The sequence below is a fragment of the Brachyhypopomus gauderio genome, unplaced genomic scaffold (assembly GCF_052324685.1).
Source record: "Brachyhypopomus gauderio isolate BG-103 unplaced genomic scaffold, BGAUD_0.2 sc61, whole genome shotgun sequence".
In the NCBI taxonomy this organism is placed as follows: Eukaryota; Metazoa; Chordata; class Actinopteri; order Gymnotiformes; family Hypopomidae; genus Brachyhypopomus; species Brachyhypopomus gauderio.
Genome location: NW_027506882.1, coordinates 170,165 through 290,000, shown reverse-complemented (window position 1 = coordinate 290,000; position 119,836 = coordinate 170,165). Strand labels below are relative to the sequence as shown.

The window sequence follows — 119,836 nt, the reverse complement described above, 5'->3', positions numbered from 1 at the left end:
AAGTGACATATCATTCCTAATCTAATCAATATGATATTGGTCCACCCTTTGCAGCTAGAATGGCTTCAGTGATGTTGGACGAGAAGGCCTGGCTTTCAGTCTCCACTCTAATACATTCCAATCTAATACACCTTTCGGGTTGAGGTCAGGACTTTGTGCAGGCCAGTCAAGTTCATCCACACCAGACTCTCGATCCATGTCTTTATGGACATTGCTTTGTCATGTTGGACGAGGAAGGGGCAAGCTTCAAATTGTCCCCACAAAAACTATGGAAAAAAAAAAGTTTGAAAACTTTTTTGCTAATTTGCATAATATGCAAAACCTACTTTTGCCTACTACTCCTTAGCAGCTATATCTCAGCAATGCTTTGACCAATTTTCATGAAACTTGATAAGCTGATATGGCACATAACTTTGAAGTCACAGGTCAAATTGTCCACGATTGTCCAATAGGGGGCGCTATAACATGGGAAACCTGTTTCTCAACAACCATTAGACACATCAAGACAAAACTTTACATGCATCATCAGGGGCTCATTAGTGGTGATGTCATCACTCAAACAACATGGCCGCCATGAGCCAATTAATTGGTTTTGGCCATTTCACAGACTTAATATTGGCCAATCGACATGAAATCTGACAAGTGCATATCTCAGAACTCTCAGGACATATCTGCAGTTTTGAAACATTTGGCAACTAGATGGCGCTACTTGTTAAAATCATGAATAACTCCTCCAAATGTTCGCTTAGGAACATGCAACTTGATTCAGTGCAATACGCATGACAACTTTGCTATTCAAAAATGCATAGTTACGTTCATCAATTGTTATATCATGTTAAATAAACGTTTAATATTCACGTGGGTCCATTCTCCCATTATATCATTGTGTCCATGACCTTTATTGCTATAACTCAAACAATGTAAGTGATCAACTCCCAGATTGAAAGCCTTTTATAGACTGAGGCCCTTGTTTGATTGAAATTAGCCTATGGGGGGCGCTACAGTGCCCAAAAACCTAAGAGATCATAAAAACTCATGCTGCAATCATGTTATAAAGAATACAGACAAGTAATGGGTCTTATATGATTCAGATCAATGAGGTCTATAAAATTGCATTTACATCTCATAACAAAACATGCACTGCCTGACCAGAAATGAACCTTTTAAATAACTAAAATGTCCTATTTCATTACTGTAATATCAGTATGGTAGTACTTGGGCACTCTCTACTGGCCAAATACTGGAATTGACTGAAAAGTAGTTCTTCCTTAAAAGACCACACAAACAAAGCTAATCTCAGCATGTGATCAAGTTCTTTGATCTAAATCAATTTGCCAATACACAATATTTTGATCCATTTGGGCCTTTAGTGCCTCAGTTGAATCTTTTTTTGCACATTGATTTTATAATATGCATTTTTTCCACTCAAACGGCTTCTTTTCACTTTTAGGTCCTTTTATGGCCTTCTTGCCTATTGAGGACAAAATGCCTATTCGTGTGTGGTCAGCGCTTGCGGCTATATTTATATATTATTTTACACAAATAAATAAAACTCCTGCCACCAATAAAGCATTTCAGTTTGACTTCTCGTCTTGCCATTTCTACCACTCTACATTTCAGTTCCTCTCAAGTTTTCTTCCTCTTTTATGCTTAGTGAGTTCTTCCTTGCTAATGCTGCCTTTTGTTTGGTTCACTATTCCTTGGACCCAGACATCTGCTTTGTGATGATAGTAAAAAGTGATATAATTTTGTTTTGACTGATCTCGAACTGACTTCAGCCTGGTAGGCCTTTTAATACATTCTGTAGAGCCCTTTTTTACTCACCAGGTGGTTCCCAGAAAGCGGCCAGAAGGATGCCATGCAACCCGAGCCACCCTCACAGAGTGACCCTCAATATCTGCTACAGGCTCGTCACTGCAGTGAAGGGAGTTAGTTACAATAATTGTATTCAATTCACAGACCAAATGAAAGGCTCAACTATAAACATAAACACCAATGTATACAAACATGTATACAAACAAACAAACCTATCTAAACTCCACAGTTTAACAGATCCATCTGCAGCACAGGACGCCATGTTGACATCTGTCTCATCAAGAGTAAGAGTCGCTTGAGGATGGAAGCTAATGGCTCCAACATTAGTATTGTGACCTACAAGACAGGATAATAAAATTATACTTCCCAGTATACACTTTTACAAATTTTTGATTATTGGCATTATAATTAATAAACATGTCAAAATAAATAAATAAATTTAATACATCTAAAAAAGAATTTAAGAAGTCTATATACCCCTTAACATCCGGACAAGGCTACAATCTGGGACATTCCAGAGTTTGCACAGCCCACTCCTGAAGTAGGCAAAAGTGAAATGGTTAAACATACATATAGATTCCAAGGTGGAAAGCAACAGAAGAAGAAAAAGATAAACACACCAAGAAGCAGTCACCAGGAGTTTGGAGTTAGGGCTGAACTGGCAGTAGGATATTGGACGATCATCTCCAATCTGACTGCAGAAGTTATTCAAGTTCTGACAAGTAATGCAAAAATCATCTTACGTTACTACAGTACTAATCTACAGTAGAGATCAAATACTGTACAAGTGCTGCTTCTACATCAGTACAATAATATTAGGTCACCCTGAGAGTCTTGTGAAGCTCTTGTTGCCGTATTGTGCGTGTCGATTCCGGAATCTCTTTTTGAGCACGTGCAGCATCTAACCTGTTCATGGCTCTGACAGTACAACAAAAATGGGATCCATTTTAGTATTAAAACAAGAATGCACACAGTGGTTCCCAAAGTGGGGGGAGCGCCCCCTAGGTGGGGTGCGGAGCTATTGCAGGGGGGGCGTGGAGCTTGGAAGTAAAGCCTGGTTTATACTTTCGCGAGTGACTGTAGCGCGTGACTCCGCCCACCTCGCACGACCCTGCGCGAACGGTGGAAGCGTTTATACTTTCGCAAGCTTCACTGCAGTGTTCTCCGAAACTATATGTGGCGATAGGTGGCAGTGGAGAATAAAAAACCCCTGCAAAACCGGTGAAAGAACATTTTTACCTGACGCTACACCAGGCATCAAAATAAATATATAAATATATATATATATATATATATATATATATATATATATATATATATATATATACACACACACACACTATATATATATATACACATAGATCTATATAGATAGAAATATACATCTATATAAATCTATGAACCTGCGCGAATGGTGGAGGCGTTTATACTAGCCGCGTCACATTCTTTGTAGTTTTGTCCGAAACGATATGTGGTAGTATAAAGAAACACCCCTCAAAAACAGGGGAAGAAACATTTACCTCATGAATTTTAATGTTGCTTTGTGTTTCAGGTTTGAAAAGTGCTGGAATTTAGGCTACAGTACTTGAAAATGCTTGAAATTGTAACTACTTCGTTTCACAACATATATCTGTCTGACTGAACAGTTCTCTTGTATTACGTTAACAAATACGAGCCTCTTGTAATTCCAGGACGAAACATGAGAGAACGTGAAGACGTTAAGATTGGGCGTTTTGACAATAAACAACCATTAAACAATGTGATAAAAAGCGAATTATTTCAAATCATTTCGAGTATATGTATAAATATTTAACTTAATTAAGTTTAACGTTCTGGGAAATATTGAAATGGACCTTGAAAGTGACGTACAAGTGCTTTAATTCCACCTTGTAAAGGTGTATGAACCCTGCAAACATGACTTTGTTCATTGCGCTGAAGCGTGGCGTGCGCGCGAAGTTACAAATTTCGAGAGGTGCACGACCTCGCGAATCGACAACGCGCGAGGCCTCGCGCACGTGTAGAGCCTCCGCGATTACGTTATTTTCGCCGCGCGGACCCTCGCGACGCGTCAAGTATAAACCAGGCTTAAAACATGTGCACGTGTCAATATGGGGGTGTGTGTGTGTGGGGGCCAAAAATATTCTTATCTACTAAAGGGGGGCACGGCAGAAAAAGTTTGGGAACCACTGGTATAAAGCTTTCTTGGTAAACATGTGTTAGTTCTGGTTTTGAAGTAACTGATTTACAAACAGACTTCACTCTTGCACTATGCTTACCTGGGCAATGAATATTTTGCCAGCCAGAGACGTGCTTCCTTTAGAGACTCAGGGCCCTCGTGGTACCATGTCTGCTGAGACTGAAAGACACAATAACAGGTTTCCTTAATAAAACTGGATACTGATATTCCATTAAAATATATATAGCTCATAATACAATTTCACTGATGGAGAAGAAAACTGCTTCCATACATCATCTTGGGAACGCTTTGCTTTGTCTTCATCCTTCTTTGATCTTTTCAAGGCATCAGGTCCTACTACTGACAAGATATTCCTCAATCTATAAAATACAATATTAACTGATTAGTTTTAAAAACTAATTTTTTAACAAAAAAAAGTTCAACAAGTTGGTAAAATGCACTTTTTGATGCTTACACAACAGACTAGGGTATATCGTACTCACCTTTCTCGTCTTTCAGCAGGCCCTTCACTGAATAATGTGATTGGCTCTCCCAGGGCACGCAGGCAGCCTTTGACTTCAGCATCGTCAGTAGAGACTGTAATTTGTCTAGCTCTTTTTCTGCGCTCAAATTCAGCCAGCACTTCAGCCTGACGCTCACTTACACGCTCCTCTATCTCTAGGCACTCACCTTGAAACGTACAAAGAAATAAGGATATATAATCATATTACACGGTTCAGGAAAACAAGCTAATCCATCAGCAATTGGGCATTCCACGCAAAACAATAATTTCCTTACTTATTCAATTACTTCATCAGTACATAGTACTAGTAACGTTCTTACCACTAGATATATTAATGTTGCCAGCCTCAATTCCTGCCTTAATAGCATCTTTCACAAAGGGGGTGGCTCCCTCGCGCCCAAGACGCTCTTTCTCCTTTTCTTCAATACTTCCATAGAAGATCCGACTCTTTTTCACCATTGGCGCTTCTTCTTCATCCGACATGTTAAAACAGTTTCTCTACGAAGTCAGCACAACCTTGAAGTAACAGAGATCACGATGTCTGGAACGTTCATATAGTTACACATAAGACTTTTGGGACTAATTAAACAGGATGGCAAAAAATAATGATCGAGAAGACCAAATACAGCACAAGACACACAGATATCAAACAGATATGTTATAACAGATATCAAACAGATATGTTATAACAGATATCAAACAGATATGTGATAACAGATATCAAACAGATATGTGATAACAGATATCAAACAGATATGTTATTACAGATATCAAACAGATATGTTATTACAGATATCAAACAGATATGTTATTACAGATATCAAACAGATATGTGGCTCTCTAACGAGCTGAAGGAACAAGCTAACTAACTCGCCTAAACACTTAGCGTGTTAGCCACATGACCATTAGTTGAATGTCCTACCACACCTCATCCAGCTCCACTCACTACTCGGAACAGATGACCTTTAATAAATTGACAGTGCTGACAAACTAGCAGTTCAGTTAAATAGCATTCATAAAATAATCATTCGTAGCTAGCTTATGTGTAATTCTTCACGCCGAAGTTCTCCCGGGTTTACGGCGCACCGGAAATAGTCATACATTACGAAGGGGGAAATTGTGTTGCAGTGCCACCTAGCGTTGACTAGCGTTGACTACAGCCCGTCCAGAGTTGCCAGGTTCGCGGTTTTCACGCCAAATTGGGCTTGTTTGGGGTCGCGGGGTGCGGTTTTTTGGGCTACTTTTGAGTTGGGCCACCGCGGGAGTTACAAGTCAACACTAAGAATCGATGGCGATATAATACTTAATTTGTTTCCATTTTAACACTGCTTCCCCGGTCGACAATTTACACACACACACACACCCCCCCAACTTTGGCCTTTGGGCTAGTTTTGGCTTCTGAAGGGCGGATTTTACACTGACTTTGGGCTGGATATTTTTGTAGGACCTGGCAACACTGAGCCCATCACACCCCATTAGTGCTGTAAGACTATCTGGACATATAATAATAACGTGACAAATCATAGGCAGTTGTGAGCACCGTTGCGACGTTACAGATTGAGCCAAACTGGGAATGTTTTAATTAACTGAGCTTTCTTCAACCACATGTTCTCTATCATGACTCTCGTGTTATGTCGGTGAAATGGTGGGGCGAGTATAAAGTCTCGACGGGGGGTGTAGATGTGTAAATTGTTAGCGGGGGGATGTAATTAATTATATCGCGATCGATCGATCGCCAGTGGTTGGCGAACTAGTAACTCATTGAATCATATATGTGGATCAGAGATAAATAAACTAGATTTTTTTCAGCGCGAGATATCGGAAGTGTGTCGTGTGAAGACGGTCAAATGTGTGAGATTTGTCAACCCTGCATGTTCAAATGTCCTCCAGTTTCCAGTCCATCACCACCACGGTGTGTCATGTACGGGACCTTAGTTTGTCCTGAAATGGCTTTGCTTTTATACGTTTATTTAGATATCAAACCACAAAGCGCAGCACAGTTAGAGCCTGTAGTTCATTTCTTGTCATGCGAGGCTGACGTGAATCATCTTGTATCCATATTTTAGTCCATCGTCAGTGATTCAGACAAGACAACCGTTAGTTGGATATCTTGAAGTGGCAGACCACTTCTAACAGTCAAAACCCTTGCAAAGTTTTGTGCTGTACTTAAGATACTTTACAGTGGCATTGATTTAGTCAGTTAACCTATTTAGAGTACACAGTATATTCCAACATTATTATTTATTTTTTAAAGACCACTTCCGGTGGTGACACAAACGTAGCCAGCCTCCAGGTTTCATATAGCTAGCTCGCGTGTGCGTCGAAGCTACAAGTAAAATATATTTTCACAAATTAGATCATTTCTTCTGTGCTAAATATTTAAATATTCTTAAAACAGTAATGTTTAGACAGTCGAATTTCGTTGTAAATTAATAATTTCAGAATCATTTTATCTCCAGACTGGTCTACATTGCTATGCCAGCAGGCTAAGGCTGATTGTGCTGTAACATCTCCCAGGTGGGTGTCTAGGCCAACTAACTGGCGACGTTACACTTAAATACAACAGCTTTACTAATGCTGAAACCGTTTAAATCATTATGGTTATCACACACATGCAGTGTTTGTCTTCTTTCTGTTGACTGGCGTTTTATTGGCTGAACATTGTGTAACTTGCTAGCTAGCGACGTTGACTTGTAAGTTTCAGATTGCACATGTAACTAGCAAGCTAATATAGCTAAATGTAGATCTAGCTATCTTAAACCCTGAGATGTGTTGCGGAATTGTGTCTTCCTTTGTATTTCAGTTAATAGCTAGTTCAATAATTTAAAAGATGCTTCGCCGAAAGCCAACGCGACTGGAACTGAAGCTGGACGATACGGAAGAGTTCGAGTGTGTTAAGAAAGAACTTGAGGTAGGTTAGAGGGACACTGTGTTGCCTCACTGGCCAAGTACCCATTTAATCTGGTATTAGTCAAGGCCTGTCATATTACAGTCAATGTCCAGAATATTGTATATGTGGAACCATGTATATATGATTACAGTAAACCAGTTACTCACTGGAACCGCACCTTTCTCTATATATTCATGCATTTTTTTTAAAACCGCATTTACAAACTTGCAAGTAAATTGATTACTGTGAACTGACTTCGACCTCGTTTGAACGTCATCAAGGCCTTAGTCTTGACAACTTGGCAAAGCATCAAGAAATGTTAAGTTTCACAGTGTGAAAGATTTTAGGGAAATGGTGGTCCAACCTTGTCCAACCAGTGACCTCTGGTCACTGTGATAAAAATGTTTTAAACTACATTGTTCTTGTATTTGAAGTATTTCTTTATACTGCTTTTTACAGAGTCGAAAGAAACAGAGAGATGAAATGGATGTAGTTGGTGTTCCAACATCGAGTGAAATAGGTGGTGCTTCAGGTGGTGGTGAAGGCAAGACCAGAGAGCAAATGATCCATGAACGAATTGGATACAAGCCTCACCCAAAGCCAAATACATTGCCATCTTTATTTGGAAATCTTCAGTTCTGAGCACCAAATGGACATTATGAAAATTACTGTGATTTGTGTTGTTTTGAGTAAGCGGGCACTAAGAATTATTTTGCTGTTGGCTAAACTGAAGATGGAAGCGTGTTCTGCCCCTCCATGTTGTAATGATTTGTTAGGCATACTGGTCTCCGTGCATATTTTTATACTGTGTTCAGTTGTTGGAGATAAAAGATAATCTAAATAAGCTTTCCTTTACAAAATTCTTAATTTATAACAGGGCGCACTATATAAGGTTTTAATTCAACCTCATCCATATTATCAGGCTATAGTAGTTATCTGTCCAGGTTACCATGCAAAGATATCAAGGTAATTGAAAGTCATATCAGTTATCAGTTGCACTTTAATTACATTTCTGTATTATTTTCTTAGTAGAGTATAACACTGGATATGTTAAACTAAACAAATCTTAAAATTATTACAATGCTACATGAAACCAAATTCCTACAGGTTATGAATAGCCTCTCAGCACTTTCATTGCTTAGGTATATAGACAATGATAGTATATGCATGATCATTCTTTCCTAAAACTGAATTATATCCATGTTCAGTCTGTTGGCTTTAAAAGTGTTATCAGTATTACATAAAGAAATTACAGAAACCAATTCACAAATTCTATTGTGAGCTAACAAAGCTTCATCTTGAGAAATGACAAAAAAATTGGTATACGCAGAACAGTTAATCAATGAGCATCATTTGATGAACAAATTTCTTGTCCAAGTTCTTGCTGCCTATAAAATCTGTTTTTGACTATATGCCTTTTTGTGACCGACAAGGCAACCTGGCAGCTAGTTGGGTACTTGCATTGTTGTCAGTTTCAGCATGAAAAAGGCACAAATAATTAAAGTAAGTTTGAAATTAGGAGCTGCCAGTTTTTACAGCAATTAATGCACCTGGAGGGGCAGCAAAAATTATTTGCAAAATCACAATCTAGTCCTATTAATAAAAGCAAAGGTGTGACACTAAAATGGGTATCAACCAAAAATTGCCAAAATAATGTTTTGTGATGTTTATAGAACTAGAATGTTACAAATTATAAAAAGGAATATTGACACACATCAGATATATAGAACATTTCAGCATTTTTTTGTATTTACTTAAATACTCCACATGGAGCAAATTACAGCTTCAGTTCTAAACTGAGTGCTAAAGCCTAGCAGATGAAATTCTCTAGCACATGTGTATATATGTGAACAGTATATGGTCATAAGTAGGTGTGAAAGCCCAACTTAGCAGTACTGTTCAGACAGAACACTGCCATCATTGGTTGCCTTTATTACATTTTCTGTCTGCAACTGTGATCTCAACTCAGAAGGGTTCGCAACCACACCACAGGCTCATCATACCTCATTCATTTATAATTACCCCATAATTAATCCTCACTCAGCACATCCCTAAGGAGCAGTCATTATTTACTAGTAGTGTAAATAGTACTATTACCCTTTCATCATGTTTTCTAACTATAAGGCAAAAGGTTTAGTAAAGCTCTTTCACACATTTCCAAAGCACCCTCACCATCCCTAATGATATGATTAAGGATTTACTGACTGTGAATAGTATATTCAGATTACGACCTTTCCCTAAGTGCGTCTAAGAGGTAGACTAAGGCTGTGCAGACACTACTCACGTTTCCCACAAAGGAATGGTGTAGAAATGTAACAAGATATAGAATGATGACCAAAGGAAACAAAATGGTGATGAGATATACTTAAGGGAGGCTATGAGATTTTGAATAAAATTATTTAAAGTAGATTCAAAGCAGAAAAGCACTTTAAAATAACAATTCCCATTGACTGAAGGAGCCCATCAGCACACTTGGAGATAATAAATTATATAATCTAAACACAGACAGTTTTTGTTCCAATTTCTGTGCAAGGTGTGTAAGGTTTTTCATTATTTTAAATATTTTAAATCGTGTGCAAGCAGATGTCTGAGGGAAGAGAGAGAATGTGGTCAATAAGAGGCTTAATGACAATGTTCTGTAATGTCCACCACAACTGCCTTCTTCCAGCTGAACAAGAAGTATCCCACGCCAGCGCCTGCTGCCACAGCGATACAGAGGTAGCCATTGTAGGTCATGAACACCAGCATGAGGAAGTAGCTGACCACCACTTGGATGATGTGCAGTATTGTCTGGAACATGTGTGCCAGGCTCAGCATCCTCTGACTGAGAAAATGAAAGTTAAAACCTAATAGAAAAACCTTGAATAATATGCAATTTCTCTCACACAAACACAAAAACCCTGCCATTGTCTTGCTGAGTACTGAGACCACTTTCTCAACTTACCCTACTGTTTTATGGGTCTCCATGAGTACAGTTCCATCAGCTCCAGGCACTGGCATTGAGTTGTACCGCACATTGACTTGGTTCCGCCTTAGTAGGACCTCTCGACCAATCTTTAGTCCTTCGTAGAACGCAGCTAACAAGAACACCCCAATGCAGGCACCAACCATCTCTAAATGAGGAATCGGAATAGAAGTTCTTGAAAATCCACTTAAGTGTTGTTGGGAGAAACAACCTCAGGCTATCCAATCAGATGCTTTAATTACTTGGTTTCTGTATTTTAATTGATATCACAGGTAAAGACCTTGCTCCCTTACTAAACCATATCACTCTAACCAGCCTGATAGTGTAAAATAAACATGTCAGAATGATCCAACCTAAGTGATGAATCAGCTGAAAAGGTAAAAAAATTAAAGTGCACTTGCCTGTGTACCTTAACAAACTGATTTAAAGACATCACACATCATGCACAGTCTGGACCTGTCATCATAATTTTGTCTTACCTCCAGGTGTGTTGATAACAAGCCCAGCAAACAGCAGCTCTACATTTTTGCATCCAAAATAAAAGGTCATTTGCTGCAAGGACAAACAAATGCATCAAAATATAACATACAATATTAAGAAAAAAACGAATCAACATGTCAACATTGGTCTTCTCTCAGCAGACCAGTACATCTCCAGAGATACATGTTTGTATATTTTCCTGTAGCTTGTGTAACTATAACAATGCATGATGTGTCACTGTTTTTTTTTTTTTTTTTTACTGACCATCATGTTTCCATGGCCTCCAGAACCTGATCCATGATCCATATTGTGGTGTGCATGAGCGTCTGTGACTGTTGTGGCAAGTGCGGTGGCATGGTTATGATCTGCATGTGACATCTTCCTGCACATGAAAAGACAGAAGAAGATCATTATATATATCAGGGGTGGCCAACCCGTCAGAGACCAAGAGCGGGGGGGGGGTGTAATGGACCAAAAATAAGTATTATATCGATCGCCAGTAGTTGGCGAATTAGTAACTCGTGTGAGCGTGTGAAGACAGTCAAATGCGTGTTTTAAAAGTATTAGTGGCTCGCTACGTTTGTAAACAAACCGCGCACCACGAAGATGTATCAGTGTGTCGCCCTCAGAGCTGATGAGGTAACCGGGCCACGACACACACCGTTAGTGCAGGTGAGAGCGGACCGGCTGGGGAGCCGCATGAAACCAGGCAAAGAGCCGCATGCGGCCCGTGAGCCGCAGGTTGGCCACTCCTGATATATATATAATCGACCAATCACTATATAAAAGTATATAAGAATATAAATAAACACACACACTATGTCCTTCTTTAATAAATGAGCCATGGTGGTCATAATGCTGACATTTTTTATTTGCTAATACACCAAATACATACACCTGAGCTTATAACTGTGGTGATACAATATCTCCGCTCATAGGAATTATATTGTATACATGTTTGAGGTACCAACACCTCTTCAAAGACATTTCCAATCAAAGTGATATAGAGTGAGAGAGATAGTATGAGAGGGAGAGACAAATAGCAGCCATTTGTGCAGTACAGAACCATAAATTCTGATTTTATCCTCAGGCTACACACTCAGAGACCATAGTCCTTCCAATGTAATTATGTGGCCATATAAAAAGATTAGAGTCCTATCTATAGGAATAGGACACACTTTGCTAAAGGTCTGATATAGCCTGGAGAACAAACTGCACATTTGAAAAGATCAACCCAGACAGCAATGAAAAGTTAAATCTAAACCAGATTCAGTCCTACATTAACTTCATGTACCAGTGTTCTTAGATATTAGTGCATATTTGTAGCAGATCAAAGGAAACAAATGAAACAAAACCGTTTTTTGTAATAGTTTATCCATTGCAACTTTCTTAGTTCTTAAATGAGACTTTATGGAAAAGTTACATTTTAAATAGGAACATATAGTGTAAAACAAAACAAAAGATAATATGAATATTTCAGTATCACTGCAAAAAACAACATTAAAAGCTTAAAAAAAATCCCTACAAAATAAAAAATTGTATAAATTTCTAAAGAATGGTTAACAGACAACAGTCTCGCAGTTCTAAATGGTTGGAATGACTGCTTGTGGAATAAGTATTTACCTTACACAAACAAGGCATAGATAACACAGATTGTGTTTTTAACTAAACATTCAACTCACCCAGATGCTTCTGCCAGCTCTTCCGATTCTGAAAAGGAAGCTGATTCTTCCAGGAAAATGGCACTGTCTCGGGTGTGTTCAAATGTAGACTGAATGTGGTGTAGTTGATCAAACCAAGTTGATGTAGCATGACTGGCCTTTTCATGTGACCCCCCCCCCCCCCAATTTCCTACAGCAGATATTTGACCAATCACTGGTCTTTGTCTATCCCCACTTCACAACAAGTCACAATGTTCAAGTCTCTTCCTCTTTATTGCCATGTTTCTCCACATGAAGAAGTGAATTGTATCCAAATCCAGATCATTGTAATAACCAAGCCATTAATGTACCTTTATATTTGTTGCTTCTGTACTCATTTTCCTTTGGGAGTTTTTCAAAATAAAGTCTGGATTTTCAAGTGCTGGACTGACAGACAAATAATGGGGTCACTTCCTTAAATCCAGAGATTTTATAGCAATGCTGAACTGTAAAACTAACAGTTTTACGTTGTGTTTTAACAGCCAGTCTACTGCATACTGAGTAAGAGATCATTTGCTTAACAGAATCTAACAGAATCATCTCTAAACCCCTAAATCTGGTCAAACATTACAAAGTTTTTCACTGAAGGAAACACAAAAGACAGGAAAGACATTGATTCCGTCTCATACATTTCATGTAAGATTACTTGGCCTACAGAGGCCATATACTAATGACAAAGCTTTTCATGACAGTGCCATTATGCTCTTGCAACAGTTGTTTTATGATATTCAGGACCTTTGTGCTCATCAGTGATAAAATGGTGTTTCAGAGAGAGACGTACAAGTTGTCTCAGTAGTTTCCTTCAAGCATCACAGTAATGAGTTTACTACAACTTGAAGAGTGTGTTCAGCTACTGCCCTGCCATCCAACAATCACTGAGGGAACCCGGTCCTGGTCTGAAAAGTTTCTGCTGGAGTATCACGATAAACTGGAAATCTTTCAATGTTAAACATCCATTAGAGAGTGGAAATCAGTCAGCTGCACTGTCCCTTAAATTTCTTCAATTCTATGAAAAGTATTTTTTGCTTCATGACAAGCAGGCTATTTGAATATAACATACAAGATGAGGTTCAAATAGCAACTTTTAAAATAAAAGGAGTAAAAACTCAGATTTGCATCTCAAATTTCAAACCTTAAACAATTCCAACACTGACAATTGGTTTTGTATTGATAATTGATTTTGTATTTAACCCATGTACAAAATTAGATAAAATAGTAGTTTTTGTCTCAGTTTCAGAGACCTGAAAAATAATTTGCATACAATGGGTTTTGAACATACTGAATAAATGACAACGCAGGCAATGCAACACAACACAAAAAACTCCAACTTTCAATTTTTAATTCTTGCATGCAGACTAAAGTTTCCCAAAAGCATCAAGTCAGGTTTTTACAGAAATGTTGATGCCAGGTGATCTGTTGCTTTCTAGCTAGCTTGCTTGCTTAAACTTAGCTAGCTTAGACTTGCTTAGTGTTTTGTGTGTGCGCCTGCCTCTCGTTTGGTCTTTAAGCCCATGTCCTCTACCAGAAGCATGGGATCTTAATATTTTAAACCAGGAAAGAGCTGGAAAAGATGGAAGGTGAAGGCAACAGTGGTTCCTGTGGTAACTTGGGGAGGAGGTGGGAATCTAAGATACTATTCAGGATCCTCAAGCTTACAGGCAACTGATATACGACCCACGTTTGAAGGAAAAAGGATCCCAGAGGAGGGAGTTTATTACACACACACACGCACTAGGCCTATTGTTCACAGATAGAGGAATTTTCTGTAAATAAACTAGCTAATCTAGATACCTTTGAACTCTCCAACACAGGCATGTCCAACATTTTATGTTGGGGACCAGAAGGATCAAAAATTGTAGTCACAAAGCGCTGAGCTATGTAATAAGACAAAGAAATAACGTGCCTGCTTGATTATTATCAATTACCCTTAATCTCCGAGTGAGTAATTATGTACCTATGACAGTGCAGTGTTAACTAAGATTTTACTCAGTCTGAGAAATGTTATTCGGTCCAAAATTTTTCATCTACTCCCCACTCCCAATTCTCACTCAAGTGAACCGAACAGAGTAGGGGAGGGTTGGGCTGGTTTGTGAACGAAATTCTGTGTAAACTCCAGTAAAACAAAATCCCGGACATTTTTTAAGTCTCAAAAAGAGGACGTGTCCGGGTAGCACGTCTGGTCACCCTACGTGTTGAACTACCTCGCAAGCCCTTGTAACAATTTCTGGCATTTGGTTACCATGACAAAACTGGTTTTGTTGAGCTGACAGGCTAGCTGTGTCCAGCACCAGGGCATGGTTTGAAAGAGTGATGTTATACATCTGATGTTAACCATTCCATCTGAACTCAGTGGGGGAAATATTCAGTTTCCCAATGTGCCTGATATAATCTGCATCGTCTATTTTTTTTTGTATTAGTTTGTTTCTTTTGAGTCGCCATGATTACCCAAAAGCTCCGGTGTAACGTAATTAATGTGTTGAGTGTGGGAGGACAGGTGTAACGTAATGAATGTGTTGAGTGTGGGAGGACAGGTGTAACGTAATGAATGTGTTGAGTGTGGGAGGACAGGTGTAACGTAATTAATGTGTTGAGTGTGGGAGGACAGGTGTAACGTAATTAATGTGTTGAGTGTGGGAGGACAGGTGTAACGTAATGAATGTGTTGAGTGTGGGAGGACAGGTGTAACGTAATGAATGTGTTGAGTGTGGGAGGACAGGTGTAACGTAATTAATGTGTTGAGTGTGGGAGGACAGGTGTAACGTAATTAATGTGTTGAGTGTGGGAGGACAGGTGTAACGTAATTAATGTGTTGAGTGTGGGAGGACAGGTGTAACGTAATTAATGTGTTGAGTGTGGGAGGACAGGTGTAACGTAATTAATGTGTTGAGTGTGGGAGGACAGGTGTAACGTAATGAATGTGTTGAGTGTGGGAGGACAGGTGTAACGTAATTAATGTGTTGAGTGTGGGAGGACAGGTAACGTAATGAATGTGTTGAGTGTGGGAGGACAGGTGTAACGTAATTAATGTGTTGAGTGTGGGAGGACAGGTGTAACGTAATTAATGTGTTGAGTGTGGGAGGACAGGTGTAACGTAATTAATGTGTTGAGTGTGGGAGGACAGGTGTCGTGAAGCGTTGTAGATCGATATGATTGAAACTAGGGGTCCATCAGGAATCTTGCCAATGTTTATGTAAATGTGCCATATTTGTCAATTGTGATTTTTTTTCACCACATTCGAAATTTGTCCTCCACTTTTACCCATCTGTGCAGTTACAACACACACACACACACACACACACACACACACACACACACACACACACACACACACACACACACTAGTGTGCGCAGTGGGCAGCCCTAGCCCGGTGCCCGGGGAGCAGTTGGGGTTAGGTGCCTTGATCAGGGGCACCTCAGTCATGGCCTCAGGTCTGGGAATCGAACCCACGACCCTCCAGTCACAAGACCAGTTCCCTACCACAGAACCTTGACTGCTTATGTAATTTCTAAAATACCTCGCGGGCCATTTCAAAAAAGGTAACGGGACGCAAACATATGTGCGGTCAACGAAACATCGAGTAACATTTATAAACATTAAGAAAAACAACCCTCAATTATGCTTGACTATTAATTGAGTTGACCAGCTAAGCTGATAACTAGCTAGCAGGTATAAGTAAAGTCAGTACAGCTTTCTTTGTATAGCACTAGAACAAGTCTCAAAGTGCTTTACAACAGCCTGACAAAATATACAATGCAATTTAAGGGCCTTTTAAAATACCGTTTGGAGGACAGATAATTACCTGTTGTTTGAAGACCTTAGAGTTTTCACATGATGAAGAGGACATGGGAGATCACGAATGTATGCTGGAGCCTTGTTATGATAGATATGAGAACTGAGCACTAAAACGTTTATTTCTGTAGCTTTCAAGTGCTCAATGTATAGAGGCCAGCATTGGTATAATGTGATCTCCGCGCCTTGTCCCAGTGCAGTGTTTTGAACAAGCTGCATATGAGCCAACATACCTCACAAAAATAACGCAGTTGTGAGCTAAATAGTAGCCAAGTGTTACTTCAATGTGTCAGTTAAATGTGCTGTTATTTCTCTAGCTAACCTAGCCAGGTAACTAAACTGTTTAACCAGGCACTCAAATACAGACGAATTTGTAGTTAGATAACTAGGGTCAACTATTTTCCTAAACCGTCAAACTATAGCACACGTATTACGATAACAGCATAAAACATCACGCTTTACAGGCATATTTATTTAGTTACCCTAAATGGGCAGGTAGCCTAATATCAGAGTACAGAGGTCAAACAACGGAAGCGCAGCATGGAAAACACATTTTGCTTAGAAAATAAACAAATATAGATATGATCAGATGGGCATCCACTTACCGCACGTCGCCCTCCAAACTTATTGTCGATGCCTGTGAGATGTTTTAAACGTTAATCATGAAATGTCAAAGAACCGGTACCTTTACCCCGAAACACTGTCGCGCAAAATGATCAGAAAATGTCAGGTAACGTGGCGTAAAAGAAGTCAGCTACAAAACGTTGTAGGACTTTTAATTTGTTTCAATAAATGTCCTTTCCTTGTCTCGAGGGCAAGTTGCATGAACATCGTCCCCAATTCACACTTTACACCCACATCTTCCCATTATCCATCTGTATTTTAATGCTAGGTGTAATTTTCCTAACGGCGTAATTAGTTGAAGGGAACACTCGATTTATGAAATGCGCAAATGGCATCTCTTTAAAAGTATATCCAATCTCTTGCACAATTGTTTGACATAACATGTAGTTTCAGCAGAACGTAAAATGAAGGTGGGAATGCATATTATCCACTTAGTTTAGTTTTTCAACACTGTTTCCATGGGTAATATATTATCCTATATATTATATAATATTAAGATGTATGATACATATAACTACAAAACTGGTGATGACTCTTATTTTGCAAAGAATATATTTAAAACAAGCTTATGTCTTACTTCTCTTGCACGCGTTTGAAGTGGCGTGACGCAATTCGCTCAAATCTTTTCAACTCTTACCCGATTCCATGGTAGTTGCGTGGATACGTCAGTTTTATGGATATTCGTGTTTTATTCATGTCAAATTGCACCCTAAATCATGTGATGTCGTAAAATACAGAGAATTACTTTTGAAAAAACTGATTTAGCTAAACATTTTAGTCCCATTGCTTTTTTCGACAAACCTTTAGGTCCTAAGTAATATTTGTAATAAATAAAATCACTTGAATGGGAAGTGCAACCAGTGACGGTATCATTTCATGTTTTTGGACATGGGTATAGAGCTAAGATAAACTGTAGATCATATTTATCTCCAATAGGTGTCATGTAGACTATTTTAGAAGAAACTTAATTGGCGATTTACACAGAAGGTAAATCTGTATCTGTAACGTTTTATTGGACAGCTACATCATATATTAACAGCTACTTCTCTGCGTTAATGATGTTTAGCTTAATTTCATTATATTAGTCTTAGATAGGCGATACCTTATTGTAATACCAAGGCAACACTGAACAGTTGAAAAAATTAAGGGGAAGAAAAAAAAAATCATCATACACAACCATTTATTACTACTCATTGTATTTCACAGCTGGTTCAAACAGAGAAACAATAGCTTCACATCTGATCTAGAATCAATGAATTGATATTTGACAGAAAGATATGAGTATTACATTTGAGACAAATGTCCCACAGGGAAAACAACCTGCTGTCTAGTTCTATACAATGATCAAATAATACTAACATTTTGGTTGTTTATAAATAAACAGCACAATACAGTTAGCAGCACAGACACATACTTATACAACAGACAACGCTAATAAGTAACAAAGATTGCAGAGACAAAGCCTTGCATTGAACCAATAAAGAAAACCACCATCTAAGTAACCAATAGGTTTAACTTGCAACTCAGCAGGTTGAAATGCTAAAACCTTCCAGGTGCCTGTAACTGGAGAGATTCAAACACGACTATTAAAAAAAAGTTCTTTCTACTATTATTGGTTTTGATCAGAGGAAATGCAAGATCATGAATGTTTTCTAAAATAACATGCAAAGGAAGAGGAGATCCTCAATCAAAGTGTGGTCTGGATTTAGTTCTAATACATGTATAGTTCTATTAATGGGCCTGAAACATTTTTAGAATTGTACAATGCCAGTTCCTCATGTTTAAGCAGTTGTGATGAAAATGGTCGATAGGGGAGGGTTTATCCAGCAACACGATAATTGACATGGATCTCTGGTTTGATGTCACAAACCATCTTCAGCAGGTTGTTCAGAACAGCTTCCCGGTGTTGCTGGTAACTATGCTGGATGCGGCTCATCTTGTCCAGGGTTTCTTTGTCTACCTCTACAGCAGAGTTACCATGAGAACCGAGGGCCTAACAAAAGACAAAAGTAGGCAGCTCATGAGAACGCACTAACATTTAGCAGACACGCTTTTCCAGACTTACAAAAAGGCTTCATCATCTCAGAGAATGACTTATAGCCAGTACAAATAATTTACAGTCTGATATACCATTGAAAATTAGCATAACGCATGCAATACCCATCAATAAGCACTGGTACATGTAAAATGTATTAAATGAACAGAACACAACTTTTGTTATTGTAATATCAGAGATGTAAATTAAAATTTTAACCTATTTTAAAAAGTAATAGGCTTGAGCTCTTGCCTGTGACTGAATAACCTGTAGCACTCCATAGCTTCTCACAGTAATCTGATGTATTAAAGCATGGACTGGTCATAAGCTCGTCTGCTTAAGGAACATTGGTTCCCTTTTGAGTCTTGGTCCTCCCAAAGCACCTTTATTCTGCCCAGGGCCACTGTAGCCCGTGCCCTGCACATTGTGGATCTGGACCCAAACATCTGTAAAGCTTCTTTGTAATAATGTATGCTTCAATACACTACATTGCCAAAACACACACACACACACACAAAACACTAGAGGTGTCTTCAACTAAGGATTTTCATAGTCGAATCTGATTCATCAGATTTTCCCTTTAGTCGACTAATAGTCGAATCAGGGTGTTTTTTTCCTAGAGCGCCTTAAACAGCATCCCGTTCTCATTCAGTACTTTTTTCCACTTCAAAGGAAAAACCTAAAAGACTCAGATAAATGAATTAAATGAATAAACATGGTAGGTTGGCTTTATTCAGCTTTTATTTATTTACTTTTGTTAATGAAACGTTAGAGAACATTAACAAAAAAAGTCACTGACAGTGCACATATCGGACTGTCAGACAGGCACTTTGCCGAGACGCACCGCAACGAGATGACCGAAACGACTGAACTGTTTTTTTTTTTTCGTGTTCAGCTCCGCTCATTTGGATTGTGCAACTGCAGGGTGTGATTTATTAATGTGTAGTAAGGAAGAAGCCTATTGTTAATGCGCACACATCATATACAATTATTTATTAACAGAAATTAGGATGATTTTATTTGACATGACATTTGACATAAAGAAAACAGACATTTCATGTAACATCTAATGCTTAGCAGCATCCTTGGGCACCGCCATGCAGTTAGAATGGTAAATTTGACTATGACGTTCATAGTCCACTAGGGGTCCTCCAATCGAATAGTTGAATCAGTGACTATTGCAGGTCACCCCTACACTACACACTATATTGCCAAAAGTATTTACTCGCCCATCCAAATTATTCAATCACTTCCATGGCCACAGTTGTATAAAATTAAGCACCTAGGCATGCAGACTGTTTTTACAAACATTTGTGAACAAATGGGTCACTCTCAGAAGTTCAGTGAATTCCAGCGTGGAACTGTGATAGGATGACACCTGTGAAACAAATCCAGTCGTGAAATTTCCTCACTCCTAAATATTCGAGAGTCAACTGTCAGCAGTACTATAAGAAAATGGAAGTGTTTGGGAACGACAGTAACACAGCCACGAAGTGGTAGGCCACGTAAACTGACAGAGCGGGGTCAGTGGATGCTGAAGTACATAGTGCGAAGATGTCACCAACTTTCTGCAGTCAATTACTACAGACATCCAAACTTCATGTGGCCTTCAGATTAACTCTAGAACGGTGTACAGAGAGCTTCATGGAATGGGTTTCCATGGTCGAGCAGCTCCACTCAAGCCATACATCACCAAGTGCAATACAAAGTGTCGGATGCAGTGGTGTAAAGCACACTGCCACTGGACTCTAGAGCAGTGGAGGTGTGTTCTCTGGAGTGACGAATCACGTTTCTTCATCTGGCAATCTGATGGATGTTTGGTTTGGGGTTTGGTGGTTGCCAGGAGAATTGTACTTGTCTGAATGCACTGTGCCAAGTGTAAAGTTTGGTGGAAGGGGGAATATGGTGTGGGGTTGTTTTTCAGGAGCTGGGTTTGGCCCCTTAGTTCCAGTGAAAGGAACTCTGAATGCTTCAGCATACCAAGACATTTTGGACAATTCCATGCTCCCAACTTTGTAGAAACAGTTTGGAGCTGGCCCCGTCCTCTTCCAACATGACAGAGAGTTGGCACCAAATTGATGAAGAATACTGTCTATCACTCATCAAGTCCATGCGCCTCAGAGACTTCAAGATGTTATAAAAGCCAAAGGTGGTGCAACTAAATACTAGTGATGTATTTTAAATGTTCTTTTGTTTATAAGATTTTCATGATTCCATATTTTTTCCCTGTGCTTACTCAATAAAAATAACATTTACTTTGTTTTCACAATGTTTTTTTTTTCTTTTGTGTTTCTGAAAGCCAACAAGTTGCACATTGGAATGACCTTATTATTGTATCATGTTTTTGATCCGAGTTTGTTCTACAGAATAAAATGTCTGAATGAGTACTCATCCCAGACTGGTGATTCCATACTTTTTTGCCAGGGGTTGTACATTGAAATACCCAGAATTTCATAATAAATTAACTTGGGCTTCCCCGTGTCTGCATAAATGAGCATGCATCTCTCCATGTGTGTGTGTGAGAGATAGATAGATTATATATATATATATATATCTCTCACACACACATATAGATGCATGCTCCTCATTTATGCAAATTCTGGGTATTTCATAAAGATTAACGATAAAAGAATATCTCCTTTGGTGATTAGAGTGAATTTGGGTTTAAGATAAACCTTTTCATAAGAAATATGCATTTACTGACATGGTCCCTAAAAGAGAAGGCAAGGCATAACTTAAAACATATACTGTGGAGTTTGCCGGTGTTCCACTGTATTCTATGATCAAAGAATTCAGATGAACTTGTTGCCATAGTGCAAGCTAAACGCAATCAATAGCTTCTTAAGCAGCTTTTTAAATGTGCACATTTCCATGAAGGGTTTTTAAATGTGCACATTTCCATGAAGGGGCCAAACTGTTAATAAATGAACTACATCCACATATAAAAAAATGAAGCTCTAACCAAAACAAAACCCAGAAAGAGTTCATACACTACTACTGTTCTTTTTATATGTTTGGGTTTATAATATAAATTGTATTTGATTTTTCACAGTAATCAAAGAAGCACTACATTACTGTGAACTTCAATCAGTTGATACACCTTTGATGCTCTAAGCACGTAAGAAGTTGTGAGTTATACATACTCGTCATGAACAGAGATTTAATAATAACTCATTGAGATGATAACTGGATGGAATCTAAATTAATAATTAAAATGAAAAAAAAAACAAAACAAATTGATATTCCTCTTTTAAAGCTCCCATAACCCCTATGTCGCTAGCACCACCAACAATCCTTTTTACAATGTAATAAAGCAGATCTTGCATTAAAACCTTAATCATTAATAAGAAAAGAGAAACCCTGACAGTATTAATACAAATTAGAAACAATTGAATATGTTTGTCTAAGAACATTAGTTTAAAAAGCCTAAATAAATGCTAAAATATCTAAATAAAACTACTAAAGCAGTTTGTTCCCAAACACAAATGACCACTTACTGCAGCCTCCTTGGTCTTAAACTCCTTTTCCCTTTGTAGACGGTACTGCTCAATCTCTGCCTGAGCTTCCTCCTTGGCTTGCTTCAGACGTCTGTTCTTCCCTGTCAAACAAGTAAACATTCATTTGTGATATGATGTTTAAAGTATATGGAAATTGTCTCAATCTAGAACTTACCTTTTTTTTTTACTTCTAAAATCTTTTTCAGAGTATTTTCTTTAACTACATGTAGGAAGTGTGACAGCAAAAGCAGAATCTGGTCAAAAGGAACTGAGTAATTGTACCCTACTATGAGTCAATAGCATTGTAATATTTGGCTCGAGAATAATCCAAGAACTTTAATTTAATAATTTCAAATCATTATCAATTAATCAAATATCAGCATCAATGACTTTCTTCTTCAATGAGATGAAAATAAAATTAGGACACACTACTGCACTTAGTAGTTCTTAACTGTAGGTCATGGCTTAGGTGAAACATTCCACCGTGAATCAATATTAAAATTTTCGGTCTCTTCCGCAACTTGCGATTCTTTTAAAACGCAGATTTATTTGTATATTAATGGTTTATGTAGTATGAACCCAAATTGAAGTCCAACTATCTCTCAAAGCCAGGCCCTATGCACATATATACATACACAAACATTGCAACAGTGATCTAAATGAAATTATTATCTGAGCTAATTTAGACGGATTTATTTATAAGTACATAGCTTTACGATGCCATTTTGGAACATATTACAATTGATGATGATGCTAGTTAGCAATATAACCGAGAACACGAATAGTTTCGAGAACATCACGCTGTTTGCTTTTTTTGACAGTCAAAACGGCGGTTAAATAACACCGCAATCGCTATTGACCCTGATAATAGTTTTAGACAGCAGGCCTGGTCTGACGACCTGATCCCACCTACAGCTCCTCCTGACGGGGACGAGCTAGTTGTCCAGCTTGATAATCGATTCATTCGACTCCAACCTATAATATTCGTTTTAAAAAATCCACTTACGTTTACGGGCTTCCGCAACTTTTTCCGCGGCTCGTTTTTCAGCTTGTAGCAACTGCTGAATACCCTGAGACTGGCTTGCCATGATTGTAAAGATGTGCTCTGTGGATAAACACAATTATGGAGGCGAAGGTCGACTGAGCGAACTGCAGTTACGTAGTCAGCTGACTGTGCGTCACGTGACTGGAGGTCGCGCAAAACCACGTGACCTAGCGAGAACGTCACTGAACATTGGGAGAAATAAATTATCTTTTATTAAAAGCGTTCGTTGTGTCAGCTCACGTTGACTAAAAGTTACATTAGTGATGGGAAGATGAAACCTCAAGTAGTGTATCGACACACTACACCAGGGGTACTCAACTGGCGGACCGCGGTCCGGATCCAGACCCGAACGCAGTCCTGTCCGGACCCAATCTCATTCCTGATTAACTGGATACGGACCAAAACAAAACCGTAACATTTATTTCAGGGCTATTGAAAAAACACTCCGTCACGAGTGTACGTTTGCCACCCCGCTCAACAACTTACGTTCGCGCCCCCCGTCACGAGTGTACGAGGGTCAGCGCGGCGAAAATAACGTAATCGCTGAGGCTCCGCGTGCGCGCGAGTGCCTCGCGCGCTGTCGGTTCGCGAGGTCGTGCACCTCTCGAATTTTGTAACTTCGCGCCGCGCTTCAGCGCAATGAACAAAGTCACGTTTTCAGGGTTCATACACCTTTATAAGGTGGAGTTCAAGCACTTGTACGTCACTTTCAAGGTCCATTTCAATATTTCCCAGCATGTTAAACATAATTAAGTTAAATATTTATACATATACTCGAAATAATTCGCTTTTTATCACATTATTTAATGGTTGTTTATTTTAAAAACGCCCAATCTTCACGTCTTCACGTTCTCATGTTTCGTCCTGGAATTACAAGAGGCTCGTATTTGTTAACCTAATACAAGAGAACTATTCAGTCAGACATATTTGTTGTGAAACCAAGTAGTTACAATCAGGGGCGGACTGGGACAAAAAATCGGCCCTGGCATTTTTGGACCAGACCGGCCCACTCACACTCGATAACGCTTTTCACACTTTTCAGTTTTTTGAATGTGTATACCAACAGTTTACACTCTTTAAAACCATGTACCCTAAGCCATGCCATGAGTTTACAGGAATTAGTGAGAGTGAAATTAAATAATTTTTAAATCATTAAATACTTTCAAAAAGTTTTGTTTATTAACAGTATGAAAATGCATATTGAACCACTCCATCACAGTAATGAATGCAGCATTCATCCAACTGGGTGTGCCTATGTGTTTCAGGGAGGAAGACAAGAGAAAGAAAGAATAGAGATGAAAAATAAAGGATCAGATGCTAACTCTTCCAAGAGTAGTACTCAATAAATTGTGAACTTACCCAGTCAAAAGAATGAATGTATGTTTTTTTTTATCTCAACATAAGGAATTAATTATTGTTGTTTTATCAGAAAAACAGACACACAGCTGCATTGGCATAATACTGGCAAAAAAAATTGTCATTGTAAAAAATAAGATTTTCTTTAATTAGAGCCTACATTTTCTTTAGCCAGCTAGGATAAATGCCCCCAAACACGAAAAAGTAGCTAAACCTAGGCTTACAAGTTAAACAATCAATGGCCTAATAACAAAATCAGAAAACTGCCCAGTAACTCAGTTTAATTGAATGGTGGCTTTAAAAATACACCTAGAAATACTGGATTTATGAAGATTTGTGAAGAGGCACACAGCAGCATTGGCATATGGCACGGGCAATAAACAAAATTACCATTTTAAAAAGTGTAATTTCCTTTAATTTCTGTACATTGTCCCTAAACACCTCCATAAAAGCTACCAAACATTTCCCCTTCCTACCAAGCATAGCCTTAGCCTAGCCTACTACTCACCCCACAAATATTAATAGTATAATAATGAAAATAGAATGCTGCCTGCTGAGTGACTTAGTACTGTTTTTGTTGGTGAATGGAGGTTTTAAAAGTGTTCTCACATTTAAGACTATTTAGTTCAGAATGGAAGACATAAAAGTACTAAAATAGGCTTATTTTCTCATACAGTCAGTGTACACAAAGTCTTATAATAGAGGTAAGGACGTTATTCACTTATTTTACCTTTTGCATTTACAATACAAACTAACGCGGCCATAGAACATTAGCCAAAATGATTTTATTGATGTTTTATCAATTTATCAGATTTGGCAAAGGGTTTGGTTGCTTAACCCTACTCATTTTATAGCTGCTCTGAAAGGAGTCAGGCTTACCGCACGTTCAGTACATGTTTCTGTCCACTGGCCACCGCCACCACTGTCATCAGCCACGGGAGCTGATGAAGGCCCTGCTGTGGCAAACATTTGAGTAATTTTTATACATTTGGCAGCGTTTACTTGAAGTTCAAGCTTCTTTTTTGTCGTAGTTTCTCTGCACCTCCTTTGCGCTTTTTCTCCATCTCAGATACTCACATACGTTATGTTAATCAACGTTAGATTGCACTACGCACCGGCGCATGGAGGAGGGGGTGTTTGATGATATGATTGGTGCAGCTCTGTGTCAGTAAAGAAAATAACCAATGGGCTGCATACCAGCGTGTTTAAGGACCGGTAAACTCTCGCGCTGACTTTTTTTTGCCAAATGCATTATGCAGGCAGCAGGAGCATCGCGAAAGGTGTGTTAATGTGATTCGCCAGACAAGTGTCAATCAGCCAGCCTCCATCTGAATCGGCCCACTGATCTACTTGTTTTATGGGCCGGTCAGACCAATATATAAATAGATTAAAAAAGTGTCAGGACTGTCGGCCCACCGGGAAAATGCCCGGTATGCCCGATGGCCAGTCCGTCCCTGGTTACAATTTCAAGCATTATAAAGTACTTTAACCTAAATTCCAGCACTTTTCAAACCTGAAACACATAGCAACATTAAAATTGGTCAGGTAAATGTCCATTCCACTGTTTTGAGGGGTGTTTCTACCACATATCGTTTCGGACAAAACACCACAACCCCCCCCCCCCCCCCCGGACCTCAGGTCAAAGGTATCTGCCAAAATTGGACCGCGGACAAATTTAGTTGAGTACGCCTGCACTACACAAACTGTGTTGACACTGTATTGACACTGTGTTGGTCACTCAATAGTGACCCCTGCAGTAGTTATAATATCATTGTAGGTAAACAAAATGAAAATATGTTGGAAAAGCATCCTGAAAACACATCAACTTGTGAAATATTTAATCGACTTTTGTTTACTTAAAATATAATCTCATCATTTTATAACTTCATTTGCTGAGTTCAGATGTTCTTTAGAATAGTCCAAAATTAGCTTAAAACCTTGTGTAAATGTTAAACTAACTGTAAAATATAGCAAATTTGTCCAATAAAATCCATCTAAAATGTGGAACGTATGTATAGTTTTTCATTAATGAAAGTGTTAAATAATATAAAGTAAAAGACAAACAATGACAAGAAAATGCATTCCAGACAGTGGAAAACTTCCTGGTTCGATCCATGATCCGTGAGGGCAAAAATACAAAATCCAAAAGCAACAGTAAAACTCCATCCAACAAACCCGCGATATGGCGATACAGTTCGCTTCCTTATAAACACAATTTGGCGCTGCACGTCCAAACGATACACTTCCTGTATCGGTCACGTGTGTTTAAAGCGATACACGCACTAATACGGGGATTCACTCCTGTGCGCTCGGACAGACGCACCAGTGTCGTTCGCCCCATCACTAAGTTACACAATAATCTATATTATGTAGATATATAGATATATAGATTATTGAAGTTACATATGTCTTAGTTGAATTAAAGACCATTGGGCGGCAGTAGATGTAGTCTTTCCCATTCATCGTTTTTGATTGTCATGCTTTCGTTGCTTTTCGATTTTTTTATTAGCAGTTTTTACATTTGCTTTTGATCAGAATAAAAATTAAATAAATAAAATAGGTTTTGAGGTAATTTATATGTTTTCGGGTCAGTGATATTATACATTTGATATGTTTGTAGGAAATTATGTATTTATTCTGGTTGGGGTGACATTTTTTATTATTTGTTAACTGGGCCTTTGTCATGACAAGCTCATGTGGTCACCCAGAGTTAGTCTACTCGAGTGACAAATATTGTTTTACATAAAATGTAATTAATCCGTTTAGAGTTGATATTGGCATCGGTCGTTCACCGAAAGAACTGCATCAGTAATAGTAAAAAAAAAATAATACTTTTCGTATTAAGACATCACTGAAAAAAATACGTAAGCCTCAGAGATGGGGTAAACTAGTTTTGACTTTTATAAATGAAAACTAAAGAGAAAATCTAAATATTCAACAAAATAGAGAAGAGAGCTTACGTCGTTTAGCTCATGAATTGTAATCAGAAACATTTTTATATCACGTTAGCTCTGGTGGTAATGTCATAAATATGGGTTGTGCAGAGGCAGCACCAGAGGCGTGGTGAGGCCGGGATGTGAGCGGAAACCCCTCCCGACTCCCAACTCCGGCAGCCGAGCTAAGAAAAAAGGAATACCAAGGAATCGGGAAACACGAAGAAACACCACAATATATACATTAGGTAGCTAAGTGAGTAAAGTGTTTATTGTATAACTGTTTCATTATGCAAAAGCGATGTTTAGCGAGTATAAATTTAGTTAAACCATACTTTTGTTTTTAGTTTAGCTGTTTTTCCAAAGGGAAAGGCCACACATTAGCAGGTCTGCTAGTTAGCTTGGCAAGTTAATGCTAGCGAATCTCAATAATAGACTCGGGTGTTAATGGTGTTAATGGTGTTAATGGTTTAGTAAAGCCAACTCATTGTGCTGCATTAATCTCCATGAACTATAAGGATCCTGGGGATATTATACGCACAATGACAATGATTATACACTGTTTCCCAATTTATAGTAAGATTCGCAGTTTATTCGAAATTCACATTGGTAAAGCGTCAGTCAATTTTCCAAGATAAACTTAACTTTACCGAGATAATGATTAAACGAGGTGTCAAGATAGTCAATTCGACGCGTTTAACTTGTAAATTGGAGAACGTTTGTGTGGCTGGCTAGCTACGTTTTATTGTTGTCGCAATTGGTAAATTAGTTAGCAATAGCGACTTGGTACACAGTGTTTTCCCTCAATGTGACTGTTTTCAGTTGTCTAGATATCTTGTGTGTGTGTGTGTGTATATGTGTGTGTGTGTGTATATATATATATATATATATATATATATATATATATATATATATATATATATATATATATATATATGCAGTATATTAATATATATATATGCAGTATATTAATATATATAAGTAGCTAGATATCGCTAACTTTAATAAATTCACATTTACATTGGTAAAATATTGGTCTGTGCTAGTAATTAGTCATCAATGCATAAAGACGTAAAAATGCAATTTGAATGAATAATTTTACATATTCGTCATAGTTGAGTAAGCAAGCTCATGTTTGTTTATTGTGCGGTATGAAGAAACGTGCTATGACGGCCTATGTAAGCATATTTTATTTAGCATTAGCAAAGGTATATGTATCCGACATTTACAGGTCGTAAATGCTAATTTCTCAAATACAAATATTTACTGTCAGTCAGTAGGACGTGAAAGTTAATTAGCCTAACAATGGTCGGTTAACTTTGGACAAAGTTATTTCATTTTTGATAGATACTACTGCTTTTCAAACCATAACTTGTCAGTTTACATTATACAGAAACGTATACAGTCGGACATCTATAGTGTCATTCAGGTCTCGGCTACCCCCTCAGACTCGATCTGTAGCACAGCAAGGTGAACTCGCCTCAACGCACGCATAACCAGAGAATTTTAAAACCATGAAATTATATACTTAATGCAATGGGAGCAGTAGGCCTAGACTATAGGTTGGGTGATTAAGGTGTTTGTGTTTAATGTAGGCCTACTTAAAAAATAAAATCCCAGAATATTTTTTCCACCTCACCACTCCTTTCTGAGGGACAACATATTTGACATTTTTAATGTTGTGTGTATTAATATTCATCATTGTGCTATTGTTTTAATTAAGAATTCCCAGTTTTTTGTTGCCATATCCCAAGACATATATCAAGTGAATATAGTACAGATGGGAGAAAACGTTTTGTTTTAGAGACTATATTTTCCATATGTCTGATTTTGCATGAGTTTTGAAGTTATGGCCGATATAGCATAAATTCATACAAGCAAAAGAGAAACAGGATGTTTTTTCAGTGTAGGTTTTGTTTGCTGTTTTGTAAAATGAAATTGGCTTATCATTTGTGATTCAAATAGCAACATTTGGTATCAGTGACTGAATGTTAGAGACGGAAAGGACATTTTTTTCAATTTTTTCAAAGGAAATATAGCCAATGATCCTTTGGTACTTTAAACCATATGTATTTATTTGTCTTTGCTTCATGAGGCAGAGTAGCAGAAATAGTTTGCTTTATTAGCAAATGTAACAGTGATATCTGACTGTCTGGATACACTGTAGTCTAGACATTTCTTGAGCATCTCTCAACACAGTTGTGCAGATCACATTTTCTTTATTCTAGAAGTCAGTTTGTTTGCAAAAGGTTTTGGCTGTATCCACTCACACCTGGTTTGCAGATAGGACTGTTGTGGATACAAACTATGGTAGAAGCTTTGTTCTGATGGTCACTCTTCAAATTGCACAAATCATGCCTGTACTTGTTTTATATCAGGCAATCAGGTTCCTCAAGATAGTCATTGGTAGTTCTATGGAAACGGAAATGACCTGTTTCTGATGTTCACTTTCTAATAAGTTTGTAAACTACTAAGTAGTACAACTTGTGCAGTCCCAGACCATGATGCTACCACCACCATGCTTGATTGTGGGCAAGACTAGGGCTGTCGCGGTGAAAGAATTTCCCCTGCGGTTATTTATAGTGGCTCAACACCGCGATATGCGGTATGACGCGATATGCATCATTTGTCGTCTAAAATCTTAAGTTTAGAGCTATATAATTGTTTTATTGTTTTTATTGTAAAGGGGTTCTTATTGTTTTTAAATTGCAAAGAAGACACAGTTTTAAGAGCAGTTAAATATGTGTTTATTGTCAAATAGAGAACACAGAAGTCAAATGAGATGCAGTAAGAACTAGGCCTGTGTTGAAAAAATCGATTTTCCGATTCAGAATCGATTCGCATTTGATGATCTGATTATCGATTCGTACGTCCAAAGATCGATTTTTTAGTAATCTTTTACCCCCGCCTCGTCACTGAATTCACGCAGGCGTGCTCGGTCTAACTAACTGTAAAACAACATGGCGACGGACAGTGACGGTAACGACGATAGTCAAATCGGCAATCTAAAAACAGAAGGACAGTTTATCCAGTGTCAGTGACTATTTACATTTAGTCCATGTCACTGACAGTTTACCCAGTGTTTTTACAGTTTAAAAAAGTTAAAATGCTCTTGTAACGTTGGGCGCAAGGCGATGGACGAGACAGAATCCTTTGCACTTTCCAAATCGTTACGTTTATTACATTTACCGAAGCGCAGACAGCGCACATAAAACACGTTTACATAGAACATGTGTGACTCAAACAACGACGAGCACAGGACGCTGCGCGAACACACATTAAATAGACAAACCACATAAACCCCACGTGATGACGAGACGAGTCACAGGTGAGGATTATCACAAGACGCACCCGCACCCGCGGAGATACGCAGACGAGTAGACGCAGACAACGTTAACACACGCCCAACAGGGAGGGGTCGGGGACCGTAACGTGACAGTTCTGTTATTATATTCTTACTTTAAAGAAAAATACACGTTTACATTTTATACTTTCAGTTTATTAAGTGTGAGCACTTTTAAAATAAAAATGCATTTGGTAGCAACAGCTTTTGGGTGACTTCTTAATTATTTCAATCATAATAATAATGCACTGGTTAGTGTCCCAGTAGGAGTCCACTGTTGCAGATATAGACACCTCAAAGATGTCCTCTGTTTATTGTCCTGGATTACCCTTCTTGAAGGTAGATTTATGATTACCCTTTTCACCAGTCTTCCAGCCATCAGTAACTACCAACTACCAGTAACTATTTGCTGATTAATATTGATATAATACTAGTTTTAACATGTTGCTTCTGTACATAGTCAGGAAACAGCTCAAATAAATACATTTTTAATAACACTAAACCCCGAATTGGATCGAATCGATTAAATCGGATTAAATCGAAATAAATCGATTCTTAATCTTCAGAATCGGAATCGGATCGATTCTTGGAATTTGAATCGATACCCAGCCCTAGTAAGAACCCATGCTCTTTCGCTTTCTTAAAAGTGTAGGGTAAATATTTTAAACGAGATTTTAAAGACAAAAAGAGAATTTAATAAATAAATCAATAAAACGAAATCTTTTCTTAACCAGAAGAATAACGTCTCAGCTTAAACCTGAGTTGTCACGTCCCTGTTGCGCGCTAAGAAAACCAACATATTCACCTTATGTGGTTTCAGTGAGGAGCGGAAAGGGCTAACAATATTCCCGGCAGTACTAAAAACTCGCTCTGATGGTGTGCTTGTTGCACAAATGCACATGTACTTGCGGGCGAGTTTGGAGAGCAGAGGAAATCTAGCCTCATTGACGCGCCACCAGGCGAGTGGATCTGCGTGGATTTGGCTTGAACCCGAAATGCTCCCAAACCGGCGAAGTCGCGTTTTGTTTTTTGACCAGAGCATCTGCCGTAGTTTCCATCTTTGAAAAAAGGAGACGGATTGTTGATCAGCTGCACCGGATGATAACAGGGGGTTGATGGGAAAATGACTTTATCTCTTGCACAGGCACTTTCCCCTCGCATGGGAAAAAACACCAATATTGCGGTTGTTGCGGTTAATTCCCGTACGTTGCGATTTTCTCGCCAATAGCGCGGTATTGCTATACTGCGGTTATCGCGACAGCCCTAGGCAAGACATCGTAATCTTTTGGTATTCCTCACCAGGGTGTTGCCACACATATTGGACACCATCTGAGCCAAACAAGTATATATTGTCTTTACAAGTTTAAGGTAAACATATGGTTCTAGTAGCCTAATCCATGCTCATGGACTTCTTGTCTTCATCAGACTGCTTGCATGGCATCAAGTTTAGAAGAGGGTGTTGGCAGTTGTTTTTGCCATGAGGTGCCATGTTGAATATGGTGGCATGTATGAGGGAATTGTACTATAAACACCACATTTAATAGCCCTGCTCTCTATTCTCACCTAGAACCTTTTAAGTCTAGTGACATGACACTATGGAGGAACAATGACACAATTGGGCACTATTTGGACATGTTCACTAAGCTACATTCACATTTGTTGCCAGATATTTGAATATTACTGGCTGTCTTGAGTTATTTTTAGAAGACAGAAAATCTACACTGCTATTTAAAAGCTGTGTACTCAATACTATAAGTTATATCCAAGTTTCATTTCTATAGTGTTATTCCATGAAAAAGATAAATAATAAAATATTATATATGAACAAAGATCCCGCAGGACTTGATGGCCAGCTGTGCATGATTTATTTTACATCTTCTAATTTTACAACTTCTTATTATAGCCACAATATTAGACATTATATTTGACATTATGCAATGAGACCATGTTAGCTTAAAATTTTTTTTTTATTGAATTAACTGTATGACTTCACCACTCCTGCAGAACAAGAAATGCAGACCTGAAACTTTCCCCCAGTGAACAAGAGAGAGAAACTTCTTTGTGAGCAAGATGGGGTTTGGTCGGGACCTACGTAGCGCCCACGATGGCCTAATTAAACTGCAGGACTGGGAACTGAAGCTGCTAGAGATGGTGAAGCGCTTTATGACACTTCGCGTAAAGAGTGATAAGGAGTATGCCTCACTCCTGCTCAACATTAGCCAGCAGGTGGACAAGTATGATAACTCCTCCCAGATTCACTATATCAGCAATGTCTCAAAGGTAAGTAGCTTTCCTCTGTTAGTATAGGGCTTTGGCAACAAAAAACTGTTCAAATGAATTGCGGTATCATGATAGGGGTGATCACAGCAGTATGTATCATGATGGGGGTGATCACAGCAGTATGTATCATGATAGGGGTGATCACAGCAGTATGTATCATGATAGGGGTGATCACAGCAGTATGTGTCATGATAGGGGTGATCACAGCAGTATGTGTCATGATGGGGGTGATCACAGCAGTATGTGTCATGATGGGGGTGATCACAGCAGTATGTGTCAGACGTAATGCTCTTCTGTTTTGCTCTCAGTCATGGGCTCACATGGTACAGCAGACGGAGCAGCTAAGCAAAATAATGAAGTGTCATGCAGAAGAGCTCAACTCTGGTCCACTGCACCGGCTTACCATGATGATCAAAGACAAGCAGCAAGTGAAGAGAAGTTACCAGAGCATCCACCAGCAGATCGAGTTTGAACTGAACAAGGCAAGTCCAGGGGTTAGGGGTGCAAGTCCAGGGGTTAGGGGTGCAAGTCCAGGGGTTAGGGGTGCAAGTCCAGCACCATCAGTCAGTGTCTTTTTCAAGCACTTCATCAGGTGTTAGTTCAGTTATTTATTTTTATTCATTTCAGGTTACTAAAACCGACCTTGAAAAGCTAAAGGGTACCTACAGACAATTAAGTAAGGATGCACATACTGCTAAAGAGAAATATAAGGACGCAGTTGTTAAAGGTAAGGTCTCCTTATTCACCATTGGAAACGTTTGGCTCAGTCCAATGCTTTACTGTGTTTCTCTTATCCAGTTATTGGCCAAGCAAAGCATTGGTGTTGCACATTTACCATAAGGAAATATAGTTACAATTAATATTAGACTCTCTATAGTAGGTGATAAATGGAGTAGTAGCCAAAGGAGTGGTGCTTTTTTCAACATGTGGGGATTAATCTAGCTGGGTATAGGTTGAGGAGCTAGCCAGAGTGTCATTAACACACCTGGTCTCTTAAGGCAAGGAGCCAGAGAAGGCACGAGAGCGCTATGACAAAGCCACCATGAAGCTTCATAACCTGCACAACCAGTATGTGCTAGCAGTTCGAGGTGCACAGCTGCACCAGGAGCACTACCACGAGAGTGCACTGCCAGTGCTGCTGGATTCACTGCAGAAAATGCAAGAGGAGATGGTCAGCACCCTGTGAGTCCCACTCTAATGCTAATTAACATTGACGTGCATGCATCATTTTATGTGGTTGTGTCCAGTGGCACTTAATTGCCTTCACCTTTCACATGTTACTCAGACCAACATGTAGAAGTAAAATGGAATTTTGTCCATGATATTATCTGGCTTTTATACATAACCAAGTGCACTGTTTAAACAGCAAGTTAGTAAAAAAATATATATTTTGTAAGAACTTTTACTTAAATGCTAACTGATATGTTAATAAAAAGTGACTCTTCAGGGGTATTACACAAAAAAGACTTTCTTGCTGTGTGAAAACTTGATTAGATGGTCTTGACTGACATGATTGAAATGTTCTTGTTGTTCTTGTGATGTTTGTTAATCACAGACTATCTAGTTCATCTCAAGTTAAGTCGTGAGAAGAAAACAACTAAAATGGCTTCTCTGACTCTGACTAAGCCAAGTTGGAAATTGTGGCTATAGAAAAGTATACAAAACTTTGGGTTTTTTCTTTTTTGGTTTATCTTATTTACTGTAATAAAACAAAATATTCAAAACCTTTTTTCCATTGCATTGTAAATAGGAGCACAGTCACTTTATTTTTTAACTTAATATTAAGGGCCCTGCAGCCCCGTTGATATTCATCTTGTTATTTATTCTAGGAAGGGGATTCTGGAGGAGTACAGTGAAATCACCAGCCTATTAACTGATGAAATAGTGAAGGTCCACAAAGAAATACACACCTCCATAGACCAAATTGATCCTGCATCAGAGTATGATAACTTCATTGAAGTATATAGGTATGTGAAAGGAATCTGAAACACTCCTATCAACTGCTCATGAGATTTGTTTTCTTCTAAATTACTTTCCTTTGTTTACTTAGGTCCCCAGAAACCAAAGAACCAAATGTAGAATTTGATATTTCACTATTAGAGGAAACTGAGAATCTACAAGCCAATGAGATTCTATGGAATAATTTAACTGCAGACAGTTTACAAGCCGTGTAAGTTCAATTTATCTACTCCATTTATCCTCAGAACCAAAAGGAAACACAATATGTATTTTAGCAGAGCTATTTTTTTGAGACTTTAGTTTGTAGAATCAAAATTCCTTTTCAACAACAACAAAAAAAAAACGACATCTTTAAGCTCAGTGTATAAAAGGCATTTGCAGTTCTCCAAATGTGGAGTATTGGATATCTGTGCTATTAATAGAAATTTATTAATAGAGATGTTTGTTTATATCTAACCTCTGGGTATGTTAATGTTAATAGTTAAGCCTTTATATGGAGTTGAATGTTCATACAGACGTGCACTGATGTGTTCTTAGGCTGAAGTCTACAGGCGAGGAGCTGCTGCTCACCCAGCAGAGTCTGCACAGTAAAGAAGACCTTATGATGGATCTGCAAAGCAAAATTGAGGAGTCTGCCAAAACCTGTGAGAAGAAGTCTGAGTATGTAGAGCTCATGTTTGTGGTTTTCACAAGCACTTTTTATTTTACTATGATTTGTGATGCAATGCCTTTCATATTATCAAATAAAGGAGAGACATACATTCCCTCGTATGAGTTATTCAGGAAAGTCACATCCTATTTTACCATATTTGCAAAACAAAGTGCAACAGAATGCTGTAAATGCTATAAAAATTAGTTCATATCAGATACACAACTGAAGAGTTTATGGTGAAACCACCCACTTGGAGCTGTTGTGAAGGAGGCCATGCATTCTATTCTCACTCCCTCCCTCCCTCCCTCATTCATGCCTGTCTGTCTCTTACTCTAGTTCATCCTGTCTTTGGGAAAAGTCAGTTTTTAAACCATTGATGATTCATGCTAGTCCTCTGAAACCCATTAGACACAAATCGACAGTAGTCCTTGTCCACCAAGGTGTGAATGCTGCTGTGTTCTCTGTCTGTCAGCATGGTGCTGCTGCTGAGTCAGAGGCAGTCACTAGAGGAGCTGAAGCAGACTGTCCAACTGCTGCACTGCTCTGAAGCCAAACTGAGCTCCCAAAAGCAACTGCTTGAGCACAAGATGCAGGAGAATGAGGGCAGGGAGCCTCCACCTGTAGTCAACTATGAGGAGGATGCACGGTCCGTTAACTCCGTGGTAAGGTTTTTGCTTGCACTTTTTTCCAAATGTCTGAGCATCAACTTTCTTTTGCTTAGACTAAAGGATTTCTTCTTAGACAAAAATAGCTCACTTTGTTGTTTTTTCATTTGTTTTTTTTTTCCTCTGTTATTTACTTCTAGGTTGAGAAGTACTAATAAAAAGAATAAGATAATAGATGTTGCGCTAATTCTAGCACTGTGCAGAGAAATATTTGTGTGTGTGCAGGAAGAAACCAGCTGCAATAGGACTGGAATATTGTCATTCTGGTTCTGATTCTGAATACCCTTTTTGAATTGTTATGCTCAGCATGCTCCACATTTTATTGCCCTTGTTACAGTTTCAGTGATTTCAGTTGATTGTCAGGTAGGTGTGGGGAAAATAGCAGTTTAAATAGTAGTTTACCCGGGTTGATGAGGGCATTGGGCAGAGTTGTATAGTAACTGTACTTAAGTACTAAAATGCTGTATCTGTACTTTACTGGAGTACTTCCACTTTTACTTCACTACATATTTTCCATAAGTTTAATACTTTTACTCTGATACATTTTTTACGTGCTGTATAGTTACTCGTTACAATTATAAACACGTTAGCTGGCGCTGTCACCGGGTCAAGCGATCAGGCTGCGCATGCTCCGGTCGCGTCTTGTTTACTCTGCTGCTGCCTTCACTTCACGTTGGCCACGAGCGTGGTCGCGTCGCGAGGTCGTGCACCTCTCGATTTTTGTGCGTGTGAAGATACAAGGTGGAATTCATGCACTTGAACTGCACTTTGAAGGTCCATTTTCAGTATTTTCCAGCACCTTCAGCTTAATTTACATATTTATACAAATACACATATACTCAAAATTATTCCAAATAATTCTTTTTATCTCATTAAAAGAGATGGTACCGTGTTTGGTAACAGCAGAAGCATAAGTGCTACATAATAAGTAGTGGTGGGCCGTTAACGGCGTTAACGGCGGTCGTTAATTTGATACTCTTATCGGCCGATATAAAAATTATCGCAGTTAATCTATTCTTAAAGTTGGGTTGGGAACTGGGTCAAAATGGGTAAACAAACTAGGATTACTTTCAACTTGATAGTTTAGCTCTGCTGTATTCCTAACCAAATTGCACAGTAGGGGCGAGAACGAGTTTTCAAACATGTGAATTACAAATCGTTTGTGTGCTTACATGGATGCAGCCACGAAGTCGCCAGGTTTGCTTCATGGAAAATTCATTTTTAGGAACGTAAAGTGTTATCGGAGCGGAGCTCGGAGCGGTCGTTTTCTGCATGGTCCTAGCGCTAGATTCGTCGCTATTTAAATATTTCTTTTTAACCGTTAAAACTGCAGAGGACCAAAACCGGCTTTTGAAAAAGTCCCCCCCGTCCGTGAGGTTAAATGTACTAAATGTTGGCTTACATTTCAAATATCATGTTTAGCTGAATAAACATGTTATCAATCCCTTTTAATGTACAGTATGTAGGCTTACAAATTCATGTTTAACTGAATAAACCGTTGAACACGAGTAGCCTACATTTTTTGAGTATGTTTTTTTTCTTCAAGTATCAAAGTAGAACAGCTTCCTCAAGCAGTCATTAATGCATTTTGGAAACAGGAGATGAGCCCCTGGTCTAATGCACCCTCTGTATTAAGAAACCCTATCTCAATTACTGACTTTTAGTCATTACTTGGGTAGCACGCATATAAGCCATTTTAATATAGATTAATTTCAAGATTTCAGTGAGATTAATCTAGATAAAAAAAATTAATCTATGCCCACCACTAATAATAAGCTTATTGGCGTTTTATTGTACATATATTGGCACCTTCCACACCTTCAACATCGAGTGATCGTGGCGGTGAGGGTGAGGAAGGAGACCACCCTGGCCCTACCTAGAGACAGTGTTTGTGTTTGTTGGAGTGACAGTAAATTCCTATAGGATGAAGTGCCATCTCTGCCTCCCTAAAGAGGATGAAATATTGGTCTTAAAATTCACCTTCGAACTTGAAGAAACACATCAATGTAAGTTATAAATATAACACACAGAAGACACCCCAGCTTTAGCTGTCAGTAAGCACTAGTTAGGTTAGATATCTTAGCTAACTAACAATTATGTTCATGATGTGCTGCAGTATTCACTTAACTTTAGCTGGCGATGTCACGCTGAGTTGTGTTTTTAGCAACAGTAAGCCGTGTCTCTTTCATGTGCCCATTTTTATAGTGTAGTGTTTTTATAGGGTAAGGGCATTTATTGAGGGTAAACGCAGATAAGCTCACCCTTAGAATCCGACGGACCGATTTTACGTCCAAAATATACCTCGTTTTCTCAGCTAAATTAAGGCGAACTTATACTTCTGCGTCAAACCTACGACGTAGCGGGACATAGGTTATCCAGGGTACCCGCGGGTCCTTAAAAAGTCTTAAAATGTCTTAAATTTAGTTTTCCATATTCAAGGCCTAAAAATGTCTTAAAATGTCTGGAATTTTATGAGGGGAGGCATTAAATTATTATAAGTGTGTGTTGTTCAGTTGTTCTGGCGCGATGTGAACTTTGCTGTATCTAGCGCTAATGCAGAAAATAACCGCTCCAGGGTCCTAGTGCTAGATTCCTAGCGTTGGAGTATACGGCCTCAACAACGTCAACAATTTTCGTTCGCCAACCCCCCCCCCCCCCCCCCCCCCCCCCCCCCCCCCCCCGTCAACGATGTGGAACACACCTGCATCCCCAGTAATAGTATTATTTTTTCTTGTGAGAGGTATTAAAAAGGTCTTAAAAGTCATTGAATTTGAGATTTAAAAATGTGCAGATACCCTGGTTATCTGTTTTTTGTGTAAGAAGTGTTAAGCCCAGTTTTTTAAGTTGCTACTTTGTATTTGTGGTCTTTGACATCTTTGATTTGTAAGTGATATATAAAAACAATTGATAATCAAACTTTGACGGCGTTCTTTTATTAATTGAAAACATAATAGGCTACTGGTACTTTTTACTTTCAGTACTTGAGTAATAAATTGAGTAATAAATACTTAATGCTGAATACTTCTGTACTTTTACTTAAGTAAATTTTTAAAGAACACTTCAACTTCTACTCAAGTCAATTTTTTGATAGAGTACTTATACTTTTACTCAAGTATGGGTCTCTAATACTTTATACAACACTGGCATTGGGACACACTCACCTCACTACCATCCTCCTGCTTTTTGAGTATGAGTTAGGAAAACTAGATGCCATTTTTCATGACAATTTAAACTTTTCCACCCCTTAAATCTCTCTCCATAGTGAACATAAGCTATATGGTTTTAGATATAAAAACCTTGTGAATCTGGCTTGTTGCTATATGTAGGTTGAAATGTTCACCGCAAACAGTGAAATTGACTACAGGTTTAAAAAAAACAGTAGTGTGCTGTAATCGAAGTGCGCTTGCTCAATTTACACTTTCTATTTTAGGATAAAAGCAAAGACCGGATATCAAAGTTTGACACCCTGCGCCACTCCATTGCAGGCATTATCCGCTCACCCAAGTCTGTGTTAAGCTCATCCTCTGTAAGTGCTATCATTGACTCTGTGGTAGTTTTTTTCTACTGGATTACAGTAAAGGGAGTGACTCCACACAGGTGTATCACTGATCTAATCTATTCTTTTTTCTCACACACCTTTTTTTCTTTCTCTCTCTTCTCTTCCACTCTAGTTCTTTGATGTTATTCCTACCAGTGAGAAGCCTCTGGGGGAGCAGGAGTGGTACCATGGGGCAATCCCTCGCACTGAAGCCCAGGAGCTGCTCAAGCAGCAGGGAGACTTCCTGGTACGTGAGAGCCATGGCAAGCCGGGTGAATATGTGCTCTCTGTGTTCTCAGATGCCCAGCGTAGACACTTCATCATCCAGTTTGCTGATGTGAGTATTGTCTCATAATTGGTGTGCAGTTAATAATTAATGTATCATGATGTTATGAATGATCATTGCATTTTAGTATACAAAAGCAGCCCATTACTAAGAACCATTAACTGCTTCAGATATAAAATCTGATTTTCTTCAGCAAGGTAGCGTATCTTGCTTTTTCTCATAATGGAATCCTTATAGCAGTGTTTTGTAGATTGGATCTTCTTGTTTGTTATACAGTATTTGTTGCAGTCTTTGTTTGGCCTCCTGTTTCACAGAATCAGTACAGATTTGAAGGTACTGGATTCCCAACCATTCCTCAGTTAATTGAGCACCATTACACTACAAAACACGTCATTACCAAGAAGTCTGGGGTTGTACTCTTAAATCCTGTCATAAAGGTAAATACACTCTAATATTTGAAGATCATGTCTAGGCACTGTGTCCAGTAAGTTGTCAAATCCACTGGAAAGCCAGACCGTCTCCTAGGTGCTTGTATGGAATTGTCTTTGGTAGAAGCATGCAAGATATAAAATACAGGCTGAGTATGTGAACATCAATTTAAACAACCATCGATTTAAACTGACATACACAGCCCACGTGCCAGTGATTAGCATGTGGCTCTGGCAGGATTATCTATAGCAGCATAACTAAAGGGAGGGGCCTGGAGGTGACGACAGTCATGAGGGCTCACTTTCCACCCAAGTCATTGTAAAGTGATCACATGACATGGCTGGATGACAGCATCAACATCTCTGATCTCTGGAAGGCTATTCCATAACTGAGGGGCTTTAAATGAGAAAGCTCTGCCTCCTATATATATACACACACACACACACTACCGTTCAAAAGTTTGGGGTCACCTAGACAATTTTGTGTTTTGCCTGTAATCTCATACTTTTATTTATCAAATGAGTTGCAAAATGAATAGAAATATAGTCCAGACATTGACAAGGTAGAAATAATGTTTTTTTTTTTTTTTTTTTTTTAATAATTTTCTACTTTAAACGTTGCTTTCGTTAAAGAATGCTCCCTTAGCAGCAATTAGCAGACCTTTGGCATTCTACCTGTTAATTTGCTGAGGTAATCTGGAGAAATTTCACCCCATGCTTCCAGAAGCCGCTCCCACAAGTTTGATTGGGTTAATGGGCACTTTTTTCGTACCATACGGTCAAGCTGCTCAATGGGGTTGAGATCTGGTGACTGCGCTGGCCACTCTATTACCGATAAAACACCAGCTGCCTGCTTCTTCTCTAAATAGTTTGTGCATAATTTGGAGGTGTGCTTTGGGTCATTGTCCTGTTGCAGGATGAAATTGGCTCCAATCAAGCGCTGTCCACAGGGTATGGCATGGTGTTGCAAAATGGAGTGATAGCCTTCCTTATTCAAAATCCCCTTTACCTTGTTCAAATCTCCCACTTTACCAGCACCAAAGCAACCCCAGACCATCACATTACGTCCACCATGTTTGACAGATGGTGTCAGGCACTCTTCCAGCATTTTTTCAGTTGTTGTGCGTCTCACAAATGTTTGTCTGTGTGATCCAAACACCTCAAACTTTGATTCATCTGTCCATAACACTTTTTTCTAATCTTCCTCTGTCCAATGTCTGTGTTCTTTTGCCCATATTAATCTTTTTCTTTTATTAGCCAGTCTCAGATATGGCTTTTTCTTTGCCACTGTGCCCTGAAGGCCAGCATCCCGGAGTCGCCTCTTCACTGTAGATGTTGACACTGGCGTTTTGCGGGTACTATTTAATGAAGCTGCCAGTTGAGGACCTGTGAGGCGTCAATTTCTCAAACTGGAGACTCTAATGTACTTGTCTTCTTGCTCAGTTGTGCAGCGGGGCCTTCCACTTCTCCTTCTACTCTGGTTAGAGCCTGTCTGTGCTCTCCTCTGAAGGGAGTAGTACACACCATTGTAGGAAATCTTCAGTTTCTTGGCAATGTCTCGCATGGAATAGACTTCATTTCTCAGAACAAGAATAGACTGCAGAGTTTCAATTGAAAGTTGTTTTTTTCTGGCCATTTTGTGAGTTTAATCGAACCAACAATTGTAATGCTCCAGATTCTCAACTAGCTCAAAGGAAGGTCAGTTTTATAGCTTCTCTAATCAGCAAAACTGTTTTCAGCTGTGCTAACCTACTTACACAAGGGTTTTCAAGGGTTTTCTAAATATCCAATAGCCTCCTTACAGAGTTAGCAAACACAATGTACCATTAGAACACTGGAGTGATGGTTGTTGGAAATGGGTCTCCATACATCTATGTAGATATTGCATTAAAAACCAGACGTTTACAGCTAGAATAGTCATTTACCACATTAATAATGTATAGAGTGTATTTTTGATGCATTTAATGTTAGCTAAATTGAAAAAAAAAACTACTTTTCTTTCAAAAATAAGAACATTTCTAAGTGACCTCAAACTTTTGAACGGTAGTTGAGACTTGAGACTGGCTAATAAAAGAAAAAGATTAATATGGGCAAAAGAACACAGACATTGGACAGAGGAAGATTGGAAATAAGTGTTATGGACAGACGAATCAAAGTTTGAGGTGTTTTGGTGACCCCAAACTTTTGAACGGTAGTGTATATATTAGTGGTGGGACTTTAGCGCGTTAATTTCGATTAATTAATTACAGGAAAATTAATGCACTAAAAAAATAAACGCATTTTAACACATGAGACTCTTTTGCACCGTGGAATGATTCTCAGTGCACGAGTTCCAGACATACAGATTATATGGAAGCACAATAAGATGAGCATGATGGAGATAACTGAAGAGACTACGCTGGTGGATGGGAAATTTAAATATAAGAAACCAGATGGAAGTACAAACACAAATGGTGTTATTTGCACTTTATGTAGGAAGGAGTTCACTTATCACAGGAGCATTTCCACCCTTCGTTACCACCTCAACGCAAAACATGTTGGGGCTAACGCGCAGGTCAGTAATGATAACTTGGCTGCTAAATGTATTCCTAGTACGATAGGGTGACCAAACGTTTGTGTTTGCCGGGACATGTCCGTATTTCACATCCTGTCCCTGGCGTCCCGGGGTTTTTTTTAAGTGAGGAAATGTCCTGGTTTTCAAATGACCTTCATTGGACCATTAAGACTGGATTAAACTTTCTCGAGTGGCCGTAGCGCGTGACTCCGCACGCGTTTACACATGACGCGTCACATTATTTACAGTGTTGTTCGCTCTCTGTGGTCGAAGATAAAGGCTTACAAGAAGCACTGCACATTGCGTCAACTGATGCAAGTAATGAACTACCGTCCAGGGGTGAGTTTCCCAAAACGTTCTTAGCACTAAGTACTTCTTAACTTCGTATGTAAGAACGGGAAATTTGGGAAATTCACCCCAGAAAGACAATGTCGAAGAAAATCCAGCAGCTGTATGATGAGGAAAGGGAAGTAAAACAGGTTATTGTGAAGAGCGCCACAAATGTGGCTCTGACTGAGGATCACTGGACCTCTGTTAGCAACAAGAATTATCTTGGTGTGACAGCTCATATTATAGATGATGAATCTATAGATGATGAAGATCCAGTCATTTTGTAACAACTGGGAGAGAGGGCTGAACGCAAGTGCGGACTGAACAATGATTTAATACCAAAAAACACATACACAGCACACAGAACATAACCAAGAATAATCAAACACCTAACATATGAACTGAACAACTCTAACAGAAATAGCTGGGTGGACAAGGCTAAATAAAAGCAAAGACATCAACAAGCAAAATCACTAGAGAAACCAAAGTCACACAAAGTACATCTAATAGAGAATGCAAAATACAAGGAGTACATACAGACTAGTATTACAGACACAAAAGACCAAGATACCAAATCGCATACAAACAAGAGGTACTTACAATAACCGACCACACAAGAGACTAAACACGACTTAAATACACTAACCAACCAAGGGACTCAACAAGACACAGCAGAAAGCAATAACGAGGGGGCGGAGAACAAGGCAGGGGAGTGAAGACAGACAACTAGGAAATTTCAAAATAAAAAAGACACAAACAGAAGACATGACTGACAGGAGGGAGGCAGGACTGACACATTTGCTTTGAGCATGCAGAAGACCACTTTTAGGCACTATGGAGATGCCTGTGGCAGAGGCCTGGGAAATAAAAAATATATATATACCATCTAAAATGGTATTTAAAAACATCTTCTGATTTACTTCAATTCTTCCAATATCCTGAGCAAAACTGCCAAAATTAAACAACATTTTTGGTCAGAACTTCCAGTGTTCTGAACTGTTTTCTGCACTCATCTATTGGTCTGTGTAGTAGACTGGTGGAAAAATAAACAAGATGTTGAAGTTTATGATTATGTTCATTGATTCATTCATCATTCAAACTTAAATTAATAGTTTTCATGTTAAATACTGAAATGCGATTAAAATGCAATTAATTTCGATTAATTACAAAGCTTCCGATTGATTCGATTAATTTTTAGCGTCCCACCCCTAATATATATATATATATATATATATATATATATATATATATATATATATATATATATATATATTACATACATGGGTTATAGCAGGGGTCACCAACCTTTTTGAAACTGGGAGCTACTTCTTGGAGACCAATTATTGCGGAGGGCTACCAGATGAATCCGCATCAATCTAACGAAAAGTTGTTGAGCGGGGGTGGGGGGGGGTGGTGGTGTGCGTGTGCGAGTGTCAATTGCTAAGCGGGAAGACCGCTAGCAACCGCGGACAATCTATAATAGTAGCAAAAACATAAACGATGCAGCGCTTTGGTGCATGGCACTATAGTGAGCTATTTTTAAAACAAGCCCGCGGGCGACTCGTGACGTCCTCGTGGGCGACATGGTGCCCGCGGGGACCACGTTGGTGACCCCTGGGTTATAGTATGCAATGAGTTCACTCAGATATTATGGAGCAAGACCATTTAACGCCTTATAGGTCAACAATAGAATTTTAAAATCAATTTGATATTTAAACCAGAAGCCGCCTTCTGTCCACCATCTGCCCTCTTATTCACACACATGTACTCTGTTTTACTCCTGCTCACTTTCATTCCCCTGCTCTCCAAAGCATATCTCCATCTTTCCAAGCTTACCTCCACCTGCTCCCTACTCTCACTACAGATCACAATGTCATCAGCAAATATCATAGTCCAAGGGGACTCCTGCCTAACCTCGTCCGTAAGTCTGTCCATGACGATTGCGAACAGGAAGGGACTCTGGGCTTATCCCTGATGTAGTCCTACCCCCACTTTAAACCTGTCTGTCATTCCTACCGCACATCTCACTGCTGTCACACTGTTCTCATACATATTCTGCACCACCCTCACATACTTTTCTGCTACTCCTGAATTCCTCATACAATACCACAGCTCATGTCTCGGTACTTTATCATAAGCAAACATGGCATCTGTGGTGCACTTAGCTGGGATGAAACCATACTGCTGCTCACAGATCTCTACCTCTCTTCTAAGCCTAGCTTCCACTACTCTTTCCCAGATTTTCAGGCTGTGGCTGATCAACTTTATTCCCCTGTAATTACTACAGCTCTGAACGTCGCCCTTATTCTTGTAAATCGGCACCATTATGCTTCGTCTCCACTCCTCAGGCATCTTTTGACATCTTATTTCCCTCAATGAAATGCTAATTCTTTTTTATTTCTCATTTCATGTAATTTTCTCTATTTTTCGTTTGATATTCTATGTGGCATTTAAAATAAAGCGGGCATAAAAAAAGACGTTTCATTTATTTTTTTTTTGTATTAAAACTTTTAAAGTCAGTGGGGGATCAAATACTTATTTCCTCCACTGTATACTTCTTGTATACTTCTAACTACACTCCTGGATTCGCGCAACTCGTTTGAAACTATGTGTGTGCTCGTTGTACCAAGGTGTGATTGTTCTCTCACTTTTTCTTATATCGCAATGGCGCAACCTTATCTAAACCTCAACGTGCTCGGTAGTACACTCTGTCAAATCTGGCACTGTATCAATGAGCACAGCTATAGTAGTAGATGTAAAAGTTCGTTTAATTTGGTAGCGGGGCGGCCAATGCATACAGTCATTCAAACGCAAATCGTACGTTATGAGGCTGTAGGCTAGTCAATACCAAACGATAAGACCAAGTCTAAAGTATGACTACAATTATGCGTAGGACCTACTACATTCTGAGTGATACCCATTGAATCAAGAATTGCTTGAAAGTTTATGGTAATGTAGATTTTCAAAGTGGATGTTAAAAGCGCCAACTATAATAAGCTAATCAGCTGATGACACTATACAAGACATGAAGTCCGAAAACTCCTGCAAAAACGGGGTGGTAAATGGTAAATAACAAACGACTGTGTCGCTTTGTTGGTTGATAAATTTGATACAGTGAGAATGAGATTTTCAAAAAAATTTAAATTGAAGCTTGATCTTTGAGAGATGCCTATATCGGACTTGTAGTGTGGTGACACCACTTCCGCGACCAGAGCCGGCCCTGACCAATGTGGGGCCCTAGGAGCGATTTTGCTTGGTGCCCCCAGCATCATCAATCATCGGGTTGATTGTATTAAAGATACAAATAAAAAGCAAATGATTTATAAATATTGCCGTATAACGAAATAAATATAAAGGTGTTGCACAAAAAATGTTAACTATTTTACATAAAGTAGTGCAGAGAACAACTTTTAAATATTAATAATAAAAAAAAAACAACTACCACCAGTGTAAATCAGTGCAATTTGCCTACTGCAACATTATTATTTCAAAAGAGCATCTGCAATAAACAGCGGAGTATATATGTGTTTTAATTAGGGGTGGGATGCGATTAAAAAATTAATCGAATTAGAAGCTTTGTAATTAATCGAAATTAATCGCATTTCAGTATTTAACATGAGAAATATTCATTTAAGTTTGAATGATAAATGAATCAATGAACATAATCATAAACTTCAACATCTTGTTTATTTTTCCACCAGTCTACTACACAGATCAATAGATTAGTGCAGAAAACAGAGCAAACTGTTTTCAGAACACTGAAAACTTTTACCAGAAGATGTTTAATACCAATTTAGATGGTATACTTTTTCTTTAATTTCCCAGGCCTCTTCATAGTGCCTAGAAGTGGTCTTCTGCATGCTAGTGATGGGCAAAACAGTTCTTTTAGATTACCTGAATCATTAGAATCAGTTCACTAAAAAGATTTGTTCAAAAGATTCGTTCACTGAATCGTTCAGTGGCGAGTGTAAATTGTTGGTTTGCGGAGTCGCACGCTATGGTCACTCGCGAAAGTATCCAGCCTTAACTGATACACGGCTGCACGGTTCATGTTTCCGTTTAGTTCACGGCCTCATGGACCAGGAGACGAGAGTGTTGTAGAAAATGTATAAATAAAAATTTTGCAACTAAATGTTGCAACCCTCCTTTATCGCATTCTGGAGATTCCAGAACTACTCGCAATAACGGAAAATAGAAACTGTATATTTAAGTATTTATACACCGGCGAGCTGAAGCACGAACTGGCGCAGGATCACTAACATAATACAAAAAATAAGTATGAACTAACCTACAACTGAGTGCAAAATAAATATTAAATTAAGAGCAACATTAAGATAAAAAGTGTACATTCAGAAGAAACTATCAACTTAAATGTGCAATCAAAAAGAAAATGTGAGTGAGGTGTAGTGCAAACGTGAATCACGTCCTTAGCAACAGTTCTCTGGGTTACAGTACATTCACTGAACGAATCAGAGAGTGAATGAGAGCCCTCAGTTTATGAACGAATCAGAGTGAACGAGAGCCCTCGGTTCATGAACGAATCGGAGAGTGAACGAGAGCCCTCAGTTCATGAACGAATCAGAGAGTGAACGAGAGCCCTCAGTTCATGAACGAATCAGAGTGAACGAGAGCCCTCAGTTCATGAACGAATCAGAGAGTGAACGAGAGCCCTCAGTTCATGAACGAATCACTGAACGAATCACTGAGCATGCGCAGTTCCCTCGCAATGAATGTCTCCGCCTCCAGATTCGCAGGGGTGATTCGGTGATTCACAGACCACAGTTCTGCAGTTCCTCTGACGGCCTGCACGGTCGCTGCTGAGCTCAATTACTGAACTGAAAAGGGAACGATTCAGTTCGTTCACTCAAATGTTTCGTTCATTTGAATGAATCGTTCGCGAATGACAACACTACTGCATGCTCAAAGCAAATGACTGGATCTTCCATTCCACAGAGGTCCAGTGATCTCCAGTCAGAGCCACATTTGTGGCACTCCTCACAATATCCTGTTTTACTTCCCTTTCCTCATAATACAGCTGCTCAATTTTCTTCAACCTTGTCTTTCTGGACGGCAGTTCGTAACTTGCATCAGTTGACGCAATGTGCAGCGCTTCTTGTAAGTCTTTATCTTCGACCACAGAGAGCGAACAACACTGCAAATAATGTGACGTGTTAAGTTTAAACGCCTCCGCCGCTCACACGAGGTGTGCGGAGTCGCGCGCTACGGTCACTCGCAAAAGTTTAATCCAGTCTTAATGGTGTTACCGCCCGGTCTAGGTCAGGCGGATAACAGGTAAAATAAAATAAAGAATGAAAGGGAACTGCTTGGATGAATTAATAAAGAGGAACCAACAACAACTTTGCAGTTTCAAAATATATTTAAAGAATGTATTAAATGCAAGATGTTACAAGCATAAGCTTAGCACAGGCTGGACTTTTCAGGCCACCCTGAAAAAAGGAAAAGAAAACCGAACAACAAAATAAACAGCAGCCTATCCTACCTGGTGCTAAGCAACTTATTGAAATCATAACTTTAACAACAAAGAAACACTACACAATCAACATACAACTACGCAAAACAAAGAAACAATCACCACACACGGAAACAAGGGCAGTCTAACAACTCTTTCTACCGGCAAGCTGACATACAACAAAATCACCCCTAAAAGGGAGAACAAACGAGGAGAGCCTGCCACTCTCTCCTCCCGTCCGCACTTCCAGGAAGCCTTTTGTAGCTGTGGACTCGTCAGGCACCGCCCAGAACCATGTGACTCCATAATCACAGGTGCACCTGTAAGAGATTACAACACTACACATTCCACAACTCATCACGCTCCCGTAAGAGAACATTACAACTCTATACAGTATTAACTCATCACGCTCCTGTAAGAAAACATATTTCGTGACTTAACAATGGTCCAATGAAGGTAATTTAAAAACCAGGACATTTCCTCATAAAAAAAAAAAAACCCGGGACGCCCTGGACAGGATGTGAAATACGGACATGTCCCGGGAAATACGGACGTTTGTTCACCCTATCGTACTAGGAATACATTTAGCAGCTAAGTCATCATTACTGACCTGCGCGTTAGCCCCAACATGTTTTGCGTTGAGGTGGTAACGAAGGGTGGAAGTGCTCCTGTGATAAGCGAACTTCTTCCTGCATAAAGTGCAAATAACACTATTTTTGTTTGTACTTCCATTTGGAAGTTTCTTATATTTAAATTTCCCATACACCAGCGTAGCCTCTTCAGTCATCTCCATCATGATCTTATTGTGCGTTCATATAATCTGTCTGCCTGGAACTCGTGCACTGAGAATCATTCCACGGTGTAAAAGTGTCTCATGCGTTAAATGCATAAAAATGCGTTAATTTTCCTAGTTCGTAAATTTTCCTGTAATTAATTAATCGAAATCAACGCATTAAAGTCTCACCACTAGTTTTAATATATATTTATTTTAAAAACTTGATAAGCTAATAATGGCACCTACTAGGATTGGGCAGTATGATGACTATTGTAAAATTGTAGCAGTATATTAACCATGTGATGTGACACAACGTGCCAAATCTGTACTTTGAAAAATAGGGCATTTAAGACATTTGGCGCATCCATTAAAAAGATCTGAAGGAGGGGTAAGCAGTTGGAGCTCACTGATTGACTATGGAGTGGTGGTTTTCTCCAAGATCATACAGAGGGGAAAAAGCCATGACGAGTGTTCGTTGTGATTACAGCGAGCTGGTTTCAAAGAAAAACACCACTGCTACAGATTGGCAGCATTTTGGATTTGTTTCAAAGATTCTCCACCAAAGATGGAAACACATCAAATATGCATTCTCATATTAAAACTAAGCACCCTTCAGTTACAATTCAGCAGGTGCTAGAAAAGTCCCAAAACAGTAACGAGGTGGGGGTTGGCGCTGTTGATAGTCAAATTAATAATTATTATAATAACAACTCGACACCTAATATTATTAAACAATTAAATTATGATTATCTGGACTTATTTTCACATTTAGTAATTGTTCATTTGTTTTAAAAAAAAAAGAAAAAAAAGCATGCTTGTGAACGTCCCCCTGGACAGACAGCGCCCCTAGCATTGGCTTATATTGCCTAATGCAGTGGTTCCCAAAGTGGGGGGCGGGCCCCCTAGGTGGGGCGCGGAGCTTGGAAGTAAAATGTGCACATGTGTCAATATGGGGGGGGGGGCAAAAATATTCTCATCTACTAAAGGGGAGCAGGGCTCCCCTTTGAGTGATGAGAGAGAGGGATAGAAATATCTTTGATCTGAGCAATAAGCACTGTGCACTGTGGCTTGTGTTGAACAGTCAAGCAGTTCTATGGATTAGTTTGCCTCATAATTCCACTTATAGATTATAGTTATAATTGTACAATATTGACACATGTGGTTTTTAACAACATAATTAGTCAAATACTACATGCCCACAACTTTGTGTGTGTCTTTCAGGATAAAAAATGGATTCTTAATCACGAGGATGTCATTCTCGGAGAACTTCTAGGCAAAGTATGCACTGTAATTGTCTTTAAAATAAATGTGCTTCTATCCTAAAATGTTTTGTATTTGAGCACTTTAAATCATTTTTCAAATGGCATTTTTATATGACTTGAAGGACAAAGAATTCACCCTGAGATAATAAAAAGATTAACTGTTTTAGGGTAACTTCGGTGAGGTGTTCAAAGGAACACTGAGGGATAAGACTCCTGTGGCTGTTAAGACCTGTAAAGAGGATCTCCCACAAGACCTCAAGATAAAGTTTCTCTCTGAGGCCAGGTGCTGAGTAATGAAAAGTTGCATTGAAAAAAGCTAATTATGCTAATAATAAACCAATGACACACTATAAAATCTTAATTTAACTGGGGACATCTTAAGTGATCCCCATTTACCTTTCTTAAATTTTAGGCCAAATTATAATTTTTATCTTGGACATGTCTTCCATTTAAAATGGATTATACAATCACTCACACATCACTGTTAAATTTTTATATTTTTCTTCTTTTACAAGGATCCTTAAACAATATGATCATCCCAACATTGTGAAGTTAATAGGTGTCTGTACTCAAAGACAGCCCATTTATATAGTGATGGAACTTGTGCCAGGTATGGTCATTACCAACAGATGGAATTAATGTTTTAAAAAATCATTATAGAACTGTGTCTATTGAGTGTGTACTCTGTTTCTGTGGACAGGCGGGGACTTTCTGTCTTTTTTGAGGAAGAAAAAGGAAGATCTCAAGACGAAGCAGCTGGTGAAGTTTGCACTAGATGCATCTGCAGGGATGGCTTACCTGGAGTTAAAAAACTGTATCCACAGGTATGTTGGGGGACATTTGGGTAATCAATATGACACAATTTCCATTTTTGTCCACTGTAAATTGCTGAAATAAAATAGCATTTGCATTTGTAAACTGACTATCAATGATGCATTTGGAAAATGTTTAAATCCTTCTCATGTCCAATATTACCAACCCTTCTGCTTCTCCTTAAATACAAATATGCCCTGAATTATAATCGGAGGACTGGAATAGTATAGTAAGCTTGTATACAGTTTATATAAAGTAAATTTCTCCCCCTTTTGTCATTGTTAATAAATTTAACATGGATAAATGCACATTCACCTCTCTGTGGATCTGCACACCAGAGAGCTGGGAGCTGTAAGGTGCATGGTGACAGTGTGGTTCTGCAGAGCTATTTCTTCAACTGCTGTTGGGTGTACTCAATTTTGTGATACACTATTACATTTCTGCAGATATTTAAGTATATATTTTCATGGGACAACACTGACAATTACACTTTGACACAATGAAAAGTAGTCTGTGTGTAGCTTATATAACTGTAAATTTATTCTTCCCTCAAATTAATTATGTATACAGCCATTAATGTCTAAACCACCAGCAACAAAATTGAGACTATACGTCTAAATATCCTAATTGTGCACTACTTGTCATTTTCCCTCCAAAAGATCATTTGACTCATTAGTGTTACTAGGTTTCAGGTGTACATGGGGAGCAAGTGTGTTCAATTTTGTAGTACAGCTCTCACTCTCATATTGGTCACTGAAAGTTCCAACATGGCACCTCATGGCAAAGAACTCTCTGAGGATCTTAAAAGTCAAAGTCAAATTTATTTATATCACGCTTTTTACAACACGTCACAAAGCAGCTTTACAATCGTATGGGTCCAGATACCTAATGAGCAAGCCAAAGGCGACAGTGGCAAGGAAAAACTCCCTATGATGGTGGGATTAGGAAGAAACCTCGGGAGAACCAAGACTCAAAAAGGAACCCATCCTCCATGAGGCGGCCCGCTAGCAGAAGTCCGTATTTATAGATCAAATGGAGTTCTATAGTTAGTTGTGCTTCTAGTTCCCAGGCCAAGTTGTCACAGTCCCTTCAAAGCAGATAGTGAGTCTCAGGTAGCAGTTGGCATCGGCACGTCCTCTTGCAGCAATGGCACATCCAACCATGGCATAGAGTATGTGAACATCAATTTTAAAACCATCGATTCAAACTGACATACATAGCTCACGTGCCAGTAATTAGCATGTGGCAGGCTTATCTATAGCAGCATAATTAAAGGGAGGGTCCTGGAGGTGACCACAGTTGTGAGGGCTCACTGAGCCATTGGTTTCCACCCAAGTCATTGTAGAGTGATCACATGACATGGCTGGATGTACACATCAACATCTCAGACTACCAGATTCAATGACTGGGGGCCCCCGAGCTCCACACCTTCATAATATTGTAGATTATTAACTGAAGGCTTGATTAAATAGGTGAGTCTTAAGTCTAGATTTAAAAATTGGAACTGAGTCAGAATCTCAGATTGGAGCTGGAAGGCTATTCCATAATTGGTGGGCTTTAAAGGAGAAAGCTCTGCCTCCGGCTGTAGACTTACAAATTTTTGCAACTAAGAGAAATCCTGCATTTTGGGAGTGCAGAAGGCAAGATGGGATATAGTATGCAATGAGTTCACTCATATTGTGAAGCAAGACCATTTAACGCCTTATAGGTCAACAGAAGAATTTTTAAATCAATTCAGTATTTAACCCGAAGCCAGATTAACACAGAGTGTAGAACTAATATCATCGAATTTTCTAGTGCTAGTTAGGCGAGATACAGTTATAAGTAGGTCTTGGATTGTTTTTGTTTTTCTATTAAAGCCAATAAGTATGAGGATTATGCCATATGGGCATGCTTATATTCAATAAGGCAGTTTTTCCATGATAATCTATATACTTCTAACTTAGAATTTCACCATTTATGCACAGCTCGTTTGAGACTACGCGTGTGCTTGTACCAAGGTGACATTCTTCTCTCACTTACTCTTTGCAATATTGCAATGGCACAACCTTATCTAAAGCTGTATGGTGAGAAATCTCGACATGCTCGGTAATACACTCTAGCACTTCCAGAGCTACAGATGGATCACTGTTTATCAGATCTGGTAAACTATCAATGAGCGCAGCTATGGTAGTAGATGTTATAGTTCGTTTAATTTGGTAGTGGGGGGGCTGATGAATGCAATCATTTATGAGGCTGTGGTCAGAAACGCCCCCACTTTAAGGAAATACTGCTAAATTGGCTATGTCAATACCAAATAAGACCAAGTCTGAAGTATGACTACAATTATGCGTAGAACTTACCACATTCTGAGTGATACCCATTGAATCAAGAATTGCTTGAAAGTTTATGCTAAAATAGTCATGTAGATTTTCAACGCGGATGTTAAAAAATGCCAACTATAATTACCTTATCAGCTGATGACACTATATAAGACAGGAAGTCTGAAAACTCCTGCAAAAACAGGGGGCTGCAAATAGTAATTAACATAAACGACTGTGTCGCTTTGTTGGTTGATGATAAACTGGATACAGTGAGAATGAGATTTTCAAAATAATTAAACTTGAAGCCTGATCTTTGAGAGATGCATATATAGGAGTCATATAATGTGGTGACACCACCTTCACGACCATTTGGATGGGGATTATGAACATATCTATAGCCGGAGGGAGATGCTTCGTTTAAATCAAATCAAATATATGTGTATAGCGCTTTTCACAAAATATGTTGTCACAAAGCACTTTACAGGATTTACAAGGTTAACAATACTATGGGTCCAAATCCCTAATGATCTAGCCAAAGGCGACAGTGGCAAGGAAAAACTCCCTAGATGGTGGGGAATAGGAAGAAACCTTGGGAGGACCAAGACTCAAAAGGGAACCCATCCTTCATTGGGCGGCCCGTTAACACACAAATTACACAAAAACAAATTATACAGACTAATACACAAGTTACAAATAAATCACACAATCAGGCTAAGTATAAGGTAACTAGAATGAAAGTTCTGGGTGTTGATATTGTCAATGTAAATGTCTTATGATGAATGCCAGGTTTTCATTCCGTGTCGGAGCGATGATACTGGAATTGTAGGCTCCAACTGCAGTGTTACTCCCCAAGTGAACCTCGGAGAAGAAAGATATGTGATGTGGTAAATATGTAACAGATTATTCAAAGGCCAAACTAAACAGATAAGTCTTTAGTTGAGTTTTAAACATTGAGACTGTGTCTGAGTCCCGAATAAAGGCAGGAAGATTATTCCACAGTTGTGGACCTTTAAAAGAAAAGGCTCTTCCACCTGCTGTGATCTTTTTGATCCTAGGAACAACAAGCCTGCGTCCTGTGAACGTGCTGGATTGTAATGATCAATAAGTTCACTAACATACTCTGGAGCTAAGCCATGCAGTGTTTTATATGTTAATAAAAGTATTTTATAGTCAATACGGAATCTAACTGGCAGCCAATGTAATGACGATAGTATAGGACTAATGTGATCAAACTTTTAAGTTTTTGTTAAAACTCGCGCTGCTGCGTTCTGAACCAGCTGGAGTTTATCGATTTACCAGAACATCCAGCTAGAAGACTATTGCAATAATCTAGGCGAGAGGATATGAATGCATGGATTAGCTTTTCCGCATCACTAGTATTTAATATATTTCTAATTTTAGCAATGTTGCGTAAGTGAAAGAACGCTACCCTAGTTATATTATTAATGTGTGAATCGAACGAGAGATCTGGGTCTATTGTGACACCTAAGTTCTTTACCTCTGCGTTGGGGGTTATAGTAAAGGAATGTAGATTCAATGCTACATTATGTATCTTGTCTCTCGCTGCCCTAGACCCAACTATTATTAGCTCTGTTTTATCTGGATTTAGTGCTAGAAAGTTACACGCCATCCAATGTTTTAGCTCTTCTACACACTTCTCGATTTTACTGTTTACACCTAAATCATCGGGTTTAGCCAATAAATATAGCTGGGTGTCGTCTGCGTAGAAGTGGAAACTGATGTCGTGCTTATGCATAATCTCGCCTAAGGGTAACATGTAAAGTGTAAATAGAAGTGGTCCTAGGACTGTCCCTTGTGGGACACCATATTTAACCTGAACAGATTTAGATGTTTTATTATTAACACTTACACATTGGAAGCGGTCGGTCAGATATGATCTAAACCAGGAGAGTGCAACTCCTTTAATACCTACTGTGTTTTCTAGTCGATCCAGCAAAATGTTGTGGTCTACAGTATCAAAAGCTGCGCTAAGATCTAACAGTATAAGGAACGAGATGAGCCCATTATCTGACGATATCAGTAAATCATTCACTACCCTGAGTAAAGCTGTTTCAGTGCTGTGGTTCGGTCTAAATCCTGATTGGAACTAAACCAATTTAGGGCCATATAGTCATCTGGCCGAGTCCAGGTTTCAGTCAAGCCGAATTGTTGCGCTACATGAATATGGCCAAGACTACAAGAAGATTGCCAACACCCTTAAACTGAGCTGCAGCAGTGGCCAAATCATCCAGCATTTTAACACTGGGAAGGCCAACGCTACAAAAAAAGTCGTGAGGAAAATCAGCCGCCGAGTAGCCCACTTCCCCGCTGTGAAAAGATTAGTGCCCTTTGTCTTGCTAAAGACAAAGCGTTTGAAGCACCGACCCCCGCTCTCCTTTCCAAGGAAATTTAGCCCGGCCAGTTCATCTGTATATCACAGCTCCAAGAAGCAATTCAAAAGTTACAATCTATCTTTCTTTATAGCGCGAATAGGAATGAATCCTTTGGTTTGAATCGCGCTAAACATTCTAAGTGAAATAAATCCTCGCGTTGTTTTTGGCGTACGTGCTGTGCGATTTTCTCAAGGCAAACCAGACACAGACTAGCCAGTTTTATGTTTCATTCGCATTTTATGCTTACTTCATCGCACTAAAGAATAAACTACAATAATGTGCATGTAGTAGGCATATGTGTTGTGCGATTTTCACAAGGCAAACCAGACAATGACCAGCAAATTTTGTGTTTCTAGCGCCGACCACCGCTCTCCTTTCCAAGGAAATTCAGCCCAGCCAGTTCATCTGTATATCACAGCTCCAAGAAGAATAAACAATCCATTTGTAGTAAGCATACGTGTTATGTGATTTTGTAAGTGTTTCATACGTTTTTTATGCTTACACTAAAGAATAAACAATGCGTTTGCGGTACGTGTAGTGCGATAGCAAATTCACAGAAACGTGCTGCAGAGTAAACAAATATACATTTTGAATCCACTACAAACTTGTAAGATACCAGTCAATCTGTGTACCTATATTTTTTGTAATGTAACATACTTGCACATCGTGTTAGAGTTTGAGTGTATGCGCGATTTACAGAAATAACGCCGGTAATAGAACCCAGGGCTTAATTTGAGCCGGATCCTGCCGGAACAGGATCCGGGAACTGTTTAATTTTGAAGCGTGCCTTCCGGTAACTGTCTGCCTCGATCCGGTAACATTTAATGTTGTCCGCTGGGTTGCCAACTCTCTAGTTCTAGTTCGCTAGCTCTGGCGTCAACCACCGGCGATATAACACTCAATCTGTGTCCATTTTACGTTCGCCAACGCCACCCCCCCCCGCTCAACACTTTACGTTCGCACACACCCCCCCCCCAACCCCCCCCCCCCCCAACCCCAACCCCCCCCCGCTCAACAAATTACGTTCGCCAACGCCACACCCCCCCTCGCTTAGGTTACAATGCGTTCCGGCAACGTTTGATTTACAAATTAAGCCCTGATAGAACCGCTACTGTAAAAGTTTTACACACTCACACACACACACACACACACCCCACCCAGTAATAACAACAATAAAGATATTCTTGCCTTAGCAATGACGGGGTAAAACAAATGTATGATGCAGAACAACATTATTTTTTATTAGAAAAATAGAAATCTCATTTGAAATACAGCCAAGTGCGCTTTGAGCATCCCGCAAGCTAACAGTTGCTACATATCCATGGCCCATCCTTTCTACATTTTCGACAGGTGTACTTGGCGCACACAGCACACCGCTCCGAGCTGTGATTCCTGTTGCAGTGTATCTGCACCTGACACTGCGTCGTCTTTCCAGGAGCAGGTGGAGGTCGTTGCTTTTTCGCCATTGTCTTTTCCTGTAAGAATCGACGCCGAAGTTCCTCAGCAAGAGCACGTAAAAAGTCTCTTCTGCTCTCCGTGGACCTCGTGCATGTTGTATACGAAACATGTGCGTTCATCGCTGCCAAGTCTAGCATGTTGTAGAACACTGCAACAGGCCACCTGCGTGTTCCTGCGCGGACCGTATACCCACGCACCTTCTGGTCCATGATATCCACACCGCACTGCAAAGAAGAAACATAAAAAGGTTATGTTACATTATAAACATTATAATCATTTTGTCTGACATATATGACATAAAAATTCAATAATGCTTTATTCAATAATTATTTATCATATACATACCTTCATGCTGTTGTAGTCCGTGATCGTGTTTGGTTTCCTTTTGTGGCCTTCGGAGATCATGACTTGTTTGTGCATTGTGCTGAGAATGCAGACTGCCTTGTTTTTTTTTGGAGCATACGCTGTCAGTATGGCACTTCCTGATGTGTACACATGTGTGGAGAATTCCTCACGTCCCTTGGTGTTTTTAACTGGAGGAGGAATTTCTCTTCTGATCTTGTTGATTGTCCCAAGCAGAGCTGTGTTGCATGCAAGCAGTCTGTTGGCCAGAGACAGGGATGTGAAGTAGTTGTCAGTGGTGACGGTTCTGCCCTTGTCCAGATATGGTTCCATGAGTTTCATGACGACATTCTCTGACAGTCTTTCTCCCTTGGGATGACTGGGGTCCTTTCCCAAATATGGAAGAGCATTGCACATATACTTGGTCTTCAAATCAGCAGCAATCCAAAACTTTATGCCAAACTTGTCAGGTTTTGTAGCGATGTATTGCAGGAAAGGACAGCGGACCTTGGTTGGAAAGAGCTGCTCATCAATGGTGATGTGTTGTCCTGGCGTTTAACACAGAGTGCAGTTACGTACAAAACATTGCCAGATGTCCGAGATTGCAGCAAATCTGTCGGTCTTTACACGTTCTGCACGGGTGTCCTTGTCATCGAAGTACCGCATGATTTCTTTGTAGCGGTCACGCGACATCGTGTCCTTGATTGCAGGCACAGCGTATTTCTTAGACCAACAATCTGCCACCGCTCCAACCGGACAGAGTATTGCCCGCAGAAAATGCAGTGCGATGAAAGCCATCAACTCGCTGACAGACAGGTTCCAGCTCTGATCTGCTCTGTGGGCTTCATGGACCGTGCAGTGTGTGATTATCCTCAGCATCTCTATGTCGATCAAACACAGAAAGCTCTGCAACCTGCTTGTGATTCTGCGCTGTAGAAGTAAAATAAAAATCACATCACTTGTATGTAAAAAAAAATAGGAAATATAAAATAATATATCTTTTTTTCATCTTTACATCTACAAAAGAGGAAATATAGTTGGCCAAATTCAGTTCAATGCTTTTTCCTATGCACATCCGTGATAACATTACTTATATGTAAAAAAAAAAAAAACGAGGAAATATAATATAAATATATTTATAAAATATAACGGAGGAAATATAGCTGGCCAAATTCAGTTCAGTGCTTTTTCATATATACATCTACAAAAAGAGGAAATATATCAGGGAAAATGCACTTCAGTTTCATCTTTACATCTACAAAAGAGGAAATATAGTTGGCCAAATTCAGTTCAATGCTTTTTCCTATGCACTACACTACAAAATGCTCTACAGTTTCATCTATACAAAAGAGGAAATATAGCTGGCAAAATTCACCTCTGTACTTTTCTTGTATACATCTACGAAAATAGTTTTTTACAACATCAGTCTTTTCCCAAGCGGTTCCATCTTTTGCGTTTATGTTCGTTGCAGGCTTACTGACATCCTTAGCAACAGAACGCTTCTTTCGTGGAGGGCTACGGTTTTCTTCATCCGATTGTCCACTCGTATCTGCGCCAGTTGAAAGTGCCAGATCGGAGTCTTCAGCACTAAAACAAAGTTCCTCTCCTCCATCGGAATCGCAGTCATCCATTGCGTTCAGAAGAGCCAAAGCTTGCAAAGGAGTGTAAATCCTCTTGTGTGCCATCGTAGTGTCCATGTCTTCCTCGCAGAACAGGAAAAATATATGAAATGACTCACCTGTGTTTGTGTGTCCGTTTTTATCCCAGTTTGGAAGACCACACCCCACCCATCTTCAACAAGTGTAAATTGTGGACCTTCACGGCGGCTGATGCAAAGGCGTTAATGACATGCGTATCGATACCCGCTAATCACTAACCGATACTTGCGCATTTCCATTTCTTTATATCTGATGGATGAATAGATGTATGGATGAATGGATAATCAGTCAGTATCTGGGTTAAAATTTAATTTAATTGTTCTGTAATTATCTGGAATTAGGTGGAAAAACAAAATTGATATGGCTAGAATTTTTATATAAGTAGTGCTGTTTCATAAAAGCAGAACAACATAAATAACATGTAGGCTACAATGCCTATATTTGACTTTCTCTAAATATCTATATACAGATAGAATATATATAATTTTTATGATATTTCAGAGATTATTTTGTGGCATTTCCTGTCTATGTAGCAGTGCAAATTATATATATTCTCTACCTGTAAATTAGTGCTGTTTCGTAACGGACGAATTGCAGAAATAACATACATACAATGTTTGATGTCTAAATATCTAGACACGGATAGAATATATATAATTTGTACTGATTGATTTCGGTTTTTACTTAATTTTACATAACACTTGGATAGTATAAAACAAATAACTTCTAGCACGTACGCCTACTACAAGTACAACGTTTATTCTTTAGCGCGAAGATTTATTTCAGTTAGAATGTTCAGCGTGGGGTCGGCGCTTCAAAGGAAGCGTAAAATACGTATGAAACACATAAAATTGGCTAGTCATTGTCTGGTTTACCTTGTGAAAATCACACAACACATATGCCTACTACAAATACAACGTTTATTCTTTATCGCGAAGATTTATTTCAGTTAGAATGTTTAGCACGATTCAAACCAAAAGATTCATTCCTATTCATCATAGGAATAATTACCTTCACGCTATAAAAAAAGCGCACACTACATCAAATTGGTCTGCATGGCTGTCACCCCAGAAGGAAGCCTTTTTTGACGTCTGTACACAAGAAACCCCGCAAATAGTTTGCTGAAGACATGTCCATGAAGGACATGGAACCATGTTCTATGGTCTGATTAATTTGGTTAAAGACCTCTGGAAAAGGCTTGTCTCTCCTCATCTCAGTGTTCATTGAGTAGGCGGGCAGCCATGTGGAGAAAATAAAACGGGGAAAATTAGCTCTGTATAAGGACATATATAGGACAGATGAAATTATAAACATTTCTGGAGTGTGGCAGATCTATCAGACCACATCTACTTGTCACTTTCTTTCACTCTTTATTTTAAATAAATATTGGCTTGATTTTTGTCTGCATAACAGGCTTATGTAGTAAGTAGGGTTGCAGCGGTAACCGGTTTCACGGTATACCACGGTATTAAAATGCACGGTTATCATACCGTGTGCGTTTGCTTATTACCGGTAAAAGGCAAGCCAGCGGAGAAACTCACCCGTGCATGCGCAACTCCGCTCCGGTTCAGCTACTCAGCACACAGCAGTGAGAATGGCAGAAAGTGCATCAGACTTAAATTTTTTTACAAAAAAAAAAGCCTAAACTAAAATCAGCTGCGAAAATGACGTAATCAGGGTGGCGTCGCGCACTGTTGATTCGTGAGCTCGTGAACCTCTCGAATCTTGTAAATTCGCGTACGCCACGCCTCAGCGCAATGAACCAAGTCATATTTGCAGGGCTCATACACCTTTATAAGGTGGAGTTAAAGCATTTGTACGTCACTTTCAAGGGCCATTTCCATATTTCCCAGCACGTTCAACTTAATTAAGTATTTATACATATACTCGAAATGATTCGAAATAATTCGCTTTTTCATCACATTATTTAATGGTTTATTTTCAAAACGCCCAGTCTTAATATCTTCACGTTCTCTCATGTGTCCTGGAATAACAAGAGGCTCGTATTTGTTAACGTAATACAAGAGAACTGTTTGTGATACGAACAAATTCCAGCACTTTTCAAACCTGAAACACAAAGCAACATTAAAATTCATCAGGTAAATGTTCATTCCCCTGTTTTTGGGGGTGTTTCTTTACATCGTTTCGGACAACTGCAAATGTGACGCGCCAAGTATGAACGCTTCCGCCGTTCGCAGAGGTTCGCACGAGGTGTGTGGAGTCATGCTACGGTCACTAGTGAAAGTATAACCCTAGCTTTTTAAGGTCCTTGCTTTCACTGGATGTGAAAGAGGCCATTAATTTACATGCGTTAATTTTCAAATTTTGACGTGCCTGTTTTTCATATGTTAAAACCAGACTCTGTGTGAAAGCCTTAAAGCAGAAATCTCTATTGTGAGGATCATGTCAGAAATAAATCCTCTCTCTGCAGTATTTCGGCAGTAAAACGGACGTTTACAACTGACCCAGGCTCAGTTTGTCAGATATTAAATCATTTAAACTTAAATAATTGTAGGCCTACTGAAATCCATGATTTAGGTTTCTCTCATTTTGCAGTATTTATATAAACAAGTGTACAGCTTTTTTTTGTATACAACAGGGTTGCCAATTGAGCATGAGACACACGCATTTGACCGTTTTCACACGCTCTCACTCCACACTTCGGATATTTCACGCGGGAAAAAAAATCTAGCTAATTTACCTCTGATCCACATCTATGATTCAATGAGTTACTAGTTCGCTCTGGTGCCAACCACTGGTGATCAATAGATCGCGATATAACACTTAATTTGTGTCCATTTTACGTTCGCCACCTCCTCCAGGTTTAAATCTCACTTTAAGCAATCTTTAAGTTGGATCTTTAAGTTGGCAACCCTGATACAATAGTTCCAGGTTTCTACAATAAATAGTTAATTGAACAAAAAAACCCTTTTGTTGTACTTTCTTTAAGGGTCAGTGTATCTTTTAATAATATTTGTAACAAACTGTGATACCGTGATACTAGTAAGATAGATTTTCATGTTTGTAATTTATGTGAATCCTTTTACCACCACAAATAAGGCCTAGCTTCATGTTAAACCCAAAATATGACCCCAAAACACTTCAAGGTAATTTAAAATTATAATTTACATTACATTTACCTGTACAATTTTAAAGGGTAAACATATTCAGTACTGTAGAATAAAGATTACCATTTACTGTCTGCTATCTTTCATCCACCCGTGTCTTGGTTGAGATATTGAACTCTCGTGAGCTCAATTAGGTTAAACTCTGCTCCTGTGAGCACGTTTTCTATGAGACACTGACTACCCTTTTGTTTGCCTACAATAAAGTTTTTTTATGCAGTAAAATTTGCAAATTCGTGAGACTACAGATTCGACAGTGCGAATTTTCACAGTATTTCTGTCTTTGTGTGTAAGACAGTCAGCTGTATTATAAGAAAATGGAAGTGTTTGGGAATGACAGCAACTCATAAAACTGATGGAGCAGGGTCTGCAGATGCTGAAGCACATAGTGCAAGGAGAACGACAACTTTCTGCAGTCAATCACGACAGACATGCAAACGTCAAGTGGCCTTCAGATTAACTCAAGAACAGTGCACAGAGAGCTTCATGGAATAGGACTCCATGGTCGAGCAGCTGCATCCAAGCCATACATCACCTACATCACCAAGTGCAATGCAAAGCATCAGATGCAGTGGTGTAAAGCATGCTGCCACTGAACTCTAGAGCAGTGGAGGTGTGTTCTCTGGAGTGACGAATCTCGCTTCTCCATCTTGCGATCTGATGGACGAGTTTGGTTTTGACTGCACTGTGCCAAGTGTAACGTTTGGTGGAGGGGGGGATTATGGTGTGGGTTTGTTTTTCAGGCTTTGCCCCTTAGTTCCAATGAAAGAAACTCTGAATGCTTCAGCATACCAAGACAATTTGAACAGTTCCCTAGTCAACATGTCCGTGTGGGTCCCATGTGGGTTTGAAATGGCCTGGCATATGGGCAACCCAGCTGGGGCCCCCAAAGATTTGTCCATCGGCTCCACATGTGTGTTAGCCCATGTGGGCCAATATTGGGGTCAATGTGGGCCTCAGGTGGGCCCCGTATGATTAATGATCCACTGGCCCCTTGTTTGTGTGGGATAATCAGAGGTGCATAGAGTATTCAACAATTTTACTTAAGTAAAAGTAGTTACTTGAACCAAGTTTTAAGTAAAAGTAAAAGTATGCATCCAAAAATTTACTTGAGTAAAAGTTAAAAAGTACTTTGATTATAAGCTACTCAAGTAGTGAGTAAATGCAGAGTACTGTCTCGTGTCAAAACAATGACTTCATGATAAAGAAAATAATATATTATTAATAAATATAATGTATAAATATTATTTATTATAAATAATATGTATTTTTGTTTGTTCCTAATTATTAGGCCTAATTATTGGGGGTCCTTCACTAGACAAAGCCAAATGAAAACATGACCATAGTATTAAAACACATCGCGTCTACTATGTGCAATGTACCTACACAACTTCTTCATTTAACCACCAAATGAGTCAGTTAGAAGTCCAAACATCACAATTCATTCACAATGTCAGCTAATTATTAATAGCTGAATACTTTTTTATTATAAACATACCTAGCAATTCGCTGACAATATCCTGCGATTCCATTCTTTTCGCTTGTAAAACCTCACGGTAGTGCTGGCTAGGAGCTGCCACACGAGCTAAAAGCTCACGAGACATCATCCACGCAGAACTGACATACGAGGACCAGCGAGAATACCCTGAGACCATTGGAGCACGCCCCCACCATTCTAATTTCAAATATGATTGGTTGATTAAACTGCCAATCCATAATTAAAGCTCTTAAATGTAAAAGGCAAGGGTATGCGACAGATAAACAGAAGTTCCTGGGGGAGGTCCTTTCTCTGTTTTACCTAGAAACAACAGTGTGAAATATTGATTGGTTGATTTTTATTTCACCACTGAGGTTTTTTTTTTTCCAGCACAAGCATGAAAAGTGGATTTAAAAGCCGATTTAGAGGTAAAATACAAATTATTGGTGAAGCGTTATTAACATATATTACTTATAATAGATAAAGCATCTTTTTCAGATAAGGCTTTGAAGGCCCTGACTGTTCGCCACTGGTAACTCTAATGTGTTCCACAAAGGCACTAACTTGAGGAGACTGTCAGCCAATACATGTAGCTACAACTTGACACCAACTTAATCATCATATATTGCTAGTGTGTACACTCAGAGTTTTAACTGGTTTTTAGTACTGCACTGTCACATTTAATAATTACGTCATACAAAATTATGCCTCCAGTTGTAACAGAGATTACACATTACACAAAGAAGTCAAAAGTATCTATACGGCAAACTTATCGCAACGTGTTTCCTCAAATTTGACTTCAAGTCCTTGTAGGCTTAAATGTCCACATGTTTTGGCAGACACAACTGACGGCGCATTATATAACTGTCCTTTTTACATGTTTGTAATGTAAACATTGGCTGTATGAGGCCAGGGATGCTAGGTAGGGTTTTCTGTGACTTTATTGGTAGAAAGTGGAGGAAGTTTGCATCTGCGATCACGTGACTGACCGGCTTCATTTGATTGGTCATTCATACTCTGGTGACGAGACATTGGTCAGTCTTCTCACGAATTATTTACAAAACTAAAGTAATGGTAGCACGTGGCACAAAACCGATTGTAAAAGTCGCGTTTTTCTCCCCACATATTTACTCAAGTAAAAGCAGAAGTCTTTCATATTAAAACAATATTAAATATTAAAACTGCTCTCACAAGTATATTTTTGTCTGTTCCTACGCGTTTTGTCTGCGTTCCTACCCACCTCTGGGGATAATGACGGGGCCAGAGTGGGCAACAAGTAGGGCCCTTATGGTTAACTGCAGACACCTGCTTTAGCCCCATTAGGGCCCATATGTGTCCCATGGGCAAATCTTTATAGGGCCCATATGAGTTGTGCAAAGGGGGCCCAAATACCAGCCCATCACTAACATGGGGCTCACAAGAATGTCAGCTCACATCACACTTTTGGAGCACAATTACTATAATGCTAGCTTGTCCAATGTAGGTCACTATGGAGTCATGGATGGCTTCAGGTGAGGTCTCTGCTGTACATAGTCAAAGTCAAATTTATTTATATAGCGCTTTTCACAACACATGTCACAAATCAGCTTTACAATCATATGGGTCCAGATCCACATATATGATGCAGATACATACCTAAAGCAACATTCAGTTGCTGTTCTTATTTTGCAAAACTGTTATGATAATACAGTCTTCAATGCTGTGCTCTTATCAAAGTAATGTCATTCACAGATGAGCTGTTTAATTATACTTACATACTTACAATTACACTTACATAAATATACTTACATTTAATTATGCTTACATATACTTATATTTAATTATACTTGCGTATACTTACAATTAGGTGTGGGCATAGATTAATTTTTTAAATCTAGATTAATCTCACTGAAATCTTGAAATTAATCTAGATTAATCTAAATTAAAATGGCTCATATGCGTGCTACCCAAGTAATGACTAAAAGTCAGTTTTTGAGATAGGGTTTCTTAATACAGAGGGTGCATTAGACTAGGGGCTCATCCCCTGTTTCCAAAATGCATCAATGACTGCTTGAGAAAGCTGTTCTACTTTGATACTTGAAGAAAAAAAACATGCTTAATAAAATGTAGGCTACTCGTGTTCAACGGTTTATTCAGTTAAACATGAATTTGTAAGCCTACATACTGTACATTAAAAGGGGTTGATAACATGTTTATTCAGCTAAACATGATATTTGAAATGTAAGCCAACATTTAGTACATTTAACCTCACGGACGTAATTTGGGGGGACTTTTTCAAAAGCCGGTTTTGGTCCTCAACAGTTTTAACGGTTAAAAAGAAATATTTAAATAGCGACGAATCTAGCGCTACGACCATGCAGAAAACGGCCGCTCCGAGCTCCGCTCCGGTAACACTTTACGTTCCTAAAAATGAATTTTCCATGAAGCAAACCTGGCGACTTCGTGGCTGCATCCATGTAAAAACACGTACGATTTGTAATTCACAGGTTTAAAAACTCGTTCTCGCCCCTACTGTGCAATTTGGTTAGGAATCCAGCCGAGCTAAACTATTAAGTTGAAAGTCATCATAGTTTGCTTACCCATTTTGACCCAGTTCCCAACCCAACTTGAAGAATAGATTAACTGCGATAATTTTTATATCGCCCGATAAGCGTATCAAATTAACGAATGCCGTTAACCACTACTTACAATCCTAATAAAAATGTTTTATTGAAAACATACATGAATTAATTCAATAATAATTTGTACATAAAATCCAAAAATGTCCATAAAACCTGTCAAAATTCTTCACTGAGTGTTGCTGGGTTTTGTAGTTTCACATCTTGCAGAGAGAGAAACACAGAGGGAGGGGAGAGGGGACAATTTTAATCAAAGCAGTCACTGTAGATGATCTAAACCACTTTTTGCAATGAAAAACATGCTTCTCTGTGTACATAATTTGTGTTAAATAGGGCTGGGTATCGATTCAAATTCCAAGAATCGATCCGATTCTGAAGATTAAGAATCGATTTATTTCGATTTAATCCGATTTAATCGATTCGATCCGATTCGGGGTTTAGTGTTATTAAAAATGTATTTGAGCCGTTTCCTGACTATGTACAAAAGCAACATGTTAAAACTAGTATTATATAGATATTAATCAGCAAATAGTTACTGGTAGTTGGTAGTTACTGATGGCTGGAAGACTGGTGAAAATGGTAATCATAAATCTACCTTCAAGAAAGGTAATCCAGGGCAATAAACAGAGGACATCTTCGAGGTGTCTATGTCTGCAACAGTGGACTCCTACTGGGACACTAACCAGTGCATTATTATTATGATTGAAATAATTAAGAATTCACCCAAAAGCTGGTGCTACCAAATGCATTTTTATTTTAAAAGTGCTCACACTTAATAAACTGAAAGTATAAAATGTAAACGTGTATTTTTCTTTAAAGTGCGAATATAAGAACAGAACTGTCATGTTACGGTCCCCGACCCCTCCCTTTTGGGCGTGTGTCTACGTCGTCTACGTCTACTCGTCTGTGTCTGTAGATCTCCGTGGGTGTGGGTGCGTCTTGTTATAGTCCTTCTCACCTGTGGCTCGTCTCGTCACGTGGGGTTTGTGTGTTCGCGCAGCGTCCTGTGCTCGTCGTTGTTTGAATCACACATGTTCTATGTAAACGTGTTTTATGTGCGCTGTCTGCGCTTCGGTAAATGTAATAAACGTAACGATTTTGAAAGTGCAAAGGATTCTGTCTCGTCCATCGCATTGCGCCCAACGTTACAAGAACATTTTAAACTTTTTTAAACTGTAAAAACACTGGGTAAACTGTCAGTGACATGGACTAACTGTAAATAGTCACTGACACTGGATAAACTGTCCTTCTGCTTTTAGATTTCCGATTTGACTATCGTCGTTACCGTCACTGTCCGACGCCATGTTGTTTTACAGTTAGTTAGACCGAGCGCGCCTGCGTGAATTCAGTGACGATGCGGGGGTAAAAGTTCACTAAAAAATCTATCTTTGGACGTACGAATCGATTATCAGATCATCATATGCGAATCGATTCTGAATCGGAAAATCGATTTTTTCAACACAGGCTTAGTGTTAAATCATAAATATTTACATTCTGAACTGATTAACAAGTTAACTAGCCCAGCTAGTTAAATAACTCTGGATCACAAGTTTAACTGAAACAGCATGCACGTTATGCCATGAAACATAACATTAGGCATATTTAATGCCGCTTCTGTTTAGGACATGACTTACTATTAACTAAAAATTTATCACTTAATTACTAATAGTACAATTTTTTTTAACCAAAGACTTTAGCAAACCTTCTCTAAGCCTAACTAGCTAATTAGTGAGTGCTAAGTGTTTGCTAAGGTAGGTTATCTCACTAGCTTAGTCTAACTAGCCTAGCAACATCGAAAATGTGCACTTATGTCTTAGCTGATCTGGGTTACTATAGTTGGTTACTTGAATGGAAAACTACAGTTAACTATATCTAAATTAGTTATGTTGAAAATGTGTAAACTTAATGTTTAAAATATTTTAATGTATTTTTCACTGATTATTCAGTTTAGTCATTACAGATTAACTGCTTGTGTCTACCTTTCAGTACAAACAGCAGGTCTCTCGACCCTAAAACACCTATATCCTGGGTAAATAAGTAGAGTTTTAGGCTGGATTTTAAAATATCTACAGCAGGAGATGTTCCACAATTTTTTAATTCTGCCACAGAAAATGCTCGAGAATGAAGAATAATTTAAAGCACCTTTTTTTGAAGATCTGAAAAGAGGACTAATAAGGTCAAACATTGCTCTGAGAAATGCCATGAAGAAATTTAAATACAAACAATAAAACATTTAAATTAATTAAGTGGTAATCAGTGAAAGGAGGATAGAACAGGAGAGTTGCTTTCTTTTTTCTTGTTGGAACTGTTTATTTCAAGTTTCTTAGTGAGTCATCTTATTCTTAGGATAAATATAATCCTGATCCTATTGCTCAGTAATGAAAGTGAGTCCATAAAATGATTATAACTTTGAGCAAGATTGTAGCTTTTTACATAGAATGATGGGTAAATATATTAATCAGATTATAGGGAAGAGAGATTCCAAGATGCCAGTTACAAAGGAATGATGTGTGGTTTAAGATACCACGGACGTAATTTGGGGGGACATGCCCCCCCCCCCCCTCCACTTTTTCAAAAGCCCCTCCAGTTTTTACGGTTAAAAACAAATATTTAAATAGCGATGAATCCATGACACCCACCCTAACCCACATAAAGATGTAACTCATGGTAATCCTAGGTGTGACGCGCGGGCAGGGCGAAGGATGAGACACTGGAATCCTTGCTTCACAGATGGTCACTTTAATTTTAAACAGAGATTGCACAATAGCGCACGAGGAACACTTAAACATTCACACTGAAACATGTAGACTCTAGACAACAACGAGCACAGGACACTGCGCGAGCGCACATTAAATAGACAAACCTCATTAGCCCCACGTGATTACGAGACGAGTCACAGTTGAGACGAATTATCACAATACATAACCACAACCACGAAGATCCACAGATGCAGACGATGCACGTGGACAACGTAAACACACGCCCAAAAGGGAGGGGCCGGGGTCCTCAACGTGACACTAGGTAATACACATAAGCACATACAATGGACAGGTTATATACTAAAATAGTAACTCCATTAAATAATGCAATTTAATTATTTAACATTACACTGAGTTTAACATTTGCTGAGTTTTTCATTTTTTGCCTTATTGCTTATTAGTGTTATTGGACCTTTTTGTTTCCTTATTTGTAACAATTTATTTATTTTTTTGAAGTATTTCTGTCATATTTTAAGCATTTTCTGAATGTGATACTGAATTTTAAGTTCTGTAGTTCAGCCCCTGGGTTGAAGATTGTGTGGGGTTTGAGAGGGACACTCCTTACCATTATTGTTATTGAATCTTGCAAATTGTACAGATTGTTAAAAACCTATCCATCTCCCTCTCCCTTGTTGAGGCATTTCCCCAGCATTTAAGAATGGCAGCAAGAAACAGCTTTGAAGAAACTTAAGACCTAGCTGTAATAGGCAGGCACTGATTCCAGGTGTCACTCTGTGGTGAAAGTAGAACAAGCTTCTTCATAAATAGTATAAAGATCTTAAAGAGCAAAGGGGTTTTGTATCTTCAGGGACCTGGCTGCACGAAACTGCCTGGTGGGAGAGAACAACCTGCTGAAAATCAGCGATTTTGGAATGTCAAGGCAGGAAGATGATGGCATTTACTCATCATCCGGACTCAAGCAGATACCCATCAAATGGACTGCACCAGAGGCGCTTAACTATGGTAAAGACTTGTGTCCACCTAATAATTACAGGTAGTAGTGTCATTACTAAGCCTGACATCATAAACCTGACATTCAGGTTTGTAGAAGACTGCTGTGCTTTTAAACGTTTTCTTAATAACTAGTAAAATGCAAGCTGTTACATTGATACATTTAGTGAACCTAAATATCTAGTATATACGGTTATGCTAGTTTCTTGGTTGACACACATGCATGCACTTCTTCCAGGGAGATACAGCTCAGAGAGTGATGTGTGGAGTTATGGAATCCTGCTTTGGGAAACTTTTAGCCTTGGAGTGTGCCCATACCCAGGCATGACCAACCAGCAAGCCCGTGAACAGGTGGAGAAAGGTACAAGTATTTCCCAGCTTTCACACATAGCATAGGCTTAAGATTTGTCTGTTCATGATGAGCCTTTTACTTTGCATTAAAACGTTATCAACATTTTTCATTCTTTTAAAGATTTAGTACCTAAATCAATGATTGTGTTTTTGTTTCAATCCGATTTGTTTTAATCCCCCCCCTCACCCCGAATGAAGGTTATAGAATGTCTTGTCCACAAAAGTGTCCAGAAGAAGTCTACAAGATCATGCAAAGGTGCTGGGATTACAAGCCTGAAAATCGTCTCAAGTTTGCTGAAATTCATAGGGAACTACATTCAGTCAAGAAAAAATAGCCATAAATTAAAATGTGGGTAAGAGACCAAACCTTCATGCAGAGATTTTTGTCCCATACCCACAAATATCTAGAATGCTTATTTCCCACCAAGTGATCACTACTCTTATGACAGTAGTTAGTACAAGAGTACTTTTTGTTACATAATGACTATGAATTGCCTATGCAACAGCTGTTTAAAACCATTACCAAGACATGGGGTCTTGGTTTTGCACTGTTATGTCAAGGATATCAGTATTTCTACTAATCCTCCACAGTTCTATAGCTACTCCATGCCCTTTCATGAGTTCAATGAACTACAAGTAAATTCAGGCAGATGGGTAATGTGTAATGGCTTTGATGTGGATTAGGTAGAAGTGGAGGAAACATTCCATGAAGGAGATTGTTTGGCTTTTTTTTCTTCACCATATTACAAAGTTTTGGACAGTATGAATGGCTTTACAGTTACTGTAACAACAGATTGCTTATACCATATTGATCCTTAATTTGATGGAAGCCAAATAATGCATTGCCGCTAGAGCTGTTTCCTGTCTTTGAATCTCCACAGAAAACCATTTGGGTATAAATTACTCTGCCCTGAGTGGTTTGCTTCATGAAGATTGATGCTAAGGTATCAGTTTAATTTGGTAGCACCGCTTTCCTTCCAATATAGTCCTTTTTCTTTGGAAGGAATAAAACACTGCAGATTAATTTAAGTGCAATTTATGAATATTTGTAGTATTAAAAAAGTTGATTTTCAACAGTGTGGCCTTTATTTTAAACAGCCATTCAGTGAAGTTATTTTAAGTTGTTTTTTTGCACATAGCTAATTGAAACCGTTTCAGACATGCCCGATTTCTTTTCCTATGGTTCTTTGCTTTGAGGTTAATGCACATCATCTGGCATATGGGGCTGTTCTTGTTCCGGCATTGCTGTAGCTCCAATTACCTGGATTTATTATATATATATATATATATATATATATATATATATATATATATATATATATATATATATATATATATATATATATATATATATACACACACACACACACACACATTTAAAAATGTTTAAACCAAAGCCAATCTCAACCATAAGTTATCAATATGAAGATGATGCAGTTATTTGTGCAGAAACTTTATCTTATGATGAGACTTTATTTCCTTTGTAAGCCGAGTTTAGGCACTCTTAGTCATGTCAGGAAATCCAACCACCGTATGGGATCAATTCTAAAACGGAGTGAGCACTACTTTACCAGGTAACATTTTGTAAAATATGATGACCATCTGTACTGCTTTTCTAGCAGTATCCTTACACACAGTTTTCTCTAAATGCCATGTTGCATAACTTGTCATTTCCATTTGTCTAAAAAATTAATGGAATGACAGATTCTACAAGGTTTACTCTGAATAATTCCTTTTGTACTGTGTAAATATTTTATGTAGATTCTATATTGTAAAAATTTTCTAGGTGTTTAGGTTATTTTCAAATACTAAAACCAGATTAGAAAGTCAGTATCTCTTCTTTTTTCTTTGTCTAAATATCAATGTACTGTCTCCAATAATTTGACAGGCAACTGTGCAGCCAAGACACAGTAGTTTCCTCTATATTTTTGTCACAAATATATGGCCTTGGGTGCATGTGAAAGGGTTGGCCAAATGAAATGCATTTTCTATGTCACAACTGTCAAAGGTAATATTCGATGCCACTGTATTATACAGTTCCAGGTTCTTCTGTCAACTTAATATTTTCAGTGGTTTCTAATCACCAAGGTGATGTGACTAATGATTCATCTTGAAGTTGAGCTTACAACACTAAACCTACTGCTAAGTGAGCTCCTAAGCTTTGGCTTTAAATTTTAAAGCAAATGTTTTATTTTTTATTTATTTGAAATACTGTAATTCTTTTTTTTACCTTTTTATATTTACCATAACTCCTACTGTTAGTGTATTCATTAGCCAGTATTTGTTACACAATTTATTGAAATTTGTTTTCCAAAGAGACTGATCTTGCATATTCTTGTTTGACTTGCACAGTGTGACCCAAAATTGTCAATAATGCAATAATGTCACACATTATTGTGTCACTACATGTACTACAAGTTTGACAGTGATGTGTGAACCAGTCAAAGGTTTTTTTTTTTTATGTAATGTAAACCTATATGTGAATTACAACCTTAAGAGTAAATTCTATAACGTTTATACCTGAGTCTATATTTCTCTATGTAGTATTAAATTCAAATAGCTTGAATTTTCCCCCCAAACCACAGACCTTTTGAATATTATGACTGCACTTTTAGCCATGTTGGGGAAATAAGTAAATTTCCAGCCAAAATACTGTTAAATGAACATTTTAGATGTGCAACAACAAATACAAAAACAAACTAAAAAGAAACACACTACTCTTATTATGACTTTTTTTTTTTAAAGAAACACAAAAAATAGAACCCCCAAACAGACATGCAAATTGGTAAATGATTGCCAGTATTGACTGATCAGTTTTTCATGTCACCATATTTATATAGACTTGTCATTTCTGTAACACTTCTTGTAGTGTACCAGAAGTACCAGAACCCACAGTGTGTCTATTGTACACTTGCAATAAATTCACTTTTCAAATATTGTTTGCAGAAAATTTGGAACGTAGCCAAATAAAGCATTTAGAATGGATTGAGGAGGCCGTTCTCATATTTTAGAACTGGTTACAATCCAGTCTGGCAGATTTTCTAACAGGTGGAAGACTCACCAATTGTCAGCTATGTATACTGACATTGTCCCACAAATCTGTATCAAATCTTTCCCAAAGAAGAAACCCAGTATAAATACTGATGTCAGGCTCAGAGCCTGAACTTCAGCTCGCAACTCTGTACATATAAGATTGCATACAAGGACCTTCAAATGGCCATGGCAGAGTGACTTTATTGGCTTTAAAACAGACCACAAATGACTAACTGCCTCACTAACAGATAACCTAAACTCCTCCATTGCTTGATTTGAGGAAAACACCACCTTCCTGCTGGTTGTCAATTACGGCTGTCCACTCTGTGCCCGATATGCTCATGTCCTTAAGCATGGTCAATTCACACATGGAACCTTGTTCTGATCGCATAGCATACATGACCAGACCATGTAGAGTTTAGTGTGTATGAAGCTGTGTATGGTAATGTATACGAGATGTATGTATACGTGTGTGTGTGTGTGGTTGTGAGAGAGTTGTATGTATGCATGTGTGTGTGGAGCAGGGGCGGACTGGCATACATTGCTACCGGGGATTTCCCCGGTGGGCCGATGGGTTAGTGGGCCGCCGGTGGTCTAACTCAGCCCGTGGAGGAGCCACTGCCACACACTGCGGTCCCGGCCCGTAGTCACGCTGCTGTTTAACGGTGCCTATTACCTCCCCCGCTCCAGTCAGGCAAACCTGCTCAGCGCGGCCGCGGACTGGGCCTGTAAACACATGAACGAGTTGGACCGGGCCGCGGACTGGGCCAGCTGATGAGGGCTGACTGTATGCAGCGGAGATCAGAAAAAAAACCAACTTGTCCCAGAAACTCCGGGCCGGACTACGAAAACATACAGCAGTTTAAATTGTAGATAACATGTTATTTAAAATGTACTGCTGTCGCCTCTGCAACGTCTAAGGCACCATGTACAAATTACCTTAACACGGTTAACACGGACGCAAGTGGCGGTCTTAAAGGCACTGGTTTTTTTAAAGCTATTGAAATTCTTAGATTACCACTAACCACCACAAATAGGTAAGAGGAAGAAATACCCACGTTAGAGTTGTAGGTTGTTCTTTAGGATGCATTTTGCGTAAAACAACTTGTTTGGTCGTCTTATGATGGACTATTTAAAAGCCACTATGTGGCTTTGTAACCATATTATTGCTGGAATTAATATTGTCCATATGACAATAAACGCCGTCATATACACTACGTGCCATGTATAGATTCATATACAGTATATACACACACCACATATATATATATATATATATATATATATATATATATATATATATATATATATATTAGTGCTGTCAATTCCAGGTGCCGCGATTAAAAGTCCTCACCAGGATTTTGCTCAGGCTTCCTGGATTCCACTAATTTTACCTGGATTGCTAATTAGCTTGAGCAAAATAAAATCCTGGTGAGGGCTTTTAATCGCGGCACCTGGAATTGATAGCACTAATATATATATAGTGGGCCAGTCTGTCAGGAACTCCCGGGCCACTTTTTCTCCCCAGTCCGCCCTTGGTGTGGAGGGTGTATGAGAGAGATGCATGTATGTGTGTGTGGGTCCTAGCGCTAGACTCGCTAGATTCGTCGCTATTTAAATATTTCTTTTTAACCGTTAAAACTGTTGAGGACCAAAACCGGCTTTTGAAAAAGTCCCCCCAAATTACGTCCGTGAGGTTAAATGTACTAAATGTTGGCTTACATTTCAAATATCATGTTTAGCTGAATAAACATGTTATCAACCCCTTTTAATATACAGTATGTAGGCTTACAAATTCATGTTTAACTGAATAAACCGTTGAACACGAGTAGCCTACATTTTATTGAGCATGTTTTTTTTCTTCAAGTATCAAAGTAGAACAGCTTTCTCAAGCAGTCATTGATGCATTTTGGAAACAGGAGATGAGCCCCTGGTCTAATGCACCCTCTGTATTAAGAAACCCTATCTCAAAAACTGACTTTGTCATTACTTGGGTAGCACGCATATGAGCCATTTTAATATAGATTAATCTAGATTAATCTAGATTAATTTCAAGATTTCAGTGAGATTAATCTAGATTAAAAAAATTAATCTATGCCCACCCCTAATAAATACTTAACTTAATTAGGTTTAACGTGCTGGGAAATATTGAAATGGACCTTGAAAGTGACGTACAAATGCTTTAACTCCACCTTATAAAGGTGTATGAACCCTGCAAATATGACTTGGTTCATTGCGCTGAGGCGTGGCGCACGCGAAGTTACAAGATTCGAGAGGTTCACGAGCTCGCGAATCAACAGTGCGCGACGCCACCGTGATTACGTCATTTTCGCCGCTGATTTTAGTTTAGGCTTTTTTTTTTGTAAAAAAATTTAAGTCTAATGCACTTTGTCATTCTCACCGCTGTGTGCTGAGTAGCTGAACCGGAGCGGAGTTGCGCATGCACGGGTGAGTTTCTCCGCTGGCTTGCCTTTTACCGGTAATAAGCAAATGCACACGGTATGATAACCGTGCATTTTAATACCGTGGTATACCGTGAAACCGGTTAACGCTGCAACCCTATTTATAAGTCAATAAAAGAATTTTAAAATCACTACGGAATTTAACTGGGAGCCAATGCAGGGCTGATATGACTGGTCTGATATGATGAAATTTTCTAGTTCTAGTCAGAACTCTGGCTGCGGCATTTTGAACTATTTGAAGTTTATTTAGATTCCAATTTGAGCATCCTGACAGTAGTGAGTTACAGTAGTCTAATCTGGAGCTAACAAAGGCATGCACCAATTTTTCTGCATCATCCTGTGATAATGCATTTCTTAACTTGGTGTGACACCCTGAATGTGTAGTCACATTAAAGTAATTATTTATTTCATATTTTATTTGTATATTCTCATGGTTTGTGTATATATTTGTTATTGTATTGTTATTTAATGCTTCCAGCCCTGTAGGGGGAGCTAGACTCAAGGGGGCGGGCGCTAGACTGTGGCTTAGATGGGCAGCGGGAAATGGTTCTTAGATGAATCTGAGAACTCAAACCGAACACACTCATGTGTTGTTTGTTGATCCTGTTTCCCAGGTGGGTGAAAATGTGAAAGTGTACAGATATAAAAGTGTACAAAGTAGTATAGTAAGATTTGACGATTATATGTGTATGTGTGTAAAGATTAAACTGTGTTGAATGAGTTGCTATAGCCACATGCGTTGGCAGACGTTCAGGCTAGCTAGCGCTAACAATTTTAGCCTGCTTGTCACTAGCCTATCCCCCGTCCTCTCATTAGTATTAGTCACCCGGCAGTAACTGTGCGCCTCGCAATTGTGTTCACTCTGGTTAGTCATATATGTCCTAGCTATGTGCCTGGCTGCCGCCATTACACGCACGCGTTTTTCAGCAGCACTAGTAACTCTAGTAACCAGGTGCTTGGCTATCGCCATTTTGTATTAAAACTCTTGTTTCGGCAGTTATACATTTGAATATAATAAATGTGTTTAGATTAAATATGTGTAACAGAGAAAATGTGTAAATAAGGTTAGATTAAGCTGTGGTGAGTTTTTGAATTTTCTAAGTTAGTAATATTTTCTATAAAATTAGTCTATTTGGCTATGTTAAGCGAAGCTAGAGCCTCTGCCAAACGAGTGGTTGTTTTATTTTAGTGGTGGGCCGTTAACGGCGTTACTTAATTTGATACTCGGGCGATATAAAAATTATCGCCGGTAATCTATTCTTAAAGTTGGGTTGGGTTAAACTATGATGACTTTCACCTTGATAGTTTAGCTCGGCTGTATTCCTAAGCAAATTGCACAGTAGGGGCGTGTGTTTACATGGATGTGACGTGTGTTTACATGGATGCAGCCAAGAAGTCGCCAGGTTTGCTTCATGGAAAATTCATTTTTAGGAACGTAAAGTGTTACCGGAGCGGAGCTCGGAGCGGTCGTTTTCTGCATGGTCCTAGCGCTAGATTCGTCGCTATTTAAATATTTATTTTTAACCGTTAAAACTGCAGAGGACCAAAACCGGCTTTTGAAAAAGTCCCCCCCAAATTACATCCGTGAGGTTAAATGTACTAAATGTTGGCTTACATTTCAAATATCATGTTTAGCTGAATAAACATGTTATCAACCCATTTTAATGTACAGTATGTACACTGAAAAAAAGAGACTAGCCATGTCTTGGATTTATGTAAGCATTTTGAGTGTATCTAACACAACTGCCTCATGTTTTAAACAGACACGTAATTTTATTGTGTAAAAACTACACAACACACAGAGAGAGTAAGTTGCTGCTGAAGCAAAACAAATGTGTGCAACCAATGTCCACTATTGAATTGAGTAAATCCAACAAGTTCTTTTTTTCAGTCAACTGAATAAACCGTTGAACACGAGTAGCCTACATTTTATTGAGCATGTTTTTTTTTCTCTTCAAGTATCAGAGATGGGGACTCGAGTTTGGGACTCGGACTCAAGTCGCATATACAGTGACTTCAGACTCGACTTAGACTTGCATTCAAAAGACTTGCAACTCGACTTGGACCGTGATTTGAGACTCGTGAACAATCTTTTATTTGTAATGTTCTTTTGTGTTTCATTTGACAACCTTTTTGTGGTGATTGGTGTTATATCACTTCAGACCACTAGGTGTCAGTAATGGAATATGGAGCATGAGGTAGCAAAGCAAGGAGGTAATGAGATAGCACGAGGCGTCATAGGCATTGACAATGGTTCCTGTAAGGCACAACGATTAATAAAGATAAAAACTACAAAGGACACATTGAATTCAGTTCTTTATTAAAAAAGAACATAACATGGTACCAGGAGTGAAACTTATATGAACACGGAGTCTGAGGCTGGAAACGGATTGTGAATCGCGACATGGCAGACGGACTGAAGCCACCGGAGCACCTGAAGTTGACCGGGAATGTCGACAACAATTGGCGCGCTTTCCAGCAGCAATTTCGACTGTACCTGGAGGCTGTGGGACTGGATACGAAGTCGGATGCCAGAAAGGTAGCGTTATTACTTACGATAGCTGGACCACAAGCTGTGGAGGTTTACAATACTTTCAGTTTTGACGAGGAAGATGACAGCACGAAACTGGACAAAGTGTTAAGCAAATTTGAGGCTCATTGTTCTCCTAAAAAGAATGAGACGTACGAAAGGTATGTGTTCCGCTCTAGATTGCAGCAGCAAGGGGAAAGTTTTGATAGTTTTATAACTGACCTAAAAATAAAATCACAGTCATGCAACTTTGGAACACTGAGGGACTCTATGATAAGGGACCAGATTGTGTTTGGCATTGAGGATAAAAAGGTCAGAGAAAGGCTACTAAGGAATGCAGAGCTGACGCTAGAGGAAGCCCTTAAGATTTGCCATGCAAGTGAATTGTGCCAAAAACACGTAAAGACATTCAAGGAAGCTGGAGCTGTCACTGTGAGTGTCACAGATAGTGTGGATGTTGATGCTGTCTTCAGATCAGAAAAGGCACATCACAGTCTACGCAACAAACAGAAGATGGACACATTCGCCTGCAAAAGATGTGGCACACAGCATAAACCAAGACATTGTCCTGCTTTCGGTAAGCAATGCAACAATTGTCAGGGCAAGAACCATTTTGCTAAACAGTGTTTTTCAAAACGAAAGGAGAAACAGAGGGGAAAATCTGTTAGCATTGTGGAGGACACTGATTTGGCTGACACATTCTTTGTTGGCATGGTGAATTGTGATAAAGAAGCAAGAGAGAAAATAAATGCTGTAAAGGAAGATAAATGGATTGCACCACTGCAGATAAATGGGACTATAGTCACACTAAAACTGTATACTGGTGCAAAAGCAAACTTAATCAGCATGTCTGACATTGCAGCAATGAAAGAAAAGCCCAAGATACAAGGAAAAACACTTGCACTGACAGATTATAATGGACAGAGCATTGAGTGTTTAGGTACCTGCAAGCTAAAAGTCACTGTGAAAAACAAAGTGCACAAGCTACTCTTCTCAGTTGTTCCTGGAGGACTTGATTCACTGCTTGACGATAGAGCCTGTGAGGATCTGAAGCTTGTAAAAAGAGTATATCAAATTAACACTGATGTGACTGCTTCACCTGACTCTGTCGACTCAATAGTGCAAAACTTTTCGGATGTCTTCAGAGGATTTGGTGTGCTGCCATATTCATACAAGATACAACTCAAAGAAAATGCACAGCCAGTTGTGCATGCGGCTAGAAGAGTTCCAGTGGCATTAAGGGACAGTCTGAAGAAAGAACTAGAATGAATGACTACACTTGGTGTGATAAGAAAGATTGAGGAACCAACTGATTGGGTCAACTCCATGGTATGTGTAAAGAAAAAGAATGGAGATTTGCGAGTTTGCATGGATCCAAAAGATCTCAATGAAAACATCAAGCGTGAGCATTATCAAATTCCCAAGCGTGAAGAGATAACCAGTGAAATGGCGGGAGCTAAATACTTCTCGAAACTTGATGCATCACAGGGGTTTTGGCAACTTAAGTTGGATGAAAGTAGCACTAAATACTGCACTTTTAATACACCCTATGGCAGGTACTGCTTCCAAAGATTACCATTTGGAATTATATCTGCCTCAGAAGTATTCCACAGAGCGATGGAACACATAATTGAAGGCCTAGATGGAGTAAGAGCTTATATTGATGACATCCTTGTGTGGGGTGCCACACTTCAAGAGCATAATCTGAGACTGGAAAGAGTGCTTGGACGAATACAAAAAAATGGACTTAAGCTCAATAAAACCAAATGCCAGTTTGCTGTTCAGGAAATTGTTTTCCTTGGTGACAAGATCTCTGCACAAGGAATAGAACCTGATCAGGAGAAAATTGATGCAATACTTTACATGCCTCGACCGACAGACAAGGCAGGCATACTACGTATAATGGGAATGGTGAACTTTATAGGAAAATTCATTCCAAATCTGTCGGCAAAGACATCATGCATTCGTGAGCTCCTGCACAAGAGCAATGACTTCAAGTGGTCATCCAACTGTGAAGATGAGTGGCAAAGGCTCAAGAGCACACTGACCACTGCGCCTGTATTGACATTCTTTGATCCGGCAAAGAGAGTTAAAGTGTCTACAGATGCGTCTAAGGATGGGATTGGTGGAGTACTTCTACAGGCTGAAGGTGAGCATTGGAAACCAGTGGCATACGCATCCAGGTCCATGACGGAGACAGAATGCAGGTATGCCCAAATAGAAAAAGAATGCTTAGGATTAGTTTTTGGGCTAGAAAAGTTCCATAGCTACATATACGGCCTTCCTACATTCACTGTAGAGACTGATCATCGCCCACTAGTTGCTATCATCAAAAAGAATCTCAATGAGATGTCGCCTAGAATACAGCGAATGATGATGAAAATGCAAAGATATGATTTTGAACTTATCTACACACCAGGAAAACACCTAATCCTTGCTGACGCACTGTCAAGAGCACCCACAAAGTGCTATGTAAGCACAACTGAAGACGACATTGAAAAACACATTAACATGGTATCTGGTACACTCCCTGTGTCAGACACAAAGACCAGGCAGATCGCTGAAGCAACAGAAAGAGACACAGAACTACAACGTGTCATTGATAACATGCAGAATGGATGGGCCACAGGCTCATGTCCACAGTTTTACCACATAAGAGGTGAGCTGAGTGTGGTGAAGGGGCTGTTATTGAAACAAGATAGGATGGTTATCCCACAGGAGTTAAGACAGGATATAATGAACAGGGTTCATGAGGGACACCTTGGTGTTGAAAAATGTAAGAGAAGGGCGAGAGAGACTGTGTTCTGGCCTGGAATGAATAAAGACATTGACCAAATGGTAAGCAGATGTGAAACATGCCAGAAGTTCAGAAACAAGCAAATCAAGGAGCCCATGACTATAAGTGACATACCAATAGCACCATGGTGTAAAGTAGGAATGGACTTGTTCCATTTTAAAGGAAAGAACTACCTAGTTATCATTGACTACTATTCAAATTATCCTGAAATGGCTTTACTGTCGAGCATTTCGTCCAACTGTGTAATAACACATGCAAAATCAATCTTCGCCAGACATGGCATTCCGCAGATAGTAATGAGTGATAATGGACCGTGCTTTAATAGCAAGGAGTGGCAAGACTTTGCAGAAACATATGACTTCAAACATATAACGTCTAGCCCTCTTTATCCACAGTCCAATGGTAAAGCTGAGAAAGGAGTTCACATTCTGAAGCAACTCCTAAAGAAAGCAGCTGATAGCAACTCAGATCCGTATCTTGCTCTACTTAGCTACAGAGCATCACCATTGGAGTGCGGGCTATCCCCTGCAGAGCTACTCATGAAAAGGAAGCTTAGGACAACACTACCAAGTTGCTCAAAGCAAAAGAAACATGCTAAGATGGAACAGAGGCTAAAGCTGCAAAAGATGAAGCAAAAGACTTTCTATGACAGGACAGCCAAGCAGCTTCCATCACTGTCAAGGGATGACCCAGTTAGGATCGAAGGTCCTGAAGGATGGACTACCAAAGCCACTGTTCTTCAAGAAGTTGCTCCACAATCCTACACGGTGAGAACTGGAGAAGGACAGATCATCAGACGGAATCGGCGCAGTCTTCTAAAAACACCAGTGACTGTCACTGACCAAGAGTCAGGCAATGCACAAACTGAGTCTGAATCGACGTCTCCGTTTTCTGCAAGTTGCAACACAGACACAGACACTGAGGCTCAAATGAAAACACATACTCCAGATGAAGTAATCATAAGAAGATCTGCAAGGGCAATAAAGAAACCTGAAAGACTGAATCTATAAAAAAAAAAAAAAAAAGTTTGGTTAATAGGCATGTTTATGATGTCTTGAGTAATGTTCAAGTTTCATGTTATGCAGGATTGTTTAGATAAAGAATGGTAGGTTAATGACTTACTTTGCACTGTGAGTAAGGTAACTTTTATAAAAAAAAAAAAAAAAAGGTCTAGTGGTTAGTTACATGTTCATTCACCTGTCAAGTATGTACTTTAAAGAAAGAGGGATGTGGTGATTGGTGTTATATCACTTCAGACCACTAGGTGTCAGTAATGGAATATGGAGCATGAGGTAGCAAAGCAAGGAGGTAATGAGATAGCACGAGGCGTCATAGGCATTGACAATGGTTCCTGTAAGGCACAACGATTAATAAAGATAAAAACTACAAAGGACACATCGAATTCAGTTCTTTATTAAAAAAGAAGAACATAACACTTTTCTCCGCCTTTCTGTATGCTTTTTACTTCCCGCTGACGTAACATTTTCGGCGCGAGGGTCCGCGCCGGTCGCGACGCGTCAAGTATTTCCCAAGTGACCGTTGCGCGCGACTCCGCACATCCTGCGAACCTGGCGCTGCGCGCGCCGCAAAACATCGCGATCATGGCGGCGCTGGTGAGGACGCTCGCTTCTGTTCCACCATTCATAATAAGTTTTGGGTACAAAACAAGTACAAGTAGCAAATAGAAGAGCAGCAAACTGCAGCGTGTGTGGCATAAAAATTAAAAAGAAATCTAGGATTGTTTTTATTATTCTCTGTCAGTGAGGCTAAGTATGCTGAGCGTGCTTTAGCGAGTGCCCCTTTTGTATTCAATAATGCTATCCTTCCAGGCACAGTGAAATAATTCCAACTTAGTAGATTGCCATTTCCGCTCTAATTTACGTGCTATTTGTTTTAAGTTTCGAATTTGGTCAGTGTACCACGGGCCGAGCTTTTTGGATCTAGCCTTTTTATACAGTATTTGAGTGGAGCTACTGTATCTAGAGCTGATCTGCAGGTATTCTCTAAGCAGTCGGTTAGACTATATAACTCTCCTGGATCGGATGGCAAATGAGCTAAAGCAGTTAGGGTTTCAGGGAGGGTTTCAATAAACTGTGTTGCTGTTGATGAATTTATCAATACAACAATAATAACAACAATATAATGCTTTTCAAGCACTATAATAACAATAAATACAATGCACATTTTTACTCCATATATCTTTATAACCGATTAGACCAATTGTGCTGTTAGCTTGTGATGTTAGTGTTGTAAGTGTATCTTTAGCACCTCCTATTTGGTGATTTTGTAAATAGTCAGTGACATCACAGGAAGTAGGAAGCTCATGGATGTTTTACATGTGTTAGATCAGAGCCGTATCCACGATTTTCCTGAACTTTAACCTTTCCCATGATTCGTAGCTGAATCCGGTTGTTGGTTTCCGGTTGTAGTGTTTACATTATGAGCGAGTCAGAAAGTGGACGTTCGTTGCTGCTTTATTAAAAATACACGGCCAATAATACTAGGTGGCTGCACAGTACGAACGTTTAAAAAAGTTGTGGTGACTGTGTTTTACCAGTGCCCCACCCCTCAACGCTCTCAGAGTGGGTTGATAACATGAAGCTGTGGCCTGAAGTTAGCGATATTGATATAGTCAATTACTTCGTCTTTCCCGAAGGCGTAGATGGCGAAGAGCTACGGAATTATAAAAGCACAGAGGCATACAACTACCTTTATAGCAACAAAATAGGAAAGGTATTGTATAAAAAACATGGTGATTTCATTTTTTTTAAGCTGAGGTAGAGCCAAGTGAGACCGTGAGCCGAGGTAAACATCAGGCGTGGGTAATGCTGAGGGAGAGTGGAGTAGTGGAGACAGTGGGTTACTCGTGCATTGCAGAACGTATGTTGTGAAACATTGAAAAACAATAAATTATATGTATAATATCTCGTTTGTTTGTAGTTTTACTTTTACTATAACTATTTGTAGATCCGTTTGGCTCATGCGAACTTTTCGTCTCTTCTTTTGGGGTGGTCTATCGTAACCCAAATACAGCTCCGGGTCAGGATGCAGCTCTGTAGGCTTCTTTTCAACAAAGTGAAACGAGCAAACATATATCCTCTTCGGATGGTATTTCAGTTTTAAAACTGCAAGCCACGCTAGGCTCCTTCCCTTCGGTATGGAATGCAAAGCAAAACGTAGTTACTTGGATATCCCCGCATGATCATGATTGAGCCGCGGACATTTTTTTCCGGTCGCGCTGTCTGTCAGGTTCACAATACATGACTTTTCAGTCGTCAGGTTTTTGTGCCGTTCGCACTACACTGGTTGTGCTGTAATCGCAAGTCTTTCAGTTGTTGTGGCTTTCACACTACATGACTGATCGGCGACGCGGGCTCACAAAGACTCTCAGTCGCCGACCGGGCTAGATATTAAACATGCTAGATATCTGCCGGTCGTCTGCGATGAGTCGGCGATGGCTCGGCGAGCGTCTTTCAGCAGTTCACACTACAGGACTGAGCGAGCGACGAGTGATCGCCGATTTGCCTCCGACCACAGTTTCTGTCGGCGATCTACAAAAAACAGTCGGCGACTGAAAAACCAGCCTAAGATCGTGTAGTGTGAACCGGGCATAAGCGAGGTCAGTGATCGTAAGCGCGCTGTAAATAAATCGCTGTTTTAATCGGTTTGTAGGAGGTTCTTCCCAGAGTTTTGGTAATATGACATAATTGAATGTCCACTTTCTCTCATCCCGTTAGAAGAACTCGCATTTCGTGCTCCTGTTTCTTTTTGAGCCTGCTTGAATTTTAACTTCGCATTTGGACCATTCAAAAACATTGTGGGACTGTTCAAAAGATATTAATAGATACGTGGACCGTTACATTATATTCTTGTTTATTGTTTCCTGACGTTTCATCCCAGTCTGTACAGTTGAAGGTAGTTTTTAAGGGTCCCAAGACAACGTGTTGGTCCGATGAACCATGATCACGGCGGGCACTAGCCACATGGTAAAACTAGCGCACATTTCTTGATCACAAGATGTAGGTTAATTGCATTAAAAAATACAGACGATTTAAATTTGAATATCTTTGGACTGGCTTGATCAAATTTGACAATTAAGGCATCTTTTTTGTTATATTGTGCTGCATCTAATAAAATTATTTTAAATGTGATTAAGTAATGTTGAAAAAAATATCCAAGTTACTACAAAAGGAGCCGGACGCGGACAGTGTTTACGAAGCTGCTGGTGTTCAAAGCATATACTTTCCAACAACAACTTCAATTTTTTGAGTTGTTATGGCACCCGACAAGGGAACATGTCGAGCCTGAGCTCATACTTGAAGCACGTAATCGGTATCAAAGCCAGTTTTATTCGTCTCACTAGCAATGTTTTGGTTAGCGATGCTGAAACGCTAGCGAGACCGGAACTAATAAACCGGGGAACGGAAATAGTGAGACGTCATGGCAACCCCCATTGGGATTCCAGGAAAAAGGTGGATAGAGAGAGAGTCGCGACAACGGAAGTTCAAAACGCTTGATGGTCACATGATTCACGGAGACTTCAGATAGTTCCAGGAAGTTCAATTTGAGCGCATAAACACAGAGACAGAACTGCGATTTGAGGATTATTGTGAACATATAACGACCAACTTTAGGCTAATTTTAGAGCACATTGCTGTTTAATGCTTTGATTGTTTTATAATTGTTATATATTACGTTCATTTATATATTTAGAGGGACAGGAAGGGGTGAGAAATTCAGATTAGATTAATTTTCTAACATTAACATATCTTTAAATCATGGTAATTTCTGTAATCCCATGGTATTGGTGACCTAAGTAATCTAAATGACTAATGTACATTTTCTGACAGAAGGAAAATTTTCTTTGACTTCATTGTGCAGAAATATGCTTTAAAAGGGTACATTAAAACACATTACATTTACATCCAGACAGTATATGACATATTAAAATACATTGATAAATTATATATATCTTGTCTTTTTAATACACACTTATTTACAGCAATTAATTCATTAACCTCCTAAGACCCGAACTCTTGCATGGCATGCATTTTTTATTTCTCTTTGATATTTGGGTTAATTGGCACCTGATTAGTGTAAAAATTAAGAATTATCTTTTTACATAATGTAGTTTCTGAGAAAAATGATGTGCACATATGAGGACTTTCGTTTTATATTTCGATAGAACACAATGAAGTTGCAATTAGTAATGATGTAAAAAACATTTATTATGTGCCTGAACACAGCAGCATTTTTTTGCCTATGAGCAAAACAGAAGTAGAAACAACATTTGTGTCCCTTTGAGCTATAAAGCTCATATGTAGTGCTGCTTGAACAAGAAGACAAAGTAAAAAACATAGTTTTGTATTTACTGTTCTTTTACTTTTCTGCATGAACAATTGCATTTTATTTACATTCCAAAACTGCTACTTCAAAAGTTTTTTTTTTTTTTTCCCCTGTGGGAATGTGTTTACACACATGAGTGAAATGCTGTGTAACAGTTGCGATCTCCATGTAAGCACAGGAACACCTTGCATATAACACTCTACACTTGAGTTTTTCCTGAACAGCCTTTTGCTCTGGCATTTGTGCACTGGCCCTCCTGCGGAATGAGACACTGCCTTCACTGGACGCTTTTCCCTTGGACTAACACATCTTGGTCATCCTGTTCTGAAGCGTCAGAGATGTCATTGGCATGCTGAGCCAAGAACTTCATGGCCGCTTAGATTTGAAAATCAGGGGGCTGCAGGATGTTCTTCTTTGGCGTGCCACATATAGTCAGGTCTTTGTGGTACAGTAGCCAGCTGTTGGCTAAAGCCAAATCTGTGAAGTGCATTATCATCTGCAGCATCCATTTCTTTGTACAGCCACTCATAATTCTATCTGCAAGGTCAACTCCACCCATCTTAGAGTTGTATTGATGGATGATATTTGGTCACGAGATGGTCACATTGTTTCAGCTTTTTGTCCCATCTCTGGCAGTTGCCTTCTGCCCACTCATGCTCAAATGGGTCCTCCTCACGCTCAAACTGGGCTTGATTTGATGTTAGTGGAGAACATCACATCACATCCCACGCCCTTCTTTAGACTATTCTTGATGGCTTACATTTACATTTATGGCATTTGGCAGACGCCCTTATCCAGAGCAACTTACAATTTTATCTCATTTTTATACAAGTGAGCAATTGAGGGTTAAGGGTGCTCAGGAGCATCTCAGTCATGGCATCAGGTCTGGGAATCGAACCCACGACCCTCCGGTCACAAGACCAGTTCTCTAACCACCAGGCCATGACTGCCCTATGGCTTGGTCCTGGTGTTGTCTCTTCAGGGTTTGAGATATCAGCCTGCTCTTGCCGTGTTCGAGAGTGACGTCTAGGAGTGCGTGATCTGGCAATGTCACGATCTGAATGATATTCTTCATATTTATCACGGTGACGTGTACGTCCCCTGGTAAGCTGAGAGGGCTGTGGAATGGGATCATTACACCCACTACTGTCCCCCTCACTGCTGCTTGGCTCTTGTTGTGGGGCTGATATTCAGTATCCCCCACAAAATCATCAGTGTCTGACAAATCTTCCACCTCTGAGTTGTCTCCACTAAATAACTCCAGTGCTTGTGATAGAGAATAACACTCTGGAAAAAAAAACAAAAAAACATAATGAGAAAAAAATCTAATTAAAAAATATGTAGATTTATTTATAAAACATGCTATATCTGCTTGTACTGTAGTAAACTATATTTTTTAACCTAAAACATCCCAAAATTCTGTCACTCACATTATGTTGTTAGCATATATGACATCCTATCAACTGAACTAAGTCCGCAAGTCCACATATGTGTAAGTCATGTTTAGCGTCATGGTAAATAGTTAAAAGTTGCTAACTTTTGTAAAATTTGACGTTCATAACAAACATTGAACGCTTTTATACATATCTGAAAAAGAATCAGCCACAAAATCTGATCAATTTGTTTACCTGGTCGACGTTTGTATCGGGAGTTCCCATCCGAACTTTTGGGTGTGTTGTCCGCCATTGTGAAAAAAAACTGTAATGTGTTATACACTTCTGCCACCACTAAGGGGCAGTATAACGTCCTCGTAAGCGGACACCAGAACATTGTGGAGCAAAATTTAGCGCTGTGGTCTAGACAACCCAAAATGTTACGTCCACGCATGTGGATGGAAGGTCCTAGGAGGTTAAATAAATCTCTAATAATCTCAAATATGAATATCATGTCAAGCAGTTTTTCTGGGTCCTTTCCTCCGTGTTGTTTGTGTAGTGTCCACCATGGTTTGCTGTGTTGCATGGGGATGCTCCAATCGAGCAAAAATGTATGGTTTCCCCACTGATACTGAGAGGAGAAAAAAATGGTTGTCTCAACTAAGCAGGAGCAATCTTACCCTCACTAAAGATTACAACAGCAAATATATATGTGAGGTAATCATCAAACACTGCATTTGCACTTTTCACAATAAACACACTATTGGAAAGCTTAATGCCTGATTTATTAAAATACAGAATAGTGAACAAAAAAAATCAAAGACTCCAGACAGACTCGGGTGCAGGGTGAGGGTGCTATCTAGTTGCAGGCTCCATTGAATCCCCTATGGTTCTTTGGCTTAAAAAGATAGAGGAGAAAAAGACAGCAGAAAATGATTATTATGAGTATTGATGTGATATGAATTTGAACTTGTTGCACATCCTTGGTTGTTTTTTATACGTGTAATGAGTGTATACGTATCCAGTAAGTGTGTTCTCTAATACTGTGTATTCACCCACTATGGGATATGTATATGGGTAGACAAAACTGAGTTGTCATATGTGAGGAGTAAACTCACATCACTCTGCAGGCACATTTTGAGGCAGACCAGTTCATCAAAACCAAACAGGGCAAGACTAGGCTGAGAGCAGATGCTGTTCCCACCATTTTTGTGCATCACCCCGCACTCAGAAAGAGGAAGCCCCCTGCACTACGATGCACCACTGGACCTGTAAAGACAGGGCCCATAGCTGCTGATCACAGCTATAGTGTTGACACAGGTATAATAAGTATGAACTCCTAATAATTATATTATTTCTTTAAGTGATAGAATATTTAAAACTTAATCACACTAAATAGTATACGTCTTTTATATCCAGCAGTTTCAAAAACTGAGGAAATATGTTAATAAAATAAAATATAAATAAATAAAACGAAATAAAAAGGAAAATAAAATAAATAAAAGGATAAATAAATAAAATAAAAGGAAATAAAATGTTAGCTGGTACTCCAAAATGGATATCTTCATTTTACCTCCTCGACCCAACACACTCTACAATCACACTCAAATGTTATATTTAACCAATACTAGCTACCCCGCAAAAACATTGCGTTTAGGTGAAATGGCATTAAGAGAGGAATTTACAATTAATAGGCTGTCGGTCGTTAATGTGAAATCTCGCTAACCGTATTCGCGTTGTCTTAGCATAGATTTAGTTCCCTAAATCTGCTTATTAAGAGGTGGATAATTCACTAAAATGCTTTAATTCACATTTTAATGCACATGCTAATTTGATTCTGATGTCCTTATAATACACAATCTGATTTTTTAAGCGTACTAACCTGTAAAAATGTATCACAGATGGTCCACTGCTCCAGTTTGACTGCGCTGCTCGTATTTGCTGCTAACTTCTGGGAACTATTGACAGGCTCCACGATCCGCCATTGCTGTAAAAAACTGCTCCATTGGAGTGAACGGAGTTGACGCGACTCTCTCTCTATAGGGCTCTGTGTTAGATGACAACAATCCACATGCATCTGCCATCATCCTTCGTCTTTCGTGGTATCGTCTGTATGTATATTATTATTTACTTATCTTTAGTTCTATCATATTTTGTAATATCAGATAAGTTTATTCTGTAGCTGTTGTATATTATTGAAGCCACATGTTTATAGTGCACTAATACAGTGTCAATGTATGCTATGTTACACTGTAGGGACCGTGTTCAAGAATTCAAGAATACACCCTGCTCGATCCTGAATTTTAGAATAGCTTTTTTGACGGCTGTATTGGCAGCCATGAACACTTTTTTCTGCTGGATATTCATGTTAAGAGCAGAGTCCTCTTAGAGCAGAAATAAAGCAGGAGAAAAAGGTCTTGATCCAACAGAGAGGACAACATACGTATTACAAAACCCCAGAACCGTTTGACCAGAGGACACTGCCAAACACATGCAAGAACATGTCAGTGACAACCAAGGAACATTTCTGACATAATTTATCAGCTGACAGTTTCATTAGGAATGCCTGGTGTGGGGTAATATAGAATCTGTGAGTAAATTTGTAATGAATTAGTTGGTGGGCAAAATTTTTTGAGGAGAGGAATATATTATTCCAAACCAGATCCCAGTCTAAGTCCCCATCTTTCACAGACAGATTGCTATTCCAGACTTTAACTATGCCAAATGTTTGTGAAACATTAGACATAAGTTTTACATACAAATTGGAAACTACACCCCAGGAAGTATGAATAAATTTAAAATATTCTAGTAAAGGGTGTGTTTCCAGAGGGACATCCCAGGGAACTCCATATGCCCGTAATGCTGCCTGGAGTCTGAGATAGAAAAAATATGAAGTGCCTGGTATGGAATAAGTATTTTTGATGTTGTTAAAGTGTTTAAGACCCTTTTTACTAAAAATATCTTCTAGGGTTGAGATATTCACTCTCACCCATTGGGTGAAGACAAATGATTTGCCCCCCGTCAACAATAAGTTGTTGTGCCATATCGGTGAGTTTTTGTGGAATTTATGCACATTACCCATGTTCTTATTACCCTGTGACCATAGCTGTAGGGAGTGACTGATGACTGCACCAAATTGCAATTTGGCTGTCTTTTGTTTGACTCCTGCAAAGGGGAGAGATCTTCTAATCTATGAGGCTTGACAATGTTCTTCTCGAGGTCACGCCATGTTACTTGAGACGCTGGATCAAACCATGTTCTCAGTGGGGATAGCTGAAATGCCAGGTAATATGATTTGAAATGGGGGTAAGCCAATCCGCCTGATGATTTAGGACATTGCAGAGTGGTAAGCTTTATTCTGGGTCATTCCAAATGAAGGATCTACTCACTTTGTCCAGCTCTTTAAAACATCGTTCTGATGGAGGTAGAGGAATCATAAAAAAAATGATGAACCTGTTCAAAAATTTGAGTAAGTCTCCGTAAATTATTCGCAGCTAAGCGTCCTGGAATGAAACCTGTTTGGTCCTGGTGAACTAAATTAGAAATAACTGAATTTAGTCTATTGGATAGCACCTTAGCACATTTTAAAATCTGAATTTATTAATGATATAGGTCTATAGCTTTCACATTTAAGAGGGTCTCTCCCTTTTTTAAGCAGTAAAGATATTAGAGCCGTATTCTGATCTCTATGAAATGAGCCGATTTGCAAAGCATAGTTAACAGACTCTATGAAGATTGGGCCAATCAAATCCCATAACTCCAAAAGCAGCTCTGGGGGAAGACCGTCAAGGCCAGGAGACTTTCCTTTTTGCAAAGAAGACATTGCATCCTTCAGTTAATCTGCTGAGAGTGGGGCTTCTAAACGTTCAGCCTGAGCAGGTGTCACGGATGGTAAATTGATCTGTTTCAGGAAGGAGTTTATTTCTAAAATGTCGGCTGAATGGGTTGATTTATACAGTTGAGAGTAAAAATCCTGAAAGGCATCATTAATTTCTTTAAGTTTTGTAAATAAAGTGCTGTATGGCATCGATAAACGCTAGCTGTTCCAATGGTTTTAACTTCAGTGCTAATAACCGGCTAGGTCTGTTTGAGTATTTGTAATATGTGTGTCTCGTTTTAAGCAGTAGAAATTCAGCCTGCTGTGAAGTAAGATTTTTATACTCCATCCTGAGTACATCAAGGATTCTATCTCTCTCCTCTTGAAAGGATGACTTTGACTAGATTCTAGCTGACTGATACAGCGTTCCAGATCTCTAGCCTGAGCAGAGCGTGTTTTAGACAGATGAGATGCGAATGAAATGAAATGTTTTTGACAGCATTATTTAACAGAATTTTGGAAGGTCAGAAGATGCCTGAGAAGTGGGGACGAAGCATAATGGTGCCGATTTTCAAGAATAAGGGTGACGTTCAGAGCTGTAGTAATTACAGGGGAATAAAGTTGATCAGTCACAGCCTGAAAATCTGGAAAAGAGTAGTGGAAGCTAGGCTTAGAGGAGAGGTAGAGATCTGTGAGCAGCAGTATGGTTTCATGCCAGCTACGTGCACCACAGATGCTATGTTTGCTTTGAGAGTGTTAATGGAGAAGTATAGGGAACAGGGTACCCGCGGGTCCTTAAAAAGTCTTAAAATGTCTTAAATTTAGTTTTACATATTCAAGGTCTAAAAATGTCTTAAAATGTCTGGAATTTTAGGAGGGAAGGCATTAAATAAGTGTGTTGCTCAGTTTTTCTGTTTTATTTTACCGATGTATATCCCACAATAATGATCATTTCTGCAACGGCCGTATACTCCGCCTAATGGCAGTAGTACGTCCCCTAACAGGTGGAAACAGCAGATGATGCTTTAGCTGCATAGCAAGCTGCTTTTCTTATTTGAGGGCTGCGGCGGGAACAACAATTCAAGGCTCCGATACAGACATGGGTAAATGTCCATTCAGTGAAGTGGCTGGAGGATGAAATATTGTGGCTGGCTGAAACCTTCCAGTGATTCGTATGAGGCGCGATGTGAACTTGCCGAAAAACATTCAAACTTGGTACAATGGGCTGTAAAGCGCTGGATTCTCATATGAAATCTGAAAAACACAAGCGATATGATAGCACTCGTAATAGTAATATGCATATCGAGTCGTTCGCTGCTAACTGCAGTTTAGGGCTGCACGATGAATCATATTTTTATCGTTATCGCGATGTGAAGTTTCACGATAAACACATCGAAAGAGCCACGATAACTCCTTGAATAACAGCAAACTCAAATTGCATTATCCTCGTCCAGCAATAGAGGGAGCTATTCGCGCTGCAGACTATGATCACGTGACGTAAGTAGGCAAGAGGCAGAGTGAGGCAGAGTTGCCAGGTTCGCGGTTTTCACGCCAAATTGGGCTTGTTTGAAAATCCAGCCGCGGGTAAAAATTCTGGGGCTGCGGGGTGCGGTTTTTTGGGCTACTTTTGAGTTGGGCTACTGCGGAAGTTACAAGTCAACACTAAGAATCGATCGCGATATAATACATAATTTGTCTCCATTTCACACTCGCAGATTTTGTGCGGAAAATTTTTGTAGGACCTGGCAACCCTGGAGTGAGGTGAACACGCTCATCAGACACGCGATTTGGTTTAAGCCTGGTTTACACTTGATGCGGCGCGAGGGTCCGGGAGGCGAAAATAACGTAATCGCGGTGGCTTCGCCCGTGTGCAATGGCCTTGCGCGCTGTCGATTCACGAGGTCGTGCACCTCTCGAATTTTGTAAGTTCGCGCGTGCCGCGTCTCAGCGCAATGAGAACAGTCATGTTTGCAGGGTTCATACACCTATACAAGGTGGAATTCAGCACTTTCACGTGACTTTTACGTCATTTTCAAGGTCCATTTCAATAATTCCCAGCACGTTAAACTTAATTGAATTAAATATTTATACATATACTCTAAATCAGACCTGGGCAAACCACGGCCCGCGGGCCACATCCGGCCCGTTGTGCGTCCCTGTCCGGCCCGCGAGAGGCCAATCATAAATGAAACAAATATCTATGTCGTGCGTGCAATACAACTGTGACGCTTTTATTTTGAAAGCGCTACGTTTGTGTTAATTCCGTGTGGACATACCTGCGTGTGTGTGTGTGAGCTGTGCAAGAAACACTGTAGGTGATCAGCGACAAGTTAAGGCTGAATTTATACTTTCGGGAGTGAACGTTGCACCTCGCGCGAACCTCCGCAAACGGCGGAAAATTTACGTGACGAATGTTAATAGTGCATTGTGTTTTAGGTTTGAAAAGTGCTGTAATTTAGGCTAAAGTACTTGAAAATGCTTGAAATTGTAACTGTATTTCGATTCACAACAATTTATTGTAATCGCGGTGGCGTAGGGACTCACGCGCTGTTGATTCGCAAGGTCGTGCACCTCTCGAATTTTGTAACTCTGCGCGCGCGCCGCGCTTCAGCGCAATGAACTAAGTCATGTTTGCAGGGTTCATACACCTTTATAAGGTGGAATTCAAGCACTTGTACGTCACTTTCAAGGTCCATTTCAATATTTCCCAGCACGTTAAGCTTAATTAAGTTAAATATTTATACATATATTCGAAATGATCCGAAATAATTCGCTTTTTTTAATTGTTGTTTATTTTCTTCACGTTCTCTCATGTTTCGTCCTGGAATTACAAGAGGCTCGTATTTGTTAATGTAATACAAGAAAACTGTTCATTCAGATGGTTATTTGTTGTGAAACGAAGTAGTTACAATTTCAAACATTTTCAAGTATTTAGCCTAAATTCCAACACTTTTCAAATCTGAAACAAAAAGCAACATTAAAATGTTCCTTCCCCTGTTTTTGAGGGGTGTTTCTTTATACCAACACACATCGTTTCGGAGAACACTGCACAGAATGTGATGCGGCAAGTATAAAGTTTGTGTGAGGTGGGCGGAGCCATTGTGATGACATCATTATTGTTTGTGTGGCCCTCTGACACAATTCAGGTTTCTCATGTGGCCCCTTGTAAAAATTAATTGCCCACCCCTGCTCTAAATGATTCGAAATAATTCGCTTTTTTTATCACATTATTTAATGGATATTTATTTTCAAAACGCCCAATCTTAACGTCTTCACGTTCTCTCATGTTTCGTCCTGGAATTACAAGAGGCTCGTATTTGTTAACGTAATACAAGAGAATTGTTCAGTCAGACAGATATTTGTTGTGAAACGAAGTAGTTACAATTTCAAGCATTTTCAAGTACTTTAGCCTAAATTCCAGCACTTTTCAAACCTGAAACACAAAGCAACATTAAAATTGGTCATTTAAAAGTTCATTCCCCTGTATTTGAGGAGTGTTTTTTTATACTACTAGGCCTACATATCGTTTCGGACAACACTGCAAAGAATGTGACACGGCAAGATTAAACGCTTCCGCCGTTCGCGGAGGTTAACGAGGTGTGCGGAGTCGCTCACTTGAAAGTATAAACCTAGATTGAATCTATTGTTGAATAAACCTGCAAAATATTTGGAATTATTCTGGATTCATTACACAGTAAAAAACAAAACAAATTAACGTGCTGCTGTTCAGAGAGACACTACATTTCTGTATTTTAATCTTAATTTATTGTGGTTCACATCGATATCGGGATATCCAACAATGTTATCGCACATCGCAATTCTCGTCCATATCGTGCACCCCTACTGCAGTTTAACTGTAAGTGCCAAAAATGATTTGTCTACTGTGTAGTGCGACCAAACGTCTGTATTTCCTGGGACGTATTTCACATCCTGTGAGGAAATGTCCTGATTTTTAAATTACCTTCATTGGACCATTCAATTTAAATGTACAGGCACTAGGGCACTGCGCACGGCGCTGCATGTGCCGTAACCCCTCAAGCTTTGTTTATACATGACGCGTCGCGACCGTCGCGAGGTTTCGCGTGCCGACAATGACGTAATCGCGGTGGCTCCGCCCCTGTGCGAGGTCCCCGCGTGCTGTTGCTTCGCGAGGTTGTGCACCCCCCCGTCAGCAACTTACGGTCGCCACCCCCCCATCAACAATTTACACTCGCCACCTTCTCCAGGTTCAAATCTCACTCCAAGAGAAAAGTTGGCAACCCTGGTATTATTTTTTCTTGTGAGAGGTATTAAAAAGGTCTTAAAAGTTATTGAATTTGAGATTAAAAAATGTGCAGATACCCTGGTACACGATCCAACAGCAGTTTGATTTAAAGTGGGGTTTTGGATTATGGGAGTGGAAAACTTTAGACGAACAGATGGCCCTGACCAGTAAGGTAATTCCCCCTATTGAAGATAATCCCAAAAAGTGGAAAAAACAAAAAAACAAGTGTTCCACAAAATTTAAATCGTGGGTGACGAAAACGGGGTGGCAAGGGAAAGACCGGGTGTCATTGGGGGACATTATTGACTATAAAATACGGGAATCTCGCTGCAAAATAGAACGACTGAAACATGCGCATAAGACTGCAGGAATGTTAAATCGCATGTAAAATTATCAAACGTGAAAAAGATTTAATGTGGCGTCGTCAATACAAACAGTACTGGCTGGGAGTTGTGCAGGAGCAAGCTAGAAAATGCGGTCTGAAAATAACAGACAGAGAGGAGCACCTCTCACCACCGCCATATGAGCCAAAGCGTGTAGAGGCCTCAGCACCCTCAGTGGAGAGCGCGGGGGAAGTGCAGGGAGGGGCCGGTGGAATGTATCCGGTGGTTAATGTTAAAATGGGAACCGTAAAAGTTAACCAAGCTGCCGACGGGGAGTCCAATAGAACACGCGATAAATCCACAATAAAACCCCCAGTGATAAAACCGTTTGATGAGGTACGCGAGAGGCAGGAAGGCTGGCATGAATACGTTGATTTACGAGACGGGAGCTCAGACGCAGAGTCCACACACTCAGAACCATCTGATGGGGAGAAGGGCTGCGAGCGTGCTTCAAAATCCACACCAGAAACACACAGGCGAGTTAAGAGGAAGGGGGGCCCCACAGCTGTCAGGAAACGTAAATCAAAGGGAGATCCACCAGCAAAAACCGTTAAGGGGTTGTAAAGGTATTTTTCTTTGTAGAAAGCACCTTTCTTGTGTTCAGCAATGAGCGGAGGGTCACGGAGGATCACCTGGTACTAATCTCCAATTGAGTGTAACACTCTGCAGAGAAGTGTGTGGCGGGGAGCTCCCGGAACAAATGAGGAACAAACTACTCTCTTGCAAAAAGGAGGAGTTTATTCGCACAGACAGGCTGTATCTCAAATGTTCAACAGATGAGAGGGCGCTCCTCTCATTTATACATACACAGACCACCCTGTGCATACAAGCAGCAGGGTGGGCTCAATGTTGCTATTCTAACATAGGCAATAAACTCTACCATATATGGAAACAAGCACATTCTTTCTCACGCAGGCGTGTTTGTGCAGACTGAGCATAATTCTTCTGTATGTAGCGTAGTGGACGGGAAGCATAACACCTTGAGAGGAAATGATAAGCCTGTCTTTGGCACACTTTCTTTGAGAAACTTTCTCAAAGAAAGTGTGCCATGGGGTTCTGTTAATGGCGGCGTGCTGAGAGGACGTGTTCGCCTTGACTCCGCTACCTTTCTGCAAAATCCTGCAAAATACTCGTTATAGGTGACATTGAACAACGTCGAAAGTCAGCGGAGATCAATCAATCAATCAATCAAAGTTTATTTGTATAGCGCTTTTCACAACACATGTTGTCACAAAGCGCCTTACAGGATTTAAAAGGTTAACAATACTACGGGTCCAGAACCCTAATGAGCAAGCCAAGGGCGACAGTGGCGAGGAAAAACTCTCTAAGATAGTGGGGAATAGGAAGAAACCTCGGGAGAACCAAGACTCAAAAGGGAACCCATCCTCCATTGGGCGGCCCGTTAACACACAGATTACACAAAATACAGACAAATACACAAGTCACACACAAATCACACAATCAGACTAAGTAAAGGTAAAAATGAAAGTTCTGGGTTATGATATTGTCACTGTAAATGTCTGTTGATGAACGCCAGGCTTTCATTCCGTGTCGGAGCAGCGATGCTGGTATTGTAGGCTCCGACTGCAATGTTACTCTCCAGGTGAACCTCGGAGAAAAGATACGAGATGTAGTAAATATGTAACAGATTAATCAAAGGCCAAACTAAACAGATGAGTCTTTAATCGAGTTTTAAACATTGAGACTGTGTCTGAGTCCCGAATAGAGGCAGGAAGATTATTCCACAATTGTGGAGCTTTAAAAGAAAAGGCTCTTCCACCTGCTGTGATCTTTTTGATCCTAGGAACAGTTAATAACCCTGCGTCCTGCGAGCGAAGTGAACACGCTGGGTTATATTGTTCAATAAGTTCACTAAGATAGTCTGGAGCTAAGCCATGCAGCGTTTTATATGTTAATAAAAGTATTTTATAGTCAATACGGAATCTAATTGGCAGCCAGTGTAATGACGATAGTACGGGACTAATGTGATCAAACTTTTTAGTTTTTGTTAAAACTCGTGCTGCTGCGAAGGAGATGCCTTTGTCGCAAAGGAAATCCAGTAAAAATATTAGTAAACCGACTCAGTCGAAGTTATCCAACTTCACTTCTAAGGTGAGTGCTGAAGCTAGCACTGCTGCGAAGGAGATGCCTTTGTCGCAAAGGAAATCCAGTAAAAATATTAGTAAACCGACTCAGTCGAAGTTATCCAACTTCACTTCTAAGGTGAGTGCTGAAGCTAGCAGTGACAATAGCGAGGCTAGCGAGACTAGCACAAGCACAGACTAGGTAATGGAGGAGGCTAATTACGAGTCGAATGAGAAGGACAAGACGGTTGATGCTGGCTCAGACGTAATATTGGCTGCAATTGCAGGCTTGAAATCTGATTTCTCCTCCAAACTAGATGGTATTCTGTCAGCAATAGAGAATGTGAAAAAAGACGTTAATGATTGTGTCGAACGGGTCGGAGAGGCAGAGATTCGGATATCTGCAGCGGAGGATTACGTCGCCAGTCTGCTAACCAAGGTTCAGACCCTTGAAAATAAAAACAAAGACCTAGAGGGGAAAATGCTGTACTTGGAAGCTAGGTCGCGACGATCCAACTTGAGATTGGTTAATCTACCCGAGGGAGCAGAGGGAGAGGATGTGTGTGACTTTCTGGAAAAATGGCTGCCGGAGGCTCTGAACCTGGCGCCGTTACACACCACCTTAACGCTGGAGAGAGCACATCGGGTTGGTCAGAAAAGTACATCAAACACCGGGACACCAAGGACCCTTATCATGAAATTCCTAAACTATAGGAATAAAACAACTGTGATGAGAGCTGCCAGGGCAAAGGGACAGATTCTCTTCAAGAACCACACAGTGAGATTATACGAGGATCTTGCAGCCGGAGTGCACAAAAAACGGAAAGATTTCGACGCCGCGAGACAACAACTCCGGGCGTTGGGGATACGATACGGCATAATCCCTCCCGCACGACTGCTGGTGACACACAACGGTCAGTCCCGCATCTTCAACCAACCCGCAGAAGCAAATAACTTTATAAGTACTCTGAAAGCAGAAAGCGGACCTGGGTGAGACAAATCTGCTGGTTCAGAGACTCAGAGAGAATATTAGCAGCCAATATTCAGAACACATCTAATAACGAGTTTGTTATGTAGCGGGGTGGGGTAGGAGGGAAAAGTATTCGGGCACAGCCGGCTGATCCTCGCTTTAGTGTGGAGTGGCCTTTAGCTGTTAGATAGGTACCAATACACTAAGGGGGAGGGAGAGGGTAGGTAAGAGTTTTAAGTTAATAGGGGTTTATTGTTCAGTGTTCAGGATTATACTATGGATGTAGTTTTTAACATCCAGGTGCTTCTGGTTTCTTTGTAAATAATTTGATAATAGGGGGAAACTCAAATGTTATATGGTATGTCTGGTGGGTTGAGAATTAAAATATCTTCTTGGAACTGCAGAGGATTGCAGAAACTGAAGAAAGTCAAACAGATAATGACTAGGGTGAAATCCATGCAATCTAATATGCTATTTCAGGAAACTCACCTGTTGTCGGGTCAAAGATTAGGAGGAGGTGGCAAGGCAGTATATATTCAGCACCCTTCACCTCTCAGGCAAGAGGGGTTATGGTCTTGATCCATAAATCTGTACCATTTAATGTAGTGAAGGTTATTAAGGATAAGACAGGGAGGTATATTATTCTACAGGGCACGCTGGCTTCAGAAAAAATTTACCTGATAAATATTTATGCTCCAAATATTGATGACCCAAATTTTTTTCAAAATCTCTTTCTTACAATTTCATCTCTATCTGGCAGTTATATTATAGCAGGGGATTTTAATTGCACAATGAACCCAGAACTGGATAAATGCTCGGGAATTGATCACTCCCATTCTAAAAGTAGACAAACAATTCAACACTTTATAAAGGAACTTGATTTGATTGAAATCTGGAGGGACATGCATCCCGAGGATCTAAAATACTCCTGTTACTCTTATGTACATAAATCATACTCACGTATCGATTACTTTTTTATTTCTACCAATTTGAGACATAAAATAAAGGACTGTCAATATGATAGCATCTTAATATCTGATCATGCACCAAATTCCTTAATATATGAAGACTCAAGACTAAGGAGAGCCCCTCCTAAATGGAGATTTAAACAAAAATGGCTCCTTGACTCAGAATTTGTATCTTTCATAGATAATCAAATTAACATTTATTTTTTAGACTAATACAAACGAAACATCACACTCTATAAGATGGGAAGCCTTTAAGGCCTTCATAAGAGGCCAGATAATTAGCTTTACAAGTTATAAGGCAAAACAAACCTATCAAAAAACAAAACAGTTGGCAGCAGAGAAAGAACTGGTGGAGAAGGAATATTATCAAACATTATGTCCAAACCTCCATAGGAAACTTTTATTATTGAGAACACAGTATAATAAAATCTCTGCCTCTAGAGCAGCTTCTCAGCTTCTACGTCTTAAACAGACATTTTATGATCAAGGGGAGAAGCCTGGAAAATTATTGGCTTGGCGCCTTCGACAACTACAAAATGAAAAAAATATTACTTCAGTTGAAAATAGGGATGGAAAGATTGTTACAGATCCTTTAGAAATTAATGAAACTTTTAGGGTCTTTTTTCGAAAAATTATACAGTTCAGACTTTATATATGAGGAACAAGAGCAAAATTTATTCTTAGACAATATCCAAATGACCACTATCTCGGAACTACTGAGTACAGACCTTGGCGCAGCTATAACTAAGGAGGAAATATCTGCAGCAATAGATCACTTGAAAACAAGTAAAGCCCCAGGTCCAGATGGTCTGACAACAGAACTCTCTAAAAAATTCAAAGATAAACTGCTGCTTCCTCTCTTTGACATGTACTCGGAATCCTTTAAACAGGGAAGTCTCCCTACCTCACTAAGAGAAGCCCTAATAATCTTATTGCCCAAACCTGGTAAACCTTGCAACAAATGTGAAAACCTAAGACCAATAAGCCTTCTTAATGTGGACTTGAATATACTTAGCAAAATCCTGGCTCGAAGACTAGAGACAATATTGCCCCACATAATTTCTTATGACCAAAACGGGTTTATTGTAGGTAGACAAGGGTTTCATAATGTGAGAAGAGTGATGGATATTCTCTACAACCGGGAAGAAAGACCAGACACTGCTTTGCTATCATTGGATGCTGAAAAGGCCTTTGATAGAGTGGAGTGGCCCTACTTATTCGGGATTTTAAAAAGATTCGGTTGTGGGGACAATTTCTGTCAGTGGGTCAAAATTTTGAATAATGAGCCCTATGCTGAAATATTAACAAATGGAACTATATCTAAACCATTCAAAATTAAAAGAGGTTGTAGGCAAGGGTGCCCCCTGTCCCCTTTATTATTTATTTTAGCTATTGAACCATTTGCTATTGCAGTGCAGTCTCATAAAAACATAATGGGTTTAACAATAGGCCAACAGGAGCACAAAATTGCCTTATTTGCTGATGATGTTATTCTCTTTTTGGAAAAACTGGAAATTTCTATCCCAGCCTTATCAGACCTAATAAACGTATTTGGAAGGATATCAGGATATAAAGTAAATAAAGAAAAATCTTCATTAATGTTACTTAATTCAGAAGAAAGAAACAGTACTGCGAACCCATCCCAATTCACAAAGGTAGACTGTTTCACATATTTGGGGATCAAAATAGTACCATGTATAAATGACATTGTGGGGGTTAACTATAACCCCATGGTAGACTCAATTACCTCCTCTATAGAGAGGTGGAATCATCTGCCATTATCGCTTATAGCAAGAATTAACATTCTTAAACTAAATATAATGCCCAAACTGCTGTATTTATTCCAGAATGTTCCACTGCCACCCCCTGCCAATTTGTTTCCAGTCCTAAAGAATATTTTCATACGTTTCTTGTGGAATAATACACGACCGAGGCTACGCCTATCACTTTTGTACCTTCCTTACGATAGAGGAGGCCTCAAATGCCCTAACCCACTCTGGTATTATTGGGCAGCTCAATTGAGGACCATGATGCATTATTTTACAGACAAATCTACCCAACCTTGGATGAATATTGAAAATTGTTCTCTTCCGCTCCCTCTCCCGCAGTACATATATTCATCAAAAGCCAAATTGCTGAAAAAAAAACAAAAAATCCTATAGTTAGAAATATGATTTCAATTTGGTTTCAGGTTAAGAGGTACTTAGGTGACTTCTCCCCCTTGTCACACATCAGCCCGATATGGGGCAATCAGTTCTTCCCTCCAGGCAGAGCAGACTCTGGTTTTAGGAAATGGGCTGAAAAAGGCCTTAAGACAATAGGAGATCTTAGGGGATCAGAGAGTGGTTTTTTAATGTCATTTGAAGAGCTGATTACCAGATATGATATCTCACGTAAACATTATTTTAAATATCTACAGGTGAGAAATTTTATCAGATCATCTCAAAATCAGCGTGTGACAATTCCCCCGTTGTCCACCTTGGAAATTGAATTGAAGAAAGATCCCCATGGAAAAGGACTCATCTCCAAATTATATAGCATGCTATCAGAGGGGTCCTCTGAGTCTTGTTCAGGGAAACTTAAAGCCTGGAGGGAAGACTTACAGGAGAACTTGTCTCTCGAGGACTGGGAAGAGGCATGTGTTGAAGCACAAATACAAACTACCAACACACGCCTAAAGGTATTGCAATATAACTGGCTAATGAGGACATATGTGACACCAGAAAAGCGTAATAAGTATAATGGTGCCATTCCAGATCTGTGTATCAAATGTGGAGAGGAGAAGGGGACATTCTTTCACTGTGTCTGGCAATGCAATATGGTTCAACAATTCAGGAGGGAGATAAAACAAGCTCTAGAAACAATACTTGATATAAAATTAGCTCTAGACCCTAAATTGTTCATTTTAGGTATATATCCTAACAAGCATCATATGTCCAGAAAAGTAATCACTGCCATGGATCTATGTCTATTACTTGCAAAAAGAGTCATAGCACTCTCATGGAAGTGTACTAGTAAACCAAAATTCACTAAATGGATTACCGAAATATCCACGTTACCAATGGAAAAGATCACTTACACTATAAAGGGGAAACTCTCACTATATCAAAACGTCTGGGGGCCTTTTGTGGAATATTTAGAGAAGGTAGAGAAGGTGGGATGTGGGTTGGGGGAAGTGTAAAAATAGTGATCCTCTGCAGTACCCAACTCTAAAATAATCTGTTCTCTTTGGATACTGAACTTCCTTACTTTGCATAAACTATATACTCAAGATTATATTTTTCTTTTTTTGAACCATATATAACAGTGAAATAATTTGGGCTAATTCTTGACAGAATAGAGAAACCTTTGGTGTTCTAATTGTGTGTTTTTCTTTGATTATTCATGGTATATTTATTTATTTATTTTTACTTATCTATTTTATTTTTATCTTCTTTGCACTTTATACAACTAAGTGATGCTCTGAGACGGCATAAACTCGTGACTGACAAGGAAAAGACAAGTTGAATCCTGGACAATAATTTAGTTGGTCTGGATGTTTCCTTTGACTTGAGAGCATGTTTTACTGTTTTACTTTTGTACAGTTTTGGAAGTTTGAATATTTAATAAAGACAATGTTGGGAAAAAAAAGAAAGTGTGCCATGTCTTTGAGAACTTTCACATGCAGGGTGAGAGGTGTGAAATACGGTGGCAGGGGTCACAGAGAACATAAAAAGGATACAATGTTCACAGCGTTCTGAGTCAAAGTAGGTATAAGAAGACATAATATTCTTTCAGGGGTGCAAGGGGGGAGATAAAGGGAGAGCTGGACGTGCGGTGAGGATTGACTGCGTGTTGGAAGGGAATTGAATGGAGTCAGATACAGATAGCACACACACAGAGCCGAGTGGAGCGAGTGAGGGAGACGTATCGGGGAGCGAGAAGGAGGGAGCTGACACAGAAGCTATGAAAGCGGAACTAATAGACGCCAGAGAGGAGTTACGCAAGATCAGGGAGCAGCTTCATTCACCACAGCCTGGCTGCTCAGAGCAGCCCTGTCAGGAGGACTTTGCAGGGCCTTACACAGGCACTAGATCTAAAATGAGTGATATAAATCCTCAAGTAGCCAAAATCATGCCACTCGTGTCCGGACCCGCAGGTTTGCGTGAATATCAGCCCTGGACATTGACTGACATAACCGCCCTGACTGACCAACTTCCTCCTTTTAGCGAGGGGGGAGGCATTTGGCTGGACAAACTGGATAAGCTTACTGCCGGAAAAATCCTGGCTCTAGGAGATTTAAGGGGGGTGGCAGCACGTTGTTGCACTACCACAGACCTTAGAGATATTGAGTATGATGCAGGCACAACTCATGCATTGCATGAGGCCCCTCTCAACAGGCACATTGGGGCATTAGGGGATGCCCTCCGTAAAAAAAATGGCCTGTGCATGCAGCATCCGCAATTCCCAAGTTCACATGGTCAGATAAGTTGACTCCCACAGCTTATCTGTGCCAAGCTGTAGACACCTGGGTGTCCCAAACTGGCATTCACCCAGGAGCCCAAGGCCCCCACCGTGACTGGTTTAGGAAGGCTGTGTTGGATGGTGTCCCGAAGCACGTGCAGGAAGCCATCGAAAATAATCCAGATTTAACAGATTGCGATTCTGACCAGTGGAACAAGCACCTCATTCATCACTTAACTAAGGCCCTAGACAAAGCGAAAGAAATGAAAGAGGAACAAGATAAAAGTGAAGTAGAACTGCTAAAACTACACCTAGCTGAGGCGCAGCGTAAAGCCACAGAAGACAAGCAGGGTAAGAAGCAAAAGGCTGCTACGGTAGCTCCGGTTCAAGACCATTGCCCTCCCCAAGCTCTACCTCAACCAGATATGTCGCAGGCAGTGTACACGTACGGGGGCCCATCCCATGGCCCTCAATACGCTCCTTATGTGCAACAGGGGTGGGAGCACCCACACGAAAGATTTAACGGGGGTCCCAGAGGCAGGGGTCGTGGAAAGGGCAGAGGCACTCGGGGTGGTCGTGGCGGCCGGGGTCCTGATATGTGAGGTAGATATTTTATCTGCGGGGAGGAGGGGCACTGGTCGAGAGAGTGCCCTCATAACTCAAGGAAGCGGCCTCAGCGGGCGAGGGAGGGGGAGAGGTCCGTACATGATTGCACCTAACCCCTCTGTAGCCCCAGGGCAGTTCCCACTTGGAGACTGGGGGGCGCAGCAGCACGCATGACGGGACCCCAACGAGAACTCAGACAGCAGCACTACGGCGGATCCCATGCTGTCCTTGACAGTCGGTTCTCAAAAGTTATAATTTCTGGTGGATACAGGAGCAACACACTCTGCGATCAATTGTGTTTTACCAGATGACTTAGTGAGCACTGATGCTGTTCGTGAGTTCTCGGGGGAATTTCAAAGTCTGCATAAAACTTCCTATGACTGCAGTGTGGCCAGCAGGCCATTAACCACAGGTTCCTCATTTCAGAGTCGGCGCCTGTTAACCTCTGCGGGAGAGACATTTTGACTAAACTAGGAGCTACTGTGTTGTGTAGTCCCCTAGGACTGGTGGTGACGCTGTCGGACGGTACCGAGATCCAGTGTTCACAGGAACCCAACACCGGGATGTACCTGATCTCCACGGAGTGGACCCCCACGGTCGACATATACTGGGGGCTCTTGGAACCTGACTCATGCACCGCAAAGGGCGTCCACTCCGCATTCTTGTCCTGGAAACCGTGGATCAATCTCCTTGAGCCTTATGTCCTGCCCCCCGACCCACTGCATGTCACTTTATTTTATGATCCAGTAGGGGATCCAGTTTATGGGGAGGAGTTTGAGGAGCAGCTACAGGGGCAGGTATGGGAAATCAAGACCCAGGGGATAATGGCAGGGCCCGAGGGGGTCGCTGCCTCCGTGCGTCTGACACCTGAGCAGCGACGCTGGTACATGATGGGCGAATCGGCAGCTCCACACATTTCACTAGCTTTGCACCCTGCACACATGGCTAAGGAGTTAGGAGGCATGATTAGGAGAGCTGCAGCCGCTGAGGACTGGGTATTAACTAACATCCCATGTATAAGCTACACTAAATCCTGCAACACCTGGTTTATCAAAACAAGGTCGTTTGACAAGGTTAAATTAACCCATGATATGTTGAGCAGGTTCCACGGGAGAGAATGCTGCGATCACCCTGACTCACAAACAATTCGGAATCAGATACCGGCTTCTCTGTGGTCAAAGGGACCTCATGACGTGTGCCTCATCACACAGCCACCAGTCAAGTTTGAGGTACAGGTCGACCGCCCCAGGTGGGTGAGACAATACCCACACAAGCCAGCTGCAGAAGCTGGCATCACTGTGACCATAGATGCGCTTTGGGCTGCGGGGGTCTTAGAAGAGGCCGATTCAGACTGGAATACCGCCATTCTCCCAGTGGAGAAGAAAGGCACTGGTACATATCGTATGGCACATGACCTAAGGGCCATTAATGAAATTTTGATAACTCCCACCATTCCAGTACCAAACCCATACGTTGCCTTATCTTCATTGTCACCTGAAATGAAGTGGTTCACATGCATTGACCTGGCTAACGCATTCTTTTGTGTCCCACTAGCAGAAGAATGCCGAGACTTCTGTGCATTTGCCTTCAACGGCAGGCAGTACTGGTACACCAGACGTCCACAGGGGCTGGCCCTGTCACCGGGACTGTTCAATAAAGCTTTGTCTATATCTCTGCAAACCTGCCACATGCCAGAAGGGTCTCTTTTGATACAATACGTTGATGATGTGTTAATTAGTTCAGAAACCGCAGAATCCTGCCTGGAGGCCACCACATGTGTCCTCCTAAAACTGTGGGAGACAGGCTACAGCGTGTCACGGGATAAGTTGCAGTGTTGCAGGCCTAGAGTTCAGTTCTTAGGCCGCATAGTCACAGGAGGTTTGACCGACATTTCCCCTTTACACAGAACCACCATATTGCATCATCCCAAACCAGACACAGTTAAAGACATGTTGTCAATTTTGGGACTGACTGGGTACAGCAGGCATTACGTACCAGACTATGTGGGCCTGACGCAACTGTTGAGAGACATGGTCAGACAGCTGGGGATGAGAAATTTGCCAGCTAAGTTAAAATGGACTGTTGACACTGAGCAGCAATTCATCAAGTTAAAACAGTCACTAGCTCAGGCAGTGGACTTGGCAGTTCCTGATTTTAACCTACCATTCTTCTTGGATGTTTCTGAGACGCACTCCTGCGTGAACGGAGTGCTGTATCAGAAAAAGGGGGGAGAACGCAGGGTTCTGATGCATGCGAGTATTTTGCTAGATAACAGAAAAACGACACCCTCCATGCACACAACACGTAGCAGGAGTCGCAAAACTGGTTCAAAAAACAGCACACATCGTCACGGGACACCCATTACACATCCTGACCAGCCACAGCGTCATGGCTTATGTAAACTCACAGATGTTTACACTCACTCCACTGAGACAGAGAAGAATACAGAAGGTCTTGACTGCGCCAAACCCACTGTTCACGCATGAAGGGATTAACATGGCTGATTGCATGTTACAGGGTCCGGCACATGAGTGTGTAACCGAGGTGGCGAAAGCAGCTAAATGGAGGGTGGACTTAGAAGTGGAACCGATCCCAGGGGCGGAGAATATGTGGACTGACGGTTGTGGCTTCAGGAGCCAAGATGGCGGGGTGGAATCAGGATTTGCAGTGTTAACACTAGAAGTCCCAGAGAAGGGTCTTTCAACACTTCTACCATCGGAACCCAGAGAAGGGTCGAGAGAACTGAAGGATTTTAGCTAACACCCTATTATCAGCTGTAAGCAGGCACTTTTGTTCTGTAAATAAGGCCATTACTGGTGCACCACAGGAGGGGGCATGCTTCAGCTCACAACTAATTGTTGTTTTTCATTGAGTTTAGCCATTTAGTTTCTAGTTAGTTCTATTCAGTTTATTGTATTTTATAATATAAAGGTTATATATATTGTATTTAGTTTAGTTTTATCTGAGCAACAAAGCACAAACAATACATTATTTTTTTTATATTTTAAATAGAAAATTAGAAATTTTATAGCCAGGTACATGTGAGTAATGACCAGAAGCATTTGTGTCTAAGTCAGGAGGACTGAAATTTCAGCATGAGAAACATACAAAAGAACATCTGTTATGTTTCCATGCTATTTTATGTTCCATGCTTTTTATTATTGCCATAAAATTATACAAAAAATACAAGGAATAAAACAATTCCACACATATTTACAATAGGCTGCAGTGCAGGGCTGTGTGTGTGTTTGTGTGTGTGTGTGTGTGTGTGTGTGTGTGTGTGTGTGAGTGGCATGTCCTTCTTGTGTGACTAGCACTTCAGCAGTCTGTCAGAACATGCCTGGCACTGCCAGGGTATCTCCCTGGTACATTTGCCACACGTGTATCTGTAGCAGTCGACACATCTCACATTTGCGCAATTGTTCATGAGTGTTCTCATCAGAGCATTCACATACAACTATCTACCCAGTCTGCCAGTCCCTCATTTGAGGAGAAAGCTACAGTATTGTGGCTATTCCCACTTTAGTGACCCCATTTTGTTTCTCTTTCACTCAGACAATAAAATATTCCAATACAGTGAGGACATGCACCTAAGACGACAATTTCAGACCCCTCCATGATTAAAAATTGTCCAAATTGTCTAAAGTGGGGAATAGCCACAATAGTGTAGCTTTCTCCCCAAATGAGGGAGTGCCAGACTGAATGGATAATTGTATGTGAGTGCTCTGTTGAGAACATTTCAACTTTATTGTATTTTTCTAAACTTACATCATGTCCTCTGTAGCTGCTGCTCACAGCCAGGCCCTCTGACTGCCTCTCTCACCTTATGCATGTCCCCTGCACAACAATGCAGCTGGGGGATGGGCAGACACACTCAGGACCAGCTTACAGACTTTTGCATGACCTTTTTTGAGGTGGATCAACACAATTAATTTGGTAATTTTTTTCAAAAATTGTTATTTTGAACCCACTTATCTTTTTTAGAAGAAAAACATTACTAACATTACTACATTTCTACCTGAGCCTGCCAAAAGCCAGTGCTGAGGTATTTTGGATCATGAGGCCATGAGGCCATCCTTTGTCATGCAGCCACTTCTAGGTAGACGGGGGGATGGGTGATAGTGTGAGCTATGTTGATCCATTGACTCAGATGGAGAAGAAAAGACCCTTTCAGAGAAATCTGAACTTTAGCTATTTTGACCAATAATCATGTCACCTTTTGCAGTGAGAAAAAAATCCAAAATTAGTACAAAGGAGGCAGACTTGAGATGTTTTAGAATTATAGTTCAAATAATGTCTGTGTCAGTTTTATAATAAAGAGAAAGATGACTGTAGCCACCTACATGTGGATGAAAATTCATGTCACCACACATTTCACTTACTCTGTTGACTGAGAAGCAAGGATAGCAAAGGTTTCCAGTACACAGCAGGCTTTGGACATGATCCTGGAGGGGCCGTGGGCGGGTGGGGTTCCCTGGTCTTTCTCTGCCTGCCTCTGGCCTCTGGGGCCTTGCTAATAAGTACATTCTGTACATTTATCCTATGTTGCACTTACATAAACACACACACTCACACACACATACATCAGTCATTTGTGCTGTATGTCTTACTTTCTGCTCTTCATTTAGTAGCAGCAGTTGGTGAAACATTTGAGCTGTTTTTTCTGCTCTTCTGTCTTTTCCCTTTTTACTTTCTCTCCCCCTCTTTTCTCTCCTGTCCTGTATGGTTCACCTAACCCCAATTGTTTTTATCACTATTGTACTGTATTATACAGAATTGTTTTCTTTTGATCCTTACATGAAAACAAAGTTGTCCTCCCAAGGTGAAAGGGTGGAGGTGGGCCAAAAAAAAAAGTTTGAAAAGCCCATATGAAGCAATTTTCAAGCCTAGGGTCACAAACTTCACACACAACACATTGTTAGTTTTCGGAGAGTAGTGAAAATCTGTAGTAGTGATATCTCTTTTGGTAAGATTTGCTAAATTTTCTATTTTTGTTTGCTGGTTATGGCTGTATTTGGAAGAGACACACTGCAAAATCTTGATCTTGATAAGTTAAAATTGCTCAATAATATTATTCTATTTCAAGTAGCTGAGGGTTTTTTGTATACATTTATGTAAAAACATTTTTACCTATTAGCAGTTTTTCAAAAGACAAAACTACTTAAAATAAGGTTAAAACTATCAGAGCCATTTTGACTAATCAATATGCCACCTATATGCCATTATAATTCAAATATTATGTTTGTGTCAATTTCACATTATTTCAACCTTTCACAAATCAAATCTCAAACATATGGTTCTGTAGATGAGGAGACTTCTTGCAAGAGATCTTGCACAGTCTCATATGGCAGCCAAGGAGGTGCAAGCTTTCAGCAGCAACCACCCATACCTGACACACGCCTCATTTACATAACACGAGGCAAGTTCAGCTCTTCTCCCCCCTGCTGATTCCTCAGGCAATGGGCACTTTTGCAAATGAATGGATGTTAATTGGAGCCACCAGAGGTGTCAGTTTGGACTAAGGTTCTTTGGACCCTCTTTAGGGACTTCAGGGGGGTGGTTGAAATTTCAGGGACTTCTAGTGTTAATGGAGACTCATGGAGGCCCAGGCGAGTTTTGGGTTGTGCAATCAGGGAAACCTGACGGCATACAATCAGCACAGAGAGCTGAGCTGTTGGCTGTCATTACAGCACTAAGGCTGGGGGTAAACAAGGAAGTTAACATTTACACAGATTTGGCGTATGTGGTAGGAACAGCCCATGTAGAACTGGGTCATTGGGAGAGAGCAGGTTATATCACACCAGGAGGTAAGCCCATCAAGCATCAGCATGACATGAAAGAATTAGCAGAGGCGTTGCTACCAGCAAGAGTGGCTATCATTAAGTGCAAGGGACATCAAAAGGGGGACAATTTAATACACAGAGGTAATGCAGTAGCAGACGCAGCCGCTAAATAGGCAGCAGGTTACAGCACCGGAGCACATCAAATGGTTTGCAGAGCAGAGGACGAGTGGGCTCCTCTGCCACAGGGTCCAGAGCTACGTAAGCTACAAGAGCAGGCGACCCCGGAAGAAAAAACCGCGTGGTTCAGCAAAGGAGGTAAAAGGGGTAGCGAAGTCTGGGAGGGACCGGATGGGAGACCGATCTTACCGAGTCAATTGATCAAATCAGTGTTAACTGAAGCGCATGGGGCAGCACACGTGGGGCGGAAACAAATGAAAGAAAATTTGTGTCGCTGGTGGCATCCATACCTAACTAATTTAATAGCAGACTGGACTGCAACATGTGATGTCTGTAATGCTCATAACAGCTGTGGTACTTTAAAACCAGGTTCAGGCAAGTTCCCTGGGCCGCATGAGCCAGGGGAGGAAATCCAGATTGACTACACAGACATGATAACACCAGTGCGAGGGTTAAGGTATTTACTAGTGATCGTGGACAAATTCTCGGGTTGGGTTGAGGCATTTCCCACCAGGGCAGAGGACTCCAAGTCTGTCTGCAAAGTGTTAATAAATCACTGGATCCCGTATCACGGTTTCCCAAAATTAGTGCCTTCAGACAATGGGATGCACTTCACCAGTAAGGAGTTAAAGCTGGTGGAACAAAGTTTGGGTCTGAGGCACAAGTACGGGTCGGTTTACCATCCCCAATCTCAGGGCAAAGTGGAAAGAATGAAAGGTAATATCAAAAACAAACTGGCAAAGGTGTGCGCACACACAGGGATGAATTGGGCCGAATACCTGCCATTAGTACTGATGGCCATCAGATCCTCAGTGAATTCCACTACTGGTTTAACTCCTTTTGAACTCATGACAGGAAGAAGCTTTCCAGGACCGCACAAAGCACTCACCCCACCTGTCAGAAAGGCGACAGGGGCACAAAAAGAGTGGTATAATCCTTTAAAAGCTTTGTGTGCAGCTTATTCTGCCCAGGTACAAGGAGAGGAGTCAGGACCACTCCCGCCACCAGATCCAACCGTGGAGGGGGAACCAACTCCGCGAGCAGACCTGCCCGTCACCAAGTGGGTCCAGCTGAAGATCATCAAAAGGAAGTGGGTGGAGCCCAGGTGGACCGGACCGTTCGAGGTCGTCGAGAGGACAGCGCACGCCGTCCGACTGAAGGGCAAGGGAGAGACGTGGTACCACCTCAGCCAGTGCCGGGCATCAGAGCCACCTGTGGAGGACGCCGAGACACGAGCTCATGACCAAGGGTCACAATAATACCCTCCGTGAGGCTCTCGGGGCACGTCGGGTCAAAGGCCAACCCGCCCCCAACGCGGGAGAGGAATGGAAGCTGAGTTTGGCGAAGAAGAAACGCAACACATTTCGTGGGCCGACTGCATTCTCACTGCAAAAGCCCTCTGGGTCGTCGGCATCATTGTCTATAATATTGTGATAACATCAGTGTGGGTTCTAACCAACTATGAGATGTTAAATTCCCTTCGGCGATACCCAGGAGAGCGTACGCCAGTGTAACCACGTAACAGGGGACTGCCCCCTGCGTTTTACTGAATTGTATTACATTGTGTTGTTGTATTGAATTATACCCAACTGTGTTTGTCATAAGGGTAGAATGAGTCTAGGAGCACGAGGTTGAGAGCATACATGATCCAGGCACCCTTTCTTGTCATTTAAAACGTAAGAAGGTCTCCAGCACCATCTAGTGGCGTAAACTAGTACCACATTAAATAAGAGGCGAAGGACAGAAGTAAAACCGAAGGTAACGAGACGGTGATCTGAATGAGTGAGGTAGAGTGGAAGATCCTCCCCGCAGGTGTGCCGCCAATAGAGGCCACCTTTGATTTCGACCCTCCAGTGCGAGTCTCATTGACAGGGCCGGCGGTTCCGGTATCATATTCACAGGCAGGTACGCTGATAACCACATTTGCTGTATATCCGGGGTCCAAGGTTCTAAGGGTAGACCCCATACCCAGCATCCCAGGAGTAGATTGGGTCTCGATCTTCTATCCCGCCGAAACACCAGGAGAGGCAAGTTTAGGGGGCTTTGGAGTTAGTATCAGATTCGCCCGCGACGAAACCGGTAACAGGAAATACGCAGCGGGGACCTTAGACTTTAGTGTAGATTAGATAGAGAAGGGTGATCGAAATAGCTCACTGGGCTTGGGAGAAGGGCTGATTGGGTATACCCGCCCTTCAAGCACGAAGGTGTCAAGAAAGCTATTGATCACCCCGAAATAAGTAAATAAAAACTAACTAAAATTAATAATAGATAAAAATTAAAAAAGGAAGAATAGGCGAATTAATTAAAAACATAACTAGAGAGCTAAAATGATGGGTCTACCGCGATTGTTTGGGCGTCCGGGGCCGAGGACCGACATATGGTGGGGTCCCAAGTGGATAAGATATGTTGTGCCCGCAGTATCAGTGGTAGCCGTGGTGATATTCCTGCTGCTGACACTCAAACCGCAAGACCTTAACAGCACGAGAGCAAAAAGAAGCGTTAAAGGCAGCTGTATCGACAAGTATGGGGGAGTAGAATTAGAGTACGTTCTTAGAGAACCCACTGCATGGACATTTGATATCTGCGACGTCATCGACTGTCAGGGGGAAGACGCGGCGTACAGGGGTTTGGACGTGTACCTGTGCTGGAATCCGGCCATAGATGATTGGTGCTATAGGGAGGGGTCAGCCGAATTCTCGTGGTGTCCTAGCTGGGAGCAGGTGATATTGAGCAGCGGCTGGGTCCCTCAACCAACAGGAGTACGCATGCGGAACACTCGGATGTGGTGGGCAGCTGCGTCATTCCAGAGAGATGCACATCCCACCAAAAATCAGCAATTCTGGTCGCGTTCGATATATCTAGTCTTGGGGGACCATCAGTCTGGGACAGACTCCTTAGCACTAGGAACCCGACGGCCGCGAAAATTTTCGCAAGGCTTAGTAAGGTCCATGTAGCCCACTCCCCTGCTGTGAAGAGATTAACGCCCATTGTCTTGGTAATGCGGTGGAAGCGTCTCACCCCCAGCTCATACGCCTGCCAAAGCACAAGCGGCTCACCTCCAAGCTCATACAAGGCACCAAACGTGATACTTCACGAAAAACTTGGTTACAAACAAGCAGACTGTATATGTTACCGATCCTACAACAAACAGCGGAAATTTTGTAGACTCGTGTTTCAAAAGATACAATTCAAGCGCACGTAGAGAGTTTCTCAAATGAGTCCCGTCAAACAATAAAAATAAATAAAATTGTCTGAACCTCTTTGTATATTGTTTGAAGCTCTTTGTATATTTACTACACTATATAATATTTGTTACACTTTCTGTTTCCGCGTTTGAATTCGCGTTTGAAAAGCTAAGAAATTATATGGCGCAATTATATATATGGCTGATAAATGTTGTGATCTAAACAGCAGACTGGAAAAGGAGAGGAAAAGACAGGAAGAACAAATTCATGTGCTGTAAAACAACTTTATTTTGATCAAACATGGATGTCTATTCCGGGTTTCTTGAAGTGGAATGTCAAGAAAGTTGAGGGTGTCTTGAAGTTGAGGGTGTACTCGCCAGATGCACTTGCCGCATGCAACACACGCGTTGATGCTGTGGAGAACAATTCAAGGTACACCTTACATTTTGAATAAAATCTTTCAGAAGACAAAAATACGTAACATATGTGGTGTTACGTATGTAGGCCTACTTATCAACGTACCTTCATGTAGTTGTAGCCAACAGTTGCTACACAGCCAGGGTGTACTCGCTGCATGCAACGGGCCACCGGCGTGTTCCTGCGTGCACTGTGTATGCACGCACCTTCATGATGTCTGTCAACGGCGCACTGCAAAGAACAAAGTACATGTTATATTTTGAACGAATTTATTCATGTGTACCAGCCAGGGACCCTCTTTCTTACATTTGCGGCAGGTTCATCGTTCATCGCTGCCAAGGTCAACGGGCCACCGGCGTGTTCCTGCGCGCACTGTGTATGCACGCACAGAAGTACATGTTATATTTAGAACGAATTCATTCATGTATAAATTGATTCTGTGAAAATGTCACAGGCATGGGTCATAACAGAACGGGAATCCAATTCCAGCAACCATGAGAAAAATAACCAGCAACCACGACGAGAAATAAACAGAGGACTAACACGGAAACAGACATGAAATGGCAGGAGATGCGGGGCAGACCGTGACACCGGGTTTCATGATGTGCGACTGTGGAACAGAAAGAGAAGAGATTTTTGGTTATGTTCAAATAATAGTGTGTGTGTATATATATGTGTGTGTGATTGGTTGTCTGTATATATATATAATATATTTATATATATATATATATATATATATAAATATACTTATCGACGTACCTTCATGTAGTTTTAGGTACACAGTTGCCACACAGCCAGGGACACTCTGCCCTACACTTGCGACAGGTGTACTTGCCGCATGCAGCGCACGGGGTTATGCTGTGGTTCCGGTTGCAGTTTGTCTGCACCTGACACGTAGTCTTCTTTCCAGGAGCAGGCGAAGGACGTGGCGTTCTCTTCAACTCCTTTTCCTGTAGGAAACGAAGACGGAGTTCCTCAGCAAGAGTACACATAAAAACTCTCCTACTCTCTGTGGACCCCGTACATGCCGTGTACAAAACATGCGCGTTCATCGCTGCCAGGTCAAGTATGTTATAAAACACTGCAACGGGCCACCGGCGTGTTCCTGCGCGCACTGTGTATGCACGCGCCTTCTGGTCCATGATGTCAACGGCGCACTGCAAAGAACAAATACAAAGAAGTACATGTTATATTTTGAATAAATTCATTCATGTATGATAAATTGATTTATCAATGCCAACACATGCATACCTTCGTCCGGTTGTAGTCCGTCACAGTGTTTGGCTTCTTTTTGCGGTCGTCTGCAATCTCCACGTGCGTGTGCATAGTGCTCAGAACGCAAACTGTTTTGTTGGGCTTGGAGGCATACACCGTCAGAAGCGCATCATCGGATCTGTACACCTCCGTTGACAACTTCTCACGTCCCTTGGCGTTTTTGGCTTCCAAAGGAACTTCTCGGCGAATCTTGTTCATTGTCCCAAGCAGAGTCGTGTTGCATTCCAGCAGCTTCTTAGCCAGGGAAAGAGATGTGAAAAAATTGTCTGTGGCTACAGTTCTGCCCTTGCCCAGGTATGGCTTCATAAGCTTCATCACCACATTCTCGGACACTCTTTCCCCCTTGGGACGATCGGGGTCCTTTCCAAGGTATGGAATGGCGTTGCACATGTACTTTGTGTTCAACTCAGAAGCAACCCAAAACTTTATTCCAAACTTGTCCGGCTTTGAGGCAATGTACTGGGTGAATGGACAGCGAACCTTGGTCGGAAACAGCTGCTCGTCGACTGTCAGTTCCTTGCCTGGGGTATAGCACAAAATGCAGTTGTTCACAAATCGCTGCCAGATGTCCGAAATCGCAGCAAATCTGTCGCTCTTTGCACGCTCCGCACGGGTGTCCTTATTATCAAAGCGCAAGTACCGCATGATTTCTTGGTAGCGGTCCCGTGCCATTGTCTCCTGGATCGAAGGCACAGCGAACATTGCCGACCAACAGTCCGACATCGCTCCAACTGGACAGAGGACTGCTCGTAGAAATAGGATTGCTACGAATGCCATAAACTCGCTGACCGACAAACTCCAGCTGCTGTCTGTTCTGCGGGCTTCATGGACAGTGCAGTCTGTGATGATTCGCAGCATCTCCATGTCGAGCAAACACAGAAAACTCTGCAGTCTGCTTGTGATCCTACGCTGTATTAGTAAAAGTAAACAAATGACGCTAGGTAAATTACACGTACTAAATATCATTCAAACACAAGCAGAAACACTGGAAAGAAATATGAAGTTACTATACCTTTGCATGCTCTGTAGGCCCGGACGGCTCAACAAATGTTGAATTAGGCGAACAGCTGCTGACACGAGAGCGTGCGATGCCAACCTTCTCCCAAACAGTTCCATCTTTTGCCCGTACGGTTGGTGCAGGTGTGGTGTCAGCCTGTGTCCGTCTCTTCCTTGGAGGGCTCTGTTGTACCTCATCCGATGTACTGCTTCTTTCTTCATCGGATGAATCGCTGGTCAAAAAACAGGAGGGTCCTTCTCCCGCATCGGACTCACAGCAGTCCTCGTTGGTCAGCAAAGCCGCAACTTCTTGACCGGTGAACGTCCTCTGTCTTGCCATGGTGTTTTGCGTCGTCTCCACACAGGATAGTAGTGAAAATGTAAGTCGCCTCCCTTTGGGTTTCAGCTTTTATCATGACTCTGAAGAACACACCCACAACAGCGCATACTAATTATACTTTATTATAATAGGTGGCGCTTCACACATAACGCCGAAACCGAAACCGGGCTAATCCCCTGCATACACGGGAACAATAAAAGTTGATTGGACCCGTGATAATGGTTCACGGCAATCCGTGAATATCAGTCAAACACAAGCATAAACACTGCAAAAAATATTATATTACTATGCTGTATGAGTAAAAATAAATAAATGACGCTAAGTTATTTACACAAACGAAATATCTTATTTACACGAACGAAATATCAGTCAAACACAAGAAAACACAAAAAATATTATATTACTATGCTGTATGAGTAAAAATAAATAAATGACGCTAAGTTATTTACACAAACGAAATATCTTATTTACACGAACGAAATATCAGTCAAACACAAGCATAAACACTGCAAAAAATATTATATTACTATGCTGTATGAGTAAAAATAAATAAATGACGCTAAGTTATTTACACAAACGAAATATCTTATTTACACGAACGAAATATCAGTCAAACACAAGAAAACACAAAAAATATTATATTACTATGCTGTATGAGTAAAAATAAATAAATGACGCTAAGTTATTTACACAAACGAAATATCTTATTTACACGAACGAAATATCAGTCAAACACAAGCATAAACACTGCAAAAAATATTATATTACTATGCTGTATGAGTAAAAATAAATAAATGACGCTAAGTTATTTACATGAACGAAATATCTTATTTACACAAACGAAATATCAGTCAAACACAAGCATAAACACTGCAAAAAAATATTATGTTACTATGCTGTATGAGTAAAAATAAGTAAATGTACAAATAAATATTACTTTACTATACCTTTATTACTTTGTTGCTGCT

The 119,836-nt window shown here is 40.1% G+C and overlaps 5 protein-coding genes and 1 long non-coding RNA gene across 12 annotated transcripts in view; 2 read left to right on the top strand and 4 right to left on the bottom strand.

The window, feature by feature from the left end:
• Nucleotides 1-5,623, bottom strand: part of prpf4 (pre-mRNA splicing tri-snRNP complex factor PRPF4) — a 10,751-nt gene extending 5,128 nt beyond the window's left edge. Inside the window, exons 1-10 of one of the 3 annotated variants that reach the window (XM_076988340.1) lie at nucleotides 5,442-5,623; nucleotides 4,835-5,055; nucleotides 4,495-4,681; nucleotides 4,284-4,371; nucleotides 4,092-4,171; nucleotides 2,640-2,733; nucleotides 2,436-2,530; nucleotides 2,293-2,351; nucleotides 2,028-2,151; nucleotides 1,825-1,914 (exon numbers count right to left, since the gene is read on the bottom strand). In XM_076988340.1, coding sequence (XP_076844455.1) covers nucleotides 1,825-1,914; nucleotides 2,028-2,151; nucleotides 2,293-2,351; nucleotides 2,436-2,530; nucleotides 2,640-2,733; nucleotides 4,092-4,171; nucleotides 4,284-4,371; nucleotides 4,495-4,681; nucleotides 4,835-4,997 — 980 coding nt within the window. In that variant the 5' untranslated portion in view covers nucleotides 4,998-5,055; nucleotides 5,442-5,623. Of the gene's footprint in view, nucleotides 1-1,824; nucleotides 1,915-2,027; nucleotides 2,152-2,292; nucleotides 2,352-2,435; nucleotides 2,531-2,639; nucleotides 2,734-4,091; nucleotides 4,172-4,283; nucleotides 4,372-4,494; nucleotides 4,682-4,834; nucleotides 5,056-5,388; nucleotides 5,412-5,441 lie in introns of those variants that run through there. The other 2 variants (XM_076988339.1, XM_076988341.1) reach the window with 2 other exon arrangements.
• A 338-nt stretch (nucleotides 5,624-5,961) lies between these two features.
• Nucleotides 5,962-8,957, top strand: cdc26 (cell division cycle 26 homolog). Of its 4 annotated transcripts, none has more exons than XM_076988346.1 (4): nucleotides 5,962-5,997; nucleotides 6,974-7,031; nucleotides 7,318-7,425; nucleotides 7,864-8,957. In XM_076988346.1, exons 3-4 carry the CDS (start codon nucleotides 7,345-7,347, stop codon nucleotides 8,044-8,046), a joined length of 264 nt encoding a protein of 87 aa, XP_076844461.1. In that variant the 5' UTR covers nucleotides 5,962-5,997; nucleotides 6,974-7,031; nucleotides 7,318-7,344; the 3' UTR covers nucleotides 8,047-8,957. The 4 variants fall into 4 exon arrangements, with proteins under 4 accessions (XP_076844461.1, XP_076844460.1, XP_076844459.1 ...); XM_076988345.1 differs by lacking the exon at nucleotides 5,962-5,997 and adding an exon at nucleotides 6,029-6,426; XM_076988344.1 differs by lacking the exon at nucleotides 5,962-5,997 and adding an exon at nucleotides 6,490-6,846.
• Nucleotides 8,958-9,878: 921 nt separating this feature from the next.
• On the bottom strand, nucleotides 9,879-17,104 carry slc31a1 (solute carrier family 31 member 1). Its single transcript, XM_076988342.1, has 5 exons — nucleotides 16,945-17,104; nucleotides 11,114-11,231; nucleotides 10,849-10,921; nucleotides 10,349-10,517; nucleotides 9,879-10,228 (listed from the first exon to the last, which is right to left on the bottom strand). Exons 2-5 carry the CDS (start codon nucleotides 11,225-11,227, stop codon nucleotides 10,027-10,029), a joined length of 558 nt encoding a protein of 185 aa, XP_076844457.1. The 5' UTR covers nucleotides 11,228-11,231; nucleotides 16,945-17,104; the 3' UTR covers nucleotides 9,879-10,026.
• Nucleotides 17,105-18,126: 1,022 nt separating this feature from the next.
• atp6v1g1 (ATPase H+ transporting V1 subunit G1) lies at nucleotides 18,127-23,659 on the bottom strand. The gene is made up of 3 exons (XM_076988296.1): nucleotides 23,502-23,659; nucleotides 22,496-22,596; nucleotides 18,127-18,956 (listed from the first exon to the last, which is right to left on the bottom strand). The coding sequence occupies exons 1-3, from the start codon at nucleotides 23,581-23,583 to the stop codon at nucleotides 18,783-18,785; spliced, it is 357 nt and encodes a 118-aa protein (XP_076844411.1). The 5' UTR covers nucleotides 23,584-23,659; the 3' UTR covers nucleotides 18,127-18,782.
• A 4,288-nt stretch (nucleotides 23,660-27,947) lies between these two features.
• Nucleotides 27,948-72,915, top strand: fer (fer (fps/fes related) tyrosine kinase). Of its 2 annotated transcripts, none has more exons than XM_076988291.1 (19): nucleotides 27,948-28,085; nucleotides 33,177-33,452; nucleotides 33,761-33,934; nucleotides 34,080-34,179; nucleotides 34,451-34,634; nucleotides 35,282-35,419; nucleotides 35,503-35,622; nucleotides 35,949-36,071; nucleotides 36,536-36,725; nucleotides 40,159-40,254; nucleotides 40,400-40,603; nucleotides 40,867-40,989; nucleotides 51,331-51,387; nucleotides 51,539-51,654; nucleotides 51,887-51,981; nucleotides 52,072-52,195; nucleotides 71,126-71,280; nucleotides 71,507-71,629; nucleotides 71,818-72,915. In XM_076988291.1, the coding sequence occupies exons 2-19, from the start codon at nucleotides 33,243-33,245 to the stop codon at nucleotides 71,952-71,954; spliced, it is 2,469 nt and encodes an 822-aa protein (XP_076844406.1). In that variant the 5' UTR covers nucleotides 27,948-28,085; nucleotides 33,177-33,242; the 3' UTR covers nucleotides 71,955-72,915. The 2 variants fall into 2 exon arrangements, with proteins under 2 accessions (XP_076844406.1, XP_076844407.1); XM_076988292.1 differs by having other exon boundaries at nucleotides 27,966-28,077.
• Nucleotides 72,916-89,927: 17,012 nt separating this feature from the next.
• Nucleotides 89,928-90,595, bottom strand: LOC143489358 (uncharacterized). Its single transcript, XR_013124661.1, has 2 exons — nucleotides 90,279-90,595; nucleotides 89,928-90,058 (listed from the first exon to the last, which is right to left on the bottom strand). It is a non-coding gene; the product is annotated as an uncharacterized LOC143489358 (long non-coding RNA).
• Between the last annotated feature and the right edge of the window lie 29,241 nt (nucleotides 90,596-119,836).

Excerpts from the sequence above, each read along its gene's own strand:
- slc31a1 (XM_076988342.1), bottom strand. The coding sequence starts at position 11,227 with ATGTCACATGCAGATCATAACCATGCCACCGCACTTGCCACAACAGTC. Across the intron at positions 10,518-10,848 it reads TGTTATCAACACACCTGGAG|AGATGGTTGGTGCCTGCATT; the intron begins GTAAGACAAAAT and ends TTCCTCATTTAG. Across the intron at positions 10,229-10,348 it reads GAGACCCATAAAACAGTAGG|TCAGAGGATGCTGAGCCTGG; the intron begins GTAAGTTGAGAA and ends TCATTTTCTCAG.
- cdc26 (XM_076988346.1), top strand. The coding sequence starts at position 7,345 with ATGCTTCGCCGAAAGCCAACGCGACTGGAACTGAAGCTGGACGATACG. Across the intron at positions 7,426-7,863 it reads GTGTTAAGAAAGAACTTGAG|AGTCGAAAGAAACAGAGAGA; the intron begins GTAGGTTAGAGG and ends TGCTTTTTACAG.
- atp6v1g1 (XM_076988296.1), bottom strand. The coding sequence starts at position 23,583 with ATGGCAAGCCAGTCTCAGGGTATTCAGCAGTTGCTACAAGCTGAAAAA. Across the intron at positions 22,597-23,501 it reads AGTTGCGGAAGCCCGTAAAC|GGAAGAACAGACGTCTGAAG; the intron begins GTAAGTGGATTT and ends CTTGTTTGACAG. Across the intron at positions 18,957-22,495 it reads TTAAGACCAAGGAGGCTGCA|GCCCTCGGTTCTCATGGTAA; the intron begins GTAAGTGGTCAT and ends GTCTTTTGTTAG.
- fer (XM_076988291.1), top strand. The coding sequence starts at position 33,243 with ATGGGGTTTGGTCGGGACCTACGTAGCGCCCACGATGGCCTAATTAAA. Across the intron at positions 51,982-52,071 it reads AGTGATGGAACTTGTGCCAG|GCGGGGACTTTCTGTCTTTT; the intron begins GTATGGTCATTA and ends TTCTGTGGACAG. Across the intron at positions 71,630-71,817 it reads CCGTGAACAGGTGGAGAAAG|GTTATAGAATGTCTTGTCCA; the intron begins GTACAAGTATTT and ends CCCCGAATGAAG.